This window comes from Staurois parvus, unplaced genomic scaffold (genome assembly GCF_062004578.1).
Source record: "Staurois parvus isolate SC_StPar_1 unplaced genomic scaffold, SC_StPar_1.0 ptg000362l, whole genome shotgun sequence".
Taxonomy (NCBI): domain Eukaryota; kingdom Metazoa; phylum Chordata; class Amphibia; order Anura; family Ranidae; genus Staurois; species Staurois parvus.
Window position 1 is genome coordinate 3,884,903 of NW_028318158.1, and position 144,179 is coordinate 4,029,081.

The window sequence follows — 144,179 nt, forward strand, 5'->3', positions numbered from 1 at the left end:
TCCTGTTTATCATTATCATTGAAAGTGAAAGTAAAAGAAAATCCCAAATTTTGGGTTGTCCCCAGAAAAGTAATATAGGGGAAATCTTCCAATGGGGACAAGAGTTCTGGTGACCTGGGGGTCCCTAAGGAATTCCCTTAATTTGCAGGGATTTCCTCTCACTTCCTGTTTGAATATGGGGCAGGAAGTGAAGGGAAATATCCCAAATGGGACACAGATGGCAAAAAAAAACCCTTGCTCTATCCAAAATGGAAAAAAAGGTTTTGCCCATAGTTCTATTTTAAGTTTACAAATAGCTACTCACCATTTCCTCCAGTGCAATGCTACAGTCTTGGCTATTATTCCCAAAGCTTATTTCACCCCCCTCATGTTCCAAAAAATACTGTGTATGTGAGTTTGTGATGGTGCTGATGGGACAAAAGCTTATTTGCAACTTAAAACGTAAATAAAAAAGTAAATACATACTATGTCAATAGGCCCTGGTGATGCCTACAGGAAAATGAAAACAAGATGTCTCCTGTGCATAAATGTTATAGCCTGGTACAGGTGTAGAAGATAATTCCGCGTCTCATGCCTTGCTGCCCTCTTGGACTGGGGATATCCTAAAGCCAGTATGAAAACCTAACAAAAAAGGGTGCACCAGCCTAGTGCATTATCCCACAGCATTTATTTAAAATCAACATATTTTATACCCGCAAACGTGAATTAAAATCGCTCATTGAGCTACTTGTCTGTAGCTCAGTAATCTTTTACTTGGTACAGGAGAACCAACAACGGCTCTGATGAAGAAGGGGTTACCTTCAAAATGCATTGGCCATTTAGGATCCCGCTGAGGTCCTCTTGTACTCTGGAGTGTGCCTAGTCAAGGATTATTGAGCTACAGATGAGTAGCTCAATGAGTGTATTTAATTCACATGTTTGTGAGTATAACACTGAAACTGCCCTACTAAAACTCACTAATGATCTACTAACAGCTAAAACCAATGGCCACTACTCCGTACTCTTACTACTTGACCTCTCTGTGGCTTTTGATACGGTTGACCATCCCCTCCTCCTCAAAAAACTCCACTCTCTTGGCCTCAGGGACTCTGCTCTCTCCTGGTTCTCCTCCTACCTATCGCAGCGCTCCTTCAGCATTACCTATAACGCTGCCTCCTCCCCTTCACTCCCTTTTTCTGTAGGGGTCCCTCAAGGTTCTGTCCTTGGACCCCTTCTCTTCTCCATCTACACCTTCTCCCTTGGTCACTTGATAAACTCCCATGGCTTTAAGTACCATCTCTATGCTGATGACACACAAATCTATCTTTCTACCCCTCACCTCACCTCTTCAGTCTCCTCTCGCATTACTAACCTACTAAGTGACATATCGGCATGGATGTCACTCCACTTCCTCAAACTCAATCTTTCCAAAACTGAGTTCTTAGTATTTCCCCCAGCCCGTGCCCCCTCCCCTGACTTCTCCATAAAGATCAATAACACAATCATCAGTCCCTCCCGTCATGCCAGGGTACTAGGTGTAATCCTGGACTCCCATCTGTCTTTTCAGTCCCAAATCCATTCACTATCCAAATCTTGTAGACTTCACCTCCGCAACATCTCCAAGATACAGCAATTCCTAACCTCGGAAACCACTAAGCAACTTCTTCACTCCCTTGTTATATCTCTCCTACCTAATCGCAGGCTATCCCCTCTTCAGTCTATCATGAATGCTGCTGCCAGACTCATCCACCTTTCTAACCGTTCTCTATCTGCCACCCCTCTCTGCCAATCCCTCCACTGGCTTACCATTGCCCAACGGATAAAATTCAAAACATTAACAATAACATATAAAGCCATTTATAACTCTGCCCCAAATTACATCACCGAACTTGTCTCTAAATATCAGCCAAACCGTACTCTCCGCTCCTCACAAGACCTCCTGCTCTCTAGCTCCCTTGTCTCCTCCTCCCATGCTCGTTTTCAGGACTTCTCCAGAGCTTCCCCCATCCTCTGGAACTCTCTACCCCAATTTATCAGACTATTGCCTACTCTGCTCACTTTTAGGCGATCTCTGAAAACCTATCTCTTCAGGGAAGCCTATCCTGCCTTCAGCTAATAATGGAATCTTCTACTCTTCCAACCAGTCCATCCCCCACAGTTACTACCTTTTGTACCACTAGCCCCTCCCTCCTAGATTGTAAGCTCCAAGGAGCAGGGCCCTCCTAACCCTCTTGTATTGAACTGTATTGTTGCTGTATTGTATCCTGTTATATTGTAAAGTGCTGAGCAAACTGTTGGCGCTATTTAAATCCTGTATAATAATAATAATAATAATAATAATAACATATGTTGATTTTAAATAAATTCTGTGGGATAATGTACTAGGCTGGTGCACCCTCTTTTGTTTGTTTTTCATAGAGCTTCAGGACAACTCCAGTCCAAGAGGGCAGCAAGGCATGAAGCAATTCCCCAGTGAAGTGGGAATGCGCTAGGCTGGTGTGCCCACTTTTGTTCATTTTTCCTAGTTGCCTACAGGATGACCCAGGTATAGGATCTGCAACTAATATATTTTTATATTTGTATGAGTCGTTTTTTTGCAACTTTGTCTCTGTCAGCACATTTTTGGACCAGCCCTTCTCCTTAGCCTGACTACCAGGATGTGAATAATGGGAAGAAATACTGAAATTCATCAAGAGTCACAGGGTAATCAGCATAACTATTGAAGCTCTGGGTGCCCAGTCATGCTGACTAAGGTTAGTCCACCCTAATGTGATGACAGTAATTCTAGCCATACATGGACTGGATATGGACCAAATGCAGGTGAACTGGACAAAATTCAAGCCGTGGGTGACACCACTCGTCATGACAAACTTTGACTGAAAAATCAAAGCAGCCAGAAGGAAAATTGTCTAGGGATCAGTGATTGCATCCAATCCCACAGGGCTGAATGAGAGAATCTGAAGTGTGTGTGGTTAGCTAAAGTTTAGCATCACTGTCACCAGTGATCATAGATAGCAAGGAGGGAGGAAGATGCCGGATGGAGAAGCAATCTGGGAGGAGAGCGAGTTATGCATTTTCATCCTTACAGCTCAAAAAGGGGGTGAAGAACAAACAATGGGAAAAAAGGATGTCAGTGCTTTCTGTGTGGAAGCAATGGCTGCTCGTCAGCTCTGCAATCATAAAAGCTCATGCTTTCTGCTGATTAGAGAGATGTCAGACCTCTATAAAGAGATCACTGTTTCCACACAGAGAACAATGGGCCTTTTCTACTCATGCTATGTCTGCTTTTTAAAGAAAATGAACCATAAGACTTTGCACACCTTCTGTTTTGCTATCCCCGGGCAGCACAGTGGCTAAATGGTTAGCACTTCCGCCTGGCAGTACTAGGGTCATCAGTTCGAATCCCAGCCACGTCACCACCTGCCTGGAGTTTGCATGTTCTCCCTGTGCCTGTGTGGGTTTCCTCAGGGTACTCTGGTTTCCTACCACACTCCAAAGACATGCTAGTAGGTTAATTGGCTCCTGTCTAAATTGTTCTTAGTATGTGTATGTATGAATGTAAGTTAGGGACCTTAGATTGTATGCCCCTTGAGGGTTAGGGACTGATGTGAATGTACAATATATATGTAAAGCGCTGCCCAAATTAATGGCGCTATGTAAGTATCTGTAATAAATAAATATACCTGGAATGTATGTAGCTGGTTTAAACTGAAGGTTCACTTGAGTTTTAACCAAAGGTTCCCTCTTAGATTGTAAGCTCCAAGGAGCAGGGCCCTCCTAACCCTCTTGTATTGAACTGTATTGTTGCTGTACTGTCTCCCTTTATATTGTAAAGCGCTGAGTAAACTGCTGGTGCTATATAAATCCTGTATAATAATAATAATAAACAGCAAAAGACTCAGTTTTGCTTTCCTGCTGGCTATTTCAGACATAGCCACGGCCCTCGGTATTTCAAGACCTAGACCCATTAAATCTGCAATGAATCAACCCAGATGTGCTATATGTCATCCCAAGGGGCCATTCATTACATCTGAATGAACTATTGAATTCCAGGACTTAAAGCTATATGGACAAAATACAGTGACCCGTCTCCAACCGCACTGACTCTATCTCACTCTGAGCCATTAGGCCTGTGAAACTGACCTTCACTTCATCCTTTATGACATCACCCCATGACACATTGCAATCAGACAAAATTATGCTCACAAAAGCCAATTCATTATGGAATTATTAAATGATTTAACCCTAGAGCCCCAACTTCCTTTCTGAGAGCTCTTTCATACTAAGAGAGAAGTTAAGTAAACTGATTTGTGAATCGTGTTTGCCTACGGAAATGTAATTTCAAGTAATTTTCGAGTGAGCTGATGGGTGCGCATGTGGAAGTAACTGAGAAAATAATTTTGTTTGAGGATTTGCTGTTTGCTATAAATGGAGATGGATTATTGAAAGGGTCTCTAATCCTATATAAATCACATAAATGGAGCCATTATGTTCTGAGTTCAAAAAACAAGCTGTGGGTTATGCTTAGGGAGTTTGATCAGAATAATAAAAATGAAGGAGACATCAGATAATTTTTTTTAAAAGCACAGTGCTTTAAATAATTAACTCTGATCATCTATGGTCTGGCCATATTGAGAATTGTTATTCCTATTATCATGTCGAGTAATTTAGATTTAATTTCATTTTAAAGGTCCATCGGAAGAGTTACAGGATTTTATCCATAAAGTATATGTAAACACAATCACTAAAATCTCATATAAACTTTAATCTTAATTATATTCATTTTTTTAATTTCAGTTTTCATTGGAATACTACCTGGTGATCCTGTAATACAGGTCCTTGTTTAGGTGCTTTATGTTATGGGGTGACAGCTGTCTCCTAAATGTGCTCCTGCATTGTCATACTGTCTCACGGTCCCCTGGTGGAGACTGCAAGTGGCTGTCTCAGCACTCATAATGCAGGCATGGTCCACCGTTGTCACTATCAGAAAGCCAGTCCAGAGCAATGATGTGCAGCCGGCATTGGAGCAAGTACTTAGAAGACAGGAAGTGGCGGAAAGAGAAGATCAGCAGCACTGAGATGCAAACAAGGATGTAAAAAGGTAAAAACAGGATTTCATGAAAAAAGATCAATTTAAATAATAAATATTATTATTATACAGGCTTTACATATAAAGGCAGACAGGTAAGAGCTGACCAGACATGCTGGGTTAGGGAGTTCCAGAAAATGGGAGAGGTTCTGGAGAAGTCCTGCAGGTGACCATGGGAGAAGATAACATCGGAGCTAGAGAGCAAGTCTTGGGAGGAGCAGAGCAGATGATTTGGGCAATTTCTCAAGAAGAGGTTGGTGATGTCATCATGATTACACTTTTTTATAATATCGCTTTAAGTCACACCTTCTGCCTACCTCGTCACTTCTCCAGCATCCCCCAAAAGCCTTATATTCTTCTATCCATTATCCTATAAAATTCATGCTGGGTGGCTTCTATTTACCACTACAATTTTTTTTTATACCCACTGGGAACTACAAACCCCGAAACTCTCTAGTTGATCCCTTGCTTCTATGCATGTGTGGAAAAATCTCATTCTTTCCCATGAAGAGGCTGTCTATTGTTAGGCCACATACTAGATGGCCTCTCTGTAGAAGTCAATGTTTTTTCCCACAAATATAGAGCAGAACCAAGGCTTTAGCTGGAGAGATTGCAGCGTTGGACTTTCAGTTGCTCTTGCATTGCACAATGTGGATCTGGCAGGGTTTCAACAGATGAGAATATGACTTTGGGTAGGTACTTGGGAGGGGGGTCACTTAAAGGGTAACTCTATAAAAGTAAAATTAGTAAAATTATTACTTAAATCCCACTAACTTTACCCTAACTCCTAAAGTGATTCTTTATAATGTATATAAAGCCTTACAATAAACTTCTCTTATTAGGTCTGTTTAAATATCCCATTGAACGTGTCTTGCCATATGTGTTCAACAAGTGCACAGAATATTTGTTGATCCTGGCTGAAATCTTGCCAGCTGATAACTTTCTGTGTTCATTGCCTCTGCTGACTGCTAACCCCCTACCAAGTACCTACCCAAAGTCATATTCTCATCTGTTGAAATCCTTCCAGATCCACATTGTGCAATGCATGAGAACCTGCAAGGCCAACATTGCAATTTGCAATCTCTCCAGCTAAAGCCTTGTTTCTTTGTGGAAAAAAACTTTAATTTCTACAGAGATACCCTCTAATGTGTGTCCGAGCAATAGAAGTCCGCACTTCTATTTTATGGAGAAGAAGCATGGGTGAGGTTCCTATAGTCCTGTCTTGTTTCAGTTGTCCTAATACAGTAGAAGGACAACCTAGGACAGGACTAATGCAGTCACCACTGTTAAGGATATTTGTTTTTTGGTTGATATGCTTTAGTAGTTAAAATGTTTTAAAGCCAAAACAAAAATGTAATATATTGCAGCTTAAAGGTTGTTAGATGTGGTAATTGCAAAAGTTTTTTTTTCAAGCTTTTTTCCTGCCAGTAAAGCTGGCCACACATGGCTCAAACTTTGGCCGGTTCAGCAGAAACCAACCGTATTTTGAGCCATGTATGGACACTGTGGTTGTACAGAAGTCAATCTACCGATTCACGCAGGGGTGTATTTACCACAAGGCAAGCAAGGCATTTGCCTAGGGCGGCATTTTTCAGGGGGGCAGCACCGCCCCCTGGAAGAAGGGACACTTGCAGCATGGGGACCAGGTGGGTACCCAGAGAGGCTGTGGGCTGCTTGGTGGTGTATACAGAGCCCGACTCTAGTTCCCAGGGATGTTGGAAGCTGTGATGGTGAGTGTCTTTCTCTCTCTCGATGGGAGCAGGGGAATGTGTGCTAGCTCTCTTGGGTGGGGGGGGGGGGGGAGGGGTGTTGTTTGTCAATATCAGGCTCTCTCTGCTGGGGGGGGTGTCCAATTTTTGTGTTGCCTAGGGCAGCACAAAACTTAAATACACCACTGCATTCACGTCTGTATAACTGCTGGATATAGCCTGCAAGGCTGACCAGTCTATTCCAATGGTGGGGAAGTCTCCCCGCTGTCAGAATACAATAGCTCAGGTGGAGGATTTCCCTATACACACAGAATGTGTGGATGGGAGAATCGGATCAGTTTTTTTCGTTCAACCCGCTGGTTAAACAAAAAAACCGGTATCATCTATGGGCTGCCAAACACACTCCCTGCACTAGAGCGAAAACACTTGCACCAGTCAAAAGACTCCAACTCCAGTTTTAGTGCTGAAAGGCACTGATCCACATTAATCGCATGCTACATTAGGAGTGACCACAACACAGTCCTGCCCCAAAGTTTTCAAATATAATAAATACTTTCTCAGTGAACACACCTTCTCACACAGCTGAATGAACAATCAGAGCATTTTTCAACCCTCCTTTTCATGTGCGTATGTGCACCAAATTAGGTGTTCAGTATCTAGGGAGGTGTGAGAGGAACCTGCCATTTTCCAAATGTAACAGGCCAGGCCATGTGAGTGTATAGAAATACATGTATTGTACGTTTTCGTGCATTGCAGAGCCATATAAAGCAGTGTGCTTACAGTGAAGCACACACACAACACAAAGAGTAAAACAGCACACAGTTAACCCTTTCATCACCCCAGATGTTAACACCTTCCTGCCCAGTGCCATTAGTACAGTGTCAGTGCTTTTTATTAGCACTGATCACTGTATTGGTGACACTGGGGATGTCAATGACACCAAGTCAGTTCCCCCCAGTGTCAGAATGCCCGCTGCAGTCCTACAGTCCCGCTAAAAGTTGCTGATCGCTGCCATTACTAGTAAGAAAAAAAAAAAAAATTCCAGTATATATACCACCATTTATAAATGCTATAACTTTCACATGAACCAATTATTTTACACATATTGGGATTTTTTTTAGCAAAGACATGGAGCAGAATACATTTTGGCCTAAATTTCTGACAATATTTGATTTTTTACGTTTTTTTACTTATTTTTTTATAGCACAAAAAATAAATAACGCAGAGGAGATCAAATACCATCGAAAGAAAGCTCCATCTGTGGGGAAAAAAGCGTTGCATGACCATGCAATTGCCAGTTAAAGTAGCGCAGTGCCGTTACGCAAAAAATGGCCTGGTCAGGAAGGGGGAAGGGGGGGGTAAATCCTCTGGAGAGCAAGTGGTTAAAATGATTGTGCTAAGGTTTGTGTCCGCGAGATTCTTGCTTGTGGCACAACAATCAAAACATATTTTATAGGTACAAGCAATGGTGTATTTAGGTTTTGTGCTGCCCCAGACAACACAAAAATCAGGCGCCCCCCCACGGAGAGAGCCTCAAGTTGAAAGTTGACCAACAACACCCCTACCCACCCCCCACCTGAGAGAGCCTTCCACTAACACCACCCCCCCCAGCGAGAGAGAGAAAGACACTCATCTTCATAGCTCCGTACATCCCCGGGAACAAGAGTCGGGCTCTCCATACACCATCAAGCAGTCCGCAACCTCTCTTGGATCCCAGCCGGTCCCCATGCCGCATGTGTCCCTTCTTCCATCCCTTCTTCCGGGGGGCAGTGCTGTCCCCCTGAAAAATGCCACCCTAGGCAAATTCCTTGTGGTAAATACGCCCCTGGGTACAAGAAAGCCTGGGTTTTAACCACACCCCTTAGGCCCCTCTCACTGTTAAGTATTTGGCCACACCCATTTTTGCCACTGCGCGCTATGCACACCACAGGTCACTTCCTCCCTCAAGTGTCCCTCATTCTGAAATTCAAAAGTTGGGAGGTATGCAATAGTGTGCCAAGTAACATGCATTATGACATATAGGCATAAACAGTGCCTAAAGGAAGATGCTAACTGCACATAAACATAGCAGTTTAGACTTCCAAACTTTTTTCTTTGACGCCTGCACTTCTCTTCCCGCGATTAGGCTTCTGCGAGCTGCATTTATCACTCCCATAATGATGTACATAAAGATATGTCTAGCTTGAAGGCTGAGCAGACTTTCACCTTCATATGACTAAGATGTCACAGGACAGAACATAATTCACATGAAAAAGAACATGGAACCAACAGAGACACTCAGACGGCCCCGGTGTTTAAACCCAGCCTGACAGATGCACCATTCAGACCAAACAGAAGTTATTATGACTTGGGTCTTATCATAAGCTGTTTCTTTCTACATTTGTACCTGGAGCAGAGCCAGCCGAAATGTCTTGATTCCTACGTCTCTCGGCTATTGCTCTGCAGAGTGTCTCCAAGTTAATAAGAATACACATGAGTTGACATCAGGGAATAAGGTCCTGGAGAAATCGTCCATTTGTCAGAGATAACTCGAAGATGAAAACTCGTCCTCTTTATGATGGCTATAAAAATAAAATATGCACGCTGATAAATCTCTGGTATGAGCTGTATTAAAAAGATATCATTGCTATCTCTGTAGAATTGATGGGAATCTTGATGAGTAAGGGAGATGGCAGGGAAACAAGGGCGAGAATCTCAGAACAGAGACAAATGAGAAATTAAACCATTGCTGGGACTGTATTTGTTATAAGATAGGTGTGGGCCCCCGCCTAGGGAAGAAGGGTAAGAAGAGGGCAGGAATAAACCACAAAACAAATATATTGAGGTTTCTTATCTATCTGTCTGATCATCTTTTGAAATAGGGGATGGGGGGGGGGGCAGAATCTATCAAGTCAGCCTTGATTCTAATCATTAACAACAATTTAAAGTGATACTAAAGCTTTGTTTTTTTTTTAAACATGTCTGCTCTGTGAAGTGATTTTGCACAGAGCAGCCCCGATCCTCTTCTTTTCGGGTCCCCGCCTGTGCTCTTGCCTTCTCCTTATCAAGCAGTGCCCCCATGGAAAGCCCATGGTCCTGGAGCCACCGCTACACAGTTGTCCACGGTTGTCCCTGAGCCGCTGCTCTATGTGTCCATAAGACACATAAAGCTGGCTCGGCCCCGTCCCTGCTCTCTCCTCATTGGCCCACTGGCTGTGATTGACAGCAATGGGAGCCAATGGGCTCTTGCTGCTGTCTCAGCCAATGAGGAGGAAGAGTCCCCAGATAGCAGAGGTTGTCAAGAATGGCGCTGGATTGGAGGGGGCTCAGGCAAGGATTGGGGGGGGGGGGGGTTAGGAGGGCCACTGCACACAGAAGGGTTTTTACCTTCGTGCATAGAATGCATGAAGGTAAAAAACTTTGAGCCTATTGTTTGACAGGAGTTTGTCAACTCCTTTTGTTTGACAGTTTGCAAGCCACTTGCCATCCTGGTTTAAATGAATCTGAACGTTATAGACCCTTCTTAGAAGGTTTTGCCTCTGGAAAAACAGATTGATTTTGCTTTCATTGGGCTTCCTTATTGGATGCTCCATTCCCCTCCAATTGAGAAGTTCTCTCCCGTTCGATCATATGCTGCAGGGACTTTCTCTGTTTATGTTATGTATTTGATGTAAACATTTCTCTCCTTTTTTTGATTAAGTTATAATTTGCTGTCCAGATTATGTACTAACTTTTTCAATTTGTGTGAAATGTAATGTACAGTGGGGATCGAAAGTTTGGGCACCCCAGCTAAACATTTGTATTAATGTGCATAAAGAAGCGAAGGAAAGATGGAAAAATCTCCAAAAGGCATCAAATTACAGATTAGACATTCTTATAATATGTCAACAAAAGTTAGATTTTATTTCCAACATTTACACTTTCAAAATAACAGAAAACAAAAAAATGGCGTCTGCAAAAGTTTGGGCACCCTGCACAGTTAATATCTTGTACTGATCCCTTTGGCAAGTATCACAGCTTGTAAACGCTTTTTGTAGCCAGCCAAGAGTCTTTCAATTCTTGTTTGAGGTATCTTTGCCCATTCTTCCTTACAAAAGTCTCCAGTTCTTTGAGATTTCTGGGCTGTCTGTCACGCACTGCTCTTTTAAGGTCTATCCATAGATTTTCAATTATGTTGAGGTCAGGAGATTGTGAAGGCCATGGCAAAACCTTCAGTTTACGCCTCTTGATGTAATCCCCCGTGGATTTCGAGGTGTGTTTAGGATCATTACCCATTTGTAGAAGCCATCCTCTCTTTAACTTCAGCTTTTTCACAGATGGCATCAAGTTACCATCCAAAATTTGCTGAAATTTTATTGAATCCATTTTTCCTTCTACTCGTGAGATGTTCCCTGTGCCACTGGCTGCAACACAACCCCAAAGCATGATTGATCCAACCCCATGCTTAACAGTTGGACAGAGGTTCTTTTCATTAAATTTTGTGCCCCTTCTTCTCCAAACGTACCTTTGCTCATTCCGGCCAAAAAGTTCCATTTTAACCTCATCGGTCCACAGAACTTGTTTCCAAAATGCATCAGGCTTGTCTATATGTTCATTTACAAAGTTCAAATGATGATTTTTGTGGTGAGGACGTAGAAGAGGTTTTCTTCTGATGACTCTTCCATGAAGACCATATTTGTACAAGTATCTCTTTATAGTGGAATAGTGTACCACAACTCCAGTGTCTGCCAGATCTTTCTGGAGGGATCGTGCAGTCAAACGTGGGTTTTGAATTGTTTTTCTCACAATCCTGCGAGCTGTTCTGTCTGATATTTTTCTTTGTCTTCCAGATCTTGCTTTAACTTCCACTGTTCCTGATGACTGCCATTTCTTAATTACATTCCGAACAGAGGATATTGACATCTGAAAACGCTTTGCTATCTTCTTATAGCCTTCTCCAGCTTTGTGAGCGTCAACTATTTTCACTTTCAGTTTTCTAGACAACTGCTTAGAAGAACCCATGGTGCTGATTGTTGGGGCAAGGTCAGAGGAGTCTGGGCATTTAAAACCTTTGAGATTGACATCACCTGGTCTTCCCAGACGATGATTGAGAACAATCCATGACACTGGCAGGTCTCAGCTTTGCAAAGGGGGCAGTGCATGCTATAAATTCTGCAGGGTGCCCAAACTTTTGCAGACGCCATTTTTTTGTTTTCTGTTATTTTGAAAGTGTAAATGATGGAAATAAAATCTAACTTTTGTTGACATATTATAAGAATGTCTAATCTGTAATTTGATGCCTTTTGGAGATTTTTCCATCTTTCCTTGGCTTCTTTATGCACATTAATACAAATGTTTAGCTGGGGTGCCCAAACGTTCGATCCCCACTGTACATGATTTCACTGTGCAAATGGGTTTTTATTTCCTCCGGGCGGGATGGTCTCATATTGATGTGTCCGGCATGGTAAGGGTCTCCCTGGCTCACTGGGGGGACCCTTTTTTGTGGCTGTGGGGAGCGGTGAGGCGGGTTGTCCTTCCCCTGTCTCTTGTGCACTATTATGCAGTCCACAGTGCTTCATTGTCGGCGGCGGTCTCCAACATGGTGCTATTCCTGGTCTCCTGAAATATGTCATTCCGGAGTTGGATATGACATCAATGTGTATGGCGCCTGCACAGTTGAGATGAATGGCGGGGACCACATGATGGGCGCCATCTTCCTCTCTAGCAGATTTACTCTGCATATGGGAGGAAATCTATGTATCACACCCACCTGGGACTCTATAAAAGGCATATAGCAATATATATTGTGCTCTGCTGAAAAGAAGATAGAAGTCACAAGACTGCTCTAACTGCTGATGAGAAAAGGTATTTAGCAATTTGTATTGACTAAAATAATTGCATTTCTATGTTCTGTGTACTGCAGGAGACCAGATATAGTGAATGCGGGGTCCTGCATTGCTGGTTGTGATACTATTGTTCTTCCGAAAAGATTGCGGGGTCCAAATCTTGTGAAGATACTCTAGCCCATTGCAAGAAAAGATATGTGCATTTTACTGCAAGGTCCGCTTTAACCAGAAAATGGCAATATTTGCATCTAATACTTCTCCCTCAGGGGAACCAAGTCTAAACAACTTTGACCTAACTCTAAACGTGAGTGTAGTAATTAATGGACACAGAGTTCCCAGGGATCAGGTATTTGTCATTATAATGGGAATTTTTCCACTTTTCAGTACTGGTTCAAAATCATCAGAGCAGCCCAAAAGTGTCTCAACATTTTTACCTATCTCCAACCCTAAAGCACCTCCCTAACACTTAACCCTTCTCTCTAAACCCTTAATACTTAAAACCAATCTGTAGGAGGAAACAATTCTTCCCACCTACCCTACGATTGGCTTTTCTGAAAAGTCATGTCACTAGGGAAGAACATGAGCAGGTGACAAAGAACTCTTCCACACTACAGATTAGAAGAAAGAAATGTCAGGACCTGGTCTCACATGTGACCACGATTTTAAGTAAGAAATGGGGGCTTTCATTTTAGACTTTGTAAATTAAAATCTAGTAATAAGCTAAAAAAAGGGTTGGTGTAGGGAAGGGACTTTTTCCCCAGAGATCAGCTTTAATCTACACTCAAAATAGTAGTTTATTAGTTTTGGATAGTTAGTCCAGCTAAAAAAAGACACTTGTCCAGCAAGTAGGTATGGTAGAACCTTTGTTGCGTTTTTGCTGTCTGTATTCTTTTAGGTTAATTTCCCCTCACGACCTTCCAGAAGGAATAAAAGGAAGTGAAAAATCTCTCCAAAGAGGCAGCTGTCACCAAAGTAGATGTCCCCATCTGAATATTTCCTCTCCCTCCTGTTGGATTTCACATTACTTTCTTTCACAGTGACCAGTGGTCACCAGGGCAAGGAAAGGGGCGTTAGTTGTTCTAGCTGTCAAAACTTCCTAAGAACCCAGGGACATCATACAAAACCATCTAGGTAACAGGCAAAAACAAGCTGAGCCCGAACACTTAAGCAAACTTGTATGAGATTACTGCATTATTGCTGATGATTGGAAGATACATGGCTGATAATGAATAGGAAAAAGCCATATTTGTACTTTATCTGTCCATAGGAACAAGCCTACTGTGGCCAGTAGTAAATCTACCTCTGATGTTTAAATAATGTTGAATAGATCTAACCTTAAAGTATATCTAAAGCTCATTTTACAAAATATGAAAACATCAATAGGGGCAACAGGCTTTTCTTGCTACCAGCAAGGAGTCAACAACAACAATTAATGGTTAAAAACCATAATTTTATTACAAAAGAATATCAGTATTTAAAAGCAATGACAATAATTAAAAAATCCCTCTTAGTAGGCTGTACTACAATCAACACCCTTGGTGCTATCTCACAACAGAAAGCTGTTGTTCCACGATGAAGGTGAGTTTGTAGTCAGCCAATTTCTACATGTTTCGCGGTTTCCCGCTTCTTCAGGAGTACAATGAGGGAAAGTTAGTTCTATAACAAAACAAAATTTTACAAAATAATGCCAAGCAATACAAAATATACCAAATATCAAAAAGCATATCATAACATTACAAAGGTAACTATGAAGCAATTCCATTAAATGGTAGCTGGCTTAGCACTTACCGCAAAAGAAAAAAAAACAGGCAGAGTCATAGGGCTAGAACCCAAGTTGGGTGCAAGCTACTCCCCCCTGGGGCAAATGTGGGAGCACATCTAAAGACCATAGCTGCCTGTATGTATGCAATGAAAATGAAACAAATACTGATATTTTTTTTTATAAAATTATGTGTTTTTTTTAACCATTAATTGTTGTTGAGACCTTGCTGGTACCATGAAAATCCTGTTTCCCCAGTCGATTTGGTTTTTCCATATTTTGTAGATTTACATTAGAATGCAGGTACCATCAGCTTTGGTCAATACCTATAGATTTTGAGCACCTATCTAATGAATAAAGCTCATTTTATTTGTATTTTGGGTGGAGTAGGGAATGGTTAAAACCCATCCAGACTTGGAAATGCAGGGAACTATCAGACTTTTATGTGCTGTGTTGATCATCTTTTAATAATATATTCAAAGAACAGTGCAAAAACTTAGATTGTCATGCATTATCAATCACCCAAAAAGAAAGAAAAACTGACAATGTTGATTTAATTTATACAAAAAGCAGATAAAAACAGAGTTATTTATACTCATACAGTCATAAAAACTTGGCGTGTGTATGTGACATGATATGGCACAGCATGGCTAGAAACAAACCTCAACCCCAGGACATACTGCTAACAAATATAAAGGTCTATAAAGGAAAATTTAAACTGTTGCAAAGTACATGGTCTAATATACACAAAACCAAAGTTCTGTCTGTCCTTGGTAAACCCCGCTTCTTGAGGATAAAAAAACTTGAGTAGTTGATTATGGTTTTTACAAATCATTGTGGTAAAATGCCAGCAATAGAATACAAGAAATCTATGCTGGAAAAAACAATAAGGTAACAGTCCCAGAATAATATATATATAACGATATACAGTACACCCAAAATGTTTACATAAAACCACATATTTATATAATGTACATTACAAAAATACAATATAATATATGCAAGCAGACATCTGCTGGAAGCCAATCCGTCCCAGCAAAGTGTAAGGCATCTATACAGGTGAATGAAAAGAGCCAAAGTCATAAAAGCAAAGCCAGAAAAAAAAACCCTGTTGGATTGTTTTACCATTTGTATCTCACTAGGGCATGGTGTCAACCTGGCGGCCCTCCAGCTGTTGCCAAACTACAAGTCCCATGATGCATTGCAAGATTGACAGTTACAAGCATGACTCCAAAAGGCAGAGGCATGATGGGACTTGTAGTTTTGCAACAACTGGAGGGCCGCCAGTTAACCTTTTGCCGCCCACCCTATGGCCGAATGGCGGGCGGCAAATGTCATCAGCGTTCCGGGTGGTAGTACAATGGTAACATTGTACTACTTTGGTCATAGTGAAATATGAAAAAAAAATCTTAAAAAAAAGAAAAAAAATGTAATAAAAAAAAAAAAAAATATATATGTATATTTTTTTCATACTGTCACCAGTCAGTGTCCCTGATCACTGCCATGCCAGTTATATGATGATGCTGTACTGCACTGGTGACAATATGTAAAAAAAAAAATAGTGAAACTAATTTTTTTAATTTTGTCATTTTCCGAAAAATTATGACAAAAAAAATACAACTTCAAAAAACTCGCCATGCCTCTTATGAAGTACGTCGGACTGTCTACTTTGCAAAAAGGGGTCATTTGGGGGATATTTGTACTGTTCTGACATTCTTGGACCTCAAGAAATTAGATTGGCTGTCAGTACTTCAGGAATGATCAATATTCAGATCTATCCCATAGTCTGTGAACTCTATAACTTTCCTCCAAACTAAAAAATACATCCTAATTTGGGTTATTTTCACCAAAGACATGTAGCAGAATACATCTCGGCCTAAATTTATGAAGAACAATTATTTATTTGCAAACTTTTATAACAGAAACAAAGAAAAACTTTCAAAATTTTCAAAATTTTGGGTCTTTTTTTGTTAATTTAGCAAAAAATAAAAACCCCAGTGGTGATTAAATACCACCAAAAGAAAGCTCTAGTTGTGTGAAGAAAATGATAAAATTTTAGTTTGGGTACAGTGTTGTATGACCGCACAATTGTCATTCAAAGTGTGAGGGTGCTGAAACCTGAAAACTGGCCTGGGCAGGAAGGGGTAAAATTGCCCGGTATTGAATTGGTTAAACACCCCTGCACTAGGGAGATTTCTTTTAATTTCCTGTTCTGTAGACACAACAGGAAGTTAGAAGTCCTGGACTGTTGGCACCATAAACACAGTTATCCAAATTTAGGCTTTAGATATACTTTAAAGTATAATTAAAAGGCAAAAGAGGGATTGGAACACCAGTCATGTTTTTATTGCTGTCGTTAAGGAGAATTACCCTCTCTTCTTGTTATGTTTACCATTATCACCAAACCATATTTTAGGTTGTTCCCAGAACAGTAAAAGAGGGGAAAACTTCCAATGGGCACACTAGTTCTGGTAACCCTGGTTACAACAAGGAATTCCCTGACTGTGGTGGAATTTCCTCTACTTCCTGTTTAGTTATGTGCCAGGAAGTGAAAGTAAATCTCCCCAATGGGATCCAGATGGCAAAAAACCTGACAGATTTGAACTTTCCTTTACTCTACCCAAAATAAAAAAAAAATGTACCTTTAGTTCTACTTTAATTAGTATCTCAGGATGATTTCTAACAGCTAACATGGCAGTGGATATCTTTCAACTTCTTGTTCTTCTTGCATTATTTTTATATTTGTTGTAGACTTTACTGATTCTGTACTTTATATAGCACATTGGCAGCGCACAATTAATTTTTTTGGTTTCTTATTTTTACATTTGTTTTGTTATACAGAAACTGTAACAGGTACATTGAGACTCTCTCGCTTGCCTCTGCAGTGACTGCAGTAACTAGAGGAACAGTACAGGACACCTGGATAAGAAGTCTTGCAACTGTTTCCTAAGAGAAATAGAACAAACTGTACAAAATCCCCCCAGAATCAACCCATAACAAAAATATCTGCATAGAGTAGATTTAGCCCTTCAGTTTTCTAAATTGTACCAACTGAAATTGAAAGTTATTTTTCCATTATTTTCGTTAACAAGAAGAAAATAAAAATGACCCATTTCACATCTCCAAGGTAGACTGCAAAATCAATCACCAGAAGCGAGTTGCATCATGTGTCCGGGACAGCAATAAACTTGTCTTTTCCACTAATCTTTCTTCTTTAACATATGAGGTAAAGGAAATACTTGACTGATGTCCCCTCGGTGCTTCCTGCAAAGTTCCAATATCGCCATTAAAAAATAATTTATAACATCTGTTAGACAGCGTATGTGCAACTGCAGAAGCATATTGTGTAGCATTTTTTTTCTATATATACACAACGCTGACAAATAATCGAGCAGTTATTTCTGCCTGCTGAGAGGTCACGCCGAACATGGTATGTATTTTATAATCTGGGAAAACATTCCTGTACTGTATAGGGAGAAATGCAGTCACATTAGCAATTAAGAAGGCCACCCTCCTATTGACCCATTATGCATGGAGAGACCCTTATCATTCCATAACCTTTCTAGGAAAGCCGGAGCTAGCTTGACTTAAGAGCGTGCACACTTGTCTCCAGCTATCATTCAACATGTGCTTCTACTTAAGAGCATCATTAATAACCATGTTTTAAAACACATGGCAGGGGCTCTTTAATTAGAGATCAGGATTGCTCAAAAGGTGGAGATATTTTCGGTCGCCCATGGAAATTCTTCTTGGAGTCTTGCTAAGGATGGAAAACATTCCACATGACGTTCTCTGCAGGTCATAAATTAATAAATGATTTATTTCTTAATCAGAAAGAGAAAGACAAAAAAAAATTTAATTAAGAATTGGCCTAGTTTAGTCTGTGGGAAAATAATTTGTTTGATTGAGTTTTCCTCCTAAGAGTCCCAGAAGTTTTTTGTCCGTTGTCATGAACAGCTTGCTCTTTCCTGTCTCCCGGATGGACGAGAGATCTCTCGAGAAAATTCAGATTTCCAGCTCAAACCAACATCTTGAATTTCGCTCTCCATCTGTCTTCTACCTGCACTTAGGATTTTTTATTTGCTTTTTAACTCCCCAGGCACTCGCGCAGGCATACCAGCAAGCGTGACACTGTCGTAGAGGAAAATGAGGAGGACATCTTAATCCTGGACTCAGCTGCGGTGACAAGAGCAGAGCTGACACTGTTTTAAAGGCAGACCTTTCAGTTAATGAGTTGAGAATTCAGGCATTTTGAGGCTAATGAATTGCCCATTCCTGAACGCGTTGGTCAATACCCGATTGTGACCCCTTCCTGATCTTGATTGCTGTGAGCTTTCATGAATGTGCTGTGGATTAAAGATGTAATTTGAACACTAAGTTCTATTTCTGTCTGCATTCACCCCTACGAAGGTCTATGTATCTCTGCTTGTCATGCTCATGCTGTGCTTATCGGTTATTTTTTATGCCTTTTGTATTTGCTAAGAAATATACTAAGTATGTGAAAGAAAAAGGCCCATATTTATAAGAGTGTCTTAAGGGACAACTCCACCCAGACAGCTAAACACAGCTGAAACATATATCGGAACTATTTCACCTGCCAAAAAATGTGTTAAGTGATACATGCACTCTAGTAATACACCCATCCCCTTTGTGCTACAAGACTGCGTAACATAAGGTGGCAAAACAGTTTATAGCCTGTAGTTCTGCAGACTACATGTTACTGCCCTGCTCCTGCCTTCTTTCTGCAATACTTGAGAGTTCTGCCCTCCTGTTAGCCAGTCTAAGTCCATCACCTTCCTGTCCATCAGCTCACCAAAAGCAAGATTTCAACTTTACTTTCTTATCACAGTTATTTATATATAATTGACAATATATGCAGCACTTTACATATTGTACATTCACATCAGTCCCTGCCCTCAAGGAGCTTACAACCTAGAGCCCTACCTCCACGCATACATACACATACTTTCATCTACGATGTGAAAAACTCAGTACGCCTTTTATAATTGCAGTTCAATAAAAAACGGACTTTAGATAGAATGTACAAGCAAACTAATAGCAGATTTTAATGAGCTTTTGTTGCTTTTTGTAACTTCAAGTGGGGTTTGCATTCTCATGCATGTCTAATGGCATGCAAACCCCACTTGAAGTAGGTCAAATGCATGTCAGAAGGAACTTGTTGAATGAGAGAAAGGAAAATCCCACAGAGGATTCCAACAGTGGAGGTGTCCATTGGAATATTTATTATGTTGTATTTAGGGATGGATCAGAGTTATTGGGGGAGATTTACTAAAAGTGGTGCACTCAGAATCTGGTGCAGCTGTGTGTGGTTGCCCATCAGTTTCTAACTTCAGCTTGTTCATTTAAGCTTTGGCAATAAAACCACTTCCTCAGTTTAAAGGTGATTCACATATGTTCCCCAATTCCTAGTTGCTCTGCATTCACCATCATGTGTCTGTGAGGAGGGCACCCGCCAGTAAATGCAGAGCAACTAGGAAGTGCAGAATATCTGGGAATCACCTTTAAAGTGAATAGGTTTAGCCATGACATGTGTCTTTGTTGAAATAAAATAATTTAATGTTTGTTAAAATACGATAACTCTGATCCACCTCTAAATACACCATAATACACATTCCAACAGGTGCCTCTGCTCTTTGAACTGGTAATGTGATTTTCTTTCTTTCTATCAATAAGCCTATCACCCACCTGTTGCCTGCTTTGAGAACCTATATTTGGGACCCTGGGGGCATGGAGAGCAACCATCCTCATCTTGCATGAATACAGGGGTATTCTCTACTTGCGCCCCTGGAAAGCTGCACGTTCTACCCAGTCGGGTTGCTGCAACCTTGCCAAATGTAAGTTACTATGCCTATTATTCAATTCTATATTAATATTTCTTGACAATATTATTGTGTACATACTACACTATAAGGGTTCTCCTGCCTCTCCTCTTTTCTTAATTGTGGTGGATTAATCTAAGTTTTTTTGGCTTTTTTCCCTGTTCCCTTGGTTTTAGCTTGCTGACCCCTGAGAACCACCACTAATGCATTTTAGGTAAGAACTACAGGTAAAATGCATCTGCCAATGAATTTTGAATGATTTTAGCTTATCAAATTGATATAATCGATAAAAGCCCAAAGCCCACTGATAGGTTTTAAAGGGTTTTTTTTGGTGTTGTTTTTTAAAAGCTATCTATGTACAGTATATCTGTATTGAAAACCGTCTCAATGAAATTATTTTGCCCCTAATAACTAATCAGACTCTAGCTTTGATTTTTCAATGCATTACTAAAAAATGAAAACTCATCTTTGGTTGGTTCTTTTCCTTCTGGTTTTATAATGTTGTGAACCTCAAATTCATAAAGAGTGACTTCTCTTTTGCTGAGACATAAACAATCCTCTCTGGGTTGATCCAATAAAATAAAAAACATATATCCGCGCTGACTAGCAAAAGCAAAGCAGCTGGCACAATTAGGTAGTATAAAGACCTAATGCAGATTGAGAATATAAAGTGCAGTACTAAAAAAAACAATGTGAAGTGACAAAACTGATAATAATGGGTGCTTAAAAATAAATATCCAGTATATCCATAACCAGAATATTCAAGAAATGTCTGTCCACCACCGTAAAAGAGTGTTCTTGATTGCAGGCAACACAATTCAGTAGTGAATAAACCACCACTTCTCCCAGTGAATTACAAACTCACCAGAGCTGATAGCTGCCACTACAGCAGCACAAACACCAATATAGCCCAGTAGGGACATGTGAATCTTGTCTCAGTAATCAATAAGTGGACCGTGTCCGCTTTGCCCAGACTCTGAGAATGTCCTATTGGACGAAATGCGTTGGGGAGAATTTACAGTGCTGATGTCACGCAGCTGCCCATTCCCGGGTCAGCAGCGGTCATACATGTAAGCTGACTTCTGTTTGTGCAACTGAGTACACATATTGTTTTCTTATTAAAATACTATTGGAAGTATTTCTTGCTCCTGGAGAGCCTTATTTTACTACAGTCTGGGCAAAGAGGACGGTGGTGGTTTATTTACTACTGAATTGTCTTGCCCACAATCAAGAACACTCTTTTAGTGTGGTGGATGGACAGTTCTTGCATATTCTGTTTATGGATCTGCTGAACATTTGATTTATATGGACATTTACTGTTAAGCACCCATTATTATCAGTTTTGTCACTTCACATTGTTTATTTAGCGCTGAACTTTATAGTCCTCTCTGGGTTATCAATGTACATTGCAAGGACTTGAACAAAAGTTGTTGCGGATTCCTACATGTCTGCTCTAAAGAAACTATGTGCTTGTTTGAACATGTCCTTTGGATACTGATTCTAAATGGGAGGATATGTGTTCATAATCAGCCGGTGCACTTTCAGTACGCTGGTGAAAAAAGTTGCAGTGTCTGCATCCCTTTATAAGTAATTTACTCTTGGAGAGTATCTTATCAAAAATGAAATTTCTGTTGCAGATGATGTCTAAAATTTGACTTGTATCTTAGTGCAGACTTCTGAGAAAATCAGTGAGCCAATTACACAAGCAGTAAATTAAATGTTTTGAGGTGTTCTGTACACCAGACCAATCTGTTAACATTCTATGAGGAAGTGAGCTGTCATCTAGAGCAATGTTTCTCAACCTTTTTTTAGTCAAGGTACCCTTTAAAATTCTGGATAATCTCAAGGCACCCCATTCTTAAATGTAAAAAACTATTCTACACACATCGACACACCCAACCTTAGAGGTGATTTATTCTTCCAAAGCAAATATACCTTTTCACACTGGTACTGACTAATATTCCCACACTCTGCTAACGTGACCCCAGAGAGGGGCAGGAGAGGGGCACACAAGGATGATGTGCATGCACCTGATGTCCTCCTTATTAACAGATGATGTCATTGGTTGTTAGGATGCCGGCAGCTAGAAAGTCATAAAAGTGCACAATGAAAAACTGTGGCTTTGTGTAATAAAAGGTAAGGTTGATCCACCTGCTGCTTGTATACAATTTTTGGGCAATTTTTAAGAATTTTGCCAAGGCACCCCTGAAGAAGCCTGAAGGTACCCCAGGGTGCCTGGGTACCCAGGTTGAAAAAGGTTGATCTAGATAGAGGAAGGCCTGTGGACATGGTGTATCTGGATTTTGCCAAAGCATTAGATACAGTTCCCCATAAACACCTAATTTACAAATTAAGGTCTGTTGGCATGAATGACGGTGCATGTACCCAGATAGAAAACTTGTTACATGGGGTGCGTTCAAATGGTGGTGATAAATAGTGTGACCTCAGAATGGTCTGGAATTGTGAGCTGGGTACCCCATGGCTCTGTCCTGGGACCAACTTTGTTTAATTTAATCATAAATGATATAGACGTTGGTATATATAGTTCAATCTCAGTTTTCGCTGATGATAAAAAGCTAAGCAGGGCAATAACTTCACAGCAGGATATATAAAGCTTACAAGAAGACCTCAATAAAATAAAAGGTGGGCAACCACATGGCAAATGAGGTTTAATGTTGAGAAATATAAAGTAATGCACTTGGATTACATATAAATGTAAGTTACTCGCTAGGGGGGGAGACCCCTCTTGGGGAATTCAGGATGGAAAAAAGATCTGGGGGTCCTAGTCAATCACAAGCTCAGCAATAGCATGCAATGCCAAGCTAAATAAGCAAAGCTAGCAGACTATTAGCATACATTAAAAAGGGTCTGCACAGCGCTGAGCGGTGCTATGCCAGGCACAAGACATAAAACATAAAGGCTTTCAGAATAAAGAATTAAAACCCAGCATTAAAACCTCAGCTTCTTTCTCCACTACTTTACAAAGGTCATTTTGACCTCTTATAACTTTCAAACTTATCTAGCTCAGTCTGCAGTGTGATAAGCAGTATGTTAATTATCTGAGGCAGATATGTATGAAACCTAATGAATACTCATTAATCTATACGTTCACCCAATGAATACTCATTAAATTTATGTCCTAGGACTTAGAGGTCCACTGCCTGCACAATCCTCTAAATCGAATTTCAAGGGTACAACACTCTCCAAGGCATGCCACAGGTCTCTACTTGAATCTGCAACCAAATTAATTGTTTGCTCAGGTTATTATTTGCTACTTCCAAATTTGATTGTACATATTCTCAGTAAGGTGTTTTTCTGTGATATGTCTATTAGCTCTTGAAGCACGTTACTGTAAACAGCATTATGTTTGTGTTCATGTCTATACTTAAAGGGTAATGCACTTCATACACCAGAACTTTGTATAATAAACAGCCACTTGATTTTTTGGTTTATTGGTCAAGAGGAGCAAAGATTGCCATAATGATGGGCAGAAACAATGGGGCTGATTTACTAAAACTGGCAAGTGCAAAATCTGGTGCAAATGTGCATGGTACCCAATCTGCTTCTAACTTCAGCTTGTTCAATTAAGCTTTGACAAAAAAAAATAAACTGGAAACTGATTGGTTTCTATGAAGATTTCCAACAGATTTTGCACTCTCCAAATTTAGTAAATCAACCTCCATTTGGTATAAATAGCGTCTAGTTGACTAATAATTGAAATTATGGTAGTAATGGCAGACAATGGCGTGATATAGAAAGATGGATAGATATATAATCCCTTTACTTAGTCTAAAGTGATTGGAATCCCCTTCAATTAAAGGAGTTCAGGTGTCTTCAGTAAAGAGTACTGTTAATGTTACAGCATCCAAAGACATTATAGATGTGACGGGAGGGACTTTTGGGTGTGGGGGGACCCCTGTATCATCCTCCCAAATTCCTATGTTTAAGTGACCCTGTGCCTGTTAGGGTACAGGTTGTGTACATGTGACTGTCTTGATTTTGTGTATTGGTGTGTTCCTTTGTCCCTGCCATGTGGTTGCCTACTGTTCTATGCCATGTGCTTCACCCCATTGTTCTGTGTCATACTGGCCAGCAAACTATTATGGGATTCATGTGTTCCTGTATTGTACTGCCATGTGGTTATTCCGTTGTCTTGGCCACATGGCTATCTATTGTCCTTGCCATGTGCTGCCCCATTGTTCTTTGTCTTGGCTGGGTGGGGCTGGCTGATGAGGTATTTCCTGCAGCCCTCCCACTGATGGGGCGGGCTGATGATGTGTTTCCTGTTCCTGGTTGTCTTTCCCCGCCCTCTGTATAAAACATGTTGTTTGTGTAAAATAAATGAGTTCCCTTCCTGTTTTAAGAAGATCTGGGTGCTGTCTATTTCCTGAGGGATTTCAAGGGTGTGGTCCGTGGATGGTGTTCGGACAGGGGAAGCTGGCGGTATAATGGAATATACCCAAGAGTGGTCACGTTCCGGTTCTATTACAATAGACAATTCTACACTTTTAACTTTATGGTAACAGTTTGGGGAAGGACCTTTTTTCCAGCATGACCATTCTCCTCTGCACAAAGCCAACCCCATGAAGACATTTTGATGACTTTGATGTAGAGGGACTTGAGTGGCCTAAACAGAACACTGACCTCAACTCTACTGAGCACATTTAGAATGATTTGAAACACCAACTATGAGCCAGGCCTTCTCATTCACCATCAGTTCCTGACCTCACAAATGTTTTTTTGGCTGAATGGGCACAAATATCCACATAGATATCCCCAAATCATGTACAGTAGAAAGCCTTCCCAAAAGAGTGGAGGATGTTAAAGTTACAAAGGTAGGAGGAGGAACTGCATATTTTTAAGATGGGATGCTTAACTAACTTGTATAGGTGTGGTGGTCAGGTGTCCACAAACCTTTAGCCATACAAGATAGATAGATAGATAGATAGATATAAATATAGATAGAAATAAATAAACAAAAGTTTTTATAGTTCTCTATCACATGAAAATTACTAAGTTAGCACATACACATTTTGTTTCTTTTGAAACAGTTCTAGATACTTTTAAAAGTCTACATTTTTGCCCCTACACATTTTTTTTAAAATACCCATTTTAATTAAAGCGGTATTAAACGCAATGCCAAAAATGTAATATATTGAAGCTTACTAATCCTTAGGTGTGGTGGCTGCGTTAGTTATCTTTTTTAGGCTTTTTTCTCACATTTTTTACCTGGTGATCTGACTAGTAACACACTACTGTATTAGAGTGCCTCCACTCTGGATTTAGGAGCACAGGGGGCACAATTGGGCAGCAGCATTGTCATTCTGGGGGAAGGGGAGGGTTAGGCCCCTTTCACATGGACGTTCAGATCGGGTCAGCCTGCCCGTTTTTCAGGTGGACCCAATCGGAAACCCCTATTCCCCTCTATGGAGTGGCTGGTGTAAACGGACATGTGTCCATTTACACCTGCTGACATCCAATCCTATCCACCAAAAAGAGATGGATGTGGATCCATTCCCCTTCTGTCCATTGGATGGGATGGCAGTCAGATGGAAACAGACAGGCGGTCTGTTTCCATCTGACCACCCATAGAGGACAGGGGGCTGTGTCTGCTCTGCAGCAGCGGAGCGGCCACGGACCTGTCATTCGCTTGCTCAGCGGTGATTAGCGGAAGAATTCCCTGCTGAGCAAGCAGATCCGTTGATGGGTTCGCCCTGTGTGAAAGGGGCCTTAGATGCACTAGCAGATTCAGAGTCAGACTTCAGCTCACACCTTACAAGCAAGCACAGAAAACAGTATTTTTCCTTTTGGGATAAAGGTTTTACAAAATAAATAAAACAGTTTTTTGTAAGCACCCCTGCCAGTGTTGAATGGTTTGTCTTATCCCTTTAAGGCTCGTTCACACCATATGTGCATGAAAACTGTTGGAAAAACTGTGCAGAAGTCACTTGCAAAGACATGAGTTTACATCAGTTTTCATGCACATTTCAGTGAGCTTTTATGCACATTGACATCAGTTTTCATGCGTATCAGTTGTGAGCACTGTTCAAACCACAATGTTGATATCATGTCAGTTTTTTTCCATGCAGAAAACTGCATACACGTTATAGGTTTCTGTCCAGAGAAAATCTGCTTGTGTTGTGATGTGAGCAGGGCACATAGAGAACAATTTATTTTTTGTGCCCTTGCAGAACAATTTCATAAAAACTGATGTCTCTGCACTATGGTGTGCACGAGGCCTTAACTGATACATCTGCATGAGAAAAAGAGAAACATGTTCTTTTGAAAAACAGACTTACTGGCCAGATCACTAGATGATAAATCCTTGATTTTGGGTTTAATACTGCTTTAAACCTTTACGATTAATGTCTATAAACAAAATTATACTCTTTGGATGTGCAGTACGCATGTATGCCACCACTTTCCACCGCCTTGGTTGTGCTATGAGCAAGAAAAGCATAAAAACATAAAGTATGGAAAATTTTCATCATTCAGGGATGGTTTTAAGATACTTAAACCTGTCAGAGGTATTGAAAGGTAGTGAAAAATCACATTTACAGCTATTAAATCATTGTCATTGAGTCACTGAGATGTTATGCAGGACATATGTGTCTCGGTCATAGAAAAGCTTACTTTTTATGCAAGAAAATATAAGGCATTAGGGCTTCAATGTTGGCCGTTTAGCACAGGTGTATCTTAATGATCACTATATTTAATAAAAAGCTAAGAATGAATGGAAAGAATTTAAACTAAAAGAGGGGAAAAAAAGATACATCTTTCTAAATTAACAACAGCCCCAGATGTCCTTGTACAAACAATCCCAAATTAACTTAGCACAAGTGCTTTCTATAAAGTAGTTTTTGTTTTATGACATGAGTGGTCAGACAAATCCTGTGTCTAAATTTGGCCATTCTTGTATTTTTTTTTTCTTTTATTATTAATTACATATTATTTTTATTTTAAACAAACACATTTCAGCATTCCAAGTTCAGATAAATGATCTTTTCTACAAAGGAGCTGCACTTATGGTTGGTGATATTTTTGGGGGTGAAAGATATGTCAATTCTCTAAGCAAAGAGACAATTGTTTAAGTATCTGGTAAATAGAGGATTGTGCTAGAATATGAGTGTTTTGGTTCTGTGTTAACATTCCTGGCCGTGGCCTAATAATTTTTGAATCAGAGCAAAAAGTACACCCCAGAGCCATAAAAAGGCACATTTAATACTCGTAGTAAAGGACAGCTGTGTCTTGCCACCTACACAATGTGGAGGAAGACGGTTTTTCCCTAGGGCAATAAAAAAATCTCAAAGCGTTAATGTGGTCTTGGTAATGTGGTCTTAACTAGTTACAAATGTTTAGTGATGGCTAGTGATTCAGAAAAGAGATTTCATTGCTGTGATTGGCAGATTTCAGAATGCATTTCACAAAAAAAAATGCACATTTGGCTTTTATTATTATTTATTATTACAGGTATGTATACTAAGATCATATTTTTTAGCATGTACATTATATGGCTCTAAATAAATATCTGGTGTTGGGCTAAAGTGCAATCAAAATAATATACATATTATGCACAAACAATACACATATATATATATATATATATATATACAAATGTGAACAGTGAATAAAGTGCTCAATGGTAAACCAGTAACAAAAATGAAAGTGCAAAATAATTAGCATATATGTGACAGTCCCTATGGGGGTGTATACTGTATAACAGTCCCCTTTTGTGATGAATAGTCCCGACTCTTCGTTCCAACTTGAACATTGCACCACCATGATGACAAATTGGAGACTTACCAAATCCTTTGACCCCTTGACTATAGGGGGTCAACATACACCTTATTACAACACGTCCAATCCAGACTCATGTATCTCAAACCAGGCCACATGTATCATCAAAAGCCCTTCAGACCGCCCCGATCTCATGAAGTTGGCATATATTCATAAAAAAATAAAAGAAGTGCCTCTCATAGCGCAGATAGTTTGTATATCATTTATTAAAAAAAGAGAAACGCACTTACAAACATCATAAACATTCCAGCAATCATTAAAATCCTAAAACAGCAAGGAACAGCATAAACTACTCTCACTGACCACAGTTGGGCCTTCCTAAAGTTTGAGGGACAGTAAATTGGCCCTTTGTTTATAAAGTTTGGAGACCCCTGGTGTAGGCCACTCGAAAGACCCATATCTGTTGACATAATGACACACAAAATTTTCTAAAATCTCTATAGCGTGTTACCTGTACCCTTCATTGGAAACTCCTGAGCTCAATTATTTGGAGGGGTGTCTACATACTGTTGACCATATAGTGTATACTGCATTATATAATGGAACTCATTTACCAAAAAATAAGATAATCTTCATTGAGCTTAGTGACTAAATTGAAGCTGGGTTCACTTTCACTTGCAGTTTGAATGATTGAAGTGCACAATCTCTAAACCAGCTTTTCTTAACCTTTTTACCATGGAAGAACCATAGCAATAACTTTGGGTCTCAGGGAACCCCTGATAATTATTGCTATATCTGCTACATCTACGATACACAACTCAAGGAACACTGGCGTGAACAAATAAAGTCATAGCTAAATAATTTAATACCCAGAGCTGCTCTATAAAACAAGATTATTTTCAGTAATACTAATTTCAGTAATGTAATTAAAGGCAACAAATAATAATGGCTAGAAAAGAAATGCAGACAGTGAAATTTGTAGTATTCCCTCACATTTGTGGACCATGCAAAACTGTTACTTTACATTGATGGCCATTGAACAGTTCCCTTACGTTGGTGGTCAGTGAAAGGTCCCCAACATTTGCAGCCACTGGGGAACAACCTACTTAGATTGGGGGTCTGTGGGAGAAGGTCCACCTTATAATAATGATCATAGGGAGAGGGGCCTCATTACATTGGTGGTTTGTTGGAGAAGGTCCACCTTATAATAATGATCATTGGGAAGGGGACCTCATTACATTGGTGGTTTGTTGGTGAAGGTCCACCCTATATTAAATGATCATTGGGAGGGGGACCTCGTTACATTGGTGGTTTGTTGGAGAAGGTCCACCTTATATTAATTATCATTGGGAGAGGGACCTCATTACATTGGTGGTCTGTGTGAGAAGGTCCACCTTATATTAATGATCACTGGGAAAGGGAACTCATTACGTTGCTGTCTGTGTGTGAAGGTCCACCTTATATTGATGATCTTTGGGAAAGGGACCTCATACATCGGTGGTCTTTGGGAGAAGGTCCTCCTTACATTACTGATCTTTGGAAGAGGGGCCCCATTACATTTGTAACTCAGTTGGGAATAATGCCTTTTAAATTGGTGGTCAGTAGAAGGAATGCCCCCCTTAAGAATAGCTAAAAATATAATTGGTGTTAGTGGTTAATTATTTCTCAAGGAGCTCCCTGTCAGGTAAATTAGCTCCCGTATATGTTCTTCATCTGTGTATTTTAAATGTTTGCCTAGAATTCAGCTTTAATGCAGCCAAACAGGCTCTGTTGATACGTCTGATCCCAGACGTACCTATTGATATTTGAGAAACAGTCAAAAAGTGACCTCTTAGGCTGTTTTGTTTTTGGAAAGTAGGAAGGCACCACTAGTTTTACATGCTTGAGGAATAGAAATTGAAAGTTTCATAGCTTTTTATTTTTTACTGTTATAGAAAGACCTATAGCAAAAAGACAAAGGGCATAGGTGAAGGACCAATCTGCAGGGGGCGATTAGAACTTGACCAGAAACTGAAGAATTTACCACCCTCCCACCCTGCATTTTGGTAATTGTGCAGTTTTGAGGGTGTTTGAAGGATATACTTTGTAAAAAAAGTGGGTGGGGATTCATCTAAGTTATGGTAGGATGCTTTAATGAAGTTCAGTTATTTTGACCGAGGATCTATGTACAGATGAGTATCTTCTTCTATCTGGAGGATTAGCAAATAACATATTTTGGGCTGCTCCAGATATAATGTTCTGGTTGGATGTTTTGTTCTGGTTGGATGTTTTTCTTTCTAGTTCCTTTCAGAACCATTTTTTGTTATTTATTATTTTCTCTTTTTTATTGGTGGAATTTTTGCAATAAAGGGCTGTAATGGCTCTTAAGTTTCATTCCTGTGTGGTTTAAGTTGGTTCCAGGGAATACAAGTAGGGGTGGATATTGGCCTAGTGGTAATAGTGGCAGGTTCCCTCTGAAATACCCTAGTCATATACTGCTACACAGTATGTTATGATTTTAACTTATCTACCTTAAAATACCATTTTCTCTTAGATGAAATTAATTTCCTGTGCTCTCACTTAAGTGTTCTTTTCTGGCATAGCTGAGTAATGGCCACACTCCCATAGTAAATGTTTTCATTCCCACTTCTACTAATGAGGAAAAGACCAGGTCTGTTAGATTATAAAATACTGTAGGCATTGTGGTCAGATTCTGGTGCCTGCTGGATGCCAAGTCATATGTTGGCACAATGTGAAACTACTAGAGCAGGACAATGGAGACAAGGCTATAAAAATGAAGGTTTTTAGTACACTATCTATCTGAATAAGTATCTATTTCCCATGACTTCTATTGGACTTTTAGGAACTTTCAACCATTGTCAACCTGCTTTCCTTTACAAAGTAGATTAAACAGATCAAATCATATATATATATCATATATCATAATATTTTTAGCGAAATCGTGAAACGATCCAAATTATTAGTGCGAGGTTGCCTTGATCGCTTTTGCATTCGAAAAACTGTCAATACGTATAGGCAGAACATACTGTAATGTATGGATTCAATAAGAAGAAACTCAGCTCCAGTTTTCATAACTTGCGCCCCCCTGGTGTGATGAGATGTTTATTGCTGACCTCTCCAGTCCTGAGTAGCTGGTCTTGTTGATCCATCCAGCTTCCTGCAGTGTGGATACACATCATTCGCCCTGTAATGTAAACCTCTTCTGCCACTGCTTCTGCCCTCCTCTTCTTACATGGATATATGTTTCTCTGCTGTGATGACAGATAGTTTCTGCGTGTCCTTGTTAAACAAGTGTGCAAGAAGCTGGGCGCTGGAGGGGTAAACAGGCAGATGTTATTAGCCATGGTAGCATGTTTGACATGTTCCTGCCACACAGTAATTTTTCTATCTTGTTTTGAGTTGCAAAGCCATTTGTAATTGAATGTTAATAAAGTAAAACTTAATTAAACACCCAATGTTATAAAGGAGACCATTCTTTTTTTGCAGCAGCGTAGAAACTGGGTTAACCACTGTTACTGGACTGATCTTCTTATTCTTGGGAATGAACATGCTGGCAGTTTATGGCACAAGGCTCCAGCCAGAGATTGAATGCTGTGTCTGCCCACTGTCACAAACTACTAGTTATAATATTGTAGTCGTACCCCTGTAGGAGCCTGCAGTATTAAAGATCCCTTAGGTATTTTCCTGTAATTTCCCTGCAGTCAGGCACATAGTCACAGTCACTTATCTGGCTCAATGAACAGTCTAGGGGTTTCTGATTCTTAATTTGAGAGCTGCAACTTGGAATATTATTATTATTATCATTATACAGTATTTGTATAGCGCCAAAAGGTTTGCTCAGCGCTGTACATTATAGTGAGGGACAGTACATGAGACAATACAGTAACAAAACAATACACAAGGGGTTCGAGGGCCCTGCTTTTTCGAAGATAAGAGTAGGGTGACTGTGGGATACGCTTGTAAACTTTAGTAGCAATTTGAGGACACTGAACTTTCTTCTTTAGAGCTATAGGCCAAATCCTTGCACAAGTAAATGATGGACTGAGTTTTGTATTAGCAACTTAAGGATTTTAAGCTTCCTCTTCTGATCTGAGCATGGTCCTTTCACTAGCAATTAAATAGACTGAGCTCTTGAGGACACAAAACACAATGTCCACTTTGAACACAGCTGACTCTATTGCATAAGAGGGGTGGCAAAACAGTCTCTAGGATCTCTCTCACAAGTCTGTACTCACTGTTGTCACTGGATGATTGTTGCCTCATTTCAATATCTTCCAGACACTTTCTCCCAGTAATACCAAACTAGATCCTCAGACAAAAAGTTCCTCAGTCAGCTTCAACAACTTTCAATAAAGTAGGCCTCCCCAGCTAGCAGACACATGGTATGCTTCCTATGGGGCAAATAGCCCCCTGTGGTTGTGATCTCATCCTCAGGGACAAAACCTCTGTGCTCCAGGTCTCAGACTATTTATGTACATTCCCAGAAACTTTCTGTACAGTCTCCCACAGGGATTGACTGAGACAGTATAAAAATTCATGTTGCCCATTGACTTTGCTCCATATCTTTGTTCCATAATGACCCAGAAAGTTCTGGAGTGCAGAAGGAGCAGTCAAACCTGCAGCCTGTGAAACCCAGAACAGACCTAACTAATCACACACAGCCATACTGATTACAGTGAGCCTAGAACTAAACTTTCCTAACTAAATTTTCCTTACCTAGCACCTATCTTGGTGGTGCTACAATATATATGTCCTTTTAAAACTTTGCTGGCCTAAATAATTAATTCCTAACCTAAACCCTATAAAGAACACTTATCATCCACTCATTAACACTTAAAGAGACACTGCAATGTGACCTCCTTCCCTGTGCAGGTGCTTAGGCCTAGCAGCCAACCAATAGGCCAAGCACTGCTGCATGATCGGTAGTGACTTCACCACTCTACCTAGTCCCAAACAACACTGCAAAGAAGGAAGAAGCAGTGAGGAATCCTTGGCAAGGTGAGTATAAGGGGACTGAAGGGAGGGCCCTTTGCAAAGACATCCTCACCTTGCCTAACTCAAAGACATTAGTGTTGGATTTTTACTTTTTTTGTGATCCAATGGAAAATATTTTTTCCTTACTTCCCATCTTGTGAAAAATGTGGGGAGAGGGGGAGTTTGTAGGGGAGAGTCAGTTGGACAGGAAGACAGTAATATAAACATTGTTATAAATTATAACCCTTCCCTATTCTTCTAGAATGTGTTTTTGCCTATGTCACTAGTGGAGAGATTTTTCATCACTTCCTGTCCAGAAAACTAGAGAAAATCTCCCTAATAGCCAAGCAGGCAAATGCATATTTATAGTGATCTGTTCCGTAAGGCCCAACTCATCCAAACAATTTTTTTTAAGCTTTGGATTGCGTAACCGTTAGGAAGATTCACCTTAACTTCCTGCCCCAGTGCAGAGGGGTAAAAAGTACAGAAAGTTACGTAGTAAGTCTGGCTGAAAAAAAACAAGAGTCCATCCAGTTCAACCGTTAAAAAAAAAAAAAAAAAAAAAAAAGTTATAATCCTATTCCCACAGTTGATCCAGAGGAAGGCAAGAAACTCAGCAAAACATGATCCAATTTGCTCCTGCAGGGGAAAAAATTCCTTCCTGATCCCCTGAGAGGCATTGTATATTCCCTGGATCAGCTTTACCTATTATTAGTAACCAGTTATATTCTGTGTATCTAGGAAAGAATCCTGGCCTTTTTTAAAGCAATCTACTGAGCTGGCCAGAACCAACTCTTGAGGGAGTCTATTCCACATTTTCACAGCTCTTACTGTGAAGAAACCTTTCCGTGTTTGGAGATTAAATTTATTTTCCTCCAAACGTAAACACTGCCCCTTGTCCACTGAAGTGATGGAATATATCTTTTATGGGGAAAGAAACAGTGCCAAAAGCACACAGTTTTTTAACCCCTAGACAACGAGCGCATGCAAATATGGGCCTTGATGCCGAGTGGCCGCATATTTGTGTACCATTTGAAAATACATGTGCTGAGAGTGCGTGTGCTGCGCGCTTCCAGAACATATGGCCGTGACTTACGGAAAGGTCCCGATCTTCCCTTGTGATCAGGACCTTTTCCAATCATGTGACCGCCGTGACAGCGAATCACGGAGGTCAATGACCCTAAAACCCCGCCCCACCTCCCGGCTTCTGAAACTCTTAAAGGGCCAGGAGGCGCCGGCACAAAGGGGTTCATAAAGTAAACCAAGAAGGAAGCTGTCACTCCCCCACAATCAATTGCAGTCAAGACATGCCGAGCCCTAAAGATGGAACTACACATAGGGGAGGGGATGCTTGTGATATGATTGATCCATATGGCCATATTATGCCAATGATATCACAAGCATCCCTACTTGTTTGTGTATGTACAGCTACGAGATGGAGAAATGCAGTGTCTGCTGCTGATTGGGTGTCAGAGGGCATGAGTAACAGCTACCTTTTGGGTTCCATCCAAACCAAAGCTGAACTAAACTCATACTTATCCCTGCTTTTGAGGTCTTCCTGTAGCAAGGACACCTGAATCCTCCTATTTCTCATCCTGAAGACATCGGAGCAGGAAGTGAGATGCAATTTCCCTATTGCCCGTTTCACATGGGCTTCAGCTTGTGTAAAAGAAGTGTGAACAGCAAACTTTGACAAAGCTTTCAGCAAGCTTTGTTGAAGCTTTTAAAGAACCATTCAGCTCCAGTTTGTAAATGTTGAACACAGATCCTAATGGGAGTGTTGATTGCCACATTAAGCAAGCTGCTAGCAGACTTCAGCAAGTGCTGAAGTCTGCTAGTAGCTTGTTTAAAGTGGTCAGCACTCCCATTAGGATCTGTGTTCAACATTTACAAACTGGAGTGGAATGGTACTTGGTAAAACCTTGCTGAAAGTTCATCAAATGCTTTGCTGTATACAAGCTGAAGCCCATGTGAAACAGGCCTAATAAAGGACAGAAGCAGCAATAAAAGACTTGAAGAAAAGCAGACTCAGCAGTGGGAACAGCAAGTCATGACAAAGTATTTGCAGAACTTTCAGCAAGCTTTGTTGAAGCTTGTAAAGTACCGCTCAGCTCCAGTTTGTAAATGTTGAACACAGATCCTAATGGGAGTGTTGATTGCCATTAGTGATGGGTTCGAACCTAACGAACGTTCAAATGCGAACTGCGAACTCAATGCAAGTCTATGGAACCTGAACTTGTAAATTCAAAAGTGCCCATTTTGAAGGCTTATATGCAAGTTATTGGCCATAAAAGGAGCACAGGGACTCGGATACTGCCCTGAGAGACATGAATCAGTGAAAAAAAAATGTCAAGAAGTACCATTTCTATAGGGGCAGTCATTTTTCATTGCTTAAAGTAAAAAAGGAAAAAAAAAGAAAAATTCCTTTAAATATCATGTCTCGTGGATCCTCTTAAACTATCTGCAAAGTTGCACATCTGTACAATGTATAGAATTTAAAAAAAAATTATATTTTTATTTTAAAAACTCCCCCCCAATCCATACCAGACTGTTTAGGTCTGGTAGGCAGGTTAGGAGGGACCCCACAGCAAAAAATTAAAAAAAAGTACACTTTAGGCCTGGTAGGACTTTTAAGGGGAATCCCACCTCCCAAAGATGGGGGGCAAAGGTGCATAGGGTTCCACCTAAAAGCCATACCAGGCCCTTTAGGCCTGGTAGGACTTTTAAGGGGAACCCCACCCCCCAAAAATGGGGGGGGAAAGCGTGGTGGTCCCCCATAAATTCCTACCAAACCCTTGATCTGAGCACAGGCCTAGCAGGACAGGAAAGGGTCCTGGCCTGGTGGTTGTGGGAGTCTGTGGGCAGGGAAGCTCATTAGCATCAGGGTACCCATTTAAATAAGCAGGCACCCTGATGCTACCCCCCCTTGTAAATGAGTAAGGGGTACCCCTACCCATTGACCAAAGGGTTAAATTTAGAAAAAATAAAGATGCCAGACTTTTGAAAAATTATTTTAATTGAACAAAAAAAAAAAAAAAAGCTAAAAAAATGGTTCCATTGTTGTAATCCATCGTCAGTCACGGCGCCCAGCGTTGTCCCGACAGGGCTGACTCGCTGGAATAAAGAAAAAAAACTGGATGCCTGCCGACCCGTCCACACCCGCCGCAATATGAAAAGTCTGATAGTAGTTCAGTGGTCACATGTAAACAAATGGGCGGAGCTAGCGGTGATGAGTTGTTTTACTGTGACTTTGGACAATCATGGCTCTCATTGTGCATTGTGCTGTGATTGGCCAAAGCATTGCACCTGACCTGTGGGCATATGCATTGCTTTGGTCAGTCATGGCACTCACAATGCACTGAGAGAGTGCCATCCAATGTTGGGCGCTTGGTTGGCAAACAGCCCATCAAATGCCCTTACCGTTCGTGTGTTTGGCAAATCAAACATTGAATCGAACATCGAGCCCAACACTAATTGTCACATTAAGCAAGCTGCTAGCAGACTTCAGCAAGCTTTCAACAAACTTCAGGAAGTGCTGAAGCCTGCGAGTAACTTGTAAGTGTTGAACACAGATCATATTGGGAGTGCTGATTGCCACTTTGTATTTCAATGATTTTTATTAGTTTATAAACATTAAAAAAAAAATAGGAGCAACAAGACACGCCCACGAAGAGGCCATCAATTGCACATAAAAAAATAAAGAAAACAGTGCTCTAACACCAACAGAGCAAAAGGTGCGTCCACGCAGGGGCTATCGATGGCGCTGATTGCCACTTTAAGCAAGTTGCTAGCAGCCATCAGCAAGAATTCAACAAACTTCAAGAATTGCTGAAGCCTGCTAGCAGCTTGCTTAAGGTTGCAATCAGCACTCATATTAGGATCTGTGCTCAACATTTACAAACTGGAGCTGAATGGTACTTAAAAAGCTTCGACAAAATTTGCAAAAGGCTCTGCCAATGCTTTTTCAAACCTTGCTGTTCACACTGCTCTTAAATAAGCTGAAGCCTGTGTGAAACAGGCCTTACCCACTCAATAGAACCAACCAAACAAAAGAGTTTGGGCTGAAATTGTTCTTTAATACTTAAAGCAGACTTGTTCTGAAAGAAACAAAGACTGTCGTCTGATATCTCATTGTGTAAATGCTAGCTGCCTGTCTGTCATACAGATCCTCTCACTTTAATTCACTAACCTATAATGAGCATGCCAATAAATCTTAAATTAATTAGTTACTGCCACTGGCTACCAATGATTCAGGGACGGGGTTATTTACTTACACTTACTGCTATTATTTCTGGAGCAGATTACATTTGGCACCTAATCTGTTACACTTGATTCTAAATTCATGGATTTTAATGGTGATAATATGAGAAAGAATACACCATGTCAATTTTACGTGTGTCATATATTCAAGTATATAAATTCTGTAGGCCCCTTTTAATTGAAAGTGGTTATAAACCCTTACAAATACCCAATGAAGTGACTGGCCTCAGGTGATAAACAGAACTGAAATAAATCCTCCTACATAAATTGTACCTTCAGCCCTGGCCAAAAGTTTTGAGAATGACACAAATAATAATTTACCTGCAAGGAAACACGTGCAACGAATTCACAGGCAAGGATATTGCTGCTATTAAGATTGCATCTAAATCAACCATTTACTGGATCATCAAGAACTTCAAGAGAGAGGTTCAAATGTTGTGAAGAAGGCTTCAGGGCACCCAAAAAAGTCCAGCAAGCACCAGAACTGTCTCTTAAAGTTGAATCAGCTGCGGGATTGGGGCACCACCAGTGCAGAGCTTGCTCAGTAATGGCAGCAGGCAGGTGTGAGTATATCGGCACGCACAGTGAGGTGAAGACTTTTGGAGGATGGCCTGGTGTCAAGAAGGGCAGCAAAGAAGCCACTTCTCTCCAGGAAAAACATCAGGGACAGACTGATATTCTGCAAAAAGGTACAGGGATTGGACTGCTGAGGACTGGAGTAAAGTCCTTATCTTTGATGAATCCCCTTTCCGATGATTTGGGGCATCTGGAAAAAACCTTGTCCGGAGAAGAAAAGGTGAGTGCTACCACCAGTCCTGTGTCATGCCAATAGTAAAGCATACTGAAACCATTCATGTGTGGGGTTGCTTCTTAGCCAAGGGAGGCTCACACACCCATGAATAAAGAATGGTACAAAAACATCCTTCCAGAGCAACTTCTCCCAACCATCCAAGAACAGTTTGGTGACGAACAATGACTTTTCCAGCATGATAGAGCACCTTGCCATAAGGCAAAAGTGATAACTAAATGGCCTGGGGAACAAAACTTTGAAATTTTGGGTCCATGGCCAGAAAACTCCCCAGACCTTAATCCCTTTGAGAACTTGTGGTCAATCCTCAAGAGGCGAGTGAACAAAAACCCCCCACAAATTCTGACAGACTCCAAGCATTGATTATGCAAGAATGGGCTGCCATCCGTCAGGAGGTGGCCCAGAAGTTGATTGACAGCATGCCAGGGCGAATTGCAGAGGTCTTGGAAAAAAAAGGGTCAACACTGCAAATATTTATACAGAAATCCCCCTGCGCTCCACAGAACCTAGTGAGTTAGCTGCTATCACCTAATTCTCTATACCGCAAGATATGTAAAACAAAAATAATATAAGTAGTGAAGCGCTCAACTTAAATAATCAAAAACTAGTGCAATATCCCCATATATAAATATTACATCCCTAGTGGTATAATGATACCCAAATGATAACTCTTAAGCTATGCAGATATACAAATAATAATAATATAAATAATAATGAATGAAAAACTAGTGCAATATCTTCATATATACATAATATATCCCTGGTGATATAGTGATAAACAACTAATATCTCTTAGACCGTGCAAAAGTGATACTAAAATACAATTAATAATACCAATTTACATAAAATATTAATTACAATAAATTAAATAGTGATGCCACACTGTGCAAAATTATAGAAAAGTGTTCAAATAATCTCACTCCATGCTACAATAGTGCTCTTCGTGAAAATCTTGACGTGACTCCCCTCAATAGCAGAAATGCCCCCTCACCTTCCACATTCGACCCTTGCGGGTCACAGAGCTTTTTATATATATATCTCTGCCAGATATTAATCTCCTCCACTGCCTCCACCGACCTTGATCCTCCTCCAGGCAGTAAGTAACACTCCAATTACTCCCCTCATACAACGAATTCTGTCAGATAATATCCTCCTCCACTGCCACCACCGACCAAGATCCTCCTCCAGGCAGTAAGTAATACTCCAATACCCCTCACACAATGGACTCAGACACAGAGCGCCTACTCCAATTAATTCTTTAAAACTTTAGCAGCATTGCTAACAGTCCTGTACACACTGTTGAGTTTGCTTTGCTTTAGGAAATTATACTCATGTGGCTTTCATTGTGCTTTGCAGCATCTCAAAGTCTCTATAGAATTCTTCTATAGAGTTCTTCTATAGAGACTTTGAGATGCTGCAAAGCACAATGAAAGCCACATGAGTATAATTTCCTAAAGCAAAGCAAACTCAACAGTGTGTACAGGACTGTTAGCAATGCTGCTAAAGTTTTAAAGAATTAATTGGAGTAGGCGCTCTGTGTCTGAGTCCATTGTGTGAGGGGTATTGGAGTATTACTTACTGCCTGGAGGAGGATCTTGGTCGGTGGTGGCAGTGGAGGAGGATATTATCTGGCAGAATTCGTTGTATGAGGGGAGTAATTGGAGTGTTACTTACTGCCTGGAGGAGGATCAAGGTCGGTGGAGGCAGTGGAGGAGATTAATATCTGGCAGAGATATATATATAAAAAGCTCTGTGACCCGCAAGGGTCGAATGTGGAAGGTGAGGGGGCATTTCTGCTATTGAGGGGAGTCACGTCAAGATTTTCACGAAGAGCACTATTGTAGCATGGAGTGACATTATTTGAACACTTTTCTATAATTTTGCACAGTGTGGCATCACTATTTAATTTATTGTAATTAATATTTTATGTAAATTGGTATTATTAATTGTATTTTAGTATCACTTTTGCACGGTCTAAGAGATATTAGTTGTTTATCACTATATCACCAGGGATATATTATGTATATATGAAGATATTGCACTAGTTTTTCATTCATTATTATTTATATTATTATTATTTGTATATCTGCATAGCTTAAGAGTTATCATTTGGGTATCATTATACCACTAGGGATGTAATATTTATATATGGGGATATTGCACTAGTTTTTGATTATTTAAGTTAAGCGCTTCACTACTTATATTATTTTTGTTTTACATAACACTGCAAATATTGACTCTTTGCATAAACTTAATGTAATTGTCAATAAAAGCCTTTGACACTTATGATATGCTTGTAATTATACTTCAGTATACCACAGTACCATCTGACGAAAGGATCTAAAAACACTGAAGCATTCGACTTTGTGAAAAATGACATTTGTGTCATTCTCAAAACTTCTGGCCAGAAATGTAATTATCTGCAGCCATCTCTTCTCTACAGTAATTCAAAGTACAGAATTTATACAGTTTGTCGGAGCTTTCAAAAAGCAGGGGGCTGGGAGCTGAAGTTACACTCTGCAGTGCTCAGTGAGAGCTGATTGGAGGGCAGGGACACCCCCCTTCACACACCACACAGGAGCAGAGCTGAGGCTGTCAATCACAGGCTGTGTGCTCACCCTTATACCTCTTGGTGTCAGGAAAACTTGTCAGAAGTGACTCATATAGAGAGCAAAGAAAGGAGGCAGCAAACAGAGATGACACTTAGTACTCTGGATCGAGACAGTACACATATTAAGGGATATGCTTTGTTCATATTTCATGTCAGAGGTTTACAACCACTTTAAGGGATAGCTCACACTAAATGCAGTTCAGTGCACTTTTGTTTTGCAACAAAAATGCATGCACAGTGCTTTCCATGTATTCCAATGGCCCTGGTTCTGTTCTGTCCCCACATGAAGGCGAATGAAGGTATATCTAATAATGGCTGTGTAACTTCCTACCTTCGTATCCAAGCAGTGGAGCAGACCGGACCGGCAGATGTTCAGGTTAGATGGATCCAAACGTATACACGGGAATGAAATCAGCGTGGGTTTATTTGGTCCAAAATACAGCGACAAACAGTGATACAATACTGTAAGGTAGTAGAGGTATTGATGCTGTCCTGCGATATCTTTCCTGAGGCTAACTGCTGGTCAAAAACTGATGCCTTCACAAGCCCAGGGTATTGAATGTCCTGTCACACAGCTATATAGCAGATAAAATGGCTGCAGGAAGTGACCAGAACCAAGGCTTGCCTAAAACCACACCCAGCAGAGAAAACACTTACTAGCTATAACAAAGGCATGCAGCATGCAAATTCTGGCCATCAGATGGCAGCAACAGATCAAGACATAGAAACAACATGGTGAAATAAGAATTGGTGATACAATGCACAGTTAAATAACAAATATGAGGAGAACAGCACACTCCCCGTCTGAAATTCCATAAGGGATTTCACTATGACGAATGTCCATAAAATATAAAACAACCTGTAACAAAGAACATGTTAGAATGCAATAAACGTAACAATATAGTAGATTCCGAGTTGGAATAGAGAAGAACCACAAAGTTCAAGTTTAGTAGAGTTCACCCAGCAGGAATGTTCTCGATGGGTAGTATCAAAATGAGTTCGTTAATTGGCCTTGCGAACATTTTAAGCTCACCCTTCCTGAAGATCTTTAACTCCACTTTACGGACCTTGCCATCCTTGCTAGGAAGAACCTTTGTAATTAGTCCCATAGGCCAGTCAGTCTGTACGATTTGTTGCTCCTTCATCAACACGAGGTCACCTTCTTTTAGGTTTGGTTTGTGGTAGTGTCGGATCAGCAAGACGGTGATATGGTGTTTGCTGGGAATGATGAGAGGATTTTGTTCTGCAACTCTTAGGTGGGCTTGATTCAAACGACCACCAACTCTGAGCAAGCCAAAACTGTCAATAACTGGATTTAAGTTGGCAAGAGGGCTTTTTATTGGAATCTGCTGTTTGTTGTATAAGCACTTCCATTCTACATTGAATTTCTCTTGTTGGACGTGACGTATTATGAGGGACTCACTATGAGAGATGTTCTCCGCAGAGAAGGGTTTATGGCAGACGTGCCAACCGTGACAATCCTTATCTTTGTGAGTATTGTGATAACATTCCGCAATGTGCACTAACCTTGCGATAGTCCTGACGAGTCTCATCCAACTGGAGAAATGTTCAAAGCGCTGGCTACCGAGGCTGGAGATTTGCTTTGTTCCAGTGACCAATACACTGACTTCAGCGCGGATTTCTGGATCATTATCCGGATCCTGGATGCTGAAAACTTCCTGTACACAATCGTCCGCCTGTTTTAGCAGAAACTCCGGACCTGTAAGCCAAGTAGAGTTAGTAAAGGAACCTACAGACATAGGTCTAGTGGCATGATCTGCTGGATTAAGTTCGGATGGTACATAGTACCATTGTTCAGGTTTGGAGGACCTCCTGATTCTCTCTATGCGGTTACTGACGTAAACATAAAATCGTCTCGTCTGATTGTAGATGTAACCTAATACGACCTTACTGTCCGTGTAATACTGAACTTCATCTATGTTGACACCTAGTTCTTCTTGTATGAAGTCTGCAATCTCCACTGCTAATACAGTCCCACAGAGTTCAAGTCTGGGAATAGTATGATCAGGCTTGGGGGCTAACTTAGCCTTACCAAAGACGAATCCAACGTGATTTTGCTTGTTGGGTTCTGTGACCTTCAGATAGGCGACCGCTGCTATGGCCTCTGTGGAGGCGTCCGAGAACACGTGGAGTTCCTTCTTTACGCTAGAAGTAAGTGAGGTTTTAATATAGCATCTTGGGATGTGGATCTCATCCAAAGCACACAAGGATCGCTTCCAGGCTTCCCATTTTTGCTCTTTATCGGAGGGAAGTGGGGTATCCCAATCCTTGATGGTTTCAGAAAGTTGTCTCAGTAGGGATTTACCTTGTATGACGATGGGCGCTACAAATCCCAGCGGATCAAATAGGCTGTTTACCACTGATAGGACACCACGTTTTGTGAATGGCTTGTCTGCACAACTTATTTGAAAACCAAAGGAGTCAGCCGAGAGATCCCATCTGAGGCCCAAGCTCCTCTGCACAGGTGGACTGTCCAGTCCCAGGTTAATGTCTTTGAATCCAGGTGCATGATCACCTCGCTCGAAGGCTCTCATTACGGTTAGGCTGTTTGAAGCAATTTTGTGTAGTCTAAGGTTAGCTTGGTACAACACATTTTGAGTCCTTTTGAGCAGATCGATAGCCGCTTCTTCAGTTGGCAGCGATTTGAGCCCATCATCCACGTAAAAGTCTTTTTCCACAAAGTCTTTGGCATCTGTACCATACTCAGATTCCCCCTCTATTGCAGTTCTCCGAAGCCCGTAAGTCGCTACGGCTGGTGAAGGGCTGTTTCCAAACACATGTACCCTCATACGATACTCCATCATCTCTGCGTTGGTGTCATTGTCCTTGTACCACAGAAACCTGAGGAAATTCCGGTGGTCCTCTCGGACTACAAAACAATGGAACATATGTTCAATGTCAGCAGTGATGGCGACAAGCTCTTTCCTGAATCTCATCAGCACTCCGACTAGGTTATTAGTCAGATTAGGACCTGTGAGAAGAATATCGTTAAGAGATACACCTTGATGTTTGGCGCTTGAATCAAAGACAACCCTAATTTGATTAGGTTTTCGTGGATGATATACTCCGAATGAAGGCAAGTACCAGCACTCGTCGTTCTTCCTTAAGGATGGAGCTGGTTCTGCATGGTTGTTACGGAATATTTTATCCATAAAGGCAACGATGTGTTCTCTCATTTCAGGCTTGCTGTTCATGGTACGCTGAAGAGAGTTAAATCTAGACAGAGCTTGTTCCCGGTTGTTCGGGAGTCTTACCCTGGTAGCTCGGAAGGGTAATGGAGAAACCCAGTGATTGGTTTCGTCTTTAAAGAACTCACTGTCCATTATCTTGACAAATTCTCTGTCCTCTACTGACAAGGCTACTTTATCGTCGTCCTTGGTTGTATGAAAGACTGATCTCCCCAAGTTGTCGGCAAAGAGGGGAGTAATGACGTCAGGTGGTTGTATGAGGCCTGGAGACTTCTCCTTCACCTCATAGTGATGAGGACACGGCTTAATGCAAGTTGTGCGTCCATCTGCACGCACGTACGTTTTGAAAGAGTCAATTCCTGGTTGATCTAAGCATACATTTCCTATGATTACCCATCCCAAGTCCAGTCTCTGGGCGTATGGTGCATAGTCAGGACCATTACACTGTTGACGCACCTTGTGTACCCTTAGATTGTCTCTGCCGAGCAGGAGTAGAATCTCGGCGTTGATGTCCATAGGTGGGATAACGTTGGCTAGGTGCCTTAGGTGAGGTTGGTGAACTGCAGCTTCTGGGGTAGGAATCTCATCCCTATGGTTGGGTATTTGATCGCATTCGATCAGCGTCGGTAAGGGTATTTCCGTATCCCCACTGACTGGAGAAGCGATGAATCCTTGTGCCCTTCTGCCGCTAGTCTCTATGCGGCCCGAGCAGGTGTTTAAGGTATAGGGTTCGGATGGTCCCTTTATTCCAAAGAATTTAGGACCTGCTAGGGACCGGTTGCTTTGGTCGTCGATGATGGCATACATTTTTACTGCCTTTTCTGGTAGTCCCTCTGGGTAGACCTTGATTAGGCATATTCGGGCACAACATTTCTCACACTGGCCCTCCCCACATACATCCAAGCATGAGCAGGAAACAGCAGTCGCTGCATTAGCGTAATTTTGGGGCTCCCCGCCATGACTTGGAGCAGGACTGGTGGTGACGGCAGTGGGTGAATCTCTGGAGAGTGGGATTGGGTGCATAGCTGAGGCATGTCTTTCACTATGACACTCCTCACACTTGATGACAGATTTACAGTCCTTAGCCATGTGCTCCAATGAAGCGCAGCATCTGAAACATACCCCGAGGTCGGTGAGGATTTTCTTGCGCTCCAGTATGGTTTTGAATCTAAACCCTCTACATTTGTTCAGAGAGTGTGGTTTTTTATGAATGGGACATTCACGATTGAAGGTCTTATCTCCTGATGAGGTGGTGTACTGTTTACCCGTGGGTACTGCAGGAGATGGTAGGTTAGTCTTTCTAACACTCACGCTGCTCTTGAAGTCTCTGTGTTTATGCATGATGCTTTCATACCTTGACGATGATGTTGCTGAAGCTGTAGTGTTGAACTCCAGGAAGTCGAGGCTGGGGTCATTCCTCATCTGGGACTGTTCATCGATAAATCTACAGAAGTGAATAAATGGGGGAAAGGTGATGTCATGCTCTCTTTTGTACCTTGAGACTGATGCCGCCCACTTTTCTTGCAGACTGTATGGTAGCTTCACGACAATTGGGTTCACTCCATGAGCTGTATCCAGGTAGCAAAGCCCAGACAGACGAGGGTCACCCTTGGCAAGCTCCAGTTCCATGAGCAGATCACTTAAATCCTGAAGCTTCTGGACATCCTTGAGATTGATCCTTGGAACGTTCTGCAGTCTCTTGAATAGGGCCTTCTCTATTGCTTCTGCACTGCCGAAGGTACGTTCGAGTCTCTGCCAGGCGACAGCAAGACCTGCTTCTGCTTGTCCCACATAGACAGTTCTGAGGCTCTTGACACGATTTGTGGAGCCTGGGCCCAGCCATTTGATCAAGAGGTCAAACTCCTGCTCTGCGGTTAGGTTGAGGTTAGCGATGGCGGCCTTGAAGGTTGCCTTCCAAGCTCTGTAGCTCTCTGCACGGTCATCAAATTTTGAGAGACTGGTGTTGGTTAGCTCTCTGCTCACCATAAACCTGGCAAACTCAGACATATCTGATTTCTCACTGTTTGTTGCCATGACGACTTGTGATGCCCCTGGGGCGTATTGGCTGCCTGGTGTGAAGGGGTGAGATGCTTCCGGGTAGAATGATGTAGCTGCAGGGTTAAGCTTTCGTTTAGCCTCTGTATATTGTGATGACTGCTGCTTGAGCTGTGGAGGTAGGCCAGAAAACGCCTGATAGCGATCTTTCTGTAACAATCGTCCTTGAGAGGGCACTTCCGGGTAACGGTTATTAGGTTGCTCGGGTGCTGTGGGTGGCACTGGTACCGCAGGTAGAGCTGACTTGGAGGTTTCAGTGTTCTCGGCTTGGACGGTACTGCAAACTGGGGGTGGCGCAGATAACTGATTCAGTACATAGTCACTGGTGCGATCAACTGGATCATCTATCTCCTGTGGTAGCGAGCAGACTGGATCAAGACCTTGGCTCAATGCTTGCTCAAGTAGTCTTACTTTAGCTAATGCAATTTCCTCCTGCATCTCTGATTCGAAAATCTTTATTTGAGCCTCTGCTTCTGCCCTCTTGGCCTCTGCTTCTGCCTCTGCCCTCTGCTTCTGCTTCTGCCCTCTTGGCCTCTGCTTCTGCCTCTGCCCTCTTGGCCTCTGCTTCTGCCCTCTTGGCCTCTGCTTCTGCCCTCTTGGCCTCTGACTCTGCTTCTGCCCTCTTGGCCTCTGCCTCTGCCCTCTTGGCCTCTGCTTCTGCCCTCTTGGCCTCTGCCCTTGCAAGAGCTTCTTTTTCTGTGAAGGAGCGTCTCGCTTTGGATTGCTCTGCGTTTATGCGGGCCTCTAGTAATCTGTCGCTCAAGGCTGAGCTTCTTGAGCACGATGATCTGTATGACCGAGAGGAATGTTTAGATGAATTTGATCTGTGTGATCTAGTTTCTTGCAAATGCGAGATACAGAGTTCCGCTTTACCTTTAACATCCAGCATCATGATGTCTCTTTGTCTGGCTATTGATTCTGCCTTGCTCAGTTCTGATAGGGCTTCATCGATATTAGAGTCTTTTAGAAAGGTTATATACCTTGTGGACAGATTATTGTATCTTTCATGAGCTGTGTCCAGCCGCCCGATGGCAACTTGTAAGCTTGTGGCATCACCTGAGGAGGATTTAAGTCCGGACATGAGGGAGGAAACTCGTTCCCATTGTTCCTCCAGGTTATCACATAGCTCATCTTTCGTGGTGTGATAATTTTCAATGACTTTTACTGTCGGTTTCAGAGAGCGTCTTGGTCGTACGACTTGTTCTGCTGGAAGTGTGGATTCTGTTCCCTGCCCTTCATAACAATCAGTATCAGGTTGTATTTGCTTTAGTTCATCACTGGGGAACTGTGCAAAGTCCTTTTCGGCCATTTTGACTTAAGGTGCGCTGTCCCTTTAAGAAAATGAAGTTTTGAATTGGGCGCTGAAAATCGCAGCACAGCTCCGATAGGGCACTTTGATAAAATTTCTAAGATGTTTAGAGTGAATTGCGGGGTTTTGCGGGCCACAGCAATGTAAGGAGTGTGCATAAACAGTACTTCTATTATGCGAGGAAAAGTTAATATAGGACTTTAGGAATGGCTTGGCGAGTTGTGGAGGACTTCCAGGCGAGACTATAGATACTGCGTATGCGCAGTGCTTCCGCATAGGCTTGTGGAACGTGCACTGTAGCCGGGCAGATTTGCTGCAAGTGGGCCTGTTGCTAGGGAGATTCCTGAGTGTGGTACTGGACTCTGAGGGAATCTGTAGCGGGGTATGGACTTTAAGGCAGTTTTTGACTGTTCTGTCCCCACATGAAGGCGAATGAAGGTATATCTAATAATGGCTGTGTAACTTCCTACCTTCGTATCCAAGCAGTGGAGCAGACCGGACCGGCAGATGTTCAGGTTAGATGGATCCAAACGTATACACGGGAATGAAATCAGCGTGGGTTTATTTGGTCCAAAATACAGCGACAAACAGTGATACAATACTGTAAGGTAGTAGAGGTATTGATGCTGTCCTGCGATATCTTTCCTGAGGCTAACTGCTGGTCAAAAACTGATGCATTCACAAGCCCAGGGTATTGAATGTCCTGTCACACAGCTATATAGCAGATAAAATGGCTGCAGGAAGTGACCAGAACCAAGGCTTGCCTAAAACCACACCCAGCAGAGAAAACACTTACTAGCTATAACAAAGGCATGCAGCATGCAAATTCTGGCCAGCAGATGGCAGCAACAGATCAAGACATAGAAACAACATGGTGAAATAAGAATTGGTGATACAATGCACAGTTAAATAACAAATATGAGGAGAACAGCACAGGTTCACACTAGTGCAGTCAGTACCAGTCAGTTTCTGGTGCACAAAAAAAAGTAGAACATGCTGAATTTTTTTTGCACAGAACCATACTAGAACATGGCAAACTGCAACAAAACTGCACAGAAACTGTGTGTGGTGTGAACTGTAAGCAAAAACGTATCCGGAAATCATCCGGAGTACATTTTTGTAGTGTGAACCGGCCCTAAATATGTGTTCCTGTTCAAATGGCTTTGAATGGTAACAATTTCCACAGAGAGTTCTTACATTTTCACGTGGCTACAGTCCTCATTGCTGCACTCTATACACTATGATGTATGTTACATAGTCTTTACCACTGCACTGTATGTTTCTCTATGTTTCTAGGGGTTTTGTTACATTCCGTTGTCACCTCACTCTATATACTACTTTGTATGTTGTATAGTCCTGATCTCTTAACTCTATATGTGTGTTGCACATTGCATAGTCCTGCCCCCTGCACAAGATGTGTTATCATTTACATTATAAAGTCCTGATCCCTGTGCCCTATATACTATATTGCATGGTACACAGTCCTGGGCAAGTCATCAATCATCTCACTTATTGCTAAGTAGTCCTCAGCCATTTTCTTTAAGTTCTTTTGTGAGGTAGGCTCAGACAAACTGATAGCTTTCAGTCCATAGTCCAAGTGCCCAAAACCAAATGTAATGGAATTGTTTCATTAAAGAAAAAAAAATTCTTTGTGCTGAGGTTTATGCATGTGTGTGTCTGAATCGTGACTCAGTAATATAGGAGTATCAGCATATATGTTCACTGTATACAGCTAGTGGTGTATTTAGATTTTGTGCCCCCCCCAATGAGAAAGCGAGAGAGTTCAGTAAGTGTGTATGTATATATGATTCTCTCTTTCTCTTCCTGCCCTCTCTTTCTCCCTCTCTTTCTCTCCCCTCTCTCTCTCCTCTATCTTCCCCCTTTCCTCTCTCCCTTCCCTCTCTTTCTTCCCCCTATCTCTCTTTCTTTTCCCTCTCTCTCTTCCCTCTCTCTTTCCCTCTCTCTTCATCTTCCCTTTCTCTCTCTTTTCCCTCTTTCTCTTCCCTCTCTCTTTTCCCTCTTTCTCTTCCCTCTCTCTTTTCCCTCTTTCTCTTCTCTCTCTAACTTCCCTCTCTCGCTTCCCTCTCTCTCTTTCCTCTCCCTCTCTTTCTCTTCTCTCGCTTCCCTCTCACTCTCTTCCCTCTCTCTTTTTCCTCTTTCTCTTCCCTCTCTCACTTCCCTCTCTCGCTTCCCTCTCTTCCCTCTCTCTCTTCCCTCTCTCTCTTTCCTCCCCCTCTCTTTCTCTTCTCTCGCTTCCCTCTCACTCTCTTCCCTCTCTCTCTTCCCTCTCTCTCTTTTCCCTCTTTCTCTTCCCTCTCTCTCTTCCCTCTCTCGCTTCCCTCTCTCTCTTTCCTCTCCCTCTCTTCTCTCGCTTCCCTCTCACTCTCTTCCCTCTCTCTCTTCCCTCACTCTCATCGTATGGTACCCACACACACACACGAGCGCAAACACACACACACACAGTGTGATTACCCCCCCCCTCCTCCTCTTCCAGGGGTTGCTGATCTCCGCGCAGCAGGAAATGTGGGCAGTCCCATATGATCTGTCAGTGATCATGTATCATGTGCTGCATGGACGACAGGAGGGAGAGCCCAGAAAATACAACAGTGCTCACCTCCTCTGGGCTCTTTCCTCTCCGCCACTTCTCTTCTCCCTGCTCCAGGCGTTCCCCTGGTCCTGGCTCTGAGTGCGGGCAGGGGAAGGAGCTCATCGGAGAGTGGCCACTCAGGAACACCAGGGCACCCCCTCAATCTGGCCTGGTCTGTCTCTCCCTCCAGCAGCAGAAAGCCGGCGGGAGGGAGAGGGGAGAAACTTAAAACTGGCTTTCAGCTGCTGGAGGGAGCATTGTTCTACAACTGCCCTCCCACACCACACCGATCCTCATGCTGTCCGGGCCACCTACAGGAATACCGGTGGTACCCCTCTGATGGTGGCTCTGCATGACTCTGTCCACCGCTGCTCACCAGGTCCCTTCTTTCGGGGGGTGGTGCCACCTCAAAATGCCTTGTTTTCCTTGCGGTAGATACACCCCTGTATACAGCATCTAGACTCACTATATAATTGGGTCACTTGAAACCACTTCCAGTTTTTAACGCAATGTAACTATGTCCGCTTCTTTGTTTAAATACAATGCGCGTCTTCTCTATTAATGCGCTGAAGTTCTAAAGTTGGGAGGTATGGTGTCGCTCAAAGAACATGATTTATGTTGTATCATTTGGATTTGGAAGAAAAAATGACACAAGGACTCTTATTGGTTTCTCTGAGTAAATCGTCTACTTCTTAGCCATCACTTGGTGTGGTACTTAGAGGTCTGTCTCACCATGCACCCTCTCCCTTATCTCTTCCAGGTGTTTTGTTTCCTCAGGCAATGAAAGATGATGTCTACATGGCTAGGAAATCCCTGTGGAAGCCACAATCTGACAGGGGTCTCTACTTGAGGAAGGAAGTTTCACTCAGTTTACACCATGAAAACAGCAATTATCTGTCTTTCATTTATCAACACCCCCCTGATGAGAGCACCAAGAGAAGGCCTCATTTCCACTATGTGAGCACCATGCAGGGCAGCAAACAGATGACCTCAGTCCTGTAACCACCATAATTTGCAAATTAATGTCTATAACCATGCTGTGATGACAAGGTGAATCTTGTTTAAGCGCTTCCTCCTGCCCTATGGCAGAAATATTGCTACAGGGCGGCACAGGTGCACAAAATCACATATATATATAAGCGGCCTCGGCTGTCAATCACCAGGTCCCAGCTGGTAATTTCCGGTGATCACCGAGTATCTCTGATGGGGGAGAGACCTGTGTATAAGTAACACAGATCTCTACCCTGTAAGCTCCTGCACACTGCTTTGTATGGCTCTGCATAGCAGTGTGCTTACAGTGGAAAGCACTCACACAGCATACTGTGAACAGCACACAGTTAACCCTTTGATCGCCCCACATGTTAACCCCTTCCTGCCCAGTGCCATTAGTACATTCTCAGTGCTTTTTATTAGCACTGATCACTGTATTGGTGTCACTGGGGATGTCAGTGACACCAAGTCAGTTCCCCCCAGTATCAGAATGCTCGCTGCCATTCCAGTATATACACCGTCATTTGTAAACGCTATAACTTTCACATAAACCAATTAATTTACACGTATTGAGATTTTTTTTTAGCAAAGACATGTAGCAGAATACATTTTGGCCTAAGTTTACGATGAAATTAGATTTTTTATTTTTGTTACTGGATATGTTTTATAGCAAAAAAAATTTTTTTCTCAAAATTGTTTTTTTTGTTTATAGCACAAAAAAATAAAAAAAACGTACAGGCAATCAAATACCACCGAAAGAAAGCTCTATTTACGGGAAGAAAAAAGGACCTAAATTCCATTTGGGTGCAGCGTTGCATGACCACGCAATTGTCAGTTGAAATAACGCAGTGCCATATAGCAAAAATGGCCTGGTCAGGAAGGGGGGGGGGCGGTAAATCCTCTGGAGGGCAAGTGGTTAAGGGCTATTTTACAACTGTATACAGCAAATAGGCTCACATTTTATTTAACCAACTCAATTGAAGCCACTTTGAATATTTAGTGCAATGCCTCCTGTTGGGTAGCAATGCCCAGTGCAAGAACAAGGCAATTTGTCCTAAGACTTCAGTTCACACCAATGTGCTGTGTTGGTAGAAAAAAAATGGACATGTTGCATTTTTGCGAGCAAATTCAGACAAGCATTACAATGGACTGCAGCATACAGTGAAGGAAATAAGTATTTGATCACCTGCTGATTTTGAATGTTTACCCACTCACAAAGAAATGATCAGTCTAAAAATTGAATGGTAGGGGTATTGTAACACTGAGAGACAGAATAGCAACAAAAAATTCAAAAGAAATGCATGTCTAACAAATTATGCTGTGATTTGCATGTTCATGAGGGAAATAAGTATTTGATCCCCTATCATTCAGCAGGATTTCTGGCTACTAGGTGTCTTTCATACAGGTAACAAGCTGAGATTAGAAGTAGTCTCTTAAAGGGAGTGCTGCTAATCTCATTTTGTATAAAAGACACCTGTCCACAGGAGCAATCAAACAATCAGATTCCAAACTCTCTACCATGGCAAAGACCAAAGAGCTGTCCAAGGATGTCAGGGACAAGAAAGTAGACCTACACAAGGCTGTACTGGGCTACGAAACTACCGCCAAGCAGCTTGGTGAGAAGGTGACAACAGCTGGTGGAATCATTCGCAAATGGAAGAAACACAGAACAACTGTCAGTCTCCCTAGGTCTGGTGCACCATGCAAGATCTCACCTCGTGGAATGTCAATGATTATTATTATTATTATACAGGATTTATATAGCGCCAACAGTTTGCTCAGTGCTTTACAATATAATGGGAGACAATACAGCAACAATACAGTTCAATATAAGAGGGATAGAAGGGCCCTGCTCCTTGGAGCTTGCAATCTAGGAGGGAGGGGCTAGTGGTACAAAAGGTAGTAACTATGGGGGATGGACTGGTAGGAAGAGTAGAAGAGTAGAAGATTCCATTGTTAGCTGACGGCAGGATAGGCTTCCCTGAAGAGATATGTTTTCAGTGACCTAAAAGTGAGCAGAGTAGGCGATAATCTGATAAATTGGGGTAGAGAATTCCAGAGGATGGGGAAAACTCTGGAGAAGTCCTGGAGACTAGCATGGGAGGAGGAGACAAGGGAGCTAGAGAGCAGGAGGTCATGCGAGGAGCGGAGAGTACGGTTTGAGTGATATTTGGAGACAAGATCGGTGATGTAATTTGGGACAGAGTTATAAATGTCTTTATATGTTATTGTTAATGTTTTGAATTTTATCCGTTGGGCAATGGGAAGCCAGTGGAGGGATTGGCAGAGAGGGGTGGCTGATACAGAACGGTTAGTAAGGTGGATGAGTCTGGCAGCAGCATTCATGATAGACTGAAGAGGGGATAGCCTGCGATTCGGTAGGCCAATGAGGAGGGAGTTACAATAGTCAAGGCGAGAGATAACCAGGGAGTGAATAAGTTGCTTAGTGGTTTCTGATGTTAAGAACAGCCGTATCTTGGAGATGTTGCGGAGGTGAAGTCTACAAGATTTGGACAGTGAATGGATTTGGGACTGAAAGGACAGATGGGAGTCTAGGATTACACCTACTACCCTGGCATGAGGGGAGGGACTGATGATTGTATTATTGATCTTGATGGAGAAGTCAGGGGAGGGGGCACGGGCTGGAGGGAATACTAAGAGTTCAGTTTTGGAAAGATTGAGTTTGAGGAAGCGGAGTGACATCCATGCCGATATGTCACTTAGTAGGTTAGTAATGCGAGAGGAGACTGAAGGGGTGAGGTGAGAGGTAGAAAGATAGATTTGTGTGTCATCAGCATAGAGATGGTACTTAAAGCCATGGGAGTTTATCAAGTGACTAAGGCAGGAAGTGTAGATGGAGAAGAGAAGGGGTCCAAGGATGGAACCTTGAGGGACCCCTACAGAAAAAGGAAGTGGAGAGGAGGAGGCAGAGTTATAGGTAACACTGAAGGAGCTCTGCGATAGGTAGGAGGAGAACCAGGAGAGAGCAGAGTCTCGGAGGCCAAGAGAGTGGAGTTTTTTGAGGAGGAGGGGATGGTCAACCATATCAAAAGCCGCAGAGAGGTCGAGTAGTAAGAGTATGGAGTAGTGGCCATTGGTTTTTAGCAGTTAGTAGGTCATTAGTGAGTCTTAGTAGGGCAGTTTCAGTGGAGTGTAGTGAGTCAATGATCATGAGAACAGTGAGGAATCATCCCAGAACTGCATGTGAGGATCTTGTCAATGATCTCCAGGCAGCTGGGACCACAGTCACCAAGAAAACAATTGGTAACACACTACACTGACAAGGATTGAAATAATGCAGTGCCCGCAAGGTCCCTCTGCTCAAGAAAGCACATGTCCAGGCCCGTCTGAAGTTTGCCACTGAACATCTGAATCATGCAGAGGAGGACTGGTTTGAAACTGTTGGGGTCAGATGCGACCAAAATCGAGCTCTTTGGCATCAACTCAACTCGTTGTGTTTGGAGGAGGAATGCTGCCTATGACAGGGGACAGGACAACTGCACCGCATCAAAAGGACAATGGACGGGGCAATGTAACGTAAAAACTTGGGTGAGAACCTTCTTCCCTCAGCCAGAGCATTGAAAATGGGTTGTGGATGGGTGTTCCAGCACGACAATGACCTAAACACACAGCCAAGACAACAAAGGAGTGGCTCAAGAAGAAGCACATTAAGGTCCTGGAGTGGCCTAGCCAGTCTCCAGACCTTAATCCGATTGAAAATCTGTGGAGGGACCTGAAAGTTTCGAGTTGCCAAACGTCAACCACCAAACCTTAATGACTTGGAGAGGATCTGCCAAGAGGAGTGGGCCAAAATCCCTCCTGAGATGTGTGCAAACCTGTTGGCCAACTACAGGAAACGTCTGACCTCTGTGATTGCCAACAAGGGATTTGCCACCAAGTACTAAGTCATGTTTTGTGAAGGGGATCAAATACTTATTTCCCTCATGAACATGTAAATTAGTGCATTATTTGTTAGACATGCATTTCTTTTGAATTTTTTGTTGCTATTCTGTCTCTCCGTGTTACAATACACCTACCATTCGATTTTTAGACTGATCATTTCTTTGTGAGTGGGTAAACATTCAAAATCAGCAGGGGATCAAACACTTATTTCCTTCACTGTATAGAACTACATAGAAGCTTAAATTGAAGAAATGCAAGCACTGCATTTTTTCAACATATTGCAGTGCACAGCAGCCCGCATTCACACTGCAAAATAACGTGTGCTGTGTGATACATTATATACTTCATATGACACTTCTGTGTTAAACAATCTAAAATATTTTTTACTTTACCCCCTCCCTTTCTTATCACTGTACTGCGCACAAAACTGCACCCCACTCCACGTTGTACATTGTGCTGTACATTATATACTCCACAATGATCCGTACTGTAAACCCTGCTGTATGGTAATATTCTACATTGCTGCTACTGCATAATATATCCTGCCACTGTCATCCTTAGCAGATGGCATTATTGTCACAGACTCTTCTGTGCTTAATAGAGCTTAGTTTTACTAGTCTTTATCATGAGCAGGATGTCCGTTCACATGCTTACCTTCCTGAAGTATTGACAGATCCTTAGAGCACAAAAAAAATCTTGCAATCTTTTGAAGTTTTTGGAAGTTGTCAGTGATTACACAGATCCCATTTGCTGTGGTTAGCAACTTAGCAACTCAACTTCCCTCAAGTGTCCCTGTTTGGGGGCCAAATCTTTAAATCCTTCATCACTCCACAAATGTTCTTGTTTTAGGTCTAAAAGATTTGCATAGTCAAAAAGTACTTCCAAAAATGAATATATTGCTCTTAGCATTGTGTTAGTATACTATTTGATCAAACATTTGTTGACACCTACTAATCTCACATACTATATGGCAAAAAGTATGTGTCACCCCCTCCTACAGTACTGAGTGCAGGTGTTTCCATTGAAGGTTCTTGTTAATGTTACAGCATACAAAGAAATATTAAACAACTGTGTGCTTCTAACCTTGTGATGACAGTTTTAAGATGTGACTGTGCCCAAAAGTCAGGTCGAAAATTATATGGTTTGATAACCTTGGTGTGGAGGAACCTGAGTTGCCTTCACAAAGCCTTGACCTCAACTATTGAAAATCTTTGGGATATACTCAAATTCCTATTACGTGCCAGACCTTCTTGTTAAACATCAGTACTAGACCTCACAAATGTTCTTTTTACTAAATGAGCCTCAGAGACGCTTTCCAGTGGAACCTGTTATAACCCCATAGTGTTGTTCAGTTATGTATCAATGCTCATGGTCAGGGGCGGACTGACCAAAATTTGAAACTCGGGCACTGCCCGAGGGCCCGGGGTCAGTAGGGGGCCCCATGAGATGCCCCTGGTACCTTTATCATAGGCTTTTTTGAGTTTGGGCAAGGACACAGGGGCCCCATGATCCCCTATTGCCCGGGGGCCCCATGAGTTGTCAGTCCGCCCCTGCTCATGGTTTTGGAATCGCAAACTTGTATATTGTAGGTGTGATGGTCAGGTGTTCACAAACTTTTGATCATACAGTGTATCTGTAATATAAAACATTGTGTTGCTTTGAAACACAAGATTAAAAAAGACCAAAAAAGGCCACTATGGCCCATAAAACATGAATGCAGGCAGCCTATATTTCTCTATGGGGGCACAGCAGTTGTATGAACACACATTCTCCCACTTGGCTCAATAGCACATTGGGGTATGAAGACAGCACTTAAAGTGTTGATAAACCCACAACAGTAAAATCCGTCTGTATATGCAGCAAAGCATGCTTGTTATACTCACAGTGGGACCTAAGGGGTTAATCCTCTGCATTATGTAAAAAGGATGTTTGACCCATGAATGATATAGGTACCTTGTGACTAAGGTGTGTGAATATAAACCCCAAAAACAACCAATTACAAAAGAATACAGTAACAATAGTGACAATGACCACACGAAAAGTCCATGTAAAGAACAAGTCCTAAAATATGGAACATATGCAGATATCGACTTCTGATGCAGGTGGTTTCAGGAAATTAATCCATCACCAGCTGGATTGCCCCCTCATCTCAACACATAGACCCCTCAGGACCAATGCGCTAGAAGAATGCACTGAAAAATGTACCTTGGAGATGCCTCTGATCTTTAACGAGGTCTCAGCAATGATGGTGGTATCCCCCTGTTCACCAATGAAACTCCTGTCTTCCGGTCTCTCTTTAAACTGCTCCGCTGTATGCAGCCATCTCATAGCAACCCATATGGGGAAAGACAAAAAGATTCTCCCATAGTGTAATATGTCAATACTTTTTATTGCTAAAACATATAGCCAGAATGCCCACTTACATGTAATACAAGAACCATCAGAATTAAAACCACATGGTTTTGATGGGTGTACATATAAGGTGTACCAATATGGCATCCACGCCGGATGTGACGTCACCATGCTCCGTCTGCCGTTCTGACTTGGTGCGCCACGAATCACGTGACATTCCTCAGGGATCATGTTCTGTGTACTGTGGGAGACCAGACATAGTGAATGCAGGGTCCTGGGTTTAGTAACACTTCAAAGAGTCATACTGGTGCGGTACAGCAAGTGGTTACCACAGGTAAAGAAAACTAACAGTCAGTCAAGCAGCCTGTCATTAGCGTGTACCTGCTGCAAGTGAAACAGCCTCTAGCAGCAAGGGGGAGATGTTGTCGGCACTCCTTCCGCCAGTGGTCTGCCTCCCATAGTAACAGGAGCAAATCTGCACCACAGAGCTTCCCATCCTGTACAGAGATCTGGAGGCTCAAGCGTTAAGTTGCACATACGGAGCCCGTGCTAGGTACAAATGGGGGCCCATTTTGTTACCGAAAGAGGTAGTGGAAAACACTGGACAGGTGGATGTGGACAAGACTCCACGTGACCCTCCTAATTGCAAGTCAACAGTGAAGGTGTGCATTGGCACAGGGACTCAAGAGTTAACTGGAGAACAGTTAATGTGTAGTTGTATACAGTGTATGTTCATCTCTAAGAGTGGAGGGCTGCTTTAAGGTTGAGTAATCCTCCAGCCTCAGCATTGTCCCAGGGCATTGATAAAAATGGCAAAAGCACCCCATGTGTAGAGTAGAGTGATCCTGTCAGAGGTGCCTAGAGTAGCCCAGAAGAACCCATCCTGGAGTGAGTCTTCCATGTGACCCACACTTGGCATCAAACACAGAGGGGAACATGCAGGGGGTGATGAGCACCCCTAAGTGCACACTGCCTCTATTTGGGGCCATTCACCCACCCCTGCATGTCTGTCATATTGGGAAGGGCTGCTGTGTCCGTATAGCTGCTGCGTCCCCATAGAGAAATAAAAGGCTGCCTGTTTACATCTCCAGCTGCATATACTAGGTGCTAATTTGCGCTGTACAGTCCCATAAGAATGAGCCCTAAATTGCTGCCCATAGCAAATTATGAAGTAATTGTTTTTACACTTTAATGATGGAAGATTATAATGTGGCCCCTGTTTTGATGGCTAGATGAGAAGATTCAACTAATCGGGGCAACACTTTGGGCCAATATGGAGTGCCTCCAACCCTTGGAAGCAGAGAAGCAAGTAATAGTTTTTAATTTTTATAAACACTTCTTTCTTAATATTTAAAAAATTACACCATATGTTGCCCTTTCTTTGCGCAAAAAAAAATGTTCAGTGTCACTTGGGAGAGGGTTTGTGGGTTTTAAATCCCCCACAGACAGATGAATGAATATTCCTGGTTTATAGATTCCAGCTGCCCCAGATTTGCCAGGACTGTCCTACACCTTGGACCCCTGTAGTGATGATGCTGTGTTCTAGGTTGAGTAATAAATAAAAAAAAAAGTTAATCAATAAGGAGATCATGGCCAAGAATGGGCAGTTCCCAACTATTTAGCAGTGAGTCTCTGTCAGAAAGTGTGAATAGTCTTGACATGACTGCTGATGGCTCTGACATTTATTTCACAGGGTAGGTAACGCACCATGTACTGTTAGCTAGAAGGTAAGTGGGAAATACTATGTAACACCCTGCTATAAATGTCTAATGCAGGATGTTGAAGCCAACACAAGATGGCAGTGTTCTTCAGAACAGTAGCAGCCACATGTTGAAGAATAGCCATGTGGAACTTGTATGCTGAATTGGAGGACTGTACTGAAGAACAGTGCAACTAGGAACTACATTTTCCAGAGGACATTGCGTGTAGGCGGAGGCATATAAATATTAAATCCCAGGAGACTGAGGAGGAGGTGTGAGCGGAGAGATCAAGAGAGAAGGAAGTGCTCTGATGGCTGGAGTGCTGAACCAGGCCCCAGGGCCAGAGTTACAGAGGGAGAGGAAGAGCGGAAAGAGCCCGCTGATCATCAGTCTTGTCATACTGCCCAGCGACCCAATCTGTTAGCAGGAGACCAGACAGGATGCTGGAACAGGAGCAGAGAGTCTGTAGAGGAAGATGGACCGCTACGATCTGTCAGACATCATTGATCGGGTGAGAGAGTCCCATAAACCCACTGACCAAGTGAACACTAACAGTTTCATCACAGCAGCTATCTACCTGCATATACTGTAGTTGTGGACATTACACATAGTTGCCACAGTTTGCAGCCTAGTTTTCCCAGTCGCCATTGTTGAGATACATCTGCATTACAGTTTCATCATCCAAGCTGATTGCAGGACATATAACTGCAGAACAGATTACAGCAGTGCCAGCTGAAACAACAATATACCCTTCCAAGCAGAACGGGATTTATACTACTGTTACCTTTGGCCCTTGACACCCAGAGAGAGTTGTTATTTCTACAGAGACACTTATGCCAGTTGTTACACCTCGCTATTTCAAATCTGCCTTTATTTAGTGCCTTAAAGGAGACCTTGCACTAATTCACTTCCATCAAAAGGAGAATTTTTCCCTTTTTCTCTCTTTATCCTTTATGTTTTCACCGGAGAAACTATCATCTACAGCCTAGTTCAATTTCATACCAATTGGGACCCAACAAGTGCTCAAAAGACTATTCTGAAAGGGACATTGGTCAATTATAAATGAGAGTTCTCTACACTTCAAACCTAATCCTTGTCATTAGGTTCTGAGGACCCACAGTGAGTTTACCTGTTTCTTGATAGTTGTTCTCGCTCACTGGGGATTCAACAGTCCGCTCAAATTGGAGGCATTGAAACATTTCTGAAAGCAGGTCTGCTAACAGCCACTGATATTTTACTGTGGATGATGTCACTTTTATTAAAAACTGCCAAGAGTGATCTTATTTGCTGTGTATGCCAAAGTTATTTGTTCTTTCTGATCACTCTACATTTAAATGCAATATAAACTTTATATTGGTTTACACTAACCTGTGTGTGAATCCATTTTACAGTGGTGACTTATTCTGGTCACCAGGGTACGGTGGTGTCAGCAGAGGATGGGCTTTCAAAGAGAGGTTCAGATTGACAGGGAACCCAAAAATTACTAAGCAACCCTTAAGGGGGTAGTGCTACAACTATTTATGGGGCTTCTGATTTTTATCAGTAAACCACAAAATGTGGATCAAACCAAACCTTTTCTGCTTTCAGGGAAAGACTAATTTCGTATGCATTCTGAGACTGGAGGATACGAAACCATTAGCTACTGCTTTCATGCCTGCAGTATCCGAAAATCTAGTTGTAATGGGGTATGACTTTACAACTGTACAGTAGCACTTCATGCCTATTACCCCTTTCCTACATTCTAAAGGTGGTGCAGGATTCACAATAACATTTTTTCCGGAGTTAGGCTTCAGTGTTGCTTTTCCCATTGACCCTATTAACAGATATAGAGAGACAACGATTTGCCCATTTCTCCCAATTCTGCTTCTGTGTTGTCCCCCATTTCACATGCCCCCCTGATGGAGACTTTAAGTGGCCATGCCAATGCATATTACATAGGCACCAGGACATCAGGAAGTGGCTGATGGTGATCAACAGAATGCATGAAAAAAATGGTCTTATCAAGCCAAACACTAGACCCTTGGTGCCCAACCTGTTTCCCAAGGTCCACATGCACCCCTTTGATTAGGGTAATGGCAAAGATCTCTACTAGCCTCATGTAACATGTTTTCAGTTTCATATTGTCTTCTGCAGCATATCCCCAACCAAAAATGTAGCATGTCCACACTCTCTGACCCTCATTTCCTCTATTACTCTATTAGGTCTGCAATTTCTGACAGTCCTATCAATCATTACATATATTGAACATTATGTGTGGTCCTTTGGTGATGTCAGAGGCTCCCCTTTAGCTCATAAGTTGACAACCACTGCACTAGAAGGTTGAGAGCTGCTCTCCCATGCAGGAAATGTAAGTAAAAGCTTTAATTGGTTGTATTGGATGATTTGACTTAATTTTATAACCATACCTTGCTTTTCCATTTAGTATGACTTTTCCTTGGAATACATGTTCGAAAAAGAGTTCATAAAAGCGTGCATGGTTAGTGAGAGTTTATAAAATAATAATGTGAATTAAAAAAAAAAAACAATTTTCCTCTTTTCCATTTCCTTTTTTAATTTCAATATTCTTTTATAGGTCTAGTGCTCCGTTGTAAAATGGCCCAAAAACTCCATAAAGCATGAACTGGAGACATTTTACTGAAATTTCAAGTCAATATAGTTTTTTAAAAGTTTCCCCAAGTAGGGCATGTGAGTTCAATAGCTGTGGAATATTTCTTCCAGTGAAATTAGACAGATGCGAAAACATTTAAATTTTGTAACATGTTAACCCCTTCCTGCCCAATCCCGTGGTCCCTTTAACAGGGTCTTTGCAACTGAGGGCAGGAGGCACATGAGTCCCACCAACTTCCAATCATTAGCAGAGATTGAGAGCTGTCTTTGACAGTTCAGTCACTGTGTTGTGAGTACACAGTAAGCATGCTCTCAGCACAGCAAGAGATGTACCACATTATGCAGCGTCAAAGACAGTGGGCTTTAATGCTTCCATGGGCAACAAGAGGTTAAGGTGCATGTAAAAAAAAATTTTTTTTTCCAGTTTTCCATAGAAAGGGGAAGAGTTATACCCACTGTTTGGCTTGTATTGCTGTCTGTGTCCCCATTGGGGAGATCCACCATCTAAATTTGTCCAGCTACCTATTGTTACCAAGACAGAAATTGATGGAAAAGTCCTCCAATTGAAATACATTTTCCTATGGTTTCCTATCATTTCCTGTTGTATCTCTAGGACAGGAAGTGAAGGCACATTTTCCCTGGTGGGATAAAGCCAGCAACAGATAACTCAATAGGGGTTTTAACGCTCCCCTATTGTATTCTAAAACTTTAAAGAAAATGTTTTTGTTTTGCATACAGTTTAGGGAAGATTATTGGTTGCAGTGGGTAACAAGAAATTTTACCCTTAGTGCACTTAAGATTTTTTTTTATGGCAAGAAATAAGTACTTTTTACGTACCCCTTTCCAAGTTTTAAAAAATCTCCCACCCCTTTACCTCCTGTTACCTGTACATAATTATTTTTAAATCAAAATTCCCCCCATATTGCTTCTTCCAAGTAATGCTTACATGACCTCTGAACTCTTTACTGGGAGGAGTAGAGCAGCAAACACACCAGAAGTGATGTTTCTACCATGCCAGTGCTGGCAGATTGTTACACTTTCTGCTGTACAGAGGAGGTCTGTGCACTGACTTGGCTGGGCATCAGTTAAAGCAGAAATGGGGCAACAGCTGTTTTTTTTTTTTTTTTAAATATGGGACCTAGGGAATTTAACAGTTGGACACTAATCAACCGAGAAGAGGACTAATGCTGGATTCCAGAGTGCTAAGTCTGTGGGGGACAGCACTGGAGATAGGGTAAGGGTGAGTACTGTAGCAAAGGCAGGGCAATAATTAAAAGATATTTTAAAAATTCAGATGAAGTTGTGTTTTAAGATCCCCCTCTAAACCCCCAGCATGTAGATTTTAACATTTGTGGGATATATACTTTTTGACTAATTGCCTTCTGGTCAGTTAGGTGATGAGCAGTGTTCTTTTCCACCTTTCTTTTTCTCCTACGGTGAGCAGCCATCAATGCTGCAGAGAGCATTGCTGATGCACTTTTAGTCCAGGCTGATGTTATGGTGTATCCCCATGTGGTGTCACCATGATGTCATGTCGAATGCCAAAGGGTGCTATTCAACTCAGAAGGAGTTTGGTGCTGGAGGATGGAGGAGGATGCAGAGGGCAGCACTGAGGCATGGCGAAAGGGGAGTATTGCTTTGCAACCTTTTTTTAAATACTGGAAGGGTACAGAGCCAGGTTTTTTTAGTTAAAAGCAAAGCTTTAAAGCCCATCTCCTTCATCCTTCCCACCCCGTTATTACTGTTTCCCAGGTCTTTATTTTTAAATGCTTTCAAAGCAGTTTTTTTCTCACCTGAATCCACTGTTACTTGATCTACCACAGCACCTACTACAGGAGTGACAACTGGTGAACCAATACTGCACCTTTGGCCCACCACTGACTGGTCCTGTTGCCGAGTCTCTCCAAAACATCATCACATTGCTCTGGAATATGTAGCATTCGTGAGCACCCCGCTAAAAAAGACAGCCAATGGGAAGTGTCCTTATTACCAGGCAACAGTGTGGGCAACTAAAGAAGGACCTTCCCTCTCTGCAGTCCAGAAGAAAAAGATTCAGGAGTCCATTTGTCATGTGACCATAGATTGAGGTAATTGGAGCTTTAAGTGGAGTTTTTTGCAAGTGTAATTGGGGAGCTGGAGGGGGGATTGGGTAAACTTTATTGGGAGGGTTGCCCAGAAATCAGTTATAAGTGTATTGAGTTTGGATGATCTCTTAAATCTTTTCCATAGTTATATGTAAATGTTATTAAAAACTCTTTTAGATAAATCAACTTGTAATTTATGTGTAGTGAGCCCTTAAATTACAGTGTGACCTTCAGTGTGTTTAAATGGCAATATAATAAAAAGAAGCCACACAGTTATATTGGGTCTATTAAATATTTATGTTTTGTTACTCCGGGTTAGAGCTTTAGAGGGGAAGTTCTTGTGCTATGTAAATAATTACATCTATTTTCAGACACTTTACCCTTAATGTCTGTTCTTCAGAACTGTTTAAACTGATGCTTTCATAGGAAAATATACACACACCTTTAATCATTTGCCATGGAATGTGGCTGAAAATGGTCAGAATTAATGCTGTACTTTCCTTTGTTGTAAATTTTAAGTCATTTACAAAAGTGAAAAAAAAGTTTTCGACTCGTGGTGTTAAAGTTTACATTTTGTAGAAGGAGGATGTTTAAACAATGACAAAGAGGTTGGTGGAAAAAGCGTTAAGATGTTAAGATGTTCCTTTTTTCTTTAAACAGGAGGGGGTGGGGGGTAACCATTTCCCTTCATTAACTGAAAACGCAAATTTAAGTCTGTATTCAGTAATTCTTCTTCTACACTCTTTACTGTAGTTCACTGGCCATGTCCACCTGAAAATCATGAGTCTTTAGAGATCACCTTCTGTCTATTAATGAAGAATACAGATCTTCCAGAAGGGTTATCAGTAGACATGTGCAGTTCATTTCATTCTGAATCGAAATTCAGGCAACATTTTAATTATTCAGAGATTCAGATGTATCCAAATTTCCAAATTACAATAGTAACAAATTTAAATGAATCTGAAATTACAAAATTATTTTTTGCAACCAACCTCACCATAAATGGCCCTGTCTGTTCACAGCTGTCCCATATAGTGACAGCATTATTTTGGTCACCTGACCACTAGCATGGTCTCAAAGATGCCTCACAAAGTTACAGAAATGTCAGACCAGGAAACAGGTTACAGACATGCCTCAACAAAGAATTCACACTAGGAACAGGGTCACAGAGATGCCTCAACAGAAACAGGGTCACGAAACACATACCACCAATGGCATGGTCACAGAAACACCTCATCAGTAACAGGGTCATAGAGACATCTCATCAGGAACAGGGTCACAGAGGCAACTAATCAGGAACAGGGTCAGAGAGATGTCTCACCAGGAACAGGATCATAGAAACTCTTCACAGAGACCAGGAACCTGATTACAGAGACTCTTTATCAGGAACAGGGTCAAAAAGACCCTCACCAGAAAAAGTGTCACAAAGATGTCTCAGCAGAAACAGGGTCACGGATACATATAACTATGAAAATGGTCATAGAGAACTGGAAGTGTGTTGGATGTAGAAGATTAGAGAGAGCAAATCTAAAAGCACAGAGGAGGACAAGTAAGTATTAATAGTCTTCTTTAGAAGGGCTTCATTTTCTTTTTGTAAAGTGACAATGTAAATGTTAATAATTTAGGCAAGGGAGAACTAAGTATGATGGACATTGTTCAGCATAGGAACCTTAGGCAGAACTGTAGGTCTCTGGGAGTTTTCTGTACCATTAACCCACTATCAGCACTAAGAACTCCTGCCTGCACTTTATATTATTAGAAAACCAACATGCTAGTGGCACCCACCCCAAAGTTCTCTAACTCCAGCATCCTATGTACCAGCCCTACTCTTTTATGCATCAGGTAACAGATCAGACACTCCGGCCCAATTTTAAGTTTCCATTAAATTATAAATCAAAGTAAAAATGGCAACCAGCCACATCAGTTTATACTTACCAAAGGTAAGATTTTGGCAGGGCAGTTCATAGAACAATACAATAAAAATGTACCCAAGCACACTTATCTGCTAGCCAGAACACTAGCAAAGTGTAAATTGTTTCAACAATGTGTGTTAAAAACAGAGATTTTTGTTGCATTAGTAGAGTTTTGTACCATGTTAGCCATTGATTAATGCAAAAAGACTGGAGTTTAAACAACACCCTTTATTGGCTTAGTCACAGAAAACCTGTTTATAAATTTAATTGCTTATTTGCAGTGTTTTTTCTTACCATAAATTACTGTTTTAATTACTTGCAATGCTCTTTTGAACTTGCTAGTAAAATTTGACTACAGCCATTTCCCTTCTTGCATTTCATAGCTATCTCTTTCTCTGGGAGTATCTAATTACTCTCTATGCTAGCCCAGCTTCTTCACCCCATTTTTCATCACCCTATATAACCTTTTATGTAGCTTCTGGGGAAGATGCAAAGGAGAATATTATAGAGGTTCACATGAGACATGAGACACAACAGTCTGCTGGGGCTACTAACATCATATCCAAGATGGCGGCACCCAACAGATGTCTCAGGGATTCTGGATGTCTACATGTAGCACCATCCTAGTATAGCTAGGGGGAGCTAGATCCTAATGGTTAGACAGGAGCTGTTTGCAGCTCAGGTGTAATAGCCAGATGGGTCAAATTAGGGTCAGGGCTAAGAAACTCTGCTGGCCAGCTCCTCTGGAATTTCCCCCTACACTGAGGTTTTCGGAGGAGGGCCTTGGAAGCAGTGGGTAGATCTGAGGAGTAGCTGGCTGCACTCTTGAGGGACCTCAGCCAATCCCCAACAGAAGGCTTAGCAAGGGGCTGGGGCTTCCTTAAAAGTGTAGAAGCCTACTCAGTAGCAGCAGAGTTATGGTCTGAGGGGTGTATACGGAGTCAGGTGGAAAAAGGAGTAGGAAGATGTGAGGCTGGAGGAGGAAGGCTGCCAGGAGGGCTAGTGGGGTGGGGCCTGCCTGCGAGTCTGGAGATGGAAAGGCAGAAAACTCTGGACTCACTGAGCAAGGACCACCTGTATGGCAGGAAAGAAGCAGCCCAGCTGATAAGCCTGGTAGCAGCAGCCAACCTGCAAATGGTACAAGAGAGGATTTGAGTGAGTGCATCTGGGCAGATAGGAGAAGGTGCACTCTGTTGGGAAACCAAATTAGCTCCCTACTAGTGACTGTTTACCTCATTTAAAGGAACAGAAGCCAGATCCTCTGCTCAGGAAGAAAGTTTTCAGATTGCAGGGCGAAGAGGAGTTCATCAGGGTTGGTGCAACTAGGAGATGCTGGCTAGTACTCCCAACAGATACTGTATCAGAGAATAGAATAGTTGTGAATAGTTCAGGAAGTTGTCCTCAGACATCGGTTCCCTTGGGCATCCTATACCCCCCCCCCCGCCCCCTATCCAAGTTCTAATCCCCTTAATAAATAACAAAACCAAAGCTCAAGGACTGATTTTTAACTCCGAGTGCAAGCTTGCGTGGAAAATGCTGAATGACTGGCTGTGCGGGACTATAAGGGGACGAAATTTCATAAGCAATCCCTAAGGGGGTAGTGCTACATTACACAAGGAGACTTTTAGTGGTAAGCTACAGGTACTGTAAATGCCCATATAATCTATGGGAAGATTTTTGAAACAAGGGGGTCTGGCAACACATGCTCTTTAAGTTACAATAGATCCCATTAGATCCCTTCTTCAGATTCCTTCATGATTTGTATGAAGCCTGAAGCAGGGACTAGAGATGAGCGAATCGAAGTAGGCGAAGTGGAATTCGTTTCGAATATTGGAAAATCCGAAAATTATCATACTTCGGATGCGCGAATCGAAATTTTTCCTAAAATGGCGGCGACATGTGCGGCGACGGAGCGGGGATGTCTGGGAAGGCGCGCAGACACGGCGCGCTGACCCATAATGCATTCATTAATGACATGTGATCGCATTAGCCAATCAGCAGCCAGCCAGCCAGCACTGTGTAATGGTCGAGCTATAAATGGCGGCCATTTTAGAATTCTCCATTTGCCTCCAGTCATTCAAGAGAGGCAGACCGCTCTGTATTAGGGACAGAGTTAGGGCCACAGAAACGTTACTTAGGGACAGAGAAACGTTACTTAGGGACAGAGAAACGTTACTTAGGGACAGAGAAACATTACTCAGGGACACAGAATCTTTACTGAGGGCCACAGAATCGTTACTTAGGGCCACAGAAACGTTAGTTAGGGCCACAGAATTGTTACTCAGGGACAGACAGAATTGTTACTGAGGGCCACAGAATTGTTACTGAGGGCCACAGAAACGTTACTCAGGGACACAGAATTGTTACTGAGGGCCACAGAACTGTTACTTAGGGCCACAGAAACGTTAGTTAGGGCCACAGAATTGTTACTCAGGGACAGACACAGAATTGTTACTGAGGGCCACAGAAACGGTACTTAGGGCCACAGAAACGTTACTCAGGGACACAGAATTGTTACTGAGGGCCACAGAACTGTTACTTAGGGCCACAGAAACGTTAGTTAGGGCCACAGAATTGTTACTCAGGGACAGACACAGAATTGTTACTGAGGGCCACAGAATTGTTACTGAGGGCCACAGAACTTTTACTTAGGGCCACAGAAACGTTACTCAGGGACACAGAATTGTTACTGAGGGCCACAGAACCGTTACTTAGGGCCACAGAATTGTTACTCAGGGACAGACACAGATTTGTTACTGAGGGCCACAGAATTGTTACTGAGGGCCACAGAACCCTTACTTAGGGCCACAGAAACGTTACTCAGGGACACAGAATTGTTACTGAGGGCCACAGAACTGTTGCTTAGGGCCACAGAAACGTTAGTTAGGGCCACAGAATTGTTACTCAGGGACAGACACAGAATTGTTACTGAGGGCCACAGAATTGTTACTGAGGGCCACAGAACCGTTACTTAGGGCCACAGAAACGTTACTCAGGGACACAGAATTGTTACTGAGGGCCACAGAACTGTTACTTAGGGCCACAGAAACGTTAGTTAGGGCCACAGAATTGTTACTCAGGGACAGACACAGAATTGTTACTGAGGGCCACAGAATTAATACTGAGGGCCACAGAACCGTTACTTAGGGCCACAGAAACGTTACTCAGGGACACAGGATTGTTACTGAGGGCCACAGAACTGTTACTTAGGGCCACAGAATTGTTACTCAGGGACAGACACAGAATTGTTACTGAGGGCCACAGAATTGTTACTGAGGGCCACAGAACCGTTACTTAGGGCCACAGAAACGTTACTCAGGGACACAGAATTGTTACTGAGGGCCACAGAATTGTTACTGAGGGCCACAGAACCGTTACTTAGGGCCACAGAATTGTTACTCAGGGACACAGAATTGTTACTGAGGGCCACAGAACCGTTACTTAGGGCCACAGAAACGTTACTCAGGGACACAGAATTGTTACTGAGGGCCACAGAATTGTTACTGAGGGCCACAGAACCGTTACTTAGGGCCACAGAAACGTTACTCAGGGACACAGAATTGTTACTGAGGGCCACAGAACCGTTACTTAGGGCCACAGAAACGTTAGTTAGGGCCACAGAATTGTTACTCAGGGACAGACACAGAATTGTTACTGAGGGCCACAGAATTGTTACTGAGGGCCACAGAACCGTTACTTAGGGCCACAGAATTGTTACTCAGGGACACAGAATTGTTACTGAGGGCCACAGAACCGTTACTTAGGGCCACAGAATTGTTACTCAGGGACAGACACAGAATTGTTACTGAGGGCCACAGAATTGTTACTGAGGGCCACAGAACCGTTACTTAGGGCCACAGAAATGTTACTCAGGGACACAGAATTGTTACTGAGGGCCACAGAACCGTTACTTAGGGCCACAGAAACGTTAGTTAGGGCCACAGAATTGTTACTCAGGGACAGACACAGAATTGTTACTGAGGGCCACAGAATTGTTACTGAGGGCCACAGAACCGTTACTTAGGGCCACAGAATTGTTACTCAGGGACACAGAATTGTTACTGAGGGCCACAGAACCGTTACTTAGGGCCACAGAATTGTTACTCAGGGACAGACACAGAATTGTTACTGAGGGCCACAGAATTGTTACTGAGGGCCACAGAACCGTTACTTAGGGCCACAGAAATGTTACTCAGGGCCACAGAATTGTTACTGAGGGCCACAGAACCGTTACTTAGGGCCACAGAAACGTTACTCAGGGACACAGAATTGTTACTGAGGGCCACAGAACCGTTACTTAGGGCCACAGAATTGTTACTCAGGGACACAGAATTGTTACTGAGGGCCACAGAACCGTTACTTAGGGCCACAGAATTGTTACTCAGGGACAGACACAGAATTGTTACTGAGGGACACAGAATTGTTACTGAGGGCCACAGAACCGTTACTTAGGGCCACAGAATTGTTACTCAGGGACACAGAATTGTTACTGAGGGCCACAGAACCGTTACTTAGGGCCACAGAATTGTTACTCAGGGACAGACACAGAATTGTTACAGAGGGACACAGAATTGTTACTCAGGGCCACAGAATTGTTACTCAGGGACAGACACAGAATTGTTACTCAGGGACACAGAATTGTTACTCAGGGACACAGAATCGTTGAATTAAAGAGTATGTCAGACAACATGCAGAGGAGTGGCAGAGGAGGCAATGTTTTAGGAGCGAGCAGACGTGGCAGCAGAGGAAGGGGTCGAGGCAGCACTATTCGCAGCCAGAGGCCAGTGCTCCCGGTGTCATCCAGCGGTCGTGTCTCCACCGACAACCCTGCCGTCATCGATTGGTTGGCTCGGTCATCTTCCTCTTCCCAGGTCACCTCTGACACCTACAGCCAACGGTCGGTGGGTACGTCAGACACAACCGTTAGTTGGCATGGCCCGGGACCAAGCCCACTGAAATCACGTGTCCTCTACCTGCCCCTGTCCTTTGGTGTTCCCTCACCAAGCGAAGTATCGCATGCTGTGGGCTCAGCCCCACTGTACAGTGAGGAAGAGCTAACAGAGGGCGGTCAGGAACGGGGGGAGACATCCGCCTTTTCAGCAGCCAGGCGAAGAAGTACTGGCGAGGAGAGTGGCTCGGTAGCCGGTCTAGAGACAGGTCTGTCTCCTGACCCAGACGCAGCCGAGGGGGCTAGTAGTGAGGCGGAGACCCTACTTGATGATGAGGAGGTTGATCGCACTTGGCAGCCTCGTCGTCATCAGGCAATTTCTTCCGCATCATCAGGAGAAGAGGGTGGCAGCTTGGCAGCGAGTGAAACAGTCGGTGGGTTGCCCAGGAGGCAGCAGGGTCGCAGCAGTGTCAGTGGAGCCAAACGGCCACGGAGTAGAGCACCAGCTCCACTGCAGCCTACCACCACGGCCAGTAGTGGTGCCGGTGTGCACGGAGGAAGCAGCAGTCAGCCAGTGAGGAGTATCGGGGGCAAAGTTTCCTACTCGGCGGTGTGGCAATTTTTTGTCAAGCCGCCCGAGGAAGTAAACGTAGCCGTATGTCGACTATGTGGCCAGAAAGTCAAGCGTGGCCAGGGGGCCCATGTTGGGACTACAGCGTTGCGGCAGCATATGCAGCGTCGCCATTTGGTGGCCTGGGAAAACCGTGATAAAGATACGGCGGTTCTGCCCGCCCCAGCCCCCGCTCCATCACCCGCTCCGTTACTTGCTCCGTCACCCGACGTCAATCGCCCTCCATCAGCCAGTCAAGGCTCCAACACCTCTGCTGAGGGGAGTTGTCGCTCGTTGGCATCTTCCGCTCGTTCAGATGCTCCTTCTCCTGCTACTCCTCTTCACGGATTCCGTCAGCAGTCTTTCTTGGAATCCGTTTCCAAGAGACAACAGTTTGCGAGCACGCACCCGACGGTGCAAAAGCTGAACGTCCTCCTGTCCAAGATGTCCGCCTCTACCACCTCTTCTTCCTTCGTGTCCTCAGCCGCCACCCCCGTGCCAAGTCCCATTACCCGACCGGCATATCACATGTGCAGGGCGCAACGGTGTCACTCTGTGCTGCACCTGGTATGCCTTGGCGAATGTAGTCACACAGGGGAGGAGCTTCTCAGTGTAATGAACAGAGAAATCGACAGATGGCTGTCTCCGCGCAAACTGAAAATCGGAACCATGTTGACCGACAACGGAAAGAACATGGTGTCTGCTCTGCGTCAAGGAAGGTTGTGCCATGCGCCATGCATGGCTCACGTGTTCAATCTGGTTGTCAAGCGGTTCCTAAAATCCACCATCCCACTGCAAGACATCCTTAAAAGGTCACGTAAACTTTGCATGCATTTCAGCCATTCCTACACCGCAAAGCACACCCTCCTTGAGCTGCAGCGGCAGAACGGAATTGCACAGCATCGCCTGATCTGCGACGTTGCAACAAGGTGGAATTCAACCCTACACATGTTAGACCGCCTTTACGAACAGCGAAAGGCCATCACCGATTTCCTAATGTTACAAGCGGATAAAGGTACTCCCCTGTGTAACTTTGATGTCAGCCATTGGCAGCTCATGCGTGACACCTGCCGCTTGCTCAGGCCCTTTGAGGAGGTCACGCTATTCGTGAGTCGGCAGGACTATGGGATGAACGACGTCATTCCTCTGTTGCACGTCCTGGAACAAATGCTGTTAACAATGGCTGGTCAGGGTGCGGTAGACGTGGCGCACAGATCTCAACGCCACATGACCCCTGTGGGGGCAGGACAGGAAGAAGAGGAGGAGGTAGAGGAGGACATTTGTGCTCAGGAATTATTGAGTGAAATGGGTGGTTTTTCCACTCAGCGGACAGGAGTGGAGGAACAGGAGCATGTGGTAGAGGAGGAGGAGGAGGAGACAGAGGACCCAGACGCACCGTGGCAGTATGCTGTGGAGATGAAGGCAGGGAGTCCCTCGCATTCCTTGGCACAAATGGCCCATAGCATGCTCGCTTGCTTGCGTACCGACAGCCGAATAATAACCATCAGACAGAGGGATGACTTTTGGCTGTCCACCTTGTTGGACCCTCGCTACCGTTCAAAAATGGTGGCCTTTTTCACACCTGCTGAGAGGGAGGCCAAAATAACGTACTATAAAAACCACCTATGTAGTCAGTTGGTCTCTGCCTTTGTGCGTCAACGTCCATCCTCAGACACTGTGGGCCCTGTGCGCTCGCGTTCCGCTGCCATGGCAGCAGGGGAGGGGTGGGGTGGTAGGAGCAGTGGTAGCTGCCTCAGTCTGCAGTCGATGATGAGTAGCTTTCTTCACCAGCGCAGTGAGGAAACTACTAACCAGCCGCAGCGGCAGCAGCATCAGGTGGACCTGGAGCAGGACCTCAAACAACAGGCTTGGGCCTACTTGGACAGCACCCTGCCAACCGAGGTAGACAATCACCTTGACTACTGGGCAACGAAACTTGACCTTTGGCCCCAACTAGCTGAATTTGCCCTTGAAAGGCTGTCATGCCCGGCCAGTAGCGTGGCATCGGAGCGCGTGTTTAGTGCGGCAGGAGGTATTGTAACTCCGCGGAGGACACGACTGTCCACCCAAAGTGTGGAGAGACTCACGTTTGTGAAAATGAATCAGGCGTGGATTAGTCTGGATTTCAAACCACCAGTTCCTGACACAACTGACTAAATCCGCCATGAATCATGCCCCAAACATGTGCCACTTTCAGGTCTCCTCACACTGCTGGTGTGTTGAATTTTTTGACATAGGGTGCTGGCAGATTACGGGCCTCCCATAGCTGCTGCCAGGCCCCTAATCTGCCATGGGCCCCTATACCGCCTCCTCATGCTGCTGCCAAGTCCAGAGTCTCTCATGGGTCCCTGTACGGCCTCCCATTGCTGCTGTCTCCATCGCCACACTCTGCCATGTGCCACTTTCAGGTCTCCTCACACACTGCTGGTGTGTTGAACTTTTTGACATAGGGTGCTGGCAGATTACGGGCCTCCTATAGCTGCTGCCAGGCCCCTAATCTGCCATGGGCCCCTATATACCGCCTCCTCATGCTGCTGCCAGGTCCAGAGTCTCTCATGGGTCCCTGTACGGCCTCCCATTGCTGCTGTCTCCATCGCCACACTCTGCCATGTGCCACTTTCAGGTCTCCTCACACACTGCTGGTGTGTTGAATTTTTTGACATAGGGTGCTGGCAGATTACGGGCCTCCTATAGCTGCTGCCAGGCCCCTAATCTGCCATGGGCCCCTATATACCGCCTCCTCATGCTGCTGCCAGGTCCAGAGTCTCTCATGGGTCCCTGTACGGCCTCCCATTGCTGCTGTCTCCATCGCCACACTCTGCCATGTGCCACTTTCAGGTCTCCTCACACACTGCTGGTGTGTTGAATTTTTTGACATAGGGTGCTGGCAGATTACGGGCCTCCCATAGCTGCTGCCAGGCCCCTAATCTGCCATGGGCCCCTATATACCGCCTCCACATGCTGCTGCCAGGTCCAGAGTCTCTCATGGGTCCCTGTACGGCCTCCCATTGCTGCTGTCTCCATCGCCACACTCTGCCATGTGCCACTTTCAGGTCTCCTCACACACTGCTGGTGTGTTGAATTTTTTGACATAGGGTGCTGGCAGATTACGGGCCTCCCATAGCTGCTGCCAGGCCCCTAATCTGCCATGGGCCCCTATACCGCCTCCTCATGCTGCTGCCAGGTCCAGAGTCTCTCATGGGTCCCTGTACGGCCTCCCATTGCTGCTGTCTCCATCGCCACACTCTGCCATGTGCCACTTTCAGGTCTCCTCACACACTGCTGGTGTGTTGAATTTTTTGACATAGGGTGCTGGCAGATTACGGGCCTCCCATAGCTGCTGCCAGGCCCCTAATCTGCCATGGGCCCCTATATACCGCCTCCACATGCTGCTGCCAGGTCCAGAGTCTCTCATGGGTCCCTGTACGGCCTCCCATTGCTGCTGTCTCCATCGCCACACTCTGCCATGTGCCACTTTCAGGTCTCCTCACACACTGCTGGTGTGTTGAATTTTTTGACATAGGGTGCTGGCAGATTACGGGCCTCCCATAGCTGCTGCCAGGCCCCTAATCTGCCATGGGCCCCTATACCGCCTCCTCATGCTGCTGCCAGGTCCAGAGTCTCTCATGGGTCCCTGTACGGCCTCCCATTGCTGCTGTCTCCATCGCCACACTCTGCCATGTGCCACTTTCAGGTCTCCTCACACACTGCTGGTGTGTTCAATTTTTTGTCATAGGGTGCTGGCAGATTACGGGCCTCCCATAGCTGCTGCCAGGCCCCTAATCTGCCATGGGCCCCTATACCACCTCCTCATGCTGCTGCCAAGTCCAGAGTCTCTCATGGGTCCCTGTACGGCCTCCCATTGCTGCTGTCTCCATCGCCACACTCTGCCATGTGCCACTTTCAGATCTCCTCACACACTGCTGGTGTGTTCAATTTTTTGACATAGGGTGCTGGCAGATTACGGGCCTCCCATAGCTGCTGCCAGGCCCCTAATCTGCCATGGGCCCCTATATACCGCCTCCTCATGCTGCTGCCAGGTCCAGAGTCTCTCATGGGTCCCTGTACGGCCTCCCATTGCTGCTGTCTCCATCGCCACACTCTGCCATGTGCCACTTTCAGGTCTCCTCACACACTGCTGGTGTGTTGAATTTTTTGACATAGGGTGCTGGCAGATTACGGGCCTCCCATAGCTGCTGCCAGGCCCCTAATCTGCCATGGGCCCCTATACCGCCTCCTCATGCTGCTGCCAAGTCCAGAGTCTCTCATGGGTCCCTGTACGGCCTCCCATTGCTGCTGTCTCCATCGCCACACTCTGCCATGTGCCACTTTCAGGTCTCCTCACACACTGCTGGTGTGTTCAATTTTTTGACATAGGGTGCTGGCAGATTACGGGCCTCCCATAGCTGCTGCCAGGCCCCTAATCTGCCATGGGCCCCTATACCGCCTCCTCATGCTGCTGCCAAGTCCAGAGTCTCTCATGGGTCCCTGTACGGCCTCCCATTGCTGCTGTCTCCATCGCCACACTCTGCCATGTGCCACTTTCAGGTCTCCTCACACACTGCTGGTGTGTTCAATTTTTTGACATAGGGTGCTGGCAGATTACGGGCCTCCTATAGCTGCTGCCAGGCCCCTAATCTGCCATGGGCCCCTATATACCGCCTCCTCATGCTGCTGCCAGGTCCAGAGTCTCTCATGGGTCCCTGTACGGCCTCCCATTGCTGCTGTCTCCATCGCCACACTCTGCCATGTGCCACTTTCAGGTCTCCTCACACACTGCTGGTGTGTTCAATTTTTTGACATAGGGTGCTGGCAGATTACGGGCCTCCTATAGCTGCTGCCAGGCCCCTAATCTGCCATGGGCCCCTATATACCGCCTCCTCATGCTGCTGCCAGGTCAAGAGTCTCTCATGGGTCCCTGTACGGCCTCCCATTGCTGCTGTCTCCATCGCCACACTCTGCCATGTGCCACTTTCAGGTCTCCTCACACACTGCTGGTGTGTTCAATTTTTTGACATAGGGTGCTGGCAGATTACGGGCCTCCCATAGCTGCTGCCAGGCACCTAATCTGCCATGGGCCCCTATATACCGCCTCCTCATGCTGCTGCCAGGTCCAGAGTCTCTCATGGGTCCCTGTACGGCCTCCCATTGCTGCTGTCTCCATCGCCACACTCTGCCATGTGCCACTTTCAGGTCTCCTCACACACTGCTGGTGTGTTCAATTTTTTGACATAGGGTGCTGGCAGATTACGGGCCTCCCATTGCTGCTGCCAGGCCCGTAATCTGCCATGGGCCCCTATATACCGCCTCCTCATGCTGCTGCCAAGTCCAGAGTCTCTCATGGGTCCCTGTACGGCCTCCCATTGCTGCTGTCTCCATCGCCACACTCTGCCATGTGCCACTTTCAGGTCTCCTCACACACTGCTGGTGTGTTCAATTTTTTGACATAGGGTGCTGGCAGATTACGGGCCTCCCATTGCTGCTGCCAGGCCCGTAATCTGCCATGGGCCCCCGTACCGACTCCTCATGCTGTGACGTTGCAACAAGGTGGAATTCAACCCTACATATGTTAGACCGCCTTTACGAACAGCAAAAGGCCATCACAGATTTCCTGATGTTAAAAGCGGATAAAGGTACTCCCTGTGTAACTTAGATGTCAGCCATTGGCAGCTCATGCGTGACACCTGCGCTTGCTCAGGCCCTTTGAGGAGGCCACGCTATTCGTGAGTCGGCAGGACTATGGGATGAACGACGTCATTCCTCTGTTGCACGTCCTGGAACAAATGCTGTTAATAATGGCTGGTCAGGGTGCGGTAGACGTGGCGCACAGATCTCAACGCCACATGACCCCTGTGGGGGCAGGACAGGAAGAAGAGGAGGAGGTAGAGGAGGACATTGGTGCTCAGGAATTATTGAGTGAAATGGGTGGTTTTTCCACTCAGCGGACAGGAGTGGAGGAGCAGGAGCATCTGGTAGAGGAGGAGGAAGAGGAGACAGAGGACCCAGACGCACCGTGGCAGTATGCTGTGGAGATGGAGGCAGGGAGTCCCTCGCATTCCTTGGCACAAATGGCCCATAGCATGCTCGCTTGCTTGCGTACCGACAGCCGAATAATAACCATCAGACAGAGGGATGACTTTTGGCTGTCCACCTTGTTGGACCCTCGCTACCGTTCAAAAATGGTGGCCTTTTTCACACCTGCTGAGAGGGAGGCCAAAATAACGTACTATAAAAACCACCTATGTAGTCAGCTGGTCTCTGCCTGTCTGCGCCAACGTCCATCCTCAGACACTGTGGGCCCTGTGCGCTCGCGTTACGCTGCCATGGCAGCAGGGGAGGGGTGGGGTGGTAGGAGCAGTGGCAGCTCCACCAGCAGCAGCTGCCTCAGTCTGCAGTCGATGATGAGTAGCTTTCTTCACCAGCGCAGTGAGGAAACTAATAACCAGCCGCAGCAGCAGCAGCATCAGGTGGACCTGGAGCAGGACCTCAAACAACAGGCTTAGGCCTACTTGGACAGCACCCTGCCAACCGAGGTAGACAATCCCCTTGACTACTGGGCAACGAAACTTGACCTTTGGCCCCAACTAGCTGAATTTGCCCTTGAAAGGCTGTCATGCCCGGCCAGTAGCGTGGCATCGGAGCGCGTGTTTAGTGCGGCAGGAGGTATTGCAACTCCGCGGAGGACACGACTGTCCACCCAAAGTGTGGAGAGACTCACGTTTGTGAAAATGAATCAGGCGTGGATTAGTCTGGATTTCAAACCACCAGTTCCTGACACAACTGACTAAATCCGCCATGAATCATGCCCCAAACATGTGCCACTTTCAGGTCTCCTCACACTGCTGGTGTGTTCTATTTTTTGTCATAGGGTGCTGGCAGATTACGGGCTTCCCATAGCTGCTGCCAGGCCCCTAATCTGCCATGGGCCCCTATACCGCCTCCTCATGCTGCTGCCAAGTCCAGAGTCTCTCATGGGTCCCTGTACGGCCTCCCATTGCTGCTGTCTCCATCGCCACACTCTGCCATGTGCCACTTTCAGATCTCCTCACACTACTGGTGTGTTCAATTTTTTGTCATAGGGTGCTGGCAGATTACGGGCCTCCTATAGCTGCTGCCAGGCCCCTAATCTGCCATGGGCCCCTATACCGCCTCCTCATGCTGCTGCCAGGTCCAGAGTCTCTCATGGGTCCCTGTACGGCCTCCCATTGCTGCTGTCTCCATCGCTACACAATGCCATGTGCCACTTTCAGGTCTCCTCACACTGCTGGTGTGTTCAATTTTTTGTCATAGGGTGCTGGCAGATTACGGGCCTCCTATAGCTGCTGCCAGGCCCCTAATCTGCCATGGGCCCCTATACCGCCTCCTCATGCTGCTGCCAGGTCCAGAGTCTCTCATGGGTCCCTGTACGGCCTCCCATTGCTGCTGTCTCCATCGCTACACTCTGCCATGTGCCACTTTCAGGTCTCCTCACACTGCTGGTGTGTTCAATTTTTTGTCATAGGGTGCTGGCAGATTACGGGCCTCCTATAGCTGCTGCCAGGCCCCTAATCTGCCATGGGCCCCTATACCGCCTCCTCATGCTGCTGCCAGGTCCAGAGTCTCTCATGGGTCCCTGTACGGCCTCCCATTGCTGCTGTCTCCATCGCCACACTCTGCCATGTGCCACTTTCAGGTCTCCTCACACACTGCTGGTGTGTTCCATTTTTTGTCATAGGGTGCTGGCAGATTACGGGCCTCCCATTGCTGCTGCCAGGCCTGTAATCTGCCATGGGCCCCCGTACCACCTGGTCACGCTGCTGCTGGGTCCACAGTGTGACATGGGTCCCTGTACCGCCTCCCATTGCTCCCACTCTGCCATGTGCTACTTTCAGGTCTCCTCACACTCCTGCTGGTTTCCATTTTGTCATAGGTTGCTGGCAGATTACAGGCCTCCCATAGGTGCTTCCAGGCCCCAAATCTGCCATGGGCCCCCGTACCGCCTCGTCACGCTGCTGCTGGGTCCACAGTGTGACATGGGTCCCTGTACCGCCTCCCATTGCTCCCACTCTGCCATGTGCCACTTTGAGGTCTCCTCACACTCCTGCTGGTTTCCATTTTGTCATAGGTTGCTGTATGGCCTCCCATTGCTGCTGCCTCCACCGCCACACTGTGGCTCCAAACACTGGTTTTGGCCCCGTGACTGGCCAAATGAGTGAAGTGTGCGGTGATTCTAAGATCGACGGCACTCATCTGCATGTCATACTGACTGACAGTATTATTTCTCTTCCCCAGCAGACTCCAAGGGCATTTAATTTAAAGGTACAGTGTTCTGCACTAATATTAAGTCTCTCTGAAGCCTAGAAACACCCTTTTTTAAGTTAAATTCACAGCGAATATATTCGACTCGAATCGAATATTTTCCACGAATTCGCCGAATCAGTCGAATCGAATTTTTGAATACTTCGCTCATCTCTAGCAGGGACCTAATGGGTCCCCAAAGCTTGCTAGATAACATAAGTCAATAAAGGGTATTATTTAAACTCCAAGCCTTGCATACATTTGCAGTATATGAATCCACACTGCCATGCCACAGCCCCTGTGCAAAGTCTGGTCTCTAACTCAAAACCCAACTAGGGACATATATAGCAATGAAAAAACTATAAAAGACAGACTACCGGAATTGATTCTACTGTAGATTTCATGGCTTTTGAAGGAACATGTGCGTGAGCTAAAGGGTGTTTTCTATATACATGTCTCAAGTTATTCAGTGCTGATAAGTGGGACTGGGTGCAGCTGCTATGGAAAATGTTGTGGCTGTTAGCTATATATTCATCGCAGTCCCCAAACAATTCCCCAACTCTCATTCAGGCAAGCTGCTTAATAGATCCGTGCCTGCTAATACTTCTTCAGTGAATGAAAAGAAATATGTTTCATGAAACAAATACTAGATGGAGAGGAAGCATGAAGATTTATATGTGTTCCTAGTTTACGACAACCTCTGGCAAATCGACTCTGTGGATCTTCCATAAATCACGAAATTGCAAAACATCTCTCGTCATCTGAGGTTTTAGGGAAAGCAATTTCCCCTGCAAGTCATATTAGGCTTATTAAATCACATGTAAAAGCTGGTTTTGTTCGAAAGCGACCTGAATGTCTTCAGTCATTGATGCAAATGTTTGCTGTGCCAGTTACATAGAAGTACACCAAAAATCTTAACAAATCTGCTAAAGATGAAAAGATGGAGTCAACAGCAGGTCTTCTAGCATGGACCTCTTGTAAATGTTGCGACTAGGAAAACAGTGGGCTTTGAATAACTGTGTTTTCACCATTTGGCTTTAAAGAGAACTGTAATGGGGTGACCAGTCCTCTTTATAGAGTTAGAGGAGTGGTGGGTGTTAGAGATAGATTCTCTGGCATGTGGGAATATAGCCTTAGTGACAAGTGGTCTAGGAGGATTTTGTGGGCATAAAAGAGCCTGCAGCCAGTTGGAGGGGGTTTGCTTTACACAGACACTGATGGGGGATATGGGGGGTCATTTGAGGGTTATTTTATACAGAACATTAAAGGTTAAAGTGGAATTATGGGAAAAATGACATATACAGTTGCAAGAAAAAGTATGTGAACCCCTTGGGATTATGTGGAGTTTTGCATGAATTGGGCATAAAATGTGCTCTGAATGTCATCTAAGTCACAACAATAGAAGAACACAGTCTGCTGAACATAATACTACACAAACATTAGATGTTGCCATGGTTTAATTGCACATAACATGTAAACATTCACAGTGCAGGGAGGAAAAAGTATGTGAACCTTTGGACTTAATACCTGCTTGACCCTCCTTTGGCAGCAATAACCACAACCAAACGTTTCCTGTAGTTGCAGATCAGACCTGCACAATGATCTGGAGTAATTTTGGACCACTCCTCTTCACAAAACTGTTTCAGTGTAGCAATATTCTTGGGATGTCTGGTGTGAATCGCTCTCTTAAGGTCATGCCACAGCATTTCAATTGGGTTGAGGTCAGGACTCTGACTGGGCCACTCCAGAAGGCGTATTCTGTGCTGTTGCAGCCATTGTTTTGTTGAATTACTTGTATGCTTTGGGTCATTGTCCTGTTGCATCACCCATCCTCTGCGGAGCTTCTGTTGGCGGACAGATGGTCATACGTTTTCCTGCAAAATGTCTTGATAAACTCTGGAATTCATTTTCCCATCAATGACAACAATCCGTCCAGGCCCTGAGGCAGCAAAGCAGCCCCAAACCATGATGCTCCCTCCGCCATGTTTAACAGTGGGGAAGAGGTTTTGATGTTGGTGTGCTGTGCCTTTTTTTCTCCACACATAGTGTTGTGTGTTCTTCCCAAACAACTCAATCTTGGTTTCATCTGTCCACAGTATATTTTGCCAGCAGTGCTCTGGAACATACAGGTGCTCTTTTGCAAACTTCAAACGTACTGCAATATTCTTTTTGGACAGCAATGGCTTCCTCCGTGGTGTCCTCCCATGCACTCCATTCTTGTTTAATGTTTTCCTTATTGTAGATGTGTCAACAAAAATGTTAGCATGTGCCAGAGATTTCGATAGGTCTTTAGCTGACACTCTGGGATTCTTCTTTACCTCATGCAGCATTCTGCGCTGTGCTCTTGCAGTCATTTTTACAGGACAACCACACCTACGGAGAGTAGCAACAGTGCTAAACTTTCTCCATTTGTAGACAGTCTGTCTTACCGTGGACACATGAACATCAAGGCTTTTGGAGATACTTTTGTAACCCTTTCCAGCTTCATGCAAGTCAACAATTCTTGGTCGTAGGTCTTCTGAGAGCTCTTTTCTGCGAGGCATGGTTCACATCAGACAGTGCTTCTTGAAACCAGTAAACCCAAAACAGGTGTGTGTCTTTTAAGGGCAGGACAGCTGTCAGCAACACATTCAATATCATCACACTGATTGGAGTCAAGGTTGGCTCACTCCTGGCTCCAATTAGCTCTGGGAGAAGTCATTAAGCTAGGGCCTCACATACTTTTTCTTCCCTGCACTGTGAATGTTTACATGTTATGTGCAATTAAACCATGGCAACATCTAATGTTTGTGTAGTATTATGTTCAGCAGACTGTGTTCTTCTATTGTTGTGACTTAGATGACGTTCAGAGCACATTTTATGCCCAATTCATGCAAAACTCCACGTAATCCCAAGGGGTTCACATACTTTTTCTTGCAACTGTATGATGATATACGATGCAGTCTGTCAGTAGTATTGATCATGCCAATAAATACATTACTTTTCCATTTCATTTAACAAGCCAAATTGTAATGTTGTGATGTGAATGTACAATATAGATATATATATATATATAAATATATATATGTAAAGCGCTGGGTAAAATTGACGGCGCTATATAAGTACCTGAAATAAATAAATAAATAAGTTGTAATTTAAAGGTAACAGTTAGGGTTCTTTTGGCCTAATAGGTCTATTACCATTTTTGTGAAACATAATAAAGCTGTTGGTTTTATTTACAGCGCTGTTGGTTCTCCTTTAACCACTTACCCTCCTGAGGATTTACCCCCCTTAATGACCAGGCCTCTTTTTGCTACTTGGCGCTGCACTAATTCAACTGATAATTGCGCAGTCATGCAATACTGCACCCAAACGAAATTTACGTCCTTTTTTTCACACAAATAGAGCTTTCTTTTGGTGTTATTTGATCACCTGTGCGCTTTTTATTTTTCACGTTATAAACAAAAAAAGACCAAAAATGTTGAAGAAAATTGATATTTTTTACTTTCAGCTATAAAAAATATATAGTAAACTCAAAGTTAGTTATAAATTTAGGCCAAAATGTATTCTGCTACGTTTTTGGTAAAAAAAATCCCAATAATTGTATATTGATTGCTTTGTGTGAAAGTTATAGCGTCTACAAACTATGGTATAGATACTGCAATTTACGCCATTTTTTTGCTATACAGCGCTGTGCTAGTTTTGCGAGGTCATGCAATATGGTACATAAAATTTACATCCTTTTTTTCCCACAAATTGAGCTTTCTTTCGGTGGTATTTGATCGCCTGTGCGTTTTTTATTTTTTGCGCTATAAAAAAAAAGGCTGACAATTTTGAGAAAAAAAAACAATATTTTGGACTTTTTGCTATAAAACATGTCCAGTAAAAAAAAATTAAAAAATCAAATTTAGTCATAAATTTCTGCCAAAATGCATTCTGCGACGTCTTTGCTAAAAAAAAAACCCAATACGTGTAAATTAATTGGTTTACGTGAAAGTTATAGCGTTTACAAATGGCGGGAAAGATACTGGGATTTTTAATTTTTTTTTATACTAATAACGGCGGCGATTAGCGACTTATGGCGGTGATCAGTGACTTATGGTGGCGATCAGCGACTTATGGCAGGACTGCGGGACTGCGACGGACATTCTGACACTGGGGGGGAACTGACTTGGGGTCACTGACATCCGCAGTGACACCAATACAGTGATCAGTGCAAAAAAAAAAACACTGACACTGTACTAATGGCACTGGGGAGGAAGGGGTTAAGTTTATTTTTCAGGGAAAGAGTTAACTGTGTGAGGGGAGTGTTTTACTAGGGGGCGGGGGTGTGTACTGCAGGGAACACCGCTGATCGGGAGAGATAAACTCTTCTCTTCCGATCAGCCTGTCAGGAGCTGTCAGGGAACTGACAGAGAGCAGAGCTACTGCAGCCCTGCTCTCTGTCAGTGATTGCTGCTAATCGCCGGGACACAGTCAGTAACGATTGGCTGTGACCCGGCGACTGACATCCGCGGCTGTGATCGGCAGGACAGGTAGGGCGGAGGCGCGCCACACGCGCGCCCCCTACCTGTTTTGGAAACACACGTTTTAAAACGTGGTTTTGCCCAGCCGTGCCGCCCTGCCAACGTATTTCTACAGTGGCTGAGCGGCATGTGGTTAAACTTCTATCCTTTGGGGGGATTTTCTTTGACCCCCTAGTACTTATTACTTCATTTAGACTTGCGATTGACAGGCATTAAAAACGTATAGTTAAGACCCATTTTTAAAGCTCTCCCAAAACTTTCCCCTGTGAGCGTAAAAGGCAGTGGACAGGGATGTTCACATGCTGTGGTTGCCTCTGCTTTGCTTCTCTCCGCTGCAAACATTTTTCAGCAAACAGCACAGCTGCTGGACACAACCCATGCAAGGGAATGGGGACACACCAAAAATTCCCTGCGACCATGTGCGATCCATGCAGTTGTGGCATGTTGGTTCAGAATTTAAGGGGAAAAACTTAAATTGTTATGGTGTGATATCACCTTCTTCACCACCTTTCAAGCTCAGGTTGCTTTTCAGAGGCACGGCAGTTTAGATGCAAGTCTAAACCTAGGCTTACAGCTAGGAAAACCAAATAACACCGCTAGAGTGCTCACAATGGACAGCTTTTTTTTTATTTATGAGGTTTTTGGCAATAAAAATAAACTGTTGTTGAACTGCTTAAGGCCTCATGCACATGTTTTTCCTCCCATGGACACCTTTGCTCCTGGCAAGAAAAAAGCATCTTAAAAAGGCGCTAAAGCCACATTTTGCACACACGTTTATTATTATATTATTATTATACAGTATTTATAAAGCGCCAATAGTTCGCTCAGCGCTGTACATTACAAAGGGGGACAGAACAATACCAATACAATGCAAAACATGAGGGGATTGAGGGCCCTGCTCTTTCGAGCTTACAGCCTAGGTTTAGGCACGTTTATATATGTTTTAGGCACATCAAGCATTTAGATCAGCCTTTCTCAACCTTTTCACCATAGAGGAACCCTTGAAATAACTTTTTGGTCTCAAGGAACCCCTGCTAATAATTACTATGTCTACAGCTCATGATACATCAGTGTGATAGTCGAATAGAGGATAGTGGAAATAATGTTCCTTACACTTGTGGTCATTGGGAAGGATTATCCCCCTACAGATAGCTAAAAAGATTGATGGTATCAGTGGGAACTTATCTGAGAGGCAGAAATTGGCCACTGCTCAAGGAACCCCTAGCAACCTCAGGAGGAATCCTAAGGTTCCATGGAACCCTGGCTGAGAAACCCTGATTTGGGTGTTTATTGATTGCATTGGCCAGAGTATTCATTTATTCTGCCTATTGGAATGAATAAACACGTCTTCTACACGTGTTTAGGTTTGTTTAGCTGTTTTCTGCCCAAAAGCTTCTCTCCTGAATGCGCTGGTGGTATATGGTGGTATTTATTTTCAGCCTCTAAATGCTGCTCTTCTTATACGCCTGTAAATGCCTATGTGTGCATGGCTAACATAGAGGTGTGTTTACAGGCTGAAAAAGGCTGAGGCCTAAAGAAAAACTAATCCCTGGAAACTCTGCTCCAAAAAAACTATTGGCCAATACTGCCTGTGGTCTACCTGCAGATGATCTTCTCCCCACTAATGACTTACCATGCCTTGTTCTTCACTGTGTCTCTGTGGAGGTGGCCATCTTAGTAGAGGCAGGGCTATTGCATCCTCAAGTCAGAGCCTCTAACAATAACAACGGTGAACAGCACAGTAGTGACATCACCAAATCTCACTCTAAATCTCCCAAGACGATCACTCAGAGGTAGCAGGGGTTTAGGTTAGGTACACAGTAGCCCTCACTCTGCGGGCTGGTTGTGGGTTTCACATCTGTTCCTGCACCCACAACCACCTGCAGTCAATTGCGATGTGGGAACCGCAGGGATACCGTATGGTAAAAAAGTCCATGCGGTTTCTCTGTGGATGCATTTTTTAAAAGGTGTATGCATCTTTTTCTTGCGTGAAACGCGGGCACAGCAGCCCAGGAAGCAGGCCTTAGATAATCCCGCACTACACATACTGTATGTACTGTAGCTATGAGGCTGTAAGCACAGGTCTGCCTAGGCACTCCCATAAAATGCTATTTTTCAGGGAACTGTTTAGGTACAATTAACATTTTAATTTTGTAATTCCAATTTAAGAAAAGGTTAGCTGGAGTAAAAGTGGAACTAAACCCACTGATATAATTTTTTCCCCAAAAGAATGCTCAAGTTAAAAATGTTCAACAAGTGTTATCAATTGCTCAAAGTAATACTAAATGTAGCACCCTCCTAGTGCAGCGAGGGGGAGCTAGGCCCTGATAGTTAGACAGGAGCTGGTTAGCAGCTCCGGTGTAATAGCCAGAGGGGTAAAATTGTGGTCATGGCTGAGAGGCTCTGCAGGTCAGCTCCTCAGGAATTTCCCCCTTCTGTCAGGCTTTCAGAGGAGGGCCTTGGAGGCAGTGGGTGGATCTGAGGAGTGGCTGGCTGCACTCTTGAGGGACCTCAGCCAATCCCCAACAGAAGGCTTGGCAAGGAGCTGGGACTCCATTAAAAAGTGTAGGAGCCTGCCCAGTAGCAAGAGTGTAGTGGAAGAAGTGTGGAGTTGGAGGAAGATGTGAGGCTGAGGAAGGAGGCTGCCAGGAGGCCTAGTGGGATGGGGCCTGCCTGCGAGTCTGGAGCTGGTAAGGTAGAAAACTTGGAACTCACTGACCCCCCAAGCAAGGACCACTTGTATGATAGGGAAGGAGCAGCCTAGCTGCTAGGCCTGGTAGCAGCAGCCAACCCACAAGTGGTACAAGAGAGGATCTGAGTGAGTACACCTGCAACCCCTACGTGGATAGGGGAAGTAGCACTAAGGTGGGAAACCAGATTAGCCTCCTACCAGTGACTGTTCATTCATTTAAAGGGACACGAACCAGATCCCCTGCTTAGGAAAATCTCCAGATTGCTGGACGAAGAGGAGCATTTCATCTAAGGTCTGGGGTGGTACATCAAGGAGATGCTGGCTAGCTTTCCAACAAAGACTGTGTCATAGAAGAGCAGTTTGTGAATAGTTCCAGGAAGGTTGTCCTCAGTTTTCAGTTCCCTTGGGCATCCTATACCCCCCTTTACCCTATCCAGTTCTAAACCCCCTCAACAAACAACAAAACAAAAGCTTAAGGACTGATTTTTGACTCTGATGCAAACTTGTGTGGAAAATGCTGAATGCCTGGCTGTGCAGGACTATAGGGGGACCTAAATCTCATAGCAACCCCCAAGGGGGCAGTGCTACATACAGGTTCACATCTTTTTTTTTAAATAATAAACATGTTATACTTACTTGCTCTATGTAAGTTTTGCACAGAGAAGCCCCAGCCCTCCTTCTCTCGGGACCCCTGCTGCTCTGGGGGCACTTGAGCATGCTCACTCCTGAGCTGCCTCTGTGTGTCTAAGAGGCACGCAGAGCGTGGATGAGCCTCACCCCCAACGTCTCCCGCTGCTGTGTCTCAGCCAATGAGGAGGGAGAGACCCGGGAGTGCTGCTACTCTCATGTACAGGACTGGGTCACGATTGGGCAAACATTAGGGGGGCTGAGGGGAATGCGATAACGTAAAAAACCTTCAGCCTTTACAACCACATTAATGAAACATACCAATGTTATCTGCAGCATTTCATTTATAGTCTGCCAACTTGCTCATGTGCAGTAGTGTGTCTATGTCCACTGGCCCCCAGTTGCCCAGCGGATAAAATTCAAAACACTAAGGGCTCGTTCACACTTGGCTGTTTTACCAACGCTTGCCAAACGCCCCTATAGCGTTTGGCAAGCATTGGTCCAGCGTTTGCGGAGCGTTTTTTAACGCTCGGCAAACGCTCCGCAAACGCCGCATGTGTGGTTTAGCGGCGGTTGCTAGGTGTTTGCCGAGCATTAATAACGCCCCACAAACGCCTATAATGCAGTTTGAGTGGTGTTACCGCACCGCAAACGCCCCACAAACGCGTCGCAACCGCACCGCATTTGCGGAGCGGCACCATAGACTAGAATAGGGGCATCCGTTTTGCCGCGAAGCAACACGACGCAAATGCTCCCGTTAGAACAGCACCATGTGCTGTAATGTGCAGAATTGGCAGAGGAGTTTTGGAAGCGGTAAAAACGCTTCCCAAATGCCTCTTTGCCACCTGCACACAATGCTAGTGTGAACGTAGCCTAACAATGACATATAAAGCCGTCCACAACACTGCCCCAACTTACATAACCGATCTTGTCTCTAAATATCACCCAAACCGTACTCTCCGCTCCTCGCAAGACCTCCTACTCTCTAGCTCCCTTGTCTCCTCCTCCCATGCTCATCTCCAGGACTTCTCCACGGCGCCCCCCATCCTCTGGAAATCCCTACCCCAATCTATCAGACTATCGCCTACTCTACTTACTTTTAGGTGATCACTGAAAACCTATCTCTTCAGGGAAGCTTATCCCGCCCTCTGCTAATACTGAAATCCTCTACTCTTCCAACCACTCCATCCACCACAGTTATTACCTATTGTACCATTAACCCCTCCCTCCTAGACTGTAAGCTCCAAGGAGCAGGGCCCTCAAATCCCTCTTGTATTGAACTGTATTGTTACTGTATTTTCTCCCACTATAATGTAAAGCGCTGAGAAAACTGTTGGCACTATATAAATCCTGTATAATAATAATAATGTTAGCTCTCAGCCAGGGGCAGCTCCAGACAATCTTTTTAACCACTTGCTGACCTGCTCACAGTACATATTCTACGAGCGGGTGGCCAGTGCAGGTACAGTAACGTACATGTATGTTGGGGGCTTTCTTCCAGCTTTGCATGTGTGTGCTCCCTGCTGACCATGCTGTGATTGTGTCCAGTCACAGCACATAGTTCTATACAAACACACAGAACTCTGAAAAGCAGGGAGAAAAAGCAGCCAAATCTGTGGGTAAAAGCAGCACACATTTGTTAGACACAGTTAATCCCTTGATTGGCCCTTAATGCTAACCCCTTCCCAGCCAGTGTCATCAGTAGAATGTACAGTATTGGCACTGATCACTGTATTAGTGTCACTAGCAAAGTCAGTGTCAGTTAATAGGTTAGTGTCCCTTCCAGCCAGTGTCTGTCAGCACCAGATTGCCCACCACACTATCACAGTTCCACTATAAGTTGCTGATCACCACCATTACCAGTATAGTGTCTTCAGCTGCATATATTCCAGTATATATACCATAGTTTGTAGACGCTATACCTTTCACACATACAAATTAATATACACTTATTGGGGTTTTTTTTTACGAAACACATGTAGAAGAATACATTTTGGCCTATATTTATGAAGATATTTGAATTTTTTTTAATTGGATATGTTTTATAACAGAAAGTAGAAAATATTGGGATTTTGTTTCAAAATGTTATGTCTTTTTTCATTTATATAATAAAAAAAACCCAATGGTGATCAAATTCCACCAAAAGAAGGCTTTAATTGTGTGAAAAAATGATATACATTTAATTTCATATGGCTCTGTCACTGTGTCACATGGCTGTTGGATGCTGACTTTGTTATGGCTGTGCTGTGCTGCAAGTCTGTAAGTATAGCCATAAGTAACACAGTCAGCACCCAACAGTCATGTGACACAGTGACAGAGGCATACAGCACCTGCTCTACTTTGATCATCTTAATGATGATGACCATAAGCACACAGTGAGATGCTACTTTACACTTGTGGTTGGAGAGGCAGTAAAAACACACAGCTGAGCTGTGTTTTTACCACTGGCTAACTGTTTTACCTGTCTCCTAGATTCAAAGCAAATGTTAAAGCTCTGTGAACATTGGGAAAAAGGAAATTTGTCCATTATATATGCTTTTTTGGACCCAGAATATTCAGAGAGAGCTAATGCAGGGGGAAGAGAGAGAGGGGGGGGGGAGAGAAAGAGGGGGGAAAAGAGAGAGAGAGGGGGGGAAGAGAGAGGGGGGGGAGGGGGAAGAGAGAGAGAGGGGTGGGAGAGGGGGAAAGAGAGAGAGAGGTGGCGGGGAGAGAGAGGGGGGGGGAGGGGGGGAAGAGAGAGAGAGGGGGGGTGAAGGGCTGCTGATAAGAATATTGTAGGAACACTTTGAGAATTTTTTGGGGGGTTAAAGCATATCCAAGCACCCCCATGGCATCGTGTCTGCTCTCAAACACTTTCAAAACATCAAATCATATTGATCATATGGCATCACCATGAAAATTGTAGATCAAAATAAAAGCTAAGATGGAACCGTTCTCAGTGGAGTTGCAGCATGAAAATATTTACAAGGTGAACAAATACATTTTTCATTTTTTGAAAATTCAAGGCCATCTAGCAGGAAAAGAAACATGGGGATTTATCACTGCAAAAGATAGGAGACTTTAGTTTGGCATTAAAGCGTAACTACACTGGATCTGAGCACCACAAACTGAAAAAACTAGAGCAGGCAGCACAGTGGCTAAATGGTTAGCACTTCCACCTGGCAGTACTAGGTCGTTGGTTCGAATCCCAGCCACGGCACCTCCTGCCTGGAGTTTGCATGTTCTCACTGTGCCTGCGTGGGTTTCCTCCAGGTACTCCGGTTTCCTCCCACACTCCAAAGACATGCTGGTAGGTGAAATAGCTCCTGTCTAAATTGGCCCTAGTATGTGTAGTAGTTTGTGGTATATTTCAGCGCACCGATTAGTATAAGTGTTAGGAATAGGTGGTACCTTGGAGGGTACATAAGCTTACTGAACATTTTTATCTTGAGCAAAATTCTCCTTAAACTTTATTGCTCCGGGAATCTCAGCGGGAACTCAAAACATCTTCCATCAGCCAAAGTTAAAAGAGGTCAATACAGCCAAATAAAACAAAGCGCTGAAATTCTGGTTCTGTTAAATCCTGCATTTCAATTCCCACCGTATTGTAAACAAAACTCTTGGACCTGCCTATGTTTTATTTCACAACTTCCCCACCAAATTATGCGCATACCATCGAGAACATCTTTGCCAACCAAATAAACGGTGAGCTGACAAGGAGACCGCAGCAGCAGTAAAATATCCGCCCATCGTTCAGCGCTAACAAAGCCTGTTTATGGCTTTGGGAAATATTTCTTCTATCGTAAATGATAATGCGGAATATCTGCTGGATTTTCTGCCGAGATATTAAGTGTTTTATTCTGTGTCAGTAATCCACTCTCGCAAAAAGTTCATGGAGGACAAAGTGAAACCCGTAGGCTAAAACCTGCAGGGTAAACCAGCGACGGTAATCCCAAAGTTCAGCATGTCCCTGTGTTTGGCACGGCTCTTGTTTTGATGTCATTACAGAAAAATGTAAAACAGCGGTAAAGCTTAAAAGTTGGATCGTGGAAAGTATCATTTATTCCTATTAGTTATTATTGTAACAATTATCTGTACGGCAATTTCTGGCGTGATTTCACATTCACTGCATTTCCATATTTTAATGATCATGACTCATGTAGGGGTTTGTAGAAGCGCCATCAAGTGGCAATGACCTGACCATATTTTCATTCATACCACACTAGACATTTTTTCATTCAGCATGCAGGCTGAACGAAAAAAAAAATTTAATCGAACAGATTTCTGTATCCAGAAAGGGTGGAGGAATCTCTCACAGAGACTACTATATTTTGACAGCTGGCTCTGGTTTAAAAATATTCTAGTATGTTTTCTTAAAATGGTTGTAAAGACAGAAAGTTTTTTACCTTCATGCATTCTATACATGAAGGTAAAAAACCTTCTGTGTGCAGCAGCTCCCCCCCCCCCCCCCAATATTTACCTGAGCACCATCTTGATCCTGCGATGTGCACAAGAGCCTCGGCTCCTCAGGGACTCTACCTCCTTATTGACTGTAACAGCAGCAGAAGCCATTGGCTGTCAATCACAGCCAGTGAGCCAATATGGAAAGGGTGGCCAAGCCACGGCTCTGTGCATGAATGTACTCACAGTGGGAGTGAGCTTGCTCGAGTGCCCCCATTAGCAGAAGGGAGGGGCCAGGAGCATCAGTGGGGGACCCGAGAAGAGGAAGATCAAGGCTGCTTTGTGCAAAACAATTGCACAGAGCAGGTAAATATGACATGTTTGTTATTTTAATTTTTTTTTAATTGCCTTAAATATCACTTTAAGCGACTTTTATTGCTATTAGTCACCTTCAAATCTCCAACTTCCTGTTAGAACATGGCTACATTTGTTCTCCATGGTTCCACTGTATGTTGGAATGTAGCCACCCTTTCTTGCTTGGTCCAGTGATGGACTATAGGATGTATAGCGTGCCAAGAGCTCTGCACAATACCTCAACTAACACACACTGCTTGTTCCAAACAAATGGAAGCGAGGAGGAAAAAAATGGAGGCTCAGGAGCTCAAAGGGAACATTACAAGGAGACAGAAAAAGACAGTAAAATCAAATTTCATAAATAACAAATTACAGGACCATTAAAGTGATATTAAAGGTTCAAAATAAAAAAAAAAATTAAACACACACATCATATTTACCTGTGCACTGGTTTTGCATAGAGCAGCCCCAATCCTTTTTCTCGGGACCCCAACAAAGCTCCTGGCATTTCCCCCTGTTGAGTGCACCCAGAGCAAGTTGCTTGCTGTTGAGGCACTCACATATGCTCACACATGAGCCTGCTTCCTCCTTACTGGCTGTGATTGACAACTTAGGGAGCCAATGAGGAGGGAGATACCTGGGAGAACCACTGCTCTAATGCATATCGCTGTATTGGGATCGCGCTCAGGTAAGTATTGGGGCGCTGAAGGTTTTTTAACTTCATGCATAGAATACATGAAGGTAAAAAAAACCTTCAGCCTTTAGAACCACTTTAAGTACTGGATGTGTATGGATTATTTTTGGAGAAGAAGCTTATAAATTAGTGTCACTTTAACTCTTTAATGTGAAGACTGGAAGTTCAGGGAAGCAGCACTGAGAGAGCAGGAGCCAGTAGCATTGCTACTGCAGTTGTAAACTGCAAGTGCTGAGGTAAGAATTTTACAAATAGTTTACTGGATGGTTTAATACTACTTTTTTTTCAAGCAGACATAACATAGGAAATGTTAGTGAACCTAAAATATAGTAGAAGGGGTCATATACTGTATGTGCTCAGATTGGGTGTGTTAATAGCTTGCATGCTTATTTCACGCATCTTACAATTGTAGCAGGCCTACAGTAGATTTGACAACAAAAAAGTGGCAAGTGTAACAATACATGTCTACAGGCATTTAGGCATCACAAAACATGGAGAAAAAAATAGGCAATTATTACAGTATATGAGCAAAAAAGAGAAATTGTTACAAATGGCAGGCAACAAATGAGTAATTATTATGATATCCGGGAAACAGGCAATTAACACAATGGGCACAGTTACAAAATGCAGGCATCAAGCAGGCAATCCTTGTTATATGTGGCAAATGACAATTACAGATTAGTCCTCCAAACTTAACATTTTTACCATGAAAAAAACAAACTACTCAATGGGTGGCCAGAGCTGAAATAGAAGGTGTTAAGGGGGCAATTTATGTGGCTGAATAATTGAAGATGCCTTTCTGGAGGCTACACACAACTAATTGGATTTCTCTCCAAAATTTATTGAGGGCCTAAACCTGCCTGGTATTTGTCATGGCAGCAGATAGACCACCTCATAGTGTCATTGGACCATTGCTAACTGCCGCCATCTATGAGTGTCATTTATCAGATACAAGCCACCTAATCATGGCCAGGTCCTCAGGGTTAAACCCCACAGAGAATTCACAGCTGTAAATAAACACAATTCCTTTATGGCACAAAGCAGGGTCTTCACTGTCAACACCAGATCAGTCAAGCATCATCCCTCCCTGCATGAAGACTTTCATTTGTTCCACTAAAGGCCCATAGACAGGCTAGTCATGGCCCCCTGTGTGCTTGTTGAAGTGCTTAAACAAATAAATCTGTTTGATGAGCGCAAGCAGGGCCTAATTAGTGGCCCATAAACTGATAGAGGGTGTTAGTAAATGAGAATTGCTTGTTAATGAGTTCCATGTCTCCTATAATGTAATAAAAGTTGTTTCCCTAGATTAGGAATGTTGTTCTTCTGTGTTGTCACCCTGTCTCAAGCTCTCTCAATTGAGCCCATGCCATTGCAGATTGAACAGGCATGCTCCATTGTTGTCACTAGTGAGGAGCTTGGGTTTAGGCTTTGGTACGCACTGAACCCAAGTTGGTAAAGAACCCAGAAATTAGTTGTCATTGCTGGGCCAATGAGCTGCGGGTGGGAATGTCAGACCAAACCACAAGTTGGTATAGAACTCAGAAATTAGTTGTCATTGCCAGGCCAAAGAGCTGTGGGTGGGAAATCTGAACCAAACCTAAGTTGGTAAAGTACCCAGAAATTAGCTGTCATTGCTGAGTCAATGAGCTGCAGATGGAAAATTTGGACTGATCCCAAAATGGTGAAGAATCCAGAAACTAGCTGTCATTGCTGAGTCAATGAGCTGCAGATGGAGAAATGAGACCAAACTCAAGCTCACCCTAATTGTCACCATCAGGAAACCCACCCAGAGAAATGCCATGTAACCGTTGCTGGAGTTTACGTGGCTGCAAATAGGTTGCAGGAGATCAGCATCATTGAGTTGCAATAATGGATAAAAAAAAGGTGAAAGCAAGCATTTTAATTACAGACATATCAATGGTTTATGATAGACAGTGCTTTATTATTGAGTGTTCTTGCATGTCGACCACTTACTGTTATCTCACATACTGTATATATTCTTATTATTATAGCCAAATTTACCACCCTAACTCCTCCCACAGTTTTTACACTACATAGACAGTAATATACCGAAACATGCGGATTGTTCCAGATTGGTGTGCTATTACTTTGTGGAACATTTTGCCAAATGGTTCACGAAACATCAGCGTTTTTGTGGTGAAATTGGTCCCATAGGAATGAATGGCGGAATGTTCAAAACTAGAGTGGGAGCTGACAAAGCTAGAGTGTGAGCTGAAAAATCAGGACATGATTTCTAAACTGCCATCACTCCCTCATTTTCAAGCCCACCTACACAAATCTTATATCAAAACATTCAGCTATCCCTGCTGCCACTAAAAATGTCTACGGCTAAGCCATAGTCCTGATAGTTTTCACAATATGACCATTTGTTTGCAACTCACGCCGCCCATTGACGTTCATTGAAATTGGTTAGTGTAATGTTTACTCTTTACTCACTCCAAACACTCCACACAGTTACTTTGCCCACTACATAAAGTTACTCTGCCCAGTCCAACCTTTTCACAGTTACTCCAGCCACTCTAACCACACAACAGTTACTCAAGCCACTCCACCCAGTTACTCTGCACACTCCAGTTGTAGACTACTGGTGGAGGCAAGAACACTTCACACAATTTCCCCAGAAATTGTAGCTTTTCTAGTTATTATTATTATTTTACAGGATTTATATAGCGCCAACAGTTTGCTCAGCGCTTTACAATATAGTGGGGGACAATACAGCAACAATACAGTTCAATACAAGAGGGATTTGAGGGCCCTGCTCCTTGGAGCTTACAATCTAGGAGGGAGGGGATAGTGGTACAAAAGGTAATAACTGTGGGGGATGGAGTGGTTGGAAGAGTAGAGGATTCCAGTATTAGCAGAGGGCGGGATAGGCTTCCCTGAATAGATAGGTTTTCAGTGATTGCCTAAAAGTCAGCAGAGTAGGCGATAGTCTGATAGATTGGGGTAGGGAGTTCCAGAGGATAGGGGAAGCCCTGGAGAAGTCCTGGAGACGAGCATGGGAGGAGGAGACAAGGGAGCTAGAGAGTAGGAGGTCTTGCGAGGAGTGGAGAGTACGGTTTGGGTGATATTTAGAGACAAGATCGGTTATGTAATTTGGGGCAGTGTTGTGGATGGCTTTATATGTCAGTGTTAGTGTTTTGAATTTTATTCGTTGGGCAACTGGGAGCCAGTGGAGGGATTGGCAGAGATGGATGGCAGATACAGAACGGTTAGTAAGGTGGATGAGTCTGGCAGCAGCATTCATGATAGACTGAAGAGGGGATAGCCGGCGATGAGGTAGGCCAATGAGGAGGGAGTTACTATAGTCAAGGCGAGATATAACAAGGGAGTGAATAAGTTGATTAGTGGTTTCCGAGGTTAAGAACGGTCGTATCTTGGAGATGTTGCGGAGGTGAAGTCTACTGGAAGGACAGATGGGAGTCTAGGATTACATCTAGTACCCTGGCATGAGGGGAGGGACTGATGATTGTGTTATTGATCTTGATGGCGAAGTCAGGGGAGGGGGCGCGGGCTGGAGGGAATACTAAGAGCTCAGTTTTGGAAAGATTGAGTTTGAGGAAGTGGAGTGACATCCAAGCCGATATGTCGCTTAGTAGGCTAGTGATGCGAGTGGAGACTGAAGGGGTGAGGTGAGGGGTAGACAGGTAGATTTGCGTTAGATTGCTTTAGAAAACGAAATGTCATCCAGTTAAATGAAGGTGGTTGCATTGAATATGAACTATATTTACGCAAATACCAGTGTGGTTCAAGTGTATTTCCAGCCACGCTTTAGATGAAGTAAAGAAGGGTTATGATCTCTATCACTTTGTATAGCTGTCTGTGTACCAACTTGGGAGAGTTCACCTTACTTCCTATTCTAGGACAACATTGCTGTCCTGCCTTCTCTGCAGTTATGAAAGGGTTACAGAGGATTACAGGCAGTATAACCTTTGATGTCCACACAGTAAAGAGTCGATGATTGATAACCGATGATCTTTTACTGATAACATGTGATCATAATGAGAATGAATGAATAAATGTGCGGATGAATGTGAATAAATGCGCGGATGAATGTGGTAAAACTGAAATACAAACAGAATAAACAGACATGAGTACATATCTAACTACCTAGCTATATACATAACATTCCTCAGTATATAGGAGGGGTACTTACAGACTTTGGGGGTCTAATCAAGCCCATATATGAAGAGGGAACAGCATCCCACATGTACTTGCATTGTAGAATTTCTTCAGTCTGAAGAGATGAGGTCACTTCCTCCCAAGTTAGCAGACAGGACGTCCCTAGCCTTAAAGGGACAGACACTGCTGAATGCTAAAGAATGCCTTGTGTAATACAAGGCAGCACACTCCCCACCTGGCATAATAATGATATGCCACTATTAAACTCCTGGAAGGAGTAAAACGACTTCCGTGATGGGTCTAAGGTACACCTTAGGGGTGCCCTGTTTTACTACTCTGACCTCTACTTTCCTGACTCTACTATCACTACTAGCATCAGTCCCCACAATGAGTCCAATTGGCCACTCGTTCCTGTGGGCCTGAGAGTCTTTTAGTAGAACAACATCTCCAACTTGTAAGTTGGGCTTGTCGGCTTGCCATTTGTTACGTGGTTGGAGGGTCATCAGGTACTCCTGTCTCCATCTCTTCCAGAAGATATCACATCTGATAATGGTGACATTGGCTTGCTCAAGATAGTCATTGTTACCCTGGTCAACACTGGCTGTTTTGCTGAAGGATCTGGCCAAGCAGATGAGTTTCCCTATGGCACGGAAGAGTGACTTCCAGCTGGAAAACCTTTCGAACCTACATGAGCCAAGACCTTCTCTGGTGGTTAGAGTCTTGTAAATTGCAACTAGAGGTCTTACCTCTTTGTCTTGGTCTGGTTCTACAAGCTGAAAAGTTCCTTTCTGATCAGTCTCTTCAGTTTCTGGTCCAGTCAAGAAGGATGGACCTGTGAACCAGTTAGTCTGTTTGAGGACAGCAGCTGGTACCAGTCTAGTCCCATGGTCAGCAGGGTTCTTGTCTGTACTGATGTGATGCCACTGTTCTGGACTTGTACACTTTCTGATACGTGTTACTCTGTTTGACACGTATGTGTAGAATCTTCTTGAAGCGTTGTGGATATAACCTAAAACAATCTTGCTGTCTGTGTAGAAGTTCACTGCATGGATCTCGATGTCCAGTTCCGCAATGAGTAAGTCTGCTATCTCCACAGCTAGGACAGCAGCACAAAGTTCTAAGCGTGGGACCGTGTGAGCAGGTCTTGGAGCCAGTTTGGACTTTCCCAAGATGAATCCTGCATGGCTTTGTCCCTGAGTGTCTATGACTCTAAGGTAGGCTACAGCTGCTATAGCCACGGTGGATGCATCTGAAAACACGTGTATCTCTCTTCGTTTTGTAACAGACAAAGAAACAGAGACGTATGGTCTTTGGATGCTAAATCGCTCAAGCTCCAGCAAAGAGTCTTTCCACAACTTCCACTGCATTTCTTTCTTTTCAGGTAGAGGTGTGTCCCAATCACTTTGTTCTAGCTCAGTTGTAATCTCTCTCAAAAGAGCTTTGCCTTGCATGGTGATGGGTGCTACGAACCCCAAGGGATCGTAAAGACTGTTGACCGTAGACAAGACACCTCGCTTTGTGAAAGGCTTCTCTTCCCTGGATACTCGGAAGGTGAAGCTGTCAGTTTTCAAGTCCCAACTAAGCCCTAAGCTTCTTTGAAGGGGTGGGGAATCTGTACCTAGATCTAGGTCTTTGAGGTCTTTTGCACGGTCTTCTGCTGGGAATGCTTCCATTACTTTGCTGTTGTTGGAAGCCACTTTGTGCAGTCTTATGTTAGATTCTGCTAGCAAGTCTCTAGTGTTTTTTAAAATGTTAATGGCTTCTCCACTACTGGAGAAGGAAGCAAGTCCATCATCTACATAAAAGTTTTTCATAACAAATTGTTTGGCTTCAGGGTTGTGTCTGTCACCTTGCTGCGCTGCTCGTCTCAAGTTATAGATAGCGACAGCTGGTGAGGGACTGTTCCCAAACACATGTACTTTCATCCTATACTCTATGATACCTTTGTTGAGGTCGTTGTCTTCATACCATAGGAACCTCAGGTAGTCTCTGTGGTCTTCACGGACAAGGAAACAGTAGAACATCTGCTGTACATCTGCTGTTACTGCAACAAGTTCTCTTCGGAATCTGATAAGGACTCCAAGAAGTGTGTTGTTCAGGTCTGGTCCGCTGAGAAGTACATCATTAAGGGAAATACCTTCATGCTTTGCACTGGAATCAAATACTACACGTATCTGACCTGGTTTTTGAGGATGGTACACTCCGAATATTGGCAAGTACCAGCGTTCTTGTTTTTCATGCAGTGCTGGTGCTTTTTCAGCTTGATCTTTGTCAAAGATTTTCCGCATGAATTCTTGGAAGTGTTCTTTCATGTCTGGCTTTCTTTCAAGAGTGCGCTGCAATAGCGCAAGGCGTTTCTCTGCTTGCACTCTGTTGTTGGGAAGACGATGCCGTGGTGTACGGAATGGTAGTGGGGCTACCCAACTGCCTGCTTTGTCTTTGAAGACTTCTCTATCCATGATCTCAAGGAAGAGGTTATCTTCAACAGATGGTGCTAGTTTGTCATCATCTTGAGTTCTCTCAAACACTTTGTGGCCTAGCTGATCTGAATCTTCAGCTGAGGCTGTATCTTCCAGGAACCTCTGGATGTTCTGGGGATGTGTTGGGTTAGATAGTTTCTCTTTAATCTCCATGCTGTTGTTACATGGGCAAAGACATGATGTGCGACCGTTCTGCAGCAGATTTGTTCTGTAGACATTCACCTTTGCGGGTTTGTGAAGTCCGTTCAGACATACATTTCCAACGATAACCCATCCAAGATCAAGACGTTGAGCAAATGGTGCATTGTGCGGCCCATTGTATTGTTCTCTGACCTTGTGCACTCTCAGTATGTCTCTTCCTAGTAGAAGGACGATTGCAGCATCTGGGTTGAGTGTTGGGATCTTGTCTGCTATTCGCACGAGATGAGGGTAGTGACGTGCCACTTCAGGTGTGGGAATCTCTGACCTGTCATCTGGCATCATGTCACATTCTATGAGGGTAGGAAGAGTCAGCTGTGTCTTTCCATCTAATGACTCGATGGTGTAGTTGTTTGCTCTTCTCCCTGATGTCTCTATAACTCCAGAACATGTCTTCAAGGTGTATGGAGTTGAACCTCCTTTGTCACCAAAGAGGTCGAAGAACTCTGTCTTTGCTAGAGACCTGTTGCTTTGTTCGTCTAGGACTGTATACATCTTCACTGCCTTTTCTCTGAGACCGTTGGGATACACTTTGACTAAGCATATCTTGGAGCATGATCTAGAGAGTCCTGGTTCTGTACAGATCTCAGTACACTTTGAAGTTATCGCTGGTGTTGCACTTTCTTTTTGCTCCCCACCATGATCTTCTTGAGTTGCTGGAACTTCTGATCTCCATGGTGGTGGTCCTGGGTGCAGTGCTGACAGATGTCGGTCATTGTTGCATTCTGTGCACCGTATTTCTCTCTTACAGTCTTTTGCAAGATGTTGCATTGAGGCGCAGCATCTGAAACAAATGTGATTGTCTTTAAGGTAAGCCTTGCGCTCCTCTAATGTCTTACTTCTGAAACTGCGACATTTTCTTAGTGGATGAGGCTTGTTGTGTATTGGGCACTGTTTGTCTGGATCCTCAACTTCTTTGGTTGTGTTGTCTTCCTGATTGGCTGCAGCCTCAGGCGGGACTTCTGTCTTCCGCACAGACACTGTTGCTCTGCGTTCTTTGTAGTGTACTGGCGACTGCTTCTCTGTCCTTGGGGCACCTGCAACTCTCTTGTTCAGGAAGGCGAAGCTTGGGTCATTGCGTGTCTTAGCTTGGTCTACAACGAATTCAGCAAGGAAGACAAACGGTGGAAATGCAACTCGATAGTCTTTCTTGTATCTGGATGCTTGAGAGACCCACCTTTCTTGCAGGTTGAAAGGGAGCTTCTCGATTATGGGCTCTACTCCACGTGCTGTGTCTAAGTATAAGAGACCTGGCAGAGTTCCACTAGTCTTTGCTGCTTCTATCTCTAGGAGTAGGTCTCCAAGCTCTCTCAGCTTCTGATTGTCTTTGTTTGTCATTTTTGGGCAAGTTTCAATTTTCTTTAAAAGTGCTTCTTCAATTACTTCAGGTGACCCATAGCAGTCTTCCATTCTCTGCCAGACCATCGCAAGTCCTGCTGTTGCATCATGGACATGCACTGACCTGATTCTTTTGGCCTGCTCTGAGGACTCTGGTCCTAGGTATTTGGCGAGTAGGTCGAGCTTCTCTCTGTCTGTCAGCTCTAAGTTTTGGGTGCTGCTTAGGAAGGATGACCTCCAGGCCCAGTAGTTTTCAGGACGATCGTCAAACTTCAAGAGACCAGTGCTCACCATCTCACGGCGCATCAGGTATTTCGACACGTCTGTAACCCTTGCTGTGTCAGGTGCATTTGTTCTGGGTACAAACGCGGGACTATTGGCTGATAGTGACTGATGAGTTCGTTGAGGTATTTGACTAAGTCTATTTTGGTCAGATGGTTGCTCTCCTCTATTGTAGTCTAGATCTGGTCTTGCACGAGGAGAGGTTATATCGCCATCTACTTGGTTTCTTAGCGTGTTGGCGGTTTGGTATCTGAGCACGTGATTGGTTGACTTATCACGTGGCGGTTCAGGTTCAGTCTTGTAGTGATGCGTAACATCAAAGCTGTCTGCTCCCAACTGGGTCCTTGATGGTTTCGGTGCGTCACTAGGCTGTTTATCAGGGTATAGGATTGCTTGTGATTGTACATACTCACGGGTGCGTTGGAATGTACTGAGAGGTGTTATCAGGGTTTCCAGTACATCGCTCTCTACAAACTGAATATCTGCAGCTCTCGCGAGAACTTCGGCTTCAGCTATGGCTGCTGCAGCTATTTTCTGTTGCTGAAGTATGTGTAAAGAGGCTTGCACTTCTGCCTTTCTCCTAAGCGTTTCTGCTTCTCTCCTTTTTATTTCAGCTTGACTCTTCTGCTGCTCTTCATCTAAGTAGCCTTGCTCTTTCATAAGCTCTGGTTCCTGTATGGCATAGGAGGCCATGGCGCATGCGGCCTCGGCCTTGGCTTGTGCCCTGGCGGCGATAGCGCTGACTGAAGACAAGTTTGTGACGCTAGAATGTCTGGAACTTGTATGCTTACTCCTGGCTGCCCCAGCACTGACTGACGATAGGTCTGTGACGTTTGAATGCCTGGAACTTGAACGCTTAGATCTGGCGGTTTCTGCTTTGGATGACGACAGATCCGATTTGTTATAATTTCTCGGCGTGCTGCATTGTGACCTAGTTTCCAGCGTACTGTGCATATTTTCTTCCTGTTTGCACGAGATTTTAGGAAGGGTTAATTTAGTGATATCTTTCATATCTTTCTTTGTGTCTGCGTGCTGCATTGTGCTTGAGTGGAGTACACAGCGTGTACACGAAGCTGAGTTAGTTTCACTTTGCTATGCCTAGACTGGCTGTGCTGTGGGGATTTCACACACACGTGCTGCTGTATTAACAGTTAAGAGTCTTTTCTGTGTTGTGGGGCTTGCTGTAGTGTTTTCACACAATGTGCTCTGAAGTAACCGTGTAAGTCTTTTTACTGTCCTGCCTTCTCTGCAGTTATGAAAGGGTTACAGAGGATTACAGGCAGTATAACCTTTGATGTCCACACAGTAAAGAGTCGATGATTGATAACCGATGATCTTTTACTGATAACATGTGATCATAATGAGAATGAATGAATAAATGTGCGGATGAATGTGAATAAATGCGCGGATGAATGTGGTAAAACTGAAATACAAACAGAATAAACAGACATGAGTACATATCTAACTACCTAGCTATATACATAACATTCCTCAGTATATAGGAGGGGTACTTACAGACTTTGGGGGTCTAATCAAGCCCATATATGAAGAGGGAACAGCATCCCACATGTACTTGCATTGTAGAATTTCTTCAGTCTGAAGAGATGAGGTCACTTCCTCCCAAGTTAGCAGACAGGACGTCCCTAGCCTTAAAGGGACAGACACTGCTGAATGCTAAAGAATGCCTTGTGTAATACAAGGCAGCACAATTGCCATCTGTGGAGAAAGTGAAAAGAAATCTCCACCTAGCATTCTTCAATGAGCCCAGGACAGCTTAATGACACCCCCAAGGGAATGGTCCTTGACACCCTTAGCCCATAGGAAGTGGGTTAAATGATGGTGGGCTTTGCATAACATGCATGCCTTTGGTCTTTGAGACCCCGGGTTCTCCCTGGTAAAGTGCTCTTTCCCAGGGTGTTCTTAATGTCTCTATTATTATATACTGCACGTTTGTATAATATCATACATTTCTTGTATCTATCTATCTATCTATCTATCTATCTATCTATCTATCTATCTATCTATCTATCTATCTACACACTAAAAGGAGAGCTCTGATATGAAGATATATGGTATATTAAATATTTTTAGGAGTTTGTGTTGTGTTGTGTCTGTGTATGTATGTGAATATATATAATAAAAATATTTTTGCTACTACCCTAATTCCAAAAAAGTTGGGACACTGTGCACAGTCTATGTAAAAACAAAATGTAATGATTTGCAAATCGCATAAATCCACATATTATTCACAATAGAAAACATGTAAAATATTTAAACTGAGAAAATGTACCATTTTCAAAAAAAGGATAATTTTGAAATTGATGGCAGCAACATGTCTCAAAAAAACGTTTGGACAATGTAACAAAAATCTGGCAAAGTACAATGTATACAGCAGCGTGGGTGTTTGTTTCTTGGTAAAGACGTTTATGGAACACCCTGAACATGCCAGTGTGTACTCGCCCCAATAGCAAATGCAGACATTATAGGCTAGGGGTGGAGCACTGCAGTACAGCAGTGTGCATACTGTTGCTGCCTATTGTTTCCTGTGTCTTTTCTGATGGGGGGATAGTTGAGCCCCGGTCTGGACACTGTCTTTAAACACACTCCTAAAAATTCCTTTTTGCATCCAAGGCAGTGTGAACGGGGCCAAATTATTCAATGTTCATAATCTGTTTTTTGTAAAAGAAGGTTACATATTCATTGATGAATATTTAAGATGTATTTCACGCCAGTATGCTTTGTCTGTGGTTTGCATGTGTGTTGTAATGCATAATTAACAGGAAAAATGTTATTGGTGCTCTGTTCACATATGGGAGCTAATGTGCAGTTCATCATGCCGATTATTTAGAAAGCAATACATGTTGGAATATGTGTCAATTTTATATCTGTAATGGCACACCAAGGCAGAAAAAATACAAATTAATCTTTTATAATTTATTGAGGGGAATTTAACAAAACCGGAGCAGCCAGAATCTGGAGCAGCTGTGCATGGCAACTAATCAACTTCTATCTTTCATTTTCAAAACTTAATAGAAACAAGCTAAAAAAATAGTCGCTGATTGGTTGTTATGCACAGCTGCTCCAATTTTGATAAATACCCCCCCCCCCCTCCCCCCATAGTGTATCTAAACCCAAGAACAAATATTTAATACATTGTAGCTTACCAGTCTTTAGATGTAGTGTCTGTATGAGTTTGCTTTTTAGAAGTTTTCCTTATCTTTATTTTCATTTTGACGATCCTGCCAGTAACATTGAGGAGAGATGGGCAGGGCTCTAACACCTTTGGCAGATGACACGACCTAACCCCACTCATGATTCAATAAAAAGATCCCTGATTGGGACAGAATGCTGACCCTCCCAATTCCAATTCTGCTGTACAAGGGATGCCAGGGACCCCTAAAGGTGCAGGTGCTTACAGTTGCTGCCACTATATTAGATAAGTATTGCAGGGTGCCCAGATGGGATGGGGTTAAGCCAAGTTCTGTATTTTCCTGGGATTTTCTGGGCACTGCCCTCCACCCTGTGCTGCTAATAAAGAGGGAGAAGGCTCTGCTTAGGGTCAACAGCAATGGTCGAGCACCTTCTAGAGAAATCCCTCAAGGCCAGGACTACTTTGGGGAGGTATGCACCGGGCAGCCTGTAACTAGTCAGATAGGGAGAATTGTTGTTGCACTATTGGACTGTATTGTTGATTATGTTCAGTAAAGTTTATTAACCGTTCACTGCCTGGTCTGAAGTTACTGTAAAGGGTTGCATAGTGGTATGTGGCAAATCATGAAGAATAGGGCCTATTACTCACACGGGGTAAAGAGGAGGACATGTGGTTGCTAAGGGTAACCAGCACAAAGGAATGATATGACAGCTAGACAGCGGGAAGACAGCACCAGCAGGGTCGATGTGTTCTCTGCATAGTGAGGGGAGTGGGTTTCTGTTTCCTTCCCCAGTGGTCGGTGCCCCAGTTAATCGGGATGGAATCAGCGTGGCGGAGACCTAGCCGCAGGTACAGGAGGAGTTAACCAAGGCAAGTCATGCACACATTAATAAATATTTTGCGCTAGTAAATGTATATAAATATATAAAAAATATATATATAAAATCATCAAATCATAAGTCCAGAAAAATATATACCAATACCACAAAAAAGTGCAAAAAAACTTTTAAATGCAAAAAAAACCAAAAAACTTTTTGTGCAAAAAAAGTGTCTAAACTTGAAAAATTTCACCAAAAACCTTGATAATATGATGGCAGATCATCCATAAATATATTTTCAGAAGCAAAAACTCAGCAACACACCGATCCTCATCGATCAAATAACAGGATCAGAAATTTTGCAATTTAATCGGAAATCCACTTTTCCAGAAGAAAAGACCACCTTCAATCGTATCCATGGGGGGAAATGCCAAGCACTCGGGAGAAACAGAAAGACTTCATGGTGCAATATTATAAAAACCAATTCCTTTATTAGGTACTCATTGCACTTACTCAAGAGGTGTCCCAGCCGACACCAGCATCAACAGCATAACAGCAATCACATAAAAGAGCCTGGCTACTCAGCACATGCGCAGTAGCTGGCAGCCAAAAACGTAATGACGTCACATTACGAGCTCCGTGAGGACGTCGATGACGAAACGCGTAGGGCGGAGCTTGATTGATGTGACGTCATTACGTTTTTGGCTGCCAGCTACTGCGCATGTGCTGAGTAGCCAGGCTCTTTTATGTGATTGCTGTTATGCTGTTGATGCTGGTGTCGGCTGGGACACCTCTTGAGTAAGTGCAATGAGTACCTAATAAAGGAATTGGTTTTTATAATATTGCACCATGAAGTCTTTCTGTTTCTCCCGAGTGCTTGGCATTTCCCCCCATGGATACGATTGAAGGTGGTCTTTTCTTCTGGAAAAGTGGATTTCCGATTAAATTGCAAAATTTCTGATCCTGTTATTTGATCGATGAGGATCGGTGTGTTGCTGAGTTTTCGCTTCTGCAAAAAATATTTATGGATGATCTGCCATCATATTATCAAGGTTTTTGGTGAAATTTTTCAAGTTTAGACACTTTTTTTGCACAAAAAGTTTTTTTTTTTGCATTTAAAAGTTTTTTTGCACTTTTTTGTGGTATTGGTATATATTTTTCTGGACTTATGATTTGATGATTTTATATATATATTTTTTATATATTTATATACATTTACTAGCGCAAAATATTTATTAATTTGTACACTTTATATATGGTGATTTTTTGCAGCTGGTACACTATAAGTAAGTTATATAATTTTGACCATAGGCGCTATTATTAATTTTTCTTAAGTCATGCACACAGAATGGCTCACTTGGGTACATGGGAGAACCTATATGCTCTCACTGGGAGTGAGGTGATAGAAAAGCTGGACTGGTGGAACGGAGCGCAAACTCATTGGTGTTCCCTTCTAAATGTCACATTCCAAGGGGCAAGGTTTATCAAGGGACAGAGTGCTTGATGTAATGGAGCTTTAGGTTACGGTACAGCAACATCCCTGTCCAGGGGCGGGCTGACCATTTGGAAACTTGAGCACTGCCCGAGGGCCCGGGGTCAGTAGGGGGCCCCATGAGATGCCCCTGGTACCTTTTTCATAGGCTTTTTTGAGTTAGGGCAAGGACACAGGGGCCTCATGATCCCCTATTGCCCGGGGGCCCCATGAGTTGTCAGTCCGCCCCTGTCCCTGTCTGGTCTTCTGCATTAGTGAGCACATGCACGGAGGAGAGGAGGCCTCCATGTGAAGGGCAAGTGGGCCTGTTCTTTGATTAAAGCAAGTAAAAAAAAAAATCAAATGACAAGGATGGACATTTTTTGTCAAATCTAAAGGAAACAAACAAACTTCTTATCATTGAATTCATTCATCGGCCAAGAAAAATCATAACTAATTTTATGTGCATGCACTTGTCAAAATTAAAGTGTATGTCAGCCATCACCTTGTAAAAACCCATTCAGCTGAAAATAGAAATGAAAGGCAAAACATTTGTGTATAGATATAAAAAATTTTATAAATACCTTTTCCCCCTTTTTTAAGTGATCACATTCCCTCTGTTCTCAGATACTTAAGAGCTGGGGATGGAGAAACAGCAGCACACTAATCTTCACAATGAAAGGCTGTGCGGGGAAGGGGGGGGGGTGTCAGGACAAGTCTGATCATTGGAGGAAAATAGGCTGCTCTCCTGCTTAGTGTGAACAATTTTTAATAGGAAAGCAGTGGGAATGGCAGGAACACCAGGGATTTCACACATGGAAGCAATACAAAGAGAACAGAATATTTTTTCATACAAGAACATGGTACTCCAGGCACATATCAGGAATATGAAATGTTGGCTTTGCATATTCTTTATTACAGAAGTAGAACATTGATGTCTACGAAGTTGAGACATAGACATGGTGCTTGAACGAAAAGCTGTCTAAAATTAGTCGAGTCCATGAAGGCACCAACGAATGGTTGGATGAGTAATTGTTATACTTTCTTTCTCCCACAATTCTACAGGTGTAAGGCCAGCTCAACTTACGATAGTGATAAAATAATTAACTGATGAAGAATATATATCCATGGTCCCTTGACAGATGGAGGTCCAGTCTTCACCGGATCAGCACTAATATATCTCATCACACCCAATGTCAGATTAGCGGTCATGGGATCAGGATGGAGGATGGGGTATGGACATTGGACCTGTATTTGTCAGTTTTGATCAGTCTTCGGGGGACCTGTCATCACAATTGCATGACTACAGGACCGTAGATTAAGGTAAATTTTTTTTTATATATTTTTAATTATTTTATCCTTGCCAGAGTAAACTTTAAAATAAAAGCAATAATTTAGGCACTTACACAAGCCATATTTAAAAATATATTCTTTTATTTTAATGGATACATAATTGGATTAAAAGGTGTTTTACATCTATTGAGGTAGAGTTGTAGGCAGTTGCACGGTCATTTATAGTCAGCGTTCAGCTGCACTACAGAAATTTACAACTGGAGAATAGTTTTTCATCATTAACCACTGCAATATAAACAACATGCAAGATTGTCTTAAGAGGAGGAAGCTTCAATGGGTTTCTTGACATCAAACAAATGAAATGATGAGCCGGGGGCAGGAAATTTGAAAGAGCAAAACCCATATCACCGTGTAAGGGATAGTCTTTGCTGTGTTTAAAGAGGGTCCAGGGGGAGTCTAGAGTAGACAAGAGAGACTTATTTTCTTCCTGCCAGGAAACAAACATCCTCATTTCCCAAGATGCAGCTCATCCCATCACTCCACACCAAGGACACATTACCTACCTGTCTATAAGTGTAGAATGGCCGATGGACTAAATGTTGTCCCCAAGAGGAAAGAAGACCCTGGGTCTGGCGTTTCTGCCGCCTCTTCACATGGATGGGATTAATTGCAGGCTAATTAGTCACCAACACTTCATTGACTGGAATTTATTAACAAGTTGCTCTGGACACCTGCCTCTCCGATTACCTAAACAAGGCAAAGCTGGGCCAGTTGGTTGGGGGAAAATAGCATTGCACAACATTAAAGGGTCACTAAAAATATATTCCAATTAGTTTAGAGAAAATATTTTTAAGAACATTTATGAGTGAATTTAATGTTTACAAAACCTTCAGTGCCAAGGATATTGACAATGATAGGGGGAATATAGTGGGCAGATATAGTTTCCATAATGTAGTTACCTGTATGGCAATTCCATTGAGTATTTATTTATCACAGTTATTTATATAGTGCCGGCAATTTACACAGCGCTTTACATACTAATTTTTATTTCAACATAAATTAGAAGTTGCCTTCCAGGTAAGCCTTTAATTCAAAATGTCAAAAATCGTGTGTGACCTGCACATATCACAAACACATATATCTATTAATCCCAAAATACATAAGCTGTAATTAATTCATTAATAACTAAAGTGAAAAAAAAGTCCAATGTGAATGATAAAAGTCCCAATGTGATGATTAAATATAAAGTGATGATTAAAAACATGACATTGTGCTCCACTCCACAGTGTTGCTGGTGCCCCACATAGACTGGCACTCACCATAAACAGATGACCAACTATCTCTAGTATGGTCAATAGTGCTTGTGGGCCATTACCCTGTTTGGTCATCACCACTTGCTTATATCAGAAGATGTTCTGCATACACAATATTCCGCTCAAAAAGAAGGATAACAGGGAGAAGATCTCATAGCGTTAAACCGTTCCAGTAAATTTATTAAATTAAAAATACAAAATTCTACTAATTTGCAATAGCACCTGATGTGAACAGCTCTTGTGTATTGGGGTTAGATGGCCGCCACCCACTCTGAAACTGGAAGTGGCGTGCTTTCCAATACCTGTAAATGTAGGCGGAAGTTGCGTCACGGCTTTGTAAACCAAGCTTCAGCATGTTTCAACCTGATTGGTCATCTTCAGGAAGCCTTTAATTCATTCTGTATATATATAAAAAAAAAAAGTTAAAGCCCAGCTCCAGGAAAATAACAGAAAATACACCCATGCAGTGATTCCCCTTCTGCACTGCAAGGGTGCAGTGGCCCCTAATTCCAGTCTACCTCTGTTAGGCTAAGGCTAGGGGCTGCAGCTTACAGAGGAGCCTTGGTGCAACAATGTGGTTTTAAAGGAGAAGTACAGCCAAACCTCTTTTGGCTGTACTTCTTTTCCTATGGATCACAGCAGTGCTGTTCATTCGGCACTCCTGTGACCCGTTTTCAGCTGAGAGCGGGCTGAAGCTGTCCAGGCTATGGAAAGATCCCAAGTCTGGAGCGGGCACAACAACCCTTTCCCTCCACAGCCCAGTGTTCCAGTGACCGTGGGGGGCGGGGGGCGGGGGTGGGAGAGCAGACTAGCAGACAGCAGTGGTTGACAGTGACCACTCTCTGCTCACAGCAGTGGTGAGAAGTCAGTGATCAGCGAATATGTGATTGCTGACTTCTCACAGTTAGAGCCGGCGGGGGACAAATGCAGCATCGGACCGATATTGCATCCACCTGCGTCATTATAATTAAAAAAAAATAAAATAAACCCATCCCATGCTTCTCTTTTAACATGTAAGTTTTTGCTTTTTTTAAATCAGAAATGACGTTTATTAATGGTTAAGTCATACAAATCTCAAAATGACAAAGCATATACAGAATGGTATCAAAGACTCAATCATTAACAAACCGAACAACATAATAAAGAAAACCTTCCAGTGCAATCAATTAGACAAGAAATCCAGCAGTTTATGCAACATTACAGAGATAACATATTACAATGCAATCAAATTATACTGCATATTTGCATACACAGGACAATAAGAGTATCCCCACAACAGTGGACCCACAGAAAACAGAGAGCACCCCGCCCCACACCAGTTCAGGAGAGACAGAAAATGGCCCTGAGAAAGTGATAATCAAATTGCAGTCAATAGCAACTACAACAGCCTATGCATAATTAAATCAAAAGGGGCTAAAACTGGAGTGACCAACCAAGCATCCCAAAGTTCCTCAAATTTTCCCAAACATCCTCTATGCTGGTAAACGAAACGATCATATCATAAAATAATTCCCATATTATGCTTCCAGTTGGCAACAATAGGGGGAGTATCAGAGGTCCAGTGCTCTAGAACTGCCTTGCACACATGGAACAAGGCCTTGGAAAGGGCCTCTAATATAAATGTATCCTGCGTTACCAAATCTAAAATACCCAAAAGGCACTGCTTAGGATCTAAAATTAAGTTAGTTTGAAATACCAAATTAAGGTTAGTTACCACCCAGGGGCGGACTGACAACTCATGGGGCCTACGGGCAATAGGGGATCATGGGGCCCGTGTCCTTGCCCAAACTCAAAAAAGCCTATGAAAAAGGTATCAGGGGCATCTCATGGGGCCCTCTACTTTACCCGGGCCCTCGGGCAGTGCCTGAGTTTCCAAATGGTCAGTCCGCCCCTATTACCACCTCCTCCCAATACCTTTGAAGTTTTGGACATCTCCACGACATATGTATCAAATCCCTGCGGTCCCACTTGCATCTGCCACACAGGGGGTCCTGACATAGCCCCATCTTGTACAATTTTGCAGGAGTATAATGAACCCTAAGTAGATACACCTCTGAGAAAAACTTTAAATGCATCCCAAATAAGTAACGGGTCAGAAGAAGTGTCATTATATTGGAAAAAATGATCTATCTGTTGTGTAGCTGCTTCATGAGAAGGAATCAGCTTCAACCAGAAAACATTTATCTTCACTGAGGCCCGAGGGAGGGATGACCCAGGACCAATATGGAGCTGGATCACCAAGGGGGAATGGTCAGACACATTTGTTGGGCTATAGGTAATTGTCTTGACAGAGAAACCTGCTAAGGAGTTACCTACACAAAGATCTATTCGGGACAGGGATACCTTTTTTATTGGCTAATCTAAATCGGAACCCTGGGTAGATATAAAATACATAAATTAATGCAACTACTGTATATAAACTTTAAAACATCATTAAAGTAGAATCATAGGAACTATGGACAAGCCTTTCCTGACAGAGCTCACCACTGTGCTGCTTCTCCTTTCAGGGTCCAATAACAAGCTGCAAGCTGGTTCCGGATGACTTGGGCTCAGGGGAAGTGAGTTGAATCATGATGGCCATCAGATTGAGGACATCTAGCAACAGAAAAAAATAGTGCAGGGAAAAATCTCTGGATTAAAACTGTTGCACTTTAGTTTCTTTAGCGCATTTGGGGTGCCATTAACAATGTATGCCACACAAACACACATTGCACGTTTTGGCGCGTTTTAGCATGTTCCGGAATTGTGGGCAAAATTGCACGATTCTGCTGAAATTTTGAAAAACTTAGATGTTGGCGAGGCTAATTTCTGGACCTGTTAAAGTGTTACTAAGCCCAGGACCCTACATTCACTATATCTGGTCTCCCACAGTACACACAACATGGAAGTGCAATTATTTTAGGAAAGATAAACTTATAAATACCTTTTCTCATCAGCAGTTAGAGCAGTCTTGTGACTTCTATCAGTGCCCAGCAGTGCACTGGTTAAAGCTTGTAGGAGGAGTCTTCATTTTGCTTTAGGAAGATGCAGAACCCCTGACCTCTGTCTGGATAGTGCTAATTGGCCCTGTGCAGATCATGTGCACTCTCCTAAGAAAAAAAACCTCTCTAGCAATACCTACCAAACTGAGCATGTGCATTGTGTCTCTACACGGTATGTCTTATAAGAGGTAAGAGGAGATAAGAGGGGGACAGTGGAAGAAGAGGAGGATCAGAGAAGTCAGGATCAAATAGCGGTTTTACACAATACAGAGGATTAACCCCTTAGGTTCCACAGTGAGTAAAACAAGCACACTTTACTGCATATACAGACTGATTTTACTGTTGTGGGTTTAGTAATATTTTAAGTCCTTGTCAAAAAGACTTTGTTTTTGTGCTGCCTAGCTGGTAAGTGTGCTGGGAAACTGTTGGCATTGTAAAGATTGTTTAGGGTAGGAAATGGTCAGCACAAAATCATCAGAACAAAGTTTTGTTTTTTTAACTTTTTTTCCTTTAACTAAAACATCAACTATGGACAAGGGAGAAAAAAAGATGTCCAGATTTACATGTGTGTGAGCGTGGACAGATGGTGGACGGATGTATCCTGACAAAAGATATTTACTGATCCATTACTCGCCTTTTAAAAGTGAAACATCTTAATCTCAAACAGGGACAGACCAGAGAAGGAATCATTCCTAGGGATGAACGTAACGCTCGTGTCGGGGGGAGTTTCAAAGCTTTGGCTCAATCTCCAGGGTTTTTGCCATAATTTGCAAGTATGCACCAATATTTGCCCATTATGGCAGACTTAGACCCATAGAATATGGGTTGCATCCAGGGGCGGACTGACAACTCATGGGGCCCCCGGGCAATAGGGGATCATGGGGCCCCTGTGTCCTTGCCCAAACTCAAAAAAGCCTATGAAAAAGGTACCAGGGGCATCTCATGGGGCCCCCTACTGACCCCGGGCCCTCGGGCAGTGCCCGAGTTTCCAAATGGTCAGTCCGCCCCTGGTTGCATCAAAGTCGCACTACATGATCACACTGAAAATCTCATCAAAGTTGCATAGCAGTAGTGTGAACTGAGCCTTAAAGCTTAATAAAGCTTTTGTAATTGGATTTCTTTATTAGCCACTTAAACAGCAGATAAGAGAAGGAAAAGGGAACAGGAAGGACAAGGAAATACATTCATTCTGTACGAAGTGTAATGTGGATTGCCCCAATAACAGGGGTTACCATGGGGGCCCCCTGACCTTCTGGGCCCCCCTGCTGTAGTGACCATTGTATATAGAGACATTTTCTGTGTCTCTGGGTATTATAATTACATTTTGCCAATTCCCTCACATTCATCATGAATTCATCACGATGGAAGAAGAATTGTACCTTGACAGAACGGTGCTGGGGTTCTGCAATCAACTGACCTGTGCAGCATGTGGCGGAGGCAATGGGACGTTTAATTTGAAGGAAATGTACGGCAAATTAATATCAGCTTTTTCCCCTTGAAAACATAACTATTTGGTCTTCTGGGAATGATTAACGTAAGAAACGCAAAAAATAGCAGCATCTGTTTGCCATATTGATGTCCCATCTTTCCCTGACATCCTTCTTCTCTATTTTCTTTTACTAACTTGTCCTTCTCTTAAGGAGGCCCCTGGGATATGTACATTTTTATTACATTTTTACTCATGTAAAAAAAAAATAAGGAAGTTTATGTCCTTGGGGTGCCATTCACAGGATGTTTTAAATACATACAGTATATAAATATATATATATATTCATCCATATATGACCTACTTACTTTACCGTAAGTAACAGTAACTGTGATGCTATTCATACATCTGAATGAAAGTGGAGCTCTCAGTAATTTTAGTAGCCTACATCAATACATTTTTGACATGTCACAACTTACATCAATAATATATTTTTTCAAAATCTCCACCTTTTATCATTAAAAAGTCATCCTTCAGCACTAGACCTAGATGATGCCTAAACAAAGATGGTCTTGTTCTTTTAGAGAGAAAAGCAGATGAAGGCATTGTCTGGGAGAGTACTTTGAGAGGTAATAAATACATGGGAGTGTGACACATATGCATTACTAGTATGCATGCACACAACATGAAAAATATATCTAATGCTAGGCCCACTTGAACCCTTCCACTGCCAAAGCCATTTTGCATTTTGCACACATTGTAACATGTAGATCTTAGGCATGAAAATTAGTTAAAACCCCAAACTTCCATAATATGTCCAATGGTTGCTTTGCAGCCATCTAAATCACTTCTACTGGAAAATCAACAGTTGTCTTGACAGTGCACACACACTTTATAGCAGCCGGGAGTGTTTATAGGCACCCCCACTGATGCTGATGTAAGCCTTCCATCAGGGCAGAAAAATTGTGAACCTAGTATAGGTGTAACTGGGAGTCAGCTCTTTAAAGCAGTATTAAACCCAAAAGCAAACATTTATCATATTGCAGCCTACCAGCTCTTAGATGTGGTGGCTGCATTAGTTTTCTATTTTAGGCTTTCTTTCCTTTATGTTCATCTGGTGATCCAGCCAGAAAGTCTGTTGTTTTTCAACACAGCAAACTTTTCTTCAAATGTTGCAGTTTTTGAGAGTTTTGAGACAAACCATTTACCGCTGACAGGGGTGCTTACAATAATCAACTCTTTTTTTATTCATATTAAACCTTTATTCCAAAAGGAAAAAACTGTTACTGTAACTATTTGTGTAACTGCAGTATTAGCTGGAGTTTAGCTTCAATTTGTTAGTGTTGCATCCTCCTAATTTAGCTAGGTGGAGCTATATCCTAATGGTTAGACAGGAGCTGAGTAGCAGCTCAGGTGCAATAGCCAGAAGGGTCAAATTGTGCTCAGGAGCTGAGATGCTCTGCAGGCCAGCCCCTTTAGAATTTCCCCCTGCTCTAAGGCTTCTGGAGGAAGGCCTTGGAGGCAGAGGGTAGATCTGAGGAGTGGCTGGCTGCACTCTTGAGGGGTCCTAGCCAATCCCCAACAGAAGGCTTGGCAAGGGGCTGGCCTCCCTTATAAGTGTTGGATCCTGCTCAGTGACAGGGAGTTGGAGTGTGGAGAGTGGAAGATGTGAGGCTGAGAGCATGAAGCTGCTAGGAGGCCTAGTGGGATGGGGCCTGCCTGCGAGCCTGGAGCTGGAAATGCAGAAAGCTTGGAACTCACTGGCCCCCTGACAAAGAACCACCTATTGCAGGGAAGGAGCAGCCCAGCTGAGAGGCCTAATAGCAGTGAGTATCCCTGCAGCCCCTGGTTGGATAGGGGAAGGAGCACTCTGGCTGTAAACCAGATTAGACCCCTACTAGTGACTGTTCACCTATTTAAAGGGACAAAAGCCAGGTCCCCTGTTCAGGAAAAAAAACTCTAGATTGCTGGGTGAAAAGGAGAATTTCATCTAGGTTCTGGGGTGGTATATTGTGGAGATTCTGGCTAGCTCTCCAACAGAGACTGTGCTACAAAAGAGAAGCATGTGAATAGTTCCAGGACGTTTGTCCTCAGTTGTCGGTTCCCTTGGGCATTCTATATTCCCATTACCCTATCACAGTTCTAAATCTCCTCAATAAACAACAAAACAAAAGCTCAAGGACTGATTCCTGACTTTGAATGCAACCTTGTGTGGAGAATGCATTTTACCTGGCTGTACAAGACTTTAGGGGACCCCAAATCTTTAGCAACCCCCGAGGGGTTAGTTCTACGTTAGTGTGTCTAAATCTGCTAGTACACCTAACACTTTCCCCTCCTTAGAATGACAATGCTGCTGTCCAAAGGTGCCTCCTATGCCTTCATCCAGAGTGGAGGCATTCTAACACAGGTTCTAAGGGACAAAGTCCGAGTTTTTCACTCCCTCAGTTGAGGGAACTCTGTGGAGCCCATGCAAAGGAATTGCCAAGGTGGTTGCCCAAGCGAAGCAAAGGAATGAGTTAAAACCCTTACCTGTGGTCCCTACACTACACAAGTATGTATATCAGAAGTTCTGACCTCACTTGAACTTTAATCAGCTGCATTCTTGTTCTAGGCCAGTGACTCAAACCACTGGTCCGAGATACAGACAAGTGACTTTTCTTCAATTTCAGTCTCTGTAACAAAGGTCAACTGGACCAACTGAGACAGTAAATCACCCTAGGGGGACAAAGACAGTAGGAAAAACCTAACAAAGGTTCTAACCCCACAGTACTCTCCAAAACAAAAGAAACATTTTGTTTTTATAGAAACTCTTAGTGACCAGTTCTAACTATGCCCGCACATGAATCGCACAGGAACGTGCCGTGCATTTCTGTATGATTCACGCTGTATGCAAAACACACTCTATTTGCGATCAGCAGCAGGTGTCAATAATAAGTCTCCTAGATTGTAAGCTCCAAGGACCAGGGACCTCCTATCCCTCTTGTATTGAACTGTATTGTTGCTGTATTGTCTCCCTTTATATTGTAAAGTGCTGAGCAAACTATTCGCGCTATATAAATCCTGTATAATAATATCATAATAAGTTAACAACACCCCAAACACAGATCGCAAACGCAGTGTGTTTGCCTGTGCCTGTCTGCACCGGATCGCATAGTACTTTTGTACCATGTGATCTGGTTGCAGTGGGTTTTGTTAAGTAGCACATGCACTACTTTTGGTGCGATGTGGTGCGGTGCGATTTCAGCCCATTCAAAACTGGATGGGCTGAAATCGCACTGCACAAATCCACATGTGATCAGCACAGGAACACACAGTGCTGTACATTCCTGTATGATTCATGTGCAGACGTGGTGTGACCCAGCCTAAAGGATAACTTTAAAGTGTATTTAAACCCAAGAATAAAAATGTAATATATTGCAGCTTACAGTTCTTAGACTTTTATTCTGTATTGCCCCTGGTGATTCTGCCAGTGACACACTTCCTCTAATAGAGTGATTTCTCACTGTTGGACAGGAAATGTGTTAGGGCTTGTTCACACTTGACTACATTTCTAAAAACGCCCCTATAGCTATAGTATGGGCGTTAGACAGGCGTAAATGAGCTTTAGTATGGGTGTTTTACAAGCATTAAAAATGCTCCCAAAAAGCCCTATGTGCAGTTTTGAAGAATTTTATAAGCATTTTACAAGCGTTAAAACTACACCACAAATGCCTATAATAAACTCTATGGTGTTAATGCACCGCAACTGCACTGCAAACGCCCTGCAAGCGCCTGCCAGGGCGTTTGAGGAGCGTCACCATAGACTTGAATGGGAGGTGTTGAAAGGCTTCAAACTCCTCCTGACTTGAGATATAACGCTTCATGTTTTGATAATGTGAACAGCACTGTGTGCTGCCCATAATCTAATTTCCATAGGCGTTTGAGGAGCGTTAAAAACGCCCCTCAAATGCCTGCTTTCAAAGCCAGTGTAAACTGGGCCTTAGAAATTCAGAACCACTCCCCCGTCCCCTTCTCTCAACATAGGAGGAGTGGTTCTGTAGTCCTAACACACTTATATTAACATTGATAACACTGCAGAGTGCACAGGACAACACTGCATTTCTGGTAGGATCAGCAGGTATTTTTTATACATTTATTGAGCAGATTTAACAAAATGCTTATAGTAAGGTTTGACATACAGGGACTCAACACAACAGAAAGTGTCAGAATACTTTGGCCACAGACCAAAATGCAGGTTAGGCCTCCTTCCACCACGTGGCAGTAAAGAGTTTTGAGCCCTTCGCTGTTTTGACCATTTATTCCTGGGTTGACTGCCTGGCACCTGACGTACTACTAATCTGTCTGCCCAAGATACCAGAGAGAAATCTCTGTATATTATGAACTTTGCACAAAATCCATCAGTAGAGCGACAGTCTATGTGGCGGGATTGATTGATTGGATGAATGGAATGGCTGTGGACGCGAGGAGAGCGCCCAGAACACCACGTCCCAGCCAGCTGCGGTCTTCAGCTTCTTTCATAAATGCCCAAATTTGTGCACAGCTTCTGGAAAATCTGCAAAGGAGGCTTACCTAAAATATTTATCATCCATGCTACATTTCACTTTTGAAAAGATGCAAATTCAGCAGCTGAAATTACAACTTGACTAATAAATGCACAGGAATGTTCATAAAAAGGACTATAAATTACTGCTAACCTTTCACTGCCAGAAGAACCAATATAGTGTTTCATAAAATCCTCTACCCAAAACAGTGAGATCTGCATATGCGTCGCCTTCCAGTTTGTTTCTTGATCTTAAAGGGAAACTCCATAGTGAACCCTGTTTTCCAGTGACCACCTTTCCAAGCTTAGTTTACTGAGTGGTCATTTGCAAAGCCCCATCTACTTCTTGTCCTAAGTAACACCACTTCATATAGTTGTACTCATCAAAATGTTTTAAGTTAACCCGTGTTTTGCCTATGTAGAGCAAAACAACAAATTCACTTTAAAATGAAAGTTTAGTTTTCCTCCTCCCCCTTCTTCTCTCTGTTTCCACATATCTTTTTTATTCCAAGAGTCTTCTGGCAGGTCCGGTAATATCATACTTTCCTGTTATCATGAAAATGATAACATATGAAAATGTGTATCCATATTGTCAATACATTCAACAACTTGAAAAATGTCTTTTCAAAATTACATCATCATTTTGTATACTTTTAACATGTCGTTTTGGAGTGAATGGACATTACTGCACAAAAACCACATACACTGTTAGAAATATTTTAGTTTCATAAAGATATTCCACCTAGCTCCTCTGAATTTTCTCATCACTGCAGTCAATAACAAACGTCGATTTAACCCCACTAATATTTAGAAAATTTAATGAAAGAAAGATTTTTGTTTGAAAATCTATTAGTTCATGGCCAGCTTAACCTCCCTAGAGGTCTGATTATGTCCATATTTCTGTGCTCAAAGTGGTACATTTTTTTGCATGGAAATATGTATTTTTTTTATTGTAGGCCTGTCATTTTTAGGAATAACTCACTGAAATCTGTCCGAACAAGAGTCTAGTAAACATCCTGGGTAGGATAAAACTTGAAACATGAAATCATAAATTATAATTTAATAAATAATCATAAAAAATAATAATAATAATAAATTTCATTCAATAATATAATCAAACCAAAAACACTGAAATTTGAAATATAGCGCCAAGTTCGCACATCACTGAGTAAAGTTGCAAAATCGTTTTCAGTGTCTGATGACGAAATTTCCCCACAAATCATTATCACTCAATTCTGCAAGTAGTTCTAATTTACTATCGCTGTTCTCTAGCTGGTCTAAAACTGATTTTGACCTAAAGGGACGCTTTTTGGACGCCATGGACATTACTCAGTTTCCAGGTAGAAAGAACAGTAAAAATGAAGGTAGGGCGCAGGACAAAGCACTCGGGACAAAATGTATGTGAAATGGTTTGGTACAGTAATGTTTTACTATGTGATTTTAGTGATTTTAGTGAATGTCACCTTTTGTCATTTTCAAATTTCCCGCTGTTCCGTCCCCTGTTCGTTCCGACGCTCGCAGGGGACGGAACCCAGATGACAGATGCCAGCATCCGCCGGATTACATTGCTGGGGACACTGCAGGAGGGACATCGCGGGAGCGCAGGACAAGGTAAGTGATCGAGGGATTGCGGAGCAGCGCCGCATGGTAAGCCCGAGTGTAGCTCGGGGTTACCGCTTGTGGTACTGAAACTTTACCCTGAGCTACACTCAGGAATACCTCCAGGGAGGCTACAGCAGAGCTCCACCCAAAAGGGGAAGTTCCACTTTAAGCCTTTGTCCCCCGCTCGCCATTAAGGATTGGCACCTTTGGGGAGCGGGGGGGGGTACCCAAATTTGACAGGTACCCGCTCCCACTTCCGCTGCGATTGCCTTATGCGATCGGTAGCGGAAGTTGTCCTCCCTCCCCGTAGTCTTCTGGGACACGTGAAAGGTCCCAAAAGACTACGGGCCATTCACAAAAAGCGCACTGTTTCTTGTGCATGTGCAGTGGGAACCTGGCTGTGAAGCCGCGAGCTGTTACAGCCAGGTGCCCACACTGAAGATGCCAGCGCCGGGGAGAGAAGACAGCCGGTGTAACCAGCAGTGGTGAGGACACCGCTGGACCGAGGGACAGGTACCGGTAAATGTCTGTATTTAAAGAGTCAGCAGCTACAGTTTTTGTAGCTGCTGACTTTTATTTATTTTTTTTTTCAGGTGGAACTCTGCTTTAAGGAGGCTTAATCTACTCCCAGACCCATTCTAAATCTAATCTATCTAACCCTATAAAGGAAAGATGGCTATACTTACCTATTCTGAAGCAACTCTGGTCCACTCCCACGCTGAGCAGCCAGTGGCTGCTTCTTGTAGAGCAGAGGCAGCCAGCAACTGATGCCCCATATTAAGTTTATGTGTTACGTCATCTCCTGTTCATTTCCCAGCCGTTGGAGACTGGAACGGAGCGGCTTCAGAATAGGTAAGTATAGCCATCTTTCCTTTACAGGGTTAGATAGATTAGGCTTGGAATGGGGCTGGGAGTAGGTTTAGAGTTAGCTAGGTTTTTGGTGGAATTCCACTTTAAGGTAGGGTACTGCCCTGCATGGGTAGCTCTGTGCAGAACTGTCTTCCCATTGAAAGCTAATGCATCACAAAAAGTAGCTCAAAGCACTGACAATACAGAAGCCAATCATTCATTTTTTTTAACAGCTCCACCCTTGGAATGTTAACCACATCTGTATTTCAGTGCAGTATTGCTCCAATGTATCAAGTCACGCAATCAAATGAGCTGCATGTACATCACTCTTAAATGAAGTCATGTGGTGCTAGTAATAATAATAACAATGGTGTGAAAGATATGAAAAGTTGAAACTATCAACTTAAATCCCACACATTGGACTTCAGCCAGAGCAAGAAATGGTTGTATTAATCTGACCTAAATGGCAAAAATCAGAAAAGGCCTTTGAAACTGAAGCCTTTCCTGAGAAGAAGACCTTTAGAGACTAAATAGAGTCCACTTGTAAAAAGTTTAGTACATTATTTGACACCCCCGTGTCTGCTTCTTCGCTGTCCACCCTCCAAGAAAAACACTGAAAAATCCTTGAACAAGATGCTTAAGTGGTATCTGACCTTCATCTTTTGGACTGCAGCCCTCAAAGCAATTTAACAGCTCCTGCACGCATACTGTAGGCCACTGCGGATGGATTCCTGCCACTCAAAATTCCTCCAAACTTTTATGGAATCTAAAGGAGGGAAACTGTCACGGAACAAACTTTTTTTTATTCCACTCTGCATTCTGAACGCTGCGCAGGCACGTGTATGAGCTTTTGGCCTCCTCCCCTCCTGTGAGCAGAAAAATCAGTTTATACATTTTCTTTTGGTTGTAGTAATGATGCTGTTTTTTGCACCAGCCATTGCACACCACCAAAACAGACTGGAACCAATGTGACCAGTGTGTGGCCAATGCGTTTCATGATTGCACAACTACAGTACATTAAAGTGGACTAGCATCATATATATATATTTTTTAAGTTAAAGTGTAATTTAACCCATATCATTAAAAACTCTCAATGCATGCTGTATTACATGCTGTTCATGCTCAGTCAGTATGTGATTCGTTTTCTGTATTCTGCAAACAATCCTGTTGTTCAATGTCTCCCTCCTTGTCTGTGTTCCAACTACAGCTTGAGGTAGACCAGCCAGAGCCACATCTACTGATCATGCTCCAGTTTCAGTTCCCTTGTAAGCTGTTTATTTCCTCCTTTTTTCTTATCTGTGCAGTTATGTGACTATAGGGTCACACATGTGGGTGTATGCACAGCGGTAAATGGAAGCCCACTCCCTCTATCCTTCACCATGTCCTCATATTGCTAAGCACTATGGTGGTGGGATATAAGATGATGATTGCACATATACACCATAGACACAGGCCGGAGGGGTGTGACACAGCCTGTGATTGGCAGAACCTCCTCCAAATATCATTACAGTGGAAATGAAGTGAAAGATTTTGTCAGTCAACTTAAAACTCCACCTACACCATTTTAAAAAATGAAAAATGACAGCCCATTCCCTCTCGCCTCCTCCATGCCAACTAAACAGTTAAATGCAATGGGGATGGCATAAAACATGTAGATTGATGGAGGCTTCACCTCCCTGTAATTCTAAGCCCATAAAAACAACTGGCTACGGGGGCGTGAAACAGGCTGTGATTGACAGAACCTCCCCCAGATAAACCACACCATTTGTGCACAAAAAAAAAAGATTTGAGTTCAAATACATATTTGCATGATGATTTTAAATATTTATTTGATATTAATTATGTATGCTGGTGTTTCCCTGTAGACAGGCTGTCATATGACAGCTATAATATATCAATTATTAAAAAAGGTACATAGATTTTTTATAATTAAATAAATAAATACAGTGTTGTTGTACACTATCCCTTCTCGTAGGTATATGGATATTAAACAGTGTGTGTTTAGTATCACTTTAAAGCCTGACTTTAGGCTTTGCACCCACTCAAAGGTCCCCACCTGGTGTATTTTCCGTTATACTTACCTCCTCTAAATCATCAGGCCTGTCACGTTATGTGCAGGGTTCCCTTCCTTCTTACCTTTTCTTCTGGCAGTGGGTGGTCTTCGATGATAGAGTGATGCTGACATGATGACGTCACCCCTATTCTTTGCTTCATTACAGTGTGAGGACAGTGCATTGCGATGGCACTCCTTTGGGGGGAGGGCCCATGACAGACATCCCAGAAGACTGAGGCAAAAAATAAACAAATAACTATAGGAAACAGTACTAATCTCAAGTCTGTTGCAGCCAGAGCATTTGTTATTACCTTCTGGGACACCTAAAATTGGAATAACATGTTCAGAGTTAGTCTTCAAGTGCAGTTGTAGGGCTTGTGGTAATGGGCTTTTCCTAACTTCAAAAAGGGTTTTCATTTCCCTACATGCCATAATGCCGGATTTACCAAGACAGTCCCATATCCTGACCCACTGATGCTGTGTTCCAGAATCACTTCATCAACATTTTATTAGTTATTGTACATGCACAGTAACTTAAAAAAGGCTTTTGTTGCAGAGAACGGGAACCACAAGTTGGTAGTCTAGTCTTAGAGGTAGAGTTCTGGGCAGGACCAACCAATAAAGTAGACATAATGAATGATCTTCTCATATTTAGAGGTGAGGTCTGAGTGGGACCAACGCATACAGTGGATTTGATTTGGGCATGCTCACCAGATAAGTGGGCAGACAAAATGCACACTATGGGCTGGTTAACAATGTCCCGGGATATGGGACCATAATGTTAGTAAGTGTGCATTCCCATACCAGTTTATGGGAATGCAAAACCCTCTTGAAGCAGGTCAAAAGCAGGTCAGAAGTAAGTAAACTGCAGATAAAACTAACCTATTAATGAATTTTGAATAATCTCACAAGCATCTCAAACTGATGCCATCAACACAAGTCTAAAGTCCATTGACACAAACCCTTACTCACTTTGAAGAGATTTCCTATCTCCTTCTGTTGTATCTCTTGGACAGAAAGTAAAGACAAATCTTCCCAACGCAACAAAGCACCCTCTCCTAAAAACCCTGCAAGGGTTTTAAACAATTCCCAATTTACTGGAAACTAAGAAACTGTTTTGGTTTTATATACCTGACTTTGATACTTACCTTTCTGGTGCTCCCATTGTGCTATATATAGCAGCTCTTCAAAAACGTAAGTCTAAATATAAGGAAAAGACGTGATTTTACTTCCACCAAAGCAGGGCTTGGTGCCTTAAGCCGGCCAGACATCAATCACTGCGAGGGCAGACCCCGGCGGCCATTTTAATGAAGACCAAAGTAACTCACATCTAACTGAAGCATGGGAAACCTCCCATAAACCCATGCTAAAAAAATATGTATATATAGAAAAAATGTAATGTAATTAAAATACTGGAGGAGCCAACCCCAGTGGACATGAAAAGCAGGGGGTCCAGGTGACTCCCAAAGTGTAAGCAATCCTAAAAAAGGGGGCAAAAACACATCAATAAAACTAGGGGACTAGACTCTGACGGCCATATAAAAGGAGACCAAAACACTCCCGTATATATACTACTGAAATCCACCCATGCAACCCAACATAGGGGTGCAAAGGGGACAACCCAAGAAAATATAAGGGACCCAACACATGGATAAATAAATAAACCAACATGAAGGCATGGTCCACTGTTGTCACCATTGGGAAATCCGTCCTGAAAAGTGCCAAGAAGTCATTGCCGGAGTTCACTGATGGAGTAAAAAGGAATTGGATAAAAAAGAGGCTTCAGGAGAAAGCAGCACTGAGAAGAAAAAACATGAAAACAAGTGTTCTATTTTGAACTCTGTTGTTTATGATACATTGTGATTTAACATTTTTAGGGTTCCTGCCTTAACTTCAGCCTTGCACAGTTCTAGAGGCTCCTCTCTTGTATTGAAATTGCTTACTCTGATATTACTGCACTCTGCTGGCTGTTCACAGTGTGCATTAGAAGCTGCAACAAGTCAGATAGAGCCCACCTCACTTCCTGGCTGGAAGACGTCCAGCATTATGTAGTCCTTTACTCCCCAGCTTGACTAGCCCTGGCCCAGCCCTTTCATTCAATGGATTTTAGTTATAAAAATCATGGAGGCTCAGCATCACATGTGGGCATTACTTAGGGCAGTATGAATGTACAGTATATGCTGCTTGGATAGGAACATCTACTCCTCCAGATTGCAACTACCCATCAAGGAACTTTGATATTTACATTAAGCCTCCTAAAAGTCAGCCTAATGCTTGTATCAGGGCAGAGGAATCTTGAGAACAATACTGAGGCAGGGTGCTGTGATGTTTCTAGGAAGCTATGTCACCCTGTCACCCCCCCCCCCCCCCCACACACACACACACACCAGCCATGATCTGCCTGTATAGCATACAGAAACACAGAGACACAGTAATGATATCACTGGGTCTAAAAAAAAGTATGTCATTGAAACAGAAAGATTTTATGTAAAGATTTCATCATGGTTTTTTGGGGGGTTTTTTGCTATTAGAATTGCTTTTATTTATTTTTTAAAGAAAGTTTTATTTGAGTTTTGACAATATATACCCATCATCTGGGTAATTGAGGCAGTATTAACATCTCAAATATTCTTTCATAACTAGACAAAAAAGAAGCAATCACATAATATCTAGACATTAAGATTGAGACTTACAAAGTTGAAAACAACGAACACTTGTATTGGTTTAGACAATAAGCTAGGGAAAATATCCAGAAATGAGGAGATGGAGATGAGATGATGGAGGAGAGGGTTTAGTGGGACTGGAAATAGAGTGGGGTAAAAAAAAAAGAAAAAAGGAGAAGGGGGGGGGGGGGGAAGAAAAAGGAATAAAAGAAGAAAAAAGGGGGGAGCAAAAAGGGGGAAAGGTAAGTAAAGATGAGAGAGCACAGAGAATACTGGGATCTCAGATGGCTTATGTTTGGCAAAAATAAACTTTCAAAAGACATTAGTTCCCTGAGTAGCGTTTGAAAGAATAATTTTTAGTGTAACTAAAACACTAGAGACTTCCTAGTATCAATGGTAGCCAGGTTGTGGAAGCATATAATATCCGCTATGGGCATGAGTTGACTGTAATGGTGGTAGAGAACGTTGACTCAGGTATAGTAAGGCACGTGTTTATATCATAAAGCTAAAAGGAGTACATGCTGACGACCTGTAAGATTTCATCATGTTGGTGAGAAGGAGAGATCGGGGGATGCAAAATATAAGATGACATTTCAGCTTTACCGCCTTCCATCGTATACTGCAAGGAAACACATTTATATGCCAGGTCCAGGCAAATTATAGGTTCAGTTTAAGGTCTCTGTCCTCTTTGCTGCTAACAACTCAACTTTAACTGCGCCGCGTTCTCTTTCAAGCTGGAATTTTATTATAAGAGACTCAGAAAACAAGCGGTATTGATTATTAGTCTGAACAAAACATCTGCTTTTCATTTAAAGGAACAGAAAAACTGGAAGTGATGCTATATTGGGCACCTCAGTTGCCTAATAACCATCATGATTGGCTATATACAAAATGTAACGTATCCTGTAATTACCATGTGTGTGACACGGAGAGAACACTGCAGGATCAATCAGTCCCGCTCATTTTTAGCAGAGCTTCGATGTCTTACATACAATACATGGAAAAGCCAGTACCTGGATTTTTCAGATACTTTGCTGTTGTCCTGTGATATACGTGTGTCTTACCTCCACAGTGTGAATAATTGCTGAGTCACATTTTATAAACATACAATAATAGGGATCATGTTAATGGGGCGTTTGGAAAACTCTTCTGAATGATGGCAACTGACTGCTGGGAAACGTAGGTTAAAAAACGCCAGTTTAGTCGCGTTTATGCACGTTTGCGTTTAGAAGGGTTTTTAAAAGATAATATCAGGAGACCTTCCCAAATGCCCAGAATGCACTGAAAAACAGTAAATAATTAACTATTTCAGACATTTGGGAGAAATAGAGAAAGCAAAAGCAGAGAGAGCAGTATGTGTTGAGATGACCTGTCTTTTATTTATTTTATTTATTATAGGTACTTATATACAGTGGGGATCGAAAGTTTGGGCACCCCAGCTAAATATTTGTATTAATGTGCATAAAGAAGCCAAGGAAAGATGGAAAAATCTCCAAAAGGCATCAAATTACAGATTAGACATTCTTATAATATGTCAACAAAAGTTAGATTTTATTTCCATCATTGACACTTTCAAAATAACAGAAAACAAAAAAATGGCGTCTGCAAAAGTTTGGGCACCCTGCAGAATTTATAGCATGCACTGCCCCCTTTGCAAAGCTGAGACCTGCCAGTGTCATGGATTGTTCTCAATCATCGTCTGGGAAGACCAGGTTATGTCAATCTCAAAGGTTTTAAATGCCCAGACTCATCTGACCTTGCCCCAACAATCAGCACCAGGGGTTCTTCTAAGCAGTTGTCTAGAAAACTGAAATTGAAAATAGTTGACGCTCACAAGGCTGGAGAAGGCTATAAGAAGATAGCAAAGTGTTTTTAGATGTCAATATCCTCTGTTCGGAATGTAATTAAGAAATGGCAGTCATCAGGAACAGTGGAAGTTAAAGCAAGATCTGGAAGACCAAGAAAAATATCAGACAGAACAGCTCGCAGGATTGTGAGAAAAACAATTCAAAACCCACGTTTGACTGCACGATCCCTCCAGAAAGATCTGGCAGACACTGGAGTTGTGGTACACTATTCCACTATAAAGAGATACTTGTACAAATATGGTCTTCATGGAAGAGTCATCAGAAGAAAACCTCTTCTACGTCCTCACCACAAAAATCATCGTTTGAACTTTGCAAATGAACATATAGAGAAGCCTGATGCATTTTGGAAACAAGTTCTGTGGACCGATGAGGTTAAAATTTAACTTTTTGGCCGGAATGAGCAAAGGTACGTTTGGGGAAGAAGGGGCACAGAATTTAATGAAAAGAACCTCTGTCCAACTGTTAAGCATGGGGTTGGATCAATCATGCTTTGGGGTTGTGTTGAAGCCAGTGGCACAGGGAACATCTCACGAGTAGAAGGAAAAATGGATTGAATAAAATTTCAGCAAATTTTGGATGGTAACTTGATGCCATCTGTGAAAAAGCTGAAGTTAAAGAGAGGATGGCTTCTACAAATGGATAATGATCCTAAACACACCTCGAAATCCACGGGGGATTACATCAAGAGGCGTAAACTGAAGGTTTTGCCATGGCCTTCACAATCTCCTGACCTCAACATAATTGAAAATCTATGGATAGACCTTAAAAGAGCAGTGCGTGACAGACAGCCCAGAAATCTCAAGGAACTGGAAGACTTTTGTAAGGAAGAATGGGCAAAGATACCTCAAACAAGAACTGAAAGACTCTTGGCTGGCTACAAAAAGTGTTTACAAGCTGTGATACTTGCCAAAGGGGGCAGTACAAGATATTAACTCTGCAGGGTGCCCAAACATTTGCAGACGCCATTTTTTGTTTTCTGTTATTTTGAAAGTGTAAATGATGGAAATAAAATCTAACTTTTGTTGACATATTATAAGAATGTCTAATCTGTAATTTGATGCCTTTTGGAGATTTTTCCATCTTTCCTTGGCTTCTTTATGCACATTAATACAAATTTTTAGCTGGGGTGCCCAAACTTTCGATCCCCACTGTATATATAGCGCCATCGATTTACACAGCGCTTTACATATATATTGTGCATTCACATCAGTCCCTAACCCTCAAGGAGTGTACAATCTAAGGTGTCTTTTCTGGTTGTATTCACTATGGATCCCATCATGAGCATAACGCGGTGCGTTCTACCATTTTTTCCTTCACGCGAAACCTGGAACTGACTGCGCTGGTGTACCGGGTCCATTTGAATACAAGGAAAATGCTTTGCATTCATTTCTGATGATGAAAAAAGGCTCTGGACAGCATCTGGATATGGAACAGTTAAAAAATGCTTCTAAATGCAAACACTTATAAATGCGGTTAACCATGTTTACAAGCGTTTGGCGTTTGAAACGCCAGTAAAATCTACTCCTGAAGTAAAGTTTTGTGCATTCAAAAAAACGACTGTAAACTCAACTGCCTGTAAACGACTATTTGTACATGGACACATAGGAAAACAATAGGAGGAGTTCAGGGGCTGCTGAAAAAAAAACACTGAACAGCTCCTAAATGTCAGTTTAACAGCTGCAGTATACATGGGCCTTAGGCTTCATGTACATGAGCAGCTCCTAAACTCGAGTTTAGGAGCTTTTGGCATTTTTTTGTCAAAGCTCCTAAACTCAACTCCATAAAAGCCTATGGGTCCGTGTACACATAAGCTTTTAGCACAGTTTAGGAGCTGCCACGTTTAGGTGAGGTTAAATATCCCTCTGCTGAACGTGGAACAATTGCATTCAGAATATTAACATTTTGACTGCCGACTGCAGGAAAATAAAATATGCAGCAAAACATGACAACCATGGTACCGCATTTTTGCCGCAATTTGCGGTTTCCCGCGGCCAGTGGTCAGGGTGTTTTTATTAATAAGCCTAAGGCTTATTAATAAAATCAAACACTGCAAGCCAGGCATCTGTTTTCTATTATCAGTCTGCATCTCCTGCAGTCCCAGAAGTGGGACAGAATATCAGTCTGTAGCCAATGAGATCGTCAAACATGTTCATTGCTGTGAACAGTATTTCAGGAAAAACATACTGTATATAGGCCCTTCTATGGAGACCTGTCTGAATGGCGGCGAGTTTTTCAAGTTCTAAATGTAAAGTTTACTAGAAAATAAACCTTACCTGAGGGTAGTTTACTGTTACAGATTTTACTCTTAGATTGTAAGCTCCGAGGATCAGGCCCTCCTAACCCTCTTGTATTGCACTGTTTTGTTGCTGTATTGTCTCCCGTTATATTGTAAAGCGCTGAGCAAACTGTTGGCGCTATATAAATCCTGTATAATAATAATAATCATTTTAACTATTTTGATCACAGAGACAGTAACCTGCAGTTGATTAGAATATCTTAAAGGAGAAGTATAGGCAAGGCTCTTTTGGCTATACTTATACAATGGATCACAGGATTGCAGTTCACTCTGCACTCCTGTGACCTGTTTTCAGCTGACAGTGAACTAAAGCCCACTGCCCTCTGGCGTCAGGCGTTGGAAAGACCCCAACTTTACAGATGGGATCCACCCAGATGCCTGGACTGGCAGCTAGCTCAGCCTCTCAGCGATCTGCCAATAGCGAGAGCCAGCCTCTCCTGCCCCCTCTATAGTCCAGCACTCCAGTGAGGGGCAGAGCAGAGAGTGGTGACTGACAGTCACTACTCTCTGCTCAGAACTGAGGTGGAGAACTGAGCAATTACTAATCTTCAATCTCTCAGTTCTTGAGTTAGAGTCGGCAGGGGACAGTTGAAGCTGGGATTTGTGCTGCAGTCACCAAGATAAGTTTGATCTTTTTTTTCTTATTCCTGTACTTCTCTTTTAACCCACACTCACTAAAAAAATCTAATTACTCACAAATTACTTGCAAACTTAGGCAGATGCAACCCAATGCAAAAAAAAAAAGTGTAGTTAGTTTGGTGAAAACCATGAGAAAGTAAACAATAGATCCAGAATTATAGGGCTAATTTACACTTGCTTCGGCTTTAACACACATTAAAGCAGCACCTACCACTTCAACATGCTTTTTTGATGTGTTTTTGTTGCTTCAATGATGCTTCAGTGTTTTTTTTTAAACTTTAATGAAGATTATCAGATGCCCTGTGTGTGTGTGTGTTGTTTTTCTATTTGTTTTAAATGAGCCCAGTAGACCACCAGCTCAGTAGTACCCCCATTCAGCAGATCCCCAGCTCCTTCCCACATGGAAGAAAAATATATTGAAAATATATTTTAAAAATATTCTTCCCAAATATATTGACATATATTTGAAATACTACAATTTTGGACGTTTTATATATATATATATATATATATATATATATATATATATATATACACACACACATACATACACACATATGCATACATACACACACATATATAGTTGTGTTCAAAATAATAGCAGTGTATTGAAAAAAGTGAATAAAGGTCAAAATCTTTCTAATAGCTTTTATTTCCATACACACAAATGCATTGGGAACATTACACATTCTATTCCAAATTAAAACATGAAGGAAAATATATCACATTTGTGTTGTTCCTTTAAAAAAATTGAAGAAAAGTGAATATTAGACTGTTCAAAAAAATAGCAGTGTTTGTATTCTTTTTTACAAACTCAAACATTCACTATATAAACTGAAAAATGTTTGAAGATTTTGCTTTCCTTTGAATCACTGAATTAATATTTAGTTGTATAAGCACTGTTTCTGAGAACTGCTGTACATCTGTGTTGCATGGAGTCACCCAACTTCTGGCACCTGTGAACAGGTATTCCAGCCCAGGATGATTGGACTACATTCCACAGTTCTTCTCTATTTCTTGGTTTTGCCTCAGAAACTGCATTTTTGATGTCACCCCACAAGTTTTCTATTGGATTAAGATCCGGGGATTGGTCTGGCCACTCCATAACATCTGGAACCAAGATGTTGCATGTTTACTGTTGTGTTTGGGGTCGTTGTCTTGTTGGAACACCCATTTCAAGGGCATTTCCTCTTCAGCATAAGGCAGCATGACCTCTTCAAGTATTCTGATGTATTCAAACTGATCCATGATCCCTGGTATGCGATAAATAGGCCCAACACCGTAGTATGAGCAACATCCTCATATCATGCTATAGCATTCCTATGTTGCACACCATGCATGCCGTCTTCTAGTTGCTCCACTCCAACCTCCTAGAACTCCCTGGTGCTTTTTCACTGTGATGAGTAGTAAAATTAGCCAACACGAAGTCTCAGATGGTGGAGGTAGAGCCAAGCATGGTTTTTACAGGAAAAGTGTAGATTTAAATATAAATTTTGCTGCATCCATCTAGGGATCTTATGCTTTTTTTTTTTTCATTTTCGTTTGTGTATTTTTTTTAAACATATGTTCAGTTTGAAATACGCAGGTTCATGCAAGCTGGTTCAATTTTGCCATTACTTTTTCTCCTTAGAATCAAATACCTTTTACTCAAACACACAAAGTCCTATAAAAAAATGTTTTATATGGTGTCAGATAAAAACATTTCCTTTAATGTAAAATTACTGGTGAAGGCTGCTGCTTAATAACTGTTTCCCTTCAGACGATTCTGCATATTACAGCCAATTTTGGTTTAAATGTACTGAACCAGTTTTCCGCTGCCTATGGCAGTACTGAAAAAAATCTATGAAATTGACTCCTGGAATTCCACAAACAGTGGAAAAATGGTTCTGGACCAAATACAGAACTGACAACTTTCGTATAGATTGGAGTTCTTTTTTGACGAAGTTATGAGTCAATAAAAATTAAGGTTTAGCGTTAAAGAGTCTTGGCGAGACATGCTCGGTGTCTAATGTGCCCACACAAGACAGGGGTATAATAATCATTCATTCATAATGACTGTAGGAATCATCACAACTTTGTGGCTGAACAAAACTTTTTCCTGATTCGTGTTAAGATCAAGAGTTCCATTATTGCACATTCTGAATTTTTGCACTTTGCCAGTATATAGGTTACATTTCATGCTTGTACCCTCACAACACTGTATACATACAGCACATTTTATGTACAGTATATCTATTAGTGTTTACCATAGAGGAAAATACGGTCTGATTCACCTTAGATTGTTTAAATATGAACTTAGGTAGCTATAAAACACACAAAAGGAATGTACAGTATCTCTGTATTTATAATGTGACCTATTGTTGTAAGCACCTGAATTTGAATTGTTATCTCCTTGCAATCAGCTGTACAGCAACAATAAGATTGTGAAAGAGAGGAGCCAATCAGGAGTGCTGCATGTAAAACATGCTGATAAGAAGCATTCCAACAGGAGGAGAGATCAGAGTGAGCAGAACTCATCAACCTGTGCCTTCCCCCTGTCAACAGATTGAGGATTGAGACACCTCTTTAGACCTTCCACAGTTTATAACTGTAACAGATGGTCATCCACTTGGCTTCTCTGTCTGACTGGACTGAGTAAATTTCAGAACTGGATGGACAGAAATGCAAGTTCTTTGGCAGGTAAAGCAGCTACATTATATGTAATTGACTCTTTGCCTGTGGTTCAGCCTGAAAAGGTAACCTCAAGAAGTATCAATCAAGAGTACATCTTTGGATGTGGAACTTTTATGTAAACAATGTCAATACCTGGCTTCAGCAGCCAGTTTTCCAAAGTTCTCAGTATTTCCTAGTTGACCAACCTTCACTCTCCAAATGGTGCAGCATGGTGCGGCGGCAGTGAACACACTCTCCGGTTGCAGTAAACTTGAAAGTTATATTGAGCAGAATGACAAGGATACAAACAACCTAGCGGGAGAACGCTGCTAAGGAAATAACTCAGTTCAATGCAGTCAAAGAGGTGGTTATGGAGAGATGTTCACACTGCGGTCCCAAGAGGGAAGGCTCCATGCAGGATAGCGATTCTCTATTCTGTCCCTACTCGTCTGGAACCTTACTGCTAATACTTTCCTTCACAAGTGTGTCCCTTTCTCCCTACACTAGCCACTTGCAAAATGCGCACCAAAACCCAGGGGCAGGGTTTAGCTGACCCAAGATGACAGCCAAAGGTCACAAGGCCACAGTGTAACCAACCACAACCCTGCTCCCTTGACCCAGAAAGCCATAGAGAAACCATGTTTCCCTTGGACTTCCTCTCCTGGTTGTGGTACCACTCGATCAACACCACCTACAGTGGAGAAAACATACTGCACCTGCCTACATGTACAGAACTTGTAGCTCGCACTCAGTGCTCAAGGACAGATGACATTCTTCCATCTACATTACCAAACTTATATGGTCTTCCTTGTGAGTACTTCAGTTTTTAGTCAGTGATTATCAAGGTCCTACCTTTTCCCAGAGGTTATGCTGCTCCATGTGCTGGCATCCATCTTGGGTTTCTGCAAAGCATGGTGGGAGCCCTTTATGCTTTCAGGCCTCTGTGGTCCATCCCCCAGAGGGGTGTGGTTCAGCACATTTAAGCCTGTTGTTTGCACTTGCTCTTTGCATTCGTGTCCTGTTTGATAGTGTTGTTGCAAGTTCTTATTCTACTCTCGTGGCTCTCCTGGAAACTGACTTGGCTTTGTCTAGACTATTCTCAGCCTTATCCCTTTATCTGACCTCCCGTTGCTGTACCCGGCTTGTGACCTGTGTATTCTTGTCTACTGTTCTGTACTGTCTGTCCCGCTGTTATCGACCCGGCCTGTCTGACTACGCTATCGTTCTTATCTGGTTCCTACCAGCTATACGCCATTGGCGGCGGCCATTACCACAGCTGGGGTTTCTCGGGGGCCGCGACCTGGTCCCTGGCTGCGTCAAGTCCATCCCCACCATCAGGGGCCCTGGTGAAGGGCAGCCTGGGACTTAGACTCCGCTCCCTGAGGGACTCCGGTCTGTGGGTGGTGGTTGTCGTCAGTCGGTGCATGACCCTGCCATTAGGCCTGCCTGTCCATTCCACAGCTCCTGCCCTGATAGTGATCCCTTATATTACGGTCTTTTCTCAGATTCCCGTTCTTTGTCAATTTTCCATCTACCTAGACTTTTTACTCTGAAATTTCTCTGCCTACATGTGGCCTTCCTTGTCCACTGCCTGTTAATGGACCTCACCTTTAAATAGGTCACTTGTCTGACCTGATTGTTGATGACCGATTAAACTAATTGGAAGGCTGAAAGTAACAAACAGCAAAACCCTAACATCTCTACTGGAGTCCTTGGTGAAGACCGTGCCCTTATTTGAGCTTGAGAAGTCAAAACCTATTATTGGTGACTCTTAAAGTTCACTCTAAATGTTGACAATATAGATTGGTGACCTCTAAGCATCTTTTTCTGGCAATTTGACAATTTTTATATTTGTATTTCAAAGAGTTAATACTAGTCCCAGACTTCATGGAATAGAGTGGTTTCATAAATTGTTACACCTCTGGTCATGTTCTTGTTTTAATAGCATCTGTTTTGTAACTATTTGTTACACCTTGGTGATTGGACTAAGGAGACTGAATTATACATGCAAACATACATACTGAGGTATGCTCCTGATATTCAGTTGTTTCACAAGTTTTTCATTCTTTTCAGGGATTTTTAATACAGACAGAATAAAGAACATATTCATTTTGCATTGTACAATGTGTAGGGCAAGGTTTCTCACTTAGGGTTACAAGGGTTCTTCTAGAGGTTATCAGGGGTTCCTTGAGCAATGAGCAATTTCTGCCTCTCAGATAACTTCCCACTAACTCCACTGATCTTTTTAGCTATCTATAAGGGGGTCATTCTTTCCAATGACCACAAGTATATGGAGCATTCTTCCCACTATTATATCATGAGTTCTAGATATAGTATTTTTTAGCAGGGGTTCCCAGAAAACATATTTCAAGGGTTCCTCTGTGTTGAAAAGGCTGAGAAAGGCTGGTGTAGGGCATCAGATGTGCTACGTAGAGACTCACAAGCAATGTTAACAGTTTGCATAAATTTAACATGACATACAACATAATATAAACTAATGCTGCTGTTCTTGAGAATAAGGTAATTCTGATGGTAAGCAGGAAAAGGGAAGGGGGGGGGGTTTATAAGAATATAGCTATCTATGCAAAGGCGGGTTAAGGTAGTTTGCCTATGACTATCTCTTGGCTTGGCTCCTGAAACTCAGGTGAACTAAACAAACTACTTGGATGAGTGCTGAAACGTCTTTATTGTTACAAGTCCAGTTGAATGTGACTAACTACTGCTACCCATGACATGACCTGAATAAATAAAACATCCACAGACAGGTTGGTTCTTATGGATAGTCATAAGTCCTTAAAGTCTGTTGCTATTAAGTCTACCATGACCAAGCCAAGGAACATAAGCCAACATGTAATGGACATCAGGTTGGCTTTTTAAAATAATGCTTTAGTCAGTTTATTTACAAAAATCTGAAATGTTATCTCTTAAAGTTATATTAAACATTCACTACCTCTTTTGTGAGGTCCTCAGAACGGTATCCATTGTACAGTTCAGGTTTAACAATCAACAAGCACATATCCATTGTTTACAGTTAAGGTAGGAAATGTGTAAATTTTTATCGCCCTTAAAAATGATGAGAAGCGAGAAAAAGAGGGAAGCCGGTGGTGGGGTGGACTTATCTCTTTGCCAGATGCACCAGGAAAACGCACTGTTATATTTCATCTCCAGTTAGCTCTGGGTTCTGTTTATCCTAATCCTTCGATCCTTTGTTTGTTTCTCTTGGATATAGAAGGGCATTAAGGATCACCCATCTGGAATTTTATGATTCCAAAAAACAGAGGTGGGCTTGGCCCAATCTGTGAAAGAGTAGACCAAAAAAACAAGAACTTTTTTTTGATGTGTTAACCCTTTGGCTGTTGCATAATAGGCAGCATAGGCGTCTGCAGAAGTTTGGAAATATTAATATCAGGCTGGTGCGAAATGGAACCCATACAATGTTCTGTCACCGCCGCATCTGCGAAATATTAAATTGTCAGCAACTGAATACCAGCCTGGCTACGTTGATTAGAAAAGTGACTTCTATGGTTTGCGTGCAGCGAATTTCTAGCCAAAAATATCATGTCGCTATTTCACAGGAGCTATGATATGTTACATCTAAGTAGTTTCAGTGGTCGGCTGTGATAACTACTATGTATATTTTGTTCTACTTTATTTCACCTCGATGTGCAGCCAGGGCCATTGATATAAAGTTAAATGGAATGTTTCAATATTGCTTATTTTTCTTCATATCCTTCTCTGGATCTCAGTCTTGCCTCTTTTTTGAGTGTTTTTTTAATCCATTCAGACTAAACAAGACAGAATCGGAGAACTACTCAGATATGTCTAACCGCCATGATCAGATTAGAACTGTATTGTGGATTGGTCGCCCATTGATACTTAGAATAGAGAAACATGTAAAAGACAGTTATCATGTTTTGTATATATTTTCTATATTTATTATGTTCAACCTAAAACAGAATTTTTTTTTTAAAATTAAGATTTTTGATAAAGTAAATATGAAATACTACATATTGATTTACTATTTCTAGGCTCTAGGCTCACATGGTGGCAAGACTAATTTTTAGTTAACCCCTCCCCAGCCCTCCTATAAATCATATACTTGCCTGCCCACGTTGTTTGACCCATGCCAATGTAAGCTTTTCAATTGACCCTTCTCTTCTTTTCATATTATTCCCATTATTAATCGTAAAAAAATCCAATTAATTTAAATGAAGAGTCTGCCTATCATGGACCGTTTACCAGTCCTTAGATGTGGGGACCTCATTAGTTTTCTTTTTTAGGCTATTTTTCTTGGTAATCCTGATAGTAACACAATTCCTGTTTTAAGTGACAATGCTCACTCACCCTGTATGAGGACAACACAAACAGGAGAGGACTACAGAACCCAACACCTTTCTTCTTCTCCATAACATAAAGAGGTGTGGTCCTGTAGTCCTCAGAGATGGCTGAGAACTATAACAACTATCAGCAAGGGCCGAGAGCACAATAAATGATCAGCTAGCAAGAATTCCATCAGAATCAACAGGTATTTTATTGCACTTATCAAACAAATAAAAAGAAAGTGCTTTCAATACATATTTACCAGACCAAAAAGGACCAAATATGAGAAGTTCATTGTTAGGCCCCTTTCACATGGGTGGACTCCGCCAATCGGATCTGCCTGCTCAGCGGGGGATCTGTCCGCTGATCCCCGCTAAGTAGGTGATTGACAGGTCCTTGTCTGCTCTGCACACAGCTCACTATTCTCTATGGGGTGGATGGATGTAAAAGGACAGTCTGTTCGTTTACATTCAACTGTCATCCAATCTAATCCGCTAGACCAATGGAGAATGGATCCCTCATCCGTCTGTTTTTAGCAGATTGGAACGGATACACGCAGGTGTAAAGGGACACATGCGCTTTTACATCCACCTCCCCACGGAGAACAATGGATGGTCCAATCGAGTCCGCCCTTGTATAAGAGGTTTACATATCATTTTAACACCATCAACGACCACCTTAATTTCACCTTCCCCAATGATTTCAAAGTGTTTGGCCAAAACTTCATCATAGTCTCATGATATTCACTGACTATAAAGAAAAAAAATCTGCATTTCTATTATTTTAGAGATTTTCCGTCACTTCCTGACTTTATGAGTCCCTAACAAGAAATGTGAGGTTCAGCCATCGTAGGAACACACAGACAGAAGCACAAAAATTGTCAATTTCTAGACCTTCCCCACTCTACTAAAAAAATGTGCTTTTGCTTTTATTTGCGTTTTCCTTGGATAGAGTTCATATTGCTTCCTATCTCAACAGGAAGCGAGGGGAAATCACTCAACAAGAACATACACTGCAATAAAAACCTGACAAAAGTTCTAAACCTTCTGCACATTTACCAGAATAATAAAGTTTTGGCTGGGGTTCCTCTTTAAAGGAACTCCTTCTACATTCTCAATAATTCTCACCATAACCTGTATGAATACTGTCTAGTTCAGTCTCAAGTCCTATTTCATAGACATCCTTTGTTTCCATACACTGCACTGATGATGGCTATTGCATAAGCTTCATGCATTTTGGAATAAAGTGTTCTATAATACTAGGCTGTATGTATACATCAATGCTTCAATAAATAAAATAATAAACGTGATTCTTGTGAGCTACTATGGTGTATAATTTGGGTAAATGTATGTATATAAAAAAACATCAAGTTATTTAAATATCACCGTGTGTTTGGTATATGTGCAATAAATTATAAATAAATTAAGCTAGTGTGTAGAATATTAACAGGTTCCGGCCCGGCCTATAGCCAGATGGCGGCTGGCAAAACACCTCGTCCCTCCGGGTGGACACCATATGGCGTCCTTTCAGGCATGCGCAGTTTGCCTGTCTGCAGAGCTGCGCAGCGGCATGATCTGTCACCAGCCGTGTACTTTGGACATGGCCGATGACAGATCTGTGTACCAGCCCCGTTGCCGGTACCATGTGACCTGCTGTGACCAATCACAGCAGGTCAAATGACAGTTGTATACAATGGATGGCTTCCTTTCATGCCATCCATTGTATACATCTGTGTCTAGCTGTGAATGGTCACAGCGATCATATGCATAAGCTGGGCCATTCACAGCCCAGCTGTGTCATGTGATTAGCTGTGGCCAAATTACAGTTAAGAAAAAAAAAAAATCCTGAATGAATTGATGTCATTCAGGTAAATGCTTGCTTATAGCAAAGTAATTCTTTGCTATAGGCAAATTGTGTAAAAAAAAAAAAACTGATCACTTCCCCAAAGCAGTACAATGTTACTATGGTAACATTATACTACATTGGTCATAGTGAAATATGAAAAAAAATCTTAAAAAAGAGAAAAAAAATGTAATAAAAAGCGCGACACCACTAGTTTTGATATATCAATGCTTTAGTTGGCAGTTGGGGTGTGAAGAATTTTTTTTTTCACTACACACCGCCCACACACCACCAAAATTCAGTGTTATGAACTGGCCACATAGGAGACAAGACATTTTGCCTTGTCTTGTGGTGGGACTGCACTGGAATAGCAGCCCAACGCAGTTCCACTGCACCTGGTGTGAATAGAGCCTAATAGTTATGTTTTTGTGTATCATTGCTGAGTATGTTTGCTTGAGTGTGTGTTTTAATGCTCAAATGTGTTGAGGATGTAAACTCGTGTTTAGATGTGCATGGATGTGTTTAGGTGAGTTCCTCATTTTTTCTGCTTCTCAGCTCCTCTCCTGAATGCACTTTTGATTTTTTTTTCTGCCTGTAAACAATTCTCTTCTAATGTGCCTGTAACTGCCTATGGGGTCGATTTACTAAAACTGGAGCACTCAGAATATGGTGCAGCTGTGCATGCAAGACAATCAGCTTCTACCTTCAACTGGTTAAAGTAAAGCGTTTATAAAGGCTCAAGTTTTTTTACCTTCATGCATTCTAAGTATGAAGGTAAAAAAACCTTCTGTGTGCAGCAGTCCCACAGCCCCTCTAATACTTACCTGGGCCCCATCCTGATCCAGCAATGCACACAAGAGCCTCAGCTCTCCAGGAACTCTCCCCCCTTCATTGGCTGAGACAGCAGCAGAAGCCATTGGCTCCTGCTGCTGTCAATCAAAGCCCGTGAGGCAATGCTGAGAGAGAGGGGGCGGACTGAGCTGCGGCTCTGTGTGTGAATGGACATGCAAAGCAGCAGCTTGGTTGCCCTATAGCAAACAAAAGGGAGGGGCCAGGAGCGCCAGAGGGGGACACGAGAAAAGGAGGATCAGGACTGTTCTGTGCAAAACCACTACACAGAACAGGTAAGTATAACATGTTTGTTATTTTTTTGTAATTTTGTTTAAAAAATTGCTTTTAATATCACGTTAAGCTTTGGTTAAAAAAAAATCAAAACAATGGAAGCTGATTGTTTTTTTATTCAGAGCTGCACCATATTTTGCTCTCTCCATTTTTACTAAATCAATCCCTAAGTGCATGGACACATAGGGGTTTATTTACTAAAACTGAAGAGTGCAGAATCTAGTGCAGCTCTGCATAGAAACCAATCAGCTTCCAGGGTTTATTGCCAAAGCCTAACTAAACAAGCTGACGTTAGAAGCTGATTGGATACTATGCACAGCTGCACCATTTTCTGAGTGCTCCAGTTTTAGTAAATCTCCCCCTAGGCTTACATTGAAGTGATTTTACCGGCTGAAACAAAAAACAAGAGTGGCATTTTTTAAGCCTTGTGTGTATGAGGCCATAGGGATTGTCTTACTTAACAGTTTGCCAAAGCTTTCTGCATTAGTACTGCTTAGATCTTGAAGAAGGGGTACATCCTGAAAGCTTGTCCTGAAAATTTGGATGTTAGTGCAAATCAAAAAAAAGTATCATGGACAGAACTCAACTGTTTTTGTTCAAAACATCATTTGGTTGTTTTAGGGACAAATCAATTACATTTTTAAAACTTTCCAATCTACACTGTTCATCTGTTCACTTTGCAGCCCTTTGATTTCACAGTTATATCGTAATAAGGAAATAAATAATTAAATAAACACTTTTTTTTCTCATTGATACATAAAAAAGTGACTCTCATGGGCACATTATTTTCATTTAGTCAACCACTGTGGTCTTCATGCTTGACTACTCATGTGAGTTAACTAAGCAACAACCTGAACACATCTAGCCTATGGACTAGTGGCAGCTAATCAAATGCTTAATGACTAGAGAGTCAGATAATCTGCTGATCCCAACAGGAAAGTTTATTTTGATTTCACTGAAGTGAGTGTTTTCTATTGAGCCTGCAGAGCTCAGAACACAGAGGCCCTATCTGCTTTGTGTGAGGGCTCCTGATAACACAAGAGTATTTGACAGGTCTCACTGTGGACAGTCTCCACTCCTTATATTAACAGCATGAAGCCCTCTTATCTTCTCCAACAAGCTTTGAACCATGTCTTTATCTGTGACACTTTAATCACACCTACCTCACCTTCCATCAAGTAGGATGGGTTGTAATCCATGACTTTAGAGCATACATATGTATTTAGCCCGATATTTGAAAATAATGCAACAATTTGGAACTGTGCTTGTGAAGAAAGTCAAAAACAGGCAAAAACGAGGCTAGCGTCCAAAGCTGCACCCCTCTGTCAGCGTCACTTCTTTTATGCAGAAGCTCTTGTTCCAAATCCATGGCTAAGAAAATTTAAAACGTTAACATAATTTCAAAAGTTGTTTGTGTTACAAGAATATCAGAGATCTGTGTGCGAGGTATGACAAAGATGCAGTGTGCAGTGTCTGTATCAGTCAGGAGAACAGAAAACAAGTGTTGCTCACTTGCATTCTGAGCTTAATGTGTTAAACAGAAATGGATCACATTACACAGATAATTACTTTCTCTTTAGTGGCAGCGCAGGCCACATGGAAAAGTGCATCAATTTGTTTTAGAGAGTTACCAGTACTAACATATAGGATACTAAACAGAGAACGTGAATGTGAGAACAAACACAAAACTGAGCAAAGATAGCATTAACCAAGTGAGTAACCTGTATCAATGAGAAGAACAGAAAACACTTTGCACACTTGCATTCCGTGTTTAAAGTGGTAGTAAACTCTTCTTTAATAATTTTACCTACAGCTTATAATAAAGCTTACCTGTAGGTAAAATTAATATCTCCTTAACGTGAACCATTTAGGAGATATTAGCCATTTCTGATATATGGCGCATGCGCTCTAAAGGAATGGCATACCCATGCCATTCCTTCAGAGCACTGTGCCATGGCCCAGGACTCCCTTCGGTATTAGTCCCCTGAAGTAACACTACAAATCATTAGAGCTCCCTCTAGCTGCAGTTTAGTAACAGCATTACTGGGAGGTTTATTCATTTACTTGCCACATATACAATGTTTATAAATCTACAACTTCCATTAAAAAAAGCTGATAATTCTGCCATGAAGGTAAAAGCTCTTCCTGTTATGGGGAGACATTTGTCTCCCAGTCGTGCTCCTGTCCCAGCATCAGTATCCAGAAACAATGACACCAAAAAATTCCATCCAGGTCGCAAGGGAACCAAGAATAATGGAGTAATAGGATCCTGCAGCTTCCACAAAGGGATCCGGGGTGATGCAGTACAGCTCAAATGACAGAAAGATAGAAGCACGAGATCCAAGTTAGAATAAAAGCAACTGATTTATTAACAAAACCTGGTAGATCAGCATGGGAAGCAGAGGGCACCAGGACAAACACATAACCAGGCTAAGCTGAACTAGCAGCAGCTCCTGATCTATAGTTATAACCGGCATACAAGGATCCTGCTCTAACAGCTGTCAAAAGAAGCGCTTCTTGGTGTAAGGGCGGAACCGGTGAAGAAGATCGCTATCTCTAGAGAGCGGGGCGGAAGAAAACGCCAAGGAGTTGTGTAAGCCAATCCAGCACTTAAGGGGACAGTATTAAAGATCATAATATATACTGCAGTTGCTCCACATGCTGCAGACTTCATATATATTGCACCAATGGCAGTCTTAAAGTGGATTTACATTTTTAGCTTACTATTTAATAAATAGTAACTTTTAATGGAAAACATGAGTTTTTTTCTTATGCTTTGATTTATGGGCATTATTGCTGTACCTTCTGGAGTTTATTCCCGAGTGGATCGCATCAAGAGAAGTTTGCAAGTGCTCCTGGCATATCCATTTTATCCCTCCAGGGAACATGCGCATGTGACCTGTTACATATAAGTCAAAAATTTGAGGTGAGCTGCTAGCGGTGAAGGGGGTTCATGTCACAAAGTCAGAAAGTGCAGTGCTAAAACACTTTTATTCATATTCTGAGTCACTTAAAAAAAAACTCCGGGGTACCCTCCCCCGTACACAAAACACTTAACAGTTAATACAATTTTGAAAATCCTTACCATTTAGGAGAAAAGTTTAATTGAATTTTTATGACCTCATCTCTGTAATTCAAAAGATAACAGCATCTGCTCTGCCAAGGAGGAGGTGTAACAGCTGGGATTACATCATATCCTCTCCTCTTTCTCTGCAGTATAAGGAAACTACAGTTCCCATCAACCACAGGGAATTGTAGTGACTGGGAGTGGGTACTCTAGACCTGTACATGTTGAATGTGTCTGAGAGTCTCGGTCTGCCTACCATGGCCAGGGGAGGGTGCTGGGGTGGGATGTGTCCCTCAGATTTCAGTTGTGCCCTACCAAAGCAAACAGCCCCCCTCCTGCCTCCACCTCAGGACACTGTGCCCAGCCTCTAACTACTTCTTCCAGGAACGTGACAAGGAAAGTGCACTGCATAGAGGTAGGGTCCCATTGAGAGCTCCAGCAGCTCTCATCTCCTTGTAAAAGAAGACACAGAATACAGTATGGAATTAAAGGGAATCTCCCCTGATCACAGAACTTTCTCTGCACACAGCCTGAATTACTGCCAGGCTGATCGTGTATATCCACCTCCACTCTAAACTGAATGATCACTGCACATTGACAGTCAGCTAGGCATTAAATAAAGCTGAGCTGGAATGAGCGCTGATCCTTCATCCCTGCTTGCCTGACCTGTCAGTATAGAGTGGAGGTGGAGGTACACAATCAGCTGGGCAGTAAATAAGGCTGTGTGTAGAGAAAGTTCTGTGATCAGGTGAGAAAGTTTACTTTGATTTAACCCTTTACTTCTGTGCAATTGATTGTTTGTCTACTCTTAGGCAAGCCATACATTATGCAATTTTCTTTCCTTCAACCCCAGGTTGAAGGAAAGAAAATCACTCAATTCCCTCAGCAACAAAATCTGTGTTGATCGGGGAATCCCTCCCGTGGAGATATTGTTTTCTGACAGCGGGAGTTTTCCCAGCCATCAGAATACATTAATCACTGCCTGCGGTTATGAACGCCAGCAGTAATCACACAAAAATAATAGGCAGGCTGGTTATGCTAAAGTCGATCAATCGATCGAGTTCAGTACAACCAGTATGCTCATACATGTGTAGAGATGTGCTGGTTGCTTTAAATCTTAAACAGCAGTTGCAAAGCATTTTTATTTCTTTTCCCTCTTTGTGAGTGACAGACAGGAAAAGCAGGACTGTGCTCTGATTGGTTGTTGCTACAGCTGAGAAGGATCCACCCATAGCAGCACTGTTGCAGCTGAACTTATGATTGGCTGTGGAGGAAAAAGGAAGAAGAAGCACATGTGGAGAGGCAGACATTTTCAGGGGACCGCATGGAGCAAGGGCTCCTGGTGTAAAGTCACAGATTCTCACTCTCTGTGCTGCTAGAACCCATGGACTGGGCTGGGAGTGTGTAGCAGAGAAATTGTTGCAGATCAAGGATTGTCCTGCCTGACACTCAGGATTACAGCCACT

At 42.9% G+C, this 144,179-nt stretch overlaps 1 protein-coding gene across 1 annotated transcript; it reads right to left on the reverse strand.

The window, feature by feature from the left end:
• Positions 1-28,165: 28,165 nt before the first annotated feature.
• LOC149456373 (uncharacterized) lies at positions 28,166-101,407 on the reverse strand. The gene is made up of 2 exons (XM_089684994.1): positions 96,484-101,407; positions 28,166-31,227 (listed from the first exon to the last, which is right to left on the reverse strand). Exon 1 carries the CDS (start codon positions 101,405-101,407, stop codon positions 96,710-96,712), a length of 4,698 nt encoding a protein of 1,565 aa, XP_089541120.1. The 3' UTR covers positions 28,166-31,227; positions 96,484-96,709.
• Positions 101,408-144,179: the final 42,772 nt, after the last annotated feature.

Coding starts and splice junctions, on each gene's coding strand:
- LOC149456373 (XM_089684994.1), bottom strand. CDS start 101,407: ATGAAAGAGCAAGGCTACTTAGATGAAGAGCAGCAGAAGAGTCAAGCT.